Consider the following 144,179-nt stretch of genomic DNA (forward strand, 5'->3'; position numbering starts at 1 on the left):
GTGAAATACATTGTAACCACCAGCCTCATACCTAGCTCCCATTGACAAGAGTGTGGGAACAGAATTTTATAGTAAACCTAAATGACCACAAGAGATCCCAGGTTTGTAGGATTACTCTGCCTGGAGACGCTAATATTAAATGGACAATCCCTTCTATTTAGGCATCAGAAAAAAGCATTTGGGTCACATTTCAGTCCAAGAAAGAGCCATGAGCTTTTCCCTTGTCATGTATAAAGAGCTATTCTCTTCATAAGATGTAGCCCTGAAAGGACATTTGTTTCATGATTTGTGGATTACTGGATAATACTGGACAATACTGAATATGAATTCCAAAACAACAGCCATCGTTCAGAGTAATCTTCAGCTCCTCGGTCAAGGTACCTTTAGATAGTCAAGCATGCGTAGGGAACTTGGTCTCTTGAGTGCAACAATACTTTTGGAGTACTGTAGTACCGAAGGCCACTTGTGGCATGGCAAATGACAGACAAGGCCTCAAAGGCTGGTTCCACCTATAGATATTTCCAAGGCTCATCCTGTGACTGTGTTTCTCAAGAAGGTAATTAGGAGCGTTGGACACTCCTTGGAGAAGCTGCTCGTGCTACAGGTCGCTTTTATCATCATCATCATTGTGAGAGTGGGAAAGCGGGTTGTCCATCACGCTTTCAATTATTTTAACAGGAAAGTGTTCTTTCCTAGTAGTGGTGAATATGTGTTGGCTGATATCTGTCAAGCACATTTGAGCTGGCAGGCACATGTGAGAGCCTGTGCACAATCCAACCTTACAGAGGTACCATCCTGGTAGGACATCTCTTGTGTTCTCTGATGGTTTTATTGCACAACAGTCTTCGCCCTTTCAGAAGGAGGATACCTTCTCACAAAGCTTCCCCATGGAACTGAGTGTGGCATATCTGCTAGAAGAGAAGATTCATTCATTTTCTGATGACAGACACCTATCAATTTGGTTGGGACTTTGAAGACTGCACTTACATCATGAGGTGAATGTCGCTTGGTGTTATAGATAATGAGAGATCTGAAAGAGCAACCTGAGGAGCAATTACTATTTTTAATTGTCCTCTAAACCTAAGATGATTCTGCTCTGATTTTGATGAAGAGCGTTCATCAGTCTAAAACTCTTAAGTTATAAAAGAACTTTCTCCCTGTGTTCTATACATATGTTGAGGCAGGCCAACAGCATCTTCACAGTAGAACCAAGGCTGCAGGATGGCATATGCTTAGCAAATTTAGTGAAAAGATAAAAAAAGGATGGTAAATGTGACACATAATTCATGCTGCTTTAAAGACGTTGCCTTGTGTACTGGGAGCTAGTGACATTCCCTAAATTTGTCAGACAGCCCTTTGTAGCCCAAAGAGAAACTCTCTTTGGGCTACTAAGCATGTCACATATAAAATACAAAAGAGTGCCTACGAGAGGATGTGGCTTAATGGCCAGAGTTGCCGACTTTGGAGCTAGGGAACCAGGTTTGAGTCTCGGCATCGGGTCAACATCTAGTGATTCTGGGCAAATCATTTCATCTCCACGTTCCTACCAAAAAATGAATGTGTTCTTGTGTACTGTACCTGTGTGTACTATAATTGGTGCTCAGGTAAAGCGCTCCAATAACTTTGGGCCGAGTTTGTGCTTTATAAAACTGCAAAAAGAAAAGACAAGCATTGGAAATGCCAATAGGTCTCACCTTTGCGAGAGTTAGCTGTTGACGTTGGAAATTATAATGGATTTTACTCATGTGTTATGGAGTGGAGTGGGTGTATGTGGTGTGGAGTGTAATTATGTGGGTTGGACTAGAATTGTTAGTTGTGGAATTGTGTAGCGTGGAATTGTGTGGTGTGGAGTAGAGTTATGTTGCATGCGTGCACTTGAATTATGTGGATAGCAAATATGTAGTTTTGAGTGTACTGGAATGATGTGGAATGGGATTGTGTGTCATGGAGTGTAATTATGTGGAATGGTATTGTCAGAAAGTACACTCTTTCTTGGCATGGTTACCCCCATTTTCTGCCTGTTGTCAGCGTGTTTGACTGTGTCCACTGGTATCATGCTAACCAGGACCCCAGTGGTTATGCTCTCTCCATTAAAACCTATTAACTGTACCTTTTTCGCCACACATCCATGTAAGTCCCTGGTATTTGATACACAGGTACCCAGGGCATTGGGATACCGGGGGATCCCCAAGGGCTGCCACATGTATTATGCCACCCATGGGGAGCCTGTGCAAAGTGTACAGCAGGCCTGCCATTGTAGCCTGCATGAAAGATTGCATGCACCCTTTTTCACCATAGCTCACTGCACCAGGTCACTATAAGTCACGCCTACGACACACCCTCCTAGCCCAGAGGGCATGGTGCCCCACAAACTCCAGTACCATTTTCATGGACTTTGTGTGTGCAGGGACGCCATTTAATGCATATACTGTAGATAGGTCACTACCTATGTCCAGCTACATAATGGTAACTCCCAACCTAGGCATGTTTGGTATCAAACATGTTGGAATCATACCCCAATACTGTTGCCTGTATTGGAAGTATGATTCCATGCACTCTGGGGGCTCCTTAGATGACCCCCAGCACTGCTACCACTAGTCTTACAGGGTTTTCCAAGCAGCCCAAGCTGCTGCCACCCCTCAGACAGATTTCTGCCCCCCTGCTGCTTGATCTGATCAAGCCCAGGAAGGCAGAACAAAGGATTTCCTTTGGAAGAGGGAGGTATGACACTTTCCCTTTGGAAATAGGCATGACTGACTTGGGAGGGGTATCCCCCCCAAGCCACTGGTATGCTCTGAAGGGCACATTTGGTGCCTTCCATGCATAGTCCACACCAGTTCAGGGACTTCCAGTACCTGCTCTGGTGTGAAACTTGACAATGGAAAGAGGAGTGACCACTCCCCTGTCCATCACCACCCCAGGGGTAGCGCCCAGTGCTCCTCCAGAGGGTCCCTGGCTTCTGCCACCTTGAATACAAGGTTGGCAGGGACCTCTGGGAGCATCTGAGTGGCCAGGCCAGGCAGGTGACATCAGAGCCCCCTCTTGATAGGTGGTCACCTGGCTAGGTGACCAGTCCCCCTTTTAGGACTATTTAGGGTCTCTCTCTTGGGTGGGTCCTCAGATTCAGCTCGCAAGATTCCAGCAGGACCCCGCTGCAACCTCCACTTTGACTTCTAGCCACTGGAATCGTGACTGGACCCTCCAGGAACTGACAATCTGTATCCACGAAGAAGACTCTTCTTGCAACAATGTTTCCATGGCTCCTTCCATCTTCTGCAACATTTCCCCAGCTGTGCATCCCCTGAGGGTGGCAAGTCTTCGGTCTGCACAAGAAGGAAGAAGAAATCTCCCTTGGAGTGAAGAAGTCACTCCCCTGCATCCGCAGACACCTACTGCAACAACGACTGGCTGCGTGGATCTCCTTTCATCCTGAGCTGCTTGGATCCTGCATCACAGGTGGTGGTCTGAAGTAGTCCTCTTGGTCCTCTCTGCCAGTTGTCCAAATTTGGTGGAGGTTAGCCCTTGTCTTCCCACACAGGACAGTACCCCCATGCACCGCGTCTCTTGCAGCTACAAAGGCTTGCTTGCGTCTCCTTCAAGGGAACTTCAGGCTACATGCAGCTCCAGCCCCCAGCACTCCTTCCTGTGACGCACAGCCCTCTGCATGGTTCTCCTGCGGCGTGGGGCCCTTCTTCTGTGTGCAGCGTGGCCTCCTTTTGCAACTTCTGTGTCCCCATTCTGTGGGACTCCTGTGGGTGCTGCCTCGGCTCCTGTGGGCTCTCTGTGTTGCTGAGGATCTCCCCTGACTCCCCCTATTGGCTTGAGTACTCCTGGGCCTTTCCGGTCCCCAGCAGCACCACTTTTCCACTAACCACAAATTTGCCTTTGCAAAGGCTTATTGGTGGAATTCTTGCACCCACACCCATCTGCAACCTTCCTTCCAGCTTGGGACACCTTTGGCATCCCTCAGGAACTCTTCCCTGGCTCCAGGGCTGCAGTGTTGATTTGATCTTCATCACCGTCGACCAATTCTACAAGTACAGCTGGGTGGGTATTAGTTTGTACTCCTCCTGGACTCTTGTGACTCTCGGACTTGGTCCCCTCTCTCCACAGGTCTTCCTCTCCAGGAATTCACAGATGCTTCCTTTGAGTCTTGTCTGGGTGTCTTCTTTTCTTCTTTTCCTTCCTTTTGCGTGGTTTGGGGAAATTCTAGTGATTTACTCCTGCTCCCCTGGTCATTGGGGGTACTGTGTTACTTACCTCTGTGGTCTTCAAGTACTCCCAGCTCCCCTCTACACATTCCACTTACCTAGATGGGGGTCCTGTGTTTGCATTCCATTTTTTTAGTTTATGGTTTGTGGTCACCCCCAGGGCCACTATTGGTGATCTACATTTGTACTGTTTTCTAACCTTTTCTATACCTTTTGCTGTTTACTAGTGTATATAATCAGTGTATTACTTACCTCCTATTGGAGGGTTGCCCTTCTAGTACTTTGTGGTACTGTGTGACCAAAAATAAAGTACCTTTATTGTTGTACAGCTGAGTTTTTTCTTTCATGTGTGTAAGTGCTATGTGACTACAGTGGTTTTGCATGAGCTTTGTATATCTCTTAGATAAGCCTTGGCTGCTCATCCACAGCTACTTCCAGAGAGCCTGGCTTCTAGACACTACCTACACTTCACTAATAGGGGATTCCTGGTATAAGGTGTAAGTACCTACAGGTATTTTGTGTTGTGCAAGCACGATGCAACTACTAAGTGCGATTTATCAAGTCACGCAAGGCCACCTTGAATGGCCCTGAGTGGCTTGATGAATCTGGAGTGGAGCAATGCAACGCAAATTGCTGTGTTGCATTACTCTGCCCCAGGGAGGTGTTCTATGGGTGTTCCCATGCAACACCTATGGATTTTGATGCATTCACAGATTTACTACAAGTGGTAGACCTGAGAATGCACCAAAACTGCCACGTCTTACTAGGTGAAGTGTAACGAGGAGAAATATGTTTATTTTTTCTTGTTTTTTCCTCTTTCTATGTATGCTGCAATATGGCTGAGACTGTTTGGTTTCTGTGGTAGGCCCACATCCAGTGTGGGAAGAAGGTTGCAGCTGCCATCTTGCAGGGTTTGGAATAGGTCTGGTTCTTGCTGCACATGCAGCGGAAGAAGAGAATATGCAGGAGAATGCAATGCTGCCATTTCCCAGTCACGTCTTTACATAATTCAAAACTGTAACAAACTCCAGATATAGGGCCAGATGTATCAAGATATTTTGCATTCGCAAACGGTGCGAATCGCAAGAATCCATCGTTTGCAAATGCAAAATCGCCTTTCACAATGTATGAAATCATTACAGTGCAATTTTAGGGAATCTCAGTTTTTAACAATTCCCCCAAATTGTGACTCTGAATTGGAAATCACAAATAGGGAATTCCTATTTGCGATTTCCTATGCACATGTATCGTGCATTTCCTAATGCGAACTGGGCATCTAGGAAATCAACTACCACCAAATCCAATTTGGTAGTAACCATGTACAATTTTCAAAATGCGTTAAAAATGCATTTTTAAAAGTGCCATGTAGCGCACACATGCCCCTAGGGCATATGTGTGCTTTACATGTGCACAATGTTTTTGGGTGGGCCCCCAGCACCCTTGGATTTGCATTACCCAATTTGTGAATTCCTAAAAGGAATTCACAAGTTAGGAAATGCAAAACCATTCGTACCTATGGACCTTCAAGAACATATGGAAGAATGGAGTCCCATTCCCTAATAGCGATTCCCTAATTGTGATTGCGAATTTTAAGAAATCGATATTGGGGATTCGCTATTTTCTTACATACCATTTTGCATTTCTCAAATTGCGATTTCTTCAAATTCGCTAATTAGGAAATGCAAATCGGTACTTTGATACATCTGGTCCATAGTCTCCAGGGCACAATGTGCAACATTTGTTGCACATGGGCACCACATTTGTGTGCCGCATGTAGCTCACTCATTAGCATGTGTAGTCCCATGTCAAGGGTAGCAGCAGAATCGTGGTTTAATAGACTTTCTTCCAGATTAAATAACTATTAACGCAACGCTTGGCCATCTGCTGCTGTCATCCCCTGTGTTGCTGCCATCAAATATACTGCCTCACAGAGGTGAGCGTGCAGTGTCTAGCATAGGATTTGTACTGGACGCATACCCTTCCTGTTCAAAGTCCTACGCCTAGACAAACTCTGAAGCATACCTCACATAGGATGTGTACTGTGGACTGCAGCACACATGCGGTGGGTTGTTTGGAGAAATTAACACATTTCTGTTTCTTAGCACCTCCTTCAAGGAGGCATTTATTTTCGACACAAAGCCTAGTCTGGCTATTTTAGTAGTTAGGGTTTGGGATTACAATCTATGGGTGTTTGCACTGATCCACTCCCTAGCTACACCCCCTTGACACAAAGTGACACAAAGCAGCGCAAGGTACTTTTTGCTCTGGGAAAAGTGCACCATTCCATTACAAAATATGTTTTGTGTAAATTTCATGCACACTTTTCATTGCTTCCTGCTGGTACAAGGCATTAGTAAATGTGGACCTTGTTGCTAACCTGGCCCTTTTTTGTAAACCCATCTACTATATAGTCCATACAGGTCTACCCAAGTATGGCACACAGGGGCATATGTATATTTTTTGGTGCAAAACTGCACTAACGCAGTTTTGCATCAAAACGTTTTGCACTGGCTTGCACCATTCTTGAGTGCCACCCAGGCACCATATTTATGGAATGGTGCAAGCTGGCGCAAAGGGTAGGCTAGCGTAAAAATAAATGACGCTAGCCGGGTGGGGTTGGTGATATGGGAGAAGGGGGTTTTGCAGCAAAAATTGACGTTAGGCAGGTTAGAGCCCAAAAAATAACTCTAACCAGCCTAGCATCATTTTCTGATGCAAAACCATCCATACCACATGCCTCCTGTCTTAGAAAAGACAGGAGTCATGCCTACCACCCTAATGGCCAGCACAGGAGACCAGGGTTCCCTGGGCATGGCCACTGCACCCATTGCCATGTAGGGGGGACCATTTCAAGGCCCCCCAATGGCACTTAAAAAACAAAATACTTACCTGTACTTACCTATACTTACCTGGGATGGGGTCCTCCATCCTCCGATGTCCATCTGTTGTGTGTGGGGGTGTCCCTGGGGCCTGGGGAGGGCACCTGTGGACTTATTCCATGGTGTTCCACAATGGAAACAGGCCCACAGATCCCCTAATGCCTGCCCTGACCCAGGCGTCAAATAATGGTGCAAAGCAATCTTTGCACCATTATTTGACCCCTCCTCCCCCCGTGCGTGATTTTAGCACGGGGAGATAAATATGGAGCTAAGGCCAAAGAGTCATTTTTTTGCACGGGACGCCTACCTTACATCTCATTTACGCTTGGTAGGTTTCCACATCCAAAAAATGACTTTAACTCCATAACTTTGGCGCTAGACGGGTCTAGCGCCAAAGTATAAATATGGAGTTAGTTTTGCACCAAATTTGCGCTAACAAAAATGACGCAAATTTGGCGCCAAACAAGTATAAATATGCCCCACAGTGCACCTGCCAGGCCTTTTGTTAGCTCAGTGTAAAAAGGAATCATTAGCAGGCAATTAAACAGCCTTGTCTGTTGCTGTGGGAACAGCAATGATGACAAGTTTTTAGTATCATCCTTCAGATGTAATTTGTAGAGCTTACATGTTATGCAGATGACAATTTGGGTTTCCATTTTCTTCATCTGTATTTGTGTGTGTGACTCTGTCCTAGATTCTCGCTTGTGCATCAACTACCTCCATTTTAGACAGTATTGTTACTCCTGTCTTGCTGCTATATCCAGGTGTTTTTGTAGGTCACAGGCTCACGCATATTCCATTTGTATTTTTGCATTTGTTTTAAATTTGTCTACTCACTGTGTAAGTTCAGACAACTACATTTTGCACATCTTTGTTTATTCATTTATTTTTCAAGAATGTTTTGTTGTTTACCTACAACCACAGTTCGTTTTGGTGGTGCCATTTTGCATTAGCCTGCAAACCAATACCTTTTGACTTTAGTAAAGTTATGTGTATAAAATACTTACTTATAGAGACTTTTAGCCATCCCTCTTCATGTATTGGCCTGTATTTGGTCATTCACAATTTGTTCCTGCCCTCTAAAACATCCATCATGTGGCAGTGAGGCACCCACTAGCTAACCTTATTGTGAGTGGTGACCTTCTACCCTCCAACAAGGAGCACAGCCACGCACACTTCCTTTAGTGCCAAGTACTACTATGACAATGTGTGCTTTTTGCAAGCAAACGTATTTATTTCTTCTAGACAATGTTTTATTTTATGCTGGAGAGAGACTGGCAGCTCCCTCAACAATAATGTTTTACAAAAACCATGACAAATCAAAATAAAACATTGACAACGCCAAGAGGGTGGCAGCCGGCACCAGACCTAAAGGCCTTGTTGATGCTTGTTTTTATCTGCAACCTGTTTGTCATGTAACTTGCCCTTATGTGGGATGTATCCAAGCTCCAGGGTGTGAGTGGTTTCAGCACTATCCATCCATGTTCGCATGTGCACATTTGCTAGCCATGTTTCAGTGTACATCCTTGTAGGGTGTGCTGTTCTCCCCATACACTATCACCGCTGCGGGCCAGCCTTTGGCAGTGGATGGCGAGCAGGTCTTCTGAAAGGGAAAACATCCAAAACAAGCTAATAATGGATGTCAGACTTCAAACCTTGATTTATGATGTGGGACGATCAACCCAACTCGGCAGGTGTGCAGCCTAAAAGTAAACAACATAATGGCGGCCACTTGGATTTACACTAGATAAGCTATGTAAGATGAATAATTAGTTTACACCAGATATTTGCTCATGGACGCCGAAGGAGTGTTATCCAACATCACCAGCTCGGATACCAAGAAGTCACCGAGCCCTTGCAAAAGTCAGGGTCCATGGAATGTTAGTGGTGTGAAGCAATATAAAGCATAGAAGTAATTCATGAGCAGTCCGAACTGCACAAAATACATTAATCTCTTCATCTCAGTTCAGGCATTTTACATTCAACTCAGAGCAGCTAATATTTTTTTATTTATGGGTAAGATCTACTTCGTCTACTAGTAGTTTAAATTTGGCATTTTTCGTGTTTTTGTATTTTTCTACTCACTGTGTGAGCTCAGACAAGTAGACTTTGCACAGCTTTGTTCATTCATTTATTTTTCAAGGATGTTTTGTTGTTTACCTACAACCACAATTCGTTTTGGTGGTGCCATTTTTCATTAGCCTGCCTGTCCCATTCATTAAGCCTTGTGCTAACCAATTTTAAATGTCAAAGATCACCCTCACACCAAGGGACATTGCTCTATACATTATAAAAGCCCCAAACAAGCAAACAAGAACATTGGCTTCGCATAACATCCCTCCCGCAATCCACTGGCAGAGAACGGGGAAGACAAATATATTTGTATCAGTCCTTCATGCCAGTAACATTGAAAGTATGATAGATGTCTTTCCTAATGAAACTCACAGTCATGCCTCAGTACCCACACACCAAGATGTCAGGGATGTGAACAAAATGAACTTCAAGGCAGCTAAAGAATCAGTAAAAGAAAAAAAGACTGGACACAATGTAAGGAAAGCACTGCGCAAAAGCTGGAGCAAAAACTTAGAAATTTTTTTTTTTTTAAATAGGTGCCAATCAAAATTTCAAAATAGGCACAGTGCCAGACCACGTCAGATCCAAGATTATGACTGAGATCCAGCGCCTCACAGGAGTGAATTAGATCCCTCCTTCACGCCTCGGTCTTCATCTCCGTACTCTCCTTAAGATGTAGAGCAAGATTTACTGAGGCTTTGCACCATCACAAAGTTACACAAAGCGACACATTGGCCTTCATTATGAGTCTGGCGGTCACTTGACTGCCAGACTTGTGGATGGCGGTTGGACCACCGCCAATTTACACATTACAATCCTGGCAGTCGGGCCGCCAGGTAACCGCCACCTCCAACAGGATCGGAGATCCCAGCGCTCTGGCGGTAATTGGCGGTCCTAATCCACCAAGCAGCGCTGCCCTGGGGATTACAACCTTGTTCTCAGTCAGCCAATTCACGGCAGTAGCACCGCCATGAAAAGGCTGGTGGACAACGGGTGCAGGTGGGCCTGGGGGGGGGGGGGGGGGCCCTGCACTGCCCATGCACTTGGCCACCCTGGCCAGCACCATCGCAATCTTCATTGTCTGAACCTTGCAAGGGTGCTTGTGCGCCCTGAGTGCTACAGCATTGCCGCCGGCTCGATTACGAGCCAGAGACAATGCTGTAGGGTGTTTCCCGCTAGGCAAGCGGGCAGAAACTCAGGTCTCCGCCCTCTGACCTAGCGGGAAACTCTTAATGGGCCCAAGGGGGAGGTAGTCACTATGGTGGCAACCTCCCGGTCGGAAGTGTGGTCAAAACCGTCCACCGAACTTATAAGCAGGCCCATTGTATTTACTTTTCAGGGCAAAAGATATTTTTTGGATGAAAATGACCCTTTTCCAGGCCATAAAGCAATTTGCACTCCTTTGCATCACTTTAAATCAATGAGGCATTACTTGGGTAGATCACTGCAAACACCTGTATGTTTTCGTGCAAATTCTGATGTACTAAGATAGCCAGAAGAGGAATGCATCAGAAAGTAATGCCTTCTTGAAGAAAGGGTTTACAAGGCGAAATTTTTTATTTCTCAAAAAACCCAACACATTGCATGTGTGCTTAAGCGGCACAGCACATATACAATGTGCGGGTTCCTCATGGGTTTGTCTAATCATAGGTACTTAACTGGAAGGATATGCTTCCAGTATTAATCTTATGATAGACAGCGCATACTCACTTCTGTACCATGTTGTGAGACTGCATCATGAAAGGCACCTTAATTAGAGTGGAGGGGATGACAGCTGCAGCAGGCTGAGTCTAATAGGTATAGCTCTGTACTATGGACATTTGGGCCCATATTTATGGGCTTTGTGGTGCAGGGCGGCACAGCAAGTCACCTTGCTGCCCTTCCCTGCATCACAGGGAAAGGGCAGGAACACGACATATATATCCAATACGCTGCATTCCTGTCCTTTCCCTCTGCGCTGGCACCCTTTTGGCATTCTAGCACTAATGTAGGCACCTTTGAACCGTGCATGCATTGCATGCAGAATTTTTTTGTGCAGCTTCATGCACAAAAACAATCCTGACAGGCTTTTTCCTCTTTCTATGTGTGCTGCAGAATGCATTACATATAGAAAGCAGTAAAAGCAAGGAGAAATAAAGGTATTTTACCGTGTTATGCCTCTCCTGGGAAGGCGTATCGTTTTGGCACATTCCCAGGTTTACAATTTCTTGTAACTCTAGGAATGCGTCAAAATCCATGGATGTTGCGTGGTAACACCCATGGAAACGCCTCCCTGGTGCAGAGTATGTAACACAGTGATTTGTGCTGCATTATATTACTTGAGATTTATGAAGCCAAAGGTGTCCTTGCATGGCTTCATAAATATCACTCACGGTTTGCGTCGCTCCTGCACTATGTCACCTCAAATATGGCCCTTGTTTGCTGCCTTGCATGAAAAATTAGTAAATCTGCCCTACAGAACTGGACAAGACCTGTGGGAGAGAGATGTTTGTGGGTGGGTCTTTGAGCAGATGAATTCCTCAAACTCCCATTTCCCCTGGCTGAGTTTTTCTGCACCCAAAAATGATGAATGAGTCCCAGGTATGTTGACATGCAAAGTACACTAAGAGTGATCCATCCACCAGTTAGCTCGCTCATCCCAGGGAGATCTGCTCATCAGATTAGGATATATCGAGTGCAGATTCCCCAAAATAGCACAGCGCAACAGAGGCAGACAACATTTAGAGGTGACACAGACCATTGATAAGTGACAAACGCGATATATGGTTCTTTTCCATACAGTATTTTTGGATCCCTAACTAGCCACTGTACATTCCTATCAATCAGACGGTCCTTTGAAAGTAACCCCTTACTCTTTTAATTAGAGATGGTTATTGGCAGTAAACTCTCCTGGCAGCTCCTTACACGCTCCTGCACCAACCACCACTTCTTTGACACTTCTGGCATACCATACATTCTGCCTTGTTTGCTTGTGTGACATATAACAAACATGTTTACCCTTTCAAAAAGAAAAACAACACCCTTAACAAAGGAACTATTCTTAACTGATAAGAAAATAAAAGTAAACAAGCATTTGCAATTCAATAGATCTCGCATTTGTGAGAGTTAGAACTATTGGCGTTGTAAATGACAATGATAGGTCTTTTGCCTATGTTTTTTGGTTTGGAGTGTAGTTGCCACAGCAACTTTCCCAGGCCAGTCGCTGCAGGAAAGAGGACACAACAAGGCCGCCATCTTGGGAGTGTTTTAGCCTCATTCCTACAGACTGGCTGTGATATCATACTCAGGAGTCCAGAGTGTGATGGGGAAGCGTTCTGTGCCTGTGGCAGCGACTGTCGGAGGTATTCGAGGTGGAGCATGTACAAACAGGAAGCAGTGCTATTCGAGCTATGTTTTATACATCGCTTCTGGAAGTGACGTCTGCAAGGTCTGTCACAGCCATGACATCAGTGAATTCTGAGAGAAGGAAGTGTTAGACTTTTGTCCACTTTTGTGCCCTATAATACGCTGCTCCTCTCACTGTGGCACCCTTGTGTTAGCTTCTTTGCGCTACAGGGTTAGGAAAATGGCTGTTTCTGCTAATGGAACTCTATTTGAAGAGGCCCAATTTACATCTAAAGGTTAGATGTTTATTTCTATCAAGCCATGAAGTGCTTGGATCTGGAGTCACAACTCCTTTTCCACCATTTTAGAGACAACACCTTTCATAATATTCTTGCCTAGAACTAACCTATGTGCTTCGTTGGTGACCCTCCACAGGTTTTCAAGAGCACATGCTATAGCCTAGTGTTAACCCACTGCAGTGGTCTTGACAGAACAAGAATGTCACAGATTACAATTGTGACATAGCTTTTTCACCTCTTGATCTCCTCTCAAGGTGGATGCAAATTAATTATAGCGATTTTGTTAAGAATAGCACCTGCTTTGCAGCACTATGAAATGGCAGAACCTGTATTACCAAGCACTATATAAAACAAACATTGGCAGACTCAATAGGATTCGCCTTTGTCTTTTTTTTCTATGTAACTGGCTTACAAATATTGTAGGATTGTTACGATAATGTTTGTTTTATTAAATTAAAAACAAACATTATTATAAAATGTTTCTAATATTTGTAAGCCAGTTACATAGAAAAAAAGACAAAGGAGAAAAGTATTGGCATGCATGTTAGAAGAAAGAAGATAGAAGACGACAGAAGACAGAAGAGAGAAGATGGAAGAAGACTGAAGGTGGAAGAAGATCAAAGAAGACAGAAGAAGACAAGACAGAAGGTGGAAGAATACAGAAGATGAAAGAAGATAGAATACTGGAGAAGAGAGAAGACAGAAGAAGACAGAAGACGAGAGAAGACAGAAGACGGGAGAAAAGAGAAGAAGACAGAAGATGGAAGAAGACAGAAGATGGGAGAAGAGAGAAGATGGAAGAAGACAGAAGACGGGGAAGAGAGAAGATGGGAAAAGAGAGAAGGCAGAAGGCGTGAGAAGACAGAAGGTGTGAGAAGACAGAAGACATGAGAAGAGTGCAGATATAAAAAGACAGAAGATGGCATGCAGTAAAGAAGACAGCGAGGACAGAAGACGGCATGCAGAAAGAAAAAGAAGATGGATGGCAAGGAGGAAAGAAGACAAAGAAGAAGCCATTGAAGAAAGAAGACGTCAGCGAAGTATGAAAACGGCATGCTGGAAGAAAAAAGAAGACAGCGATGAAGAAAGACGAGAAAGAAGACAGCAGCGACGAAAGAAGACATCAGTGAATGCAAGAAGAAAAAAGAAGTACCTTTAGTGTCGCAGCCAAAGGAAGGACACTGGCCAGTGTCCAATAGGAACTGACCGGAAGGAGTACTAAGTCCACAGACAAGTCGACGGCAAGATCAGCAAAGAGGACGACGACAGGAAATGACATGAAGACGGCATGCTGGCCAATCTGAAGCAGGTAAATCAGAGTGACGTTGGAGTAAGCCAGTGGTAAGTAAGGGGCTGGTTCCAAGCCCCTTTTAAGTTTTTTTCAAGCAAAACCTAAAAAGCGAGTTATTGCCACCCTGACCCAACATGCACCATACAAAGAACCCTAGGACAGAAGATGTGGTGTAAGAGCCAGAGCTGCCAACTTTGGAGCCTTGCAACACAGTTCGAGTCTCGCCGCCGGCTCAACATCCTGTGATTCTGGGCAAATCACTTAATCTCCCCTTGCTACAAAAAGTAATTGTGTTCTTGTGCATTGTAACCGGTGCTCATGTAAAGCCCTGTAATAACTTTGTATCGAGTTTGTGCTATATAAAACTGCAACAAAAAAAATAAAGCGCTCCAATACCTTTATGTCGAGTTTGCGCTACATAAAACTGCCCAAAAAATAAATAAATGTAAAAAACCCGCAGACATCGCACAGAAACAGCAGGATGCCCGAAAATGATGAAGAAACAACATACGGCCACACAGCGCGAAGTGGCGAGGCAAAAGAAAAAATTAGTGCGCCACACTAAAGTACATGGCGATCATGCAATCATCCATGTAACAGGGGCAGTCTACAAGGCGGCAACAAACAAGCCTCAAAGTGGGACAAACAGTGCTTAATTTGTAAATAAAAACATGCTGGTGCCGAAAGCTCTCCTCTTAAACAAGCAACTGCTGCAATTAAATGTGCGAGCACAGAATACTGAGGCAGCGTAATCCTGAAGCCATCTCGGGCCTTTTTAATCCATTTACGGCCACACCCTGCCCCTTCAGCTCACTCTTGCTGCTTTCTGCTTTCTCCTTTTGTGATGCTTTTTCGTTTTTCTCTTCCTCCGTCTTTCCATATAAGTCTTTCGCATGCAGTAAATGCTTGAGGCAAGGAAATAAGTCCCGGCTCTCAAAAAGTAATGCCGGTGCTCTGCACCGGAAGCCACCAGCACAAATTAAGCACTGGGGACAAATGTAAAGCATTTACCAACGAAATCAAGGGAGTTTCGAAAGGCAGGCATTGGAACCAATTAAAGTGATAGGCGTGAGATGGGGGTGGTTAAAACCCACAGAATAGATTACATGTTGAGAAGAGCTTGGGCGCTGCTATGCTCAACCTAAAAACTAACACGGTCACACACTGACCATGGAATGGAACAGATAAGTAAACATATATAAAGTGCGGAGTATGTGATGATCTTCAAAACTTTTATGTATCTTCTTTTCTCTTCTGGATTCTATTCTATCTTTTACCCTCTTTAACAAACTGATTTATGATAGCATTTCCTTCTACACATATCTCCCCCACTGTTGTCCTACCCCACACTGAAACAGCTCCAATGCAACAGCACTTCAGCTTACTTCAATGACAGCCATTAGCGGAGATTATGGCGATGCACCTTTTAACACCCACATCAAGGGACATATTTAGGCAAAAACAGTTAGACAGAAAGAAATAAAACAAGAGCGGAAATGTGGCTATTGTAACAATATTAAAATCAAGCCGAATAAATATATCTAGGTTAAAGTGCACAGCGGCAGGCCTAGTATGCTAAAATAATGTGTATGGAGCTATAACTAACATGGCTACACAACAATACCATTAAGATGAGGCTGGCTCCTTTTGTTTTTTATTCTCTATTCATGTTACTAATCAATTTACCTAGGCCCTTGTTTGTGTTTTTCCCTTCAACTATCTTTATTTGTTTATGATCTGTTAATGCCTGCAAGGGTTTGCCTTGGAGAGATTTATGTTTTTCTCTTTCTTTTAGGAAAAAAAGACCGTGTAGGTACAGTAAGCCCAACTCAAGCTCCAGTTCTGTCATTATCAATGTGTGTAGGTTATTACCACCAATATTGATATTTAAGTTCTCCGAGAAAAAGGAATTTTACAGCTCTTTGTGGTACAATAAGAAATTAGCTGAAATTAATTTCTGCGGGTATTAATAGAATTCATCACTTTTTTGATTGTGATTCTCTGTTCACCTTTTCTAGGTTATGAGAGATTTGTAATCTGCCTAGTTCTTTTCATGATCAGTATGGCATGTTAACAACAGTTGTTAAGGAAACAAAAATCAGAGTAACCCTAGCATAATGTTTGTGTGTTATTTGAGAAATGTTCACAACCTCCAAAGGCTTCTTATTTATAATCTCTTAATCAAAGCTGGAAATATGATAGATAAGACTAATGTTGAATCTCAATGGGAAAGGAATTAGAATTCCATTTGGTCAGTTGAAACCTGGGAATGCACATAGTAAGTAATTCATTACTCATATATTTCAGCCAGTTAAACACAACCATTCTTTTCTTTACAGAAGTCTGTTTCTAACACTCTCTGCTATATAAAGCTAACAAACTCATCAGTGAACATTGTTGGTTGTGTTCTATCAGAGTTGTTACACATGATTTATACATACCTATTAGCATACCAGTTCTGGGTACATTTTAAATGCATATTGAGTAAATCTGGAACTTATTCATTAATGCTGTGTTGGATAGTGTTCCTCTCTTAGTGTTCCTTTTTAATGCAAATTATTGTAAAGGGTAATTTGGTCTGATATTGAAAGCCACTTCCACTGAACTGTATAATAGATTACCATTGCGATGGCCAATTTGAATTCTTCAAATGTGTATATCAAGAGCTGTTTCATATCAGAACTCTTTATTTCATATTTATCTGTGTTGGAAAATGGGTTATTGGTAGGGCAGGTAGGTACCTACACCTAGCAACAAGCCACTAACCTCCACATAGGTACAGTTAGGTCTCAGTAAATTAATCCCAGCTCAACCCTTGGTAGCTTGGCAACGAGCGTCAAGGCTTAATTTAGGAGACAAAGGTGGTCATTCCGACCTAGGCGGGCGGCGGTTGCCGCCCGCCCGTCGGAAGCCGCCTGAATACCGCCCCGCGGTCAATAGACCGCGAGGGGTATTCTGACTTTCCCGCTGGGCCGGCGGGCGATCTGATTCAGATCGCCCGCCGGCCCAGCGGGAAAGCGCCTTCCACAAGGAAGCCGGCTCGGAATCGAGCCGGCGGAGTGGAAGGCGTGCGACGGGTGCAGCAGCACCCGTCGCGCTTTTCAGTGTCTGCATCGCGAACACTGAAAAGCCTAGTTGGGCCCTGTTAGGGGGCCCCTGCCGTGCCCATGCCATGGGCATGGGCACGGCAGGGGCCCCCAGGGGCCCCGCGACCCCCCCTACCGCCATCCTGTTCATGGCGGCTTTCCCGCCATGAACAGGATGGCGGTAGGGGGGGTCAGAATCCCCTCGGCGGCGCAGCGAGCTGCGCCGCCTTGGAGGATTCTAAGGGGCAGTGGAAAACCGGCGGGAGACCGCCGGTTTTCCCGTTCTGACCGCGGCCAAAGCGCCGCGGTCAGAATGACCAAGGGAGCACCGCCGGCCTGTCGGCGGTGCTCCCGCCCCCGTTGGCCCTGGCGGTAGAGAACCGCCAGGGTCAGAATGAGGGCCAAAGTGTAAAGCATTCAAATATCACAAAACAGTAATTAAATAAAACACAGGAAACAGTTTAAAAATCCAAAACCAATTTATAAAAATAGTTTATATTTTTATCTTTAAAATGACACAAAAACGATTAAAATCGGTTCAGGGGAACCGGAGATATGAATTTTTAAAGAATTATTACTTTTCTAGCGCTTAGAAACAAAAAGCGCCAATCGGGTCATCTGGTTGCACCTCGACCGGGGCAAAGTCAAACTTTCAGGCCGACCGCGATGGAGCCCTGCTCGGCTACAGGTCGCGGGAGGCCTCGGTTAAAAAGTTACCTTCTGACTTAGTCTTTATTTTGAAGTTTTTCTTCACCGGGACGAACCTGCCAGTTGAATCCGACCTCCTGGAGCCCTTGTCCGGATACGCGATGTGGGTTTCCTCGGTGGAGACTTTTACCTTCGGACTTAGTCGTTTTTTCGAGATGAAAATCCTTCGACAGGGGTAAACCTGGATCTTGATCCGACGTCCATGGAGCCCTTCTCGGATACGATGGCTGGGAGGTCCCGGTCAACTTTTTACGTTCGGACTTAGTCTCTTTTTTGGATGTTTTTCTTTACCGGGACGAACCACGAAGTCAGGCCGGGTCGTGGTTGAGGCAAGCCGGCTAGAATTTCCGCGGCGGGTCGGTCCCTCTCTGGAGCTTTTTTCCAAAAATTCTCAAATCTTTTCCAAACTTCTGGGGCTTCACCCAGATGTTCTTTTAAGGTTCTTTTGGGGTCCACAGCTCACCCCAAGGGTCCAGAAGTTCTGTGATGGTCCTTGGGGGGGTGCGGACTTCAACTCCCAGAATGCACCTGGCGCAAACTCCTTTTTGGCCACTGGACAGTGGTCAGCTGGTCGCTTTCTTCAGGAGTTGGTGCAGGGGACTCTGGTTAGCAATTTTTCACCTGTAGCAAACAGGGAGTCCCTCCTTGAACCAGTTGAAGCCAGGCAAAGTCCTTCTTGTGGTGAAGCCCAAGTGTGCAGCTGGTGCAGTCCTTCTGAGTGCAGGTTCCAGGTGCAGGCCAGGGGTCCAGCAGGGCAGTCCTTCTTCTCCTTAAGTTCTTTCTTCTTGAAATTTGGTGGGGATCTGAGGCGTGGGTGCAGGTCTGCCAGTTTTATCCTTGCTCCTGGGTGAAAAGCAGGGGGGCCCTGGTTCTCCAATCAGGGACAGGGTCGTCCCCCTGTGATGACCACTTCCTGGGAAGTGTGGCAAAAATCCATCCCAGAAGGCAACAGTCTCTAAAAATCCAACATGGATGAATCTGATTTTTGGAGGTTACATCTGGCTGAGCCCACCCACTGGTGTGGCTAAAAATCATAAACACACCCCTCTCCTGCCCTCTCCTAATCTAATCAAGGGGGCACCTAATTGTCTGGGGTTGCAGGATGTGGGGGTGTTGCTGGGTGCTGCAAATGTCCTTCTCTGCCTTTGAAGAGCAGTTTGGCAGCCCTCCCCCTTCCTGCCTCACCATCTGCTGAGGGGAGATTCTCTCCCCCAAGCACATTCCTTTGTGTGAAGCCTGGCCACTTCACACCTCATCAAGGCAGCCTGGCAGAAGCTGCTGCAGGCTGGCCAATCAGAGCACAGCAGCAAAAACAATGCAGAGCTGAAATTGGCAACTTTTTAGGTAAAGTCTAAACTTTTTACCTGAACTAGTTATAATAAATCCAACAACTGGAAGTTGTAGGATTTATTACAACAATTAATTTGATACCAAATTCTTGGTATGCAACATTTAAGGAGACTTTAAAATTTAAAATAAAGTCTGCCCATTCTAGCCTATGAAGGCCATTTACTTCAATGAGGGAAAAACAAATTTGGCTGTTTTTACCTCACCAGGGCTTATAAATCTATTTTTATAAAGTCCCTGCTTATAGTTACATGGCACCCAGCCCTAGGGGCACATAGGGCACACCTTAGGGGTGACTTATATGTAAAAATAAGGTAGTTTAAGACTTTGGAAGTACCTTTAATTCCAAAGTCGAATTTGCATATAACTTTAATTTAAAAGCAGCCAGCAAAGCAGGCCTGCCTTTAAAATGACACTGGGCACCTCAGCAGTGCACCTAGGTGTGCACCACCTATGCTGTGGTCCCTAAACCTACATGCCCTACCATATACTAGGGACTTATAGGTAGGTTAACTTAGCCAATTATAATTAGCCTAATTTGCATATTGATTTTACACAGAGCTCAGGCCCTGGGACTGGTTAGCAGTACCCAGGGCACCATCAAAGTCAGGAAAACACCAGCAAAAAGAGGAAAATGGGGGCAAAAAGTTATGGGGCCTCTGCAATCAGCCCTGTTTTCTCACAATCTGGATCAGGAATTGTTTTGATTGCAATAAATAGTGAAGAGGCTCCTTTCTTCCTCGAAATATCTGATTTGGTTGGATTCATGGTAATTTTTCTCTCGATTGACTATGTATACATACTTGGTAACAGATGTACGATGGAACAACGCATGTGTATAGCACGTATGCCTTTACAACACGGTCTCTACAACAACCGCGGCTTTACCACTCATGCCTCTACCACTCAAGCCTTTAAAATTAATTTCATTGTAAAAGTATGTTTGGTAAAGGAACATGGATGGTAAATTTCCCCCAGCCCTGCCCCTTACACCTGATACCATATTTCACCTGCCCAAGCCCTTAAAACTGCCCCTTCCAACCCCTTCCCTGAGCCCTAATCCCCGCCCTACCCTGTCCTAAAACCTACCCTGCCCTGTCCTAAAAACTACCCAACCCCCTAACCTGCCCTAAACCCTAAAACCTACCCTGTCCTAAAATTTACCCCAACTCCCTGCCCCGGCCTAAATCCTAAAACCTGCCCTGCCCTGCCCTAAAACCTACCCGATACCCCCGCCCTAAACCGTAAAACCTACCCTGTCCTAAAAACTACCCCTCCCTGTCTTAAACACGACCCTGCCCTGAAACCTAAAACCTACACCGCCCTGTCCTACAAATTACCCCAACCCCTGCCCTAAACCCTAAACCCTAAAAGCTACCCTGCTCTGTCGTAAAAACCTACCTGCCGTGTCCTAAAAACGACTCTACCCCGCTCTAAGCCCTAAAATCTACCCTGTCCTAAAAACACCACCCTGTCCTAAAAACTACCCCGACCCCCACCCTAAACCCTAAAATCTTCCCTGTCCTAAACCTACCCCTATCCTAAAAATTACCCCTATCCTAAAAATTACCCTTCCCCTGCCCCCACCCTTAACCCTTAAAGCTACCATGCCCTGTCCTAATAACTACCCCTCCCCTGCCCCAAACCCTAAAAGCTACCCTGTCTCAAAACCTACCCCAGCCTGTCCTAAAAACTACCCCGAACCTCCTCAACCGCCCTAAACCCTAAAACCTACCCTGTCCTAAAAACTACCCATCCTGTCCTAAAAACTACCCGGACCCCACCCTGAACCCTAAAACCTACCCCACCGTGTCCTAAAAACTACTCTGACCCCCGACCCAGTCCTGAAAACTACACCAACCCTCCCTCCCCAAACCCAGCCCCACTTACTTCTCTCCTCTAGTCGCTGCTCCTTCCTGTTCCGCCGGACTGCTCTCTCTGCCATTACTCACGCATATGTGTGGTAAAGGCATGTGTGCCAAATGCATGCGTAGAAAACGCATATGCGTGGTAATGGCAGCATGGTCAATGCATAGCATTGCATTGACCGCATTGTTAGTGATGTTTCCCGGTAACATTTAAGCGACATCATGTACTTTTCTAGAAATGTAATAGTGTATTAGATGCATATTCTCCATTTTTAAAAATATATTTAAACTTTTTTTCATTGCCTCTGCTTTCTTTGCTATTCTTTTCTTCACTTACTTAAAATGTTAAATTGCTCTTAAAATTATCTGTATCTAAGTTAACTTCATTATTACAAGTTTAGTTTAATGTTCATATGTATACATTGAATTTACGCAACTACATAGAGGCGGAAATCATTTTCATATGTTTATTTCTATTATAGATGACAAATACATTTTGCATATGTTTTTGATGACTTGATACGTTACATGTCTAACTTAAGCATAATGGTTTTTAAGTATAAAATAAATGTGGAGGATGTCAAATGGATGTGCAGGACTGTGAATAAGGAGGCAAGTTATCAAGCTTGGCTAGTGAGATGGGAGCTGACATATGAGGTTTGAGAGATGGATGATGGTAATAATACAGAGAAATATACCATTTGCTTTACAAATTAGGAATATATGTTAAATAGTTTGCTTTCAGAAGTAAAGTGTACTTGGATTTATCTTCTTCTCTATGGAAAACGACAACTAACCAATGAAATAGCAAGATTTTGTTGATCTTGACCAAAACATTTAGTGCCTCATTATAAGTCTGGCGGACGGAGAACTCCGTTGTCCGAACTCCCAACAGGGTGGCCGCTGCCTATGCAGCGACCGCCCCACCGGTGCTATTATGGGTTTCCTGCTAGGTCGGCAGGCAGAAACATACGTTTTTGCCCTCTGACCTAGCGGGAAACAGGCTACAGCATTGTCTCCGGCTCGTAATTGAACCGGCGGCAATGCTTTCGTCTGCAGGGTGCACCAGCATCATCTGCAAAGCAGACATTGAACATTGGGATGGTGCTGGCCAGAGGGGCCTCAGCACTGCCCATGCCAAGTGCATGGGCCCGCCTGTGACATCCTGCACCTGTTCTCGGCCAGCCTGCCATGAAACTACTGGCAGAGAACGTGGTTGTAAACCCCAGGGCAGCGCTGCTTGCAGCGCTGCCCTCTCAGAATAGGATCACCATCAGAACGGCGGGATCCAAGATCCTGGGGAAATTGGAGGTTCCCTGGCGGTCCAACCGCCAGGGTTTTAATGCGGCAGTCGGACCGCCGCATTGGCGGTGGTCCAGATCGCCACCATGAGTGTGGCAGTCTATAGATCGCACAACTCATAATGAGGCCCTTATTCCTAGATGAAGTTCATATTTTAGCAGATAAGAAAGCATATAAAAATCTGGTAAGTGAACTTGAGGTGCCATGAAAGGAAATAGGCTGCAATGGTAAAGTTAAGCAATGATAGGGATTCACAAAATTTAGAGATTTCACAAATATATTAAATAGAAAATGTAAGAAGCTTAATATACACAAAGTTTAAATTAAATTGGTTAACAAATTGTTGCTAAGTCAATCACTGAGGTGAAAAAGGAAGGACAATGGAAAAATTACGAGAGGGAAAACTGAATCCACAAGCAATGTTAAAATGTTTGATCAAGCACCTTGGACATGAAGAGCACTTGGCCTAAATGATGCACTAATAGACATAAAAAAAACATTTACATGTTTTGCAACTCAGCCTACTGTAGCCAAGATAGAATTCATTCTTCTCTTTAATACTTGAAATTTCTTGTGGGCCACTGGAGAGAGGGGCTAAATTGTAGCATAGTGTGGCACCCATTCTCAGATCTGTTGCAGGCCAAACTGTTGGTTATCTTGTTGTTTGCTTTATCATTGTCCCAGAAAGGACTTGTATTGAACACTACTACACTGCACCTCTCACAACCATCATACCTGTGGCCCAGTGTAAATTATCTCCACTTCTGGGTTTGCCTCGAACAGGACGTTGCTCACAGTGGACCTTGCATCCACTTGCTCTACTAATACAAGATACCACCTCGGAATTACTCCTATAAACTTTTAAGAAGCAATGCCAGACTGGAACTCCCTGCACCCCTATGGAAAATGGTGTGGGTGGCCACCCTTTACATGCACAGTTTCCTAATCAATAATGCCACTGAAAATGTTGTAGTGATATTAACAGTGATGTCATAGAAGACGTCAAGAGTGATGTAATATGTTGGGGAATTAGTAGTGCATGGAGAGGGGATGAGTTATAATTACCTTAGGGCACATGTTCTTTGAGATAACTATAACTTCTGAATTTCAATGGTTATGTGTCTGTAAAAGCTGAACCTAACTGTAACGCCCCTGTAGCCTTCGTTTTTTTCAGTGAATTTCTACCATTTTTAATACTATTTCCTAACTATTACATCCTTGTAACCTGGGTGTGTGGTGGGTGTGTGAGTGTGTATGTGACTGGCTGTGTAGGTCTGTATGTGTGAGTTTGTGAGTGGTTTTGTGGGTCTATGAGTGGGTGTGTGAGTAGGTAAATGGTTGTATGGGAGTGTGAGTGGGTGTGTGAGTGTTTGTTTGAGTGTGTGAGTAGGTGTTTGAGAGGGTGTGCGAATGGCTGTGTGGATCTGTGAGTGGTTGCGTGAGCGGCTTTATGGATGTGTGAGTGAGTGTGAGTGGTTGTGCGGGTGTGTAAGTGGTTGTGTGAGTGCTGTGCGGAACTGTGAGTGGTTTTCTGGGTCTGTGAGTGTTTGAGTGGCTGTATGAGTGTGAGTAGGCATCTGAGTGGTTGTGTGGGTGTTTAAGTGTGAGTTCGTGAGTGGATATGTGAGTGGATTTGTGGGTCTGTGAGTGGTTTTGTGGGTGTGTGAGTGGCTGTATAGGTGTATGAGAGGTTGTGTGGATGTGTACATGGGTGGGTGAGTAGGTGTGTGGGTGTTTTTGTTTTTTTTAAATTTGGCTCTGGAGCCACAGATCCAACCGAATTCATCCGAATCTGGGTGGATCCGCAGATCCTCACGCGCTCCCAAAAACATTTTGGACAATTTCTTGCCCATGAGGGGTCCCTCACAGACCCCTCCATCAGTCCCATGGGTCAGAGTACCTCTACTCTGACCCCTTCAATCACTGTTAAATTTTAGTTTTCCCTCTGAGAACTGAGTCCTGATGAACAAAATGGCTGTAACATTCCTCTCAGGTCATGGCCAGGAAATCATGGTACTGCTGTTGGAGGGTGGATCTGCGAATCCACCTGGATCCTTGGCGGATCCCCATCTCTACACATACATAAAGCTGTTTTCTTTAATAACCAAAAAAGTACTGAACAGATTTGCACCAAATTACAAAAAGAGATCTTTCTGTCCCCATATCACGATTCCCTTTGGATATGATCGGATCGTAATGTAGCGGACAGGATATCCGTCCCGTTTGTGATGGAGAAACCCCGTCTGCCAAACTCCAAATCAGGCCCTAAGTCTGTAATCTGTGCTTGAGGGAGAAGTTCAGGATACATGCAGGTAGGAGTTTTGTTATTCAGATTCAGAGGTGCCCACGCTTGGGTGTTGAGTTGGCTCAGAGGAGAGTTACACTATTAGAAACAACCTTCAGGGAGTTCGAGTCTGATTAAATTATAAGAGTTTTTTTTATGTTTTTATTTTAATTTTAATTTTTTTTTTTCTCTTACCCTTTTTTGTCAATAGAATATTAGCTGAGTGGAACTACAGTGGGCAGACACATGTTTTTCCTGGTCTTTTTCTTCAGTTTTACAAGTAAAAAATATTGATTAACATCTAGATTATGGAGTGTGCTGCTGTCATATTAGATTGGGAAGAGACATAATGGGTTTTTTGTGAATTATGAGTCAATTTAAACAAGCATGATATATGTAGGATATTAAGGGCCATATTTATGAAAAATGGAGCACAACTGTGCTAACACAGTTGTGCGTCATTTTCTTTATCGCCAGCTAACACCATTCCTTGAAGCCATCCGTGCGCCATATTTATAAAATGACACACAAAGGCTCTAAGGAATGGCTAGCCACTCTAGCCGGTGGGGGATGGCGTGAAGGGAAATGACGCTAGTGGGTCAGAAATGACGTTAGGCTGGTTAGCGGCAAAAATGTTGCCACTAATCAGCCTAGCGTTATTTTTTGATGCACAAGCAGCCAAACAATTACTCCTGTCTAAGTACAGACAGGAGGCATTTCCACCACTGCAATGCCCACCTCAGGGACCAGTGTCCCCTGGGGAAGCCCTACATACCCAGTGCAAGGGAAGGGGCCCTATGGAAGAGGAGCCCAATGCCACAACACACACATACACTTACCTACAACTTACCTTGGATGGGCTCGCTCCTCCAGTAGTGTCCCTGCAGAGTTGGTGGTGGTGTTGCTGGGGGATGGGGTGGGAATCTATGTGCCCATTCCATGTTATTTCCCCATACAAATGGGCCTACCTGAACACTAACGCCTTGTCTGACCCAGGCGTTAAGGAATGACGCTAAGCGGGCTTAGCACCATGTTTTAGGTCCGCCTCCCACCTGTGAGTCGTTACTGTGCCGGGGGTTAAATATGACACTGGGGGGTTAAAATAGTTTTTAGGACGGGCATGCCCACCTTGCATCTCATTGATGCAAGGTGGGTTCATGCATCCTAGAAATGGCGTTAACTCCAATATTTTGACGCTAGGCAGGTCTAGCGTCAAAATATAAATATGGAGCTAGGTTAGCGCCGTTTTAGAGCCAAAATAAATGGCGCTAAGGTGAGGCTAACCTTCCATAAATATGGGCCCAAATATTTTTCTGTGTTTTACCGTGTGCCATTCTTATTGACAGTATTTTTGTATGCTCACTGCATAGGAAAGAATGGATTTTTTTATGTTAGGACATATAACATTTGTCTCATGTAATTCAAATATTACTTTGTAATGAGGCCTTACTATACATTACATTCTGTCTTTTTGATGGTTTTCTTTTGAGTATGTTATACAGCCCTGAAGACGAGATTGTTTCTTGAAACGTGTTGGCTGTTTCTGCTGTTCTACAAGTGTCTACAATTGGAGAATAAAAGAAGGCTGTTTCTGCTGTTTTCAAGAGACAATATATATTGGCTGTTTTTGCTGTTTTACAAGGGTCCATAATTGGAGCATAAAAGAAAGAAGTATTGGAACAGACACGTCTGAAATGGACTTTATTCTCAGACTACCCTCTGTTCAATACCTTTGTTAACTTTTGCTGGTTGGTTACCCATACATCTGAGAATTATCGCCAGACAATTTACCTGATACCCTACTTGATATTAAAATATATATATTGTTAGTAATGGGGTCTTTGATTGGCAGTCAGGTCACCCCCTGTCCAAGCAAGGACCCTCACTCTAGTCAGGATAAGTCACACACAATCCAAATTATCCTGTTCCCACCCTCTGGTAGCTTGGCACTGAGCAGTCAGGCTTAACTTAGAAGGCAATGTGTAAAGTATTAGTGCAATAAATCATACAATAACACCATATAGCACCACAAAAGTACACCACACAGTGTTTAGAAAAATATATAATATAATAAGTATATGTAGAGATATCACTGAAAAGTGATATAAAGCGTCTTAGGTCTTTTTAAAGCAAACAAAGTCTCTTTCAAGCACAAAGTACCTGGTTTGCGTGAAAAATCTCCACAAAGAGTGCAGAGGAGGAGAAGCTTGGAAAGAAAAGGGTGTGCGTTGATTTCTTGGGCCGCACACGGCGATGCGTCGCTTAGTTTCCACGCAGGGACGGCTGTGCTTCAATTTCCGGCACTCGGTCGTGGATTCTCCTTGTGTTGCGGGGTTTTCAGACGCCCCAGGGTCTGTGCGTTGAATCCTGGGCTTGCAGAGCGAAGTCAAACGCGCTGCGTCGATCCGGTGGGCGTTGCGTGGAATTTTCTCCCGCACGGCAGGCACTGCGTCGATTTCCCCTCTGGAAGTTGGGGTTGCGTCGTCCCAGGTCGGCTGTGTGTTGATCCGGTGGGCCGTGCGTCAAAGTTTCGTTCACAACGCAGGTGCCTCGTCGATCTTATCCTTGCAAAGTCGCGCTGTGTCGTTCCGGTCTGGAGTGCAGTGAATTTCTCACTGCGGGGCAGGCTGTGCATCGGTTTTAGCAATCTGTGCGTCTAATTTTCGCCGCACAAGGAGTCCAGTTGCAAGAGTGAAGTCTTTTTGGTCCTGAGACTTCAGGGAACAGCAGGCAAGCTCTATCCAAGCCCTTGGAGAGCACTTCTTCACCACAGCCAGAGAGCAGCAAGGCAGCAGGCCAACAGCAAGGCAGCAGTCCTTCACAGAAAGCAGTCAGGTGAGTCCTTTGGTCAGCCAGGCAGTTCTTCTTGGCAGGATGTAGGTTCTGGTTCCAGTTATCTTCTCCAGGAAGTGTCTGAGTTGGAAGGGGCAGAGGCCCGGTTTATATACCCAAATGTGCCTTTGAAGTGGGGGAGACTTCAAAGAGTGGCTTAGAAGTGCACCAGGTCCACTGTCAGTTCAATCCTGTCTGCCAGGGTCCCAGTAGGGAGTGTGGCAGTCCTTTGTGTGAGAGCAGGCCCTCCACCTTCCCAGCCCAGGAAGACCAATTCAAAATGCAGATGTATGCAAGTGAGGCTGAGTATCCTGGGTTTGGGGTGTGTCTGAGTGAATGCACAAGGAGCTGTCAACTAAACCCAGCCAGACGTGGATTGTAAGGCACAGAAAGATTTAAGTGCAGAGAAATGCTCACTTTCTAAAAGTGGCATTTCTAAAATAGTAATATTAAATCCAACTGCACCAGCCAGCAGGATTTTATATCACCATTCTGGCCATACTAAATATGACCTTCCTACTCCTTTCAGATCAGCAGCTACCGCTCAAACAATGTATGAGGGCAGCCCCAGTGTTAGCCTATGAAGAGAGTAGGCCTCACAGCAGTGTAAAAACGAATTTGGGAGTTTTACACTACCAGGACATGTAAACTACATAGGTACATGTCCTGCCTTTGGTCTACACAGCACCCTGCCCTATGGGTTACATAGGGCACACCTTAGGGGTGTCTTATATTTAGAAAAAGGGGAGTTTTAGGCTTGGCAAGTACTTTTAAATGCCAAGTCGAATTGGCAATGAAACTGCACTCACAGGCCTTGCAATGGCAGGCCTGAGACAAGGTTAAGGGGCTACTTAAGTGGGTGGCACAATAATTGCTGCAGGCCCACTAGTAGCATTTAATCTACAGGCCCTGGGCACATAGGGTGCACACTACTAGGGACTTATAAGTAAATTAAATAGTCCAGTTGGGTATGATTCAATGTTACCATGTTTAAAGGGAGAGAGCCTGTGCACTTTAGCACTGGTTAGCAGTGGTAAAGTGTGCAGAGTCTAAAAACCAGCAAAAACAGTGTCCAAAAAGTGGAGGGAGGCAGGCAAAAAGTTAGGGGTGACCATCCTAAGGCTGTCAGGTCTAACACACACATATATATATATATATATATATATATATATATATATATATATATATATTCAAATTACTTATGTGTCAAGTTAAGTATAGTAAATCTATACTTACCTATATGTATCTTACCTTTAACAAAATATTGTAATCAGTATTCTCCTATAATACCCTATATAGTTGGAACTACTGGTAAAACAGTCTCTTGATTCTAGCATGTATAAAACACTGCTAGTAAAGTTCACTTTGGGCTATAGAGGTTTGCTTGCCACATTAAGAGAACTTAATTGTCTTCCAGTACAAAAGCTGCATGCATTATGCATCACATTTACCATCCTTTTCCTGCCTTTTAGTAAATTAGCTAAGCATATGCTTATGCTTATGCTGTCCGAAGAGCCATCAACCAGAAAAGCTAACTTCCACAGATGCATGATGAGCCTGGTGGACTGGATGAAGGACCACTGTCTCAAACTCAACACCGAAAAAACAGAAGTCCTCATCTTTGGGATCAACACCTCGCCATGGACTGACACATGGTGGCCTGCAGAGGTTGGCACACACCCTGCCCCAACAGACTACTCCCGAACCTTGGCATCATCCTGGCTAGCTAGCTATCCATGAAGACTCAATCCAACTGCTTCCACACCCCTTGCATGCTTCGCAAGATCTTCCGGTGGCTCCCAGCAGAGACCAGAAGGACCGTCACACAGGCCCTCATCACCTGCAGGCTGGACTACAGAAACAAGCTATACGTAGGAATCACAACACACTTCCTTAAGAGACTCCAGACAATACAGAACTCAATCAATCAATCATATCAGTTTTAAACGCAGCACTATAACCCCTAAGGGCGCCTGGGCACTGAGGGTGCTGTGTCTCTGTCAAAAAGCCACTTCTTGAGTTTCCTTCTGAAGTCTGCCAGGGAGGGAGCTGTTCGGAGGCGGAGAGGCAGGCTGTTCCAGGACTTGGCAGCTGTGTAGAAGGAGCGTCCTCCGAAGTGGCTGCAATGGATGCAGGGTTTGTGCAAGGTTTAGCAAAGCGGAGCATAGATGTCTTGCTGGGATGTAGAAGCTCAGTCGATGGTTGGTGTAGGATGGCCCTAGGTTGTGGAAAGCCTTGTATGCGAGTGTGAGAATTTTGAATTGCCATCTCCTCTGGATGGGGGACCAATTGAAGTTCCTGCAGTGTGGGGTGATGGTTGAGCGCTTGGGCAGGTTGCGGATGAGTCTGGCTGCGGTGTTCTGTAGAGTCTGGAGTCCTTTAAGTAGCTGGGAGGACACTCCGGAGTAGAGAGCATTGACAAAGTCGAGGTGGCTGGTGAACAGGGCAAGCATGCCTGACTTTCTAGTGTCAGTAGGGATCCATTTGAAGATTCGGCCGAACATACGCTGGAGGTAGAAGCAGGAGGAGGCGACTGAGTTTACTTGTTGATTTTGAATAGTTGGCAGTCAAGGATGATGCAGAGGTTTTGTGCGTGGTCTAATGGAGAGGGCATTGGTCCAAGTTCTGCTGGTCACCACCTGTTGTCCCATATGGAGGTGTTCTTCCTGAAGACCAGGACTTCCATTTTGTTGGTGTTTAGGCTGCTCTTTTCCATCCATATTGCTACATTGGTCCTGGCGTTGCAGAAGTTGGCCTTGGCGTTGTGGGGGTCTTCGGTGTAGTAGACTATATTGAGTCCATAGGATCTGATGATGTCTGCGAGGGGGTCATGTAGATTTTGAACAGGGTTGGGCTAAAGGAGGAATGTTGGGGTATGCCGCAGGTGATGTTCTTGGGTGTAGAAGTGAAGGGAGGAAGGCGGGTGCTCTGCGTGCAACCTGAGAGGAAAGAGGGGACCCACTTAAGGGCCTTTTGGTGAATTCCTATGTTGTGGAGTCTGCTGAGGAGAGTGTGGTGGGAGACTGTATCAAACACTGAAGAGAGGTCTAGAAGGATCAGAGCTGCTCACTCTCCTCTGTCAAGGAGGGTCCTGATGCCGCCCGTGGCACCCATCAGTGCCATGGCAGTGACTCAGTGGCAAGAATCATACTTGACCTCCCCAGAAGGATCCACATCACACCCCATCTCAAAAAACTACACTGGTTCCTGATTCAGAAGAGATGCCAGTTCAAGATGTGGACCCACGCCTACAAGGCCCTGCACAACAAAGGACCAGCATACATCAACAAACGCTTGCTCTTCCACTAACTGACTAGACACCTCCAATCAGCTTCCCTCTCCCCCACAGACACCCCACGGATCTGTTGAGCCAACATGGCAGGATGCTCCTTCCCGCACCTGGTAGCCAAGGCTTGGAACAACCTCCCCCTGCACCTTAGGACCACACCGTCACTCCAGCAATTCAGAAAAGAACTGAAGACCTGAATGTTCGGATGATACAGCGCCTCAAGACCCTCACAGGTGATTTACCACATTTAATAAATGTTTGATTGATTTATGCCATTTTTCAGCCTTTTTCCTATCTGTTTTCCTACTAGATAGATGCTTTTCTCTGTGCCTAAGCATAGGGAGGAAGACCAATTATAATTCAAAGAGTTAGACTAATAAACTATCTGCCTAGTCATTAAATTCAAAACAGAATTATCTTAGTGTTAGAAGAAAGGTAAAAAACATAATTGTCCTATGATGATCAAATTAGACCCTAGTTTCCTTATTAATTAAAACTAGAGCCACTGGAATTATGTGGTCTGTGTTTGCCACTTTTTTTTACATGATTTTTGACTTGTCACATTTGTCACATGATCCATCATCTTCTACATTATTTGCGGATTTAAACAAAAAAAATTATTTTCTCACTCAAAAGGATGAAAAGTGCATACAAATGCTACCACACATGTTGCTGTACAGTTGTAGGCCTTTTATTGTGCAGAGGAAGGTCACCTTTCTGTTGCTGACTGCTGTATTTAGGTGTTAAATTGATAGTAATGCGGTGAAATATTTGCCCACACAGTGTTAAAATGTGTAAACATGACAAAATAGTGATTTGTTACTGCTTCAAAAATGTGCCTTATTACGCTACATGATTTGGCTTTTCTTGCCACATAATTTAGCCAGTTCTTCCGTGTAATTTGGTCTTCCCTGTCCACTTGATTTCTGTGGCCCTGTTTACAAGAGACATTTATCTCAGAGTGCAAGTACAATCTTCAAATTCACAATTAGATGGTTAGGTGTCTGTTTCACAGTGACTACTGCGCCGAAGGTAGTAATATGCTACAGTGACCAATTATCTGTTTGCATGCTTGACTATCTAGTAGTAGCTTCGACAAGCTGCCAAAGTTTCCTACACAAGGTGGTTGAAGGTGTGGAATTCAGATTCATTATAATCTAGCAATACACATACAATAAAATCAAAGTTCACTCAGAGCTGTATATTGTGAAGGGAACAGCACTTTCTCTCCAGCATGAAAAGGTATGGTAATTGAAAAGGGTATATAAGGTAAGGGCACTTTCTGGGACTGAGTTGTGATCCACCTCCAGCAGCATCACCCTATCCCAAGATCACTGTGACAAGCTCTCAGAATTCTTCTGTAACATAATCACCTCTATGTACAGCAACTTCGACAATCATCTGGACCCCATCACCCTCACAACTCATTTTCTCATCACAGCCGGAGAACAAATCCTGACCTCATTGCCTTACATTACCAATGACATAGAAGCCACGATGAAGTTTATCTACTTGGGGTCTCATATGACAGCTGAACCCACCACGCAGTTACCAAAGGACTCCTACTGATCAGTGAATCACTAACATCCATCCTCAACGCCTTCATTGACTCAGTCACATTCCCGGACTCCTGGAAACATGCCACCATTGTTCTCCTATTCAGGAAATTGCCCACTGACCCTTGCCAACCACAGAATGCTCTGCCTCCTATCATACCCAGACAAGGTCATAGAGAAGCTCATTAACTGATGCCTCACCACCCTCCTCAGCAACCACAAGCTCCTCAAAGGCACACAGTCTGGCTTCAGGTCAAACCACAGTACAAAAAAGGCACTCATTGCCACCACAGACAACATCCACAAGATCTTCAACAAAGGAGATACAGAGGCCCTCATCCTCCTGGGCCTCGCTGCAGCATTAGACAGAGTCTCACACTCCATCATGATCAAACACAAACACAAGATTGCCATCCAAGGACCCACTTTCCAGTAGATCTGCTCCTTCTGTATAGATAGATACACAAGCTATCAGCCTTGCACTTTGCTCCATGGAAGCCTGCAAACTCATCTGTGGGTGCCTCAAAGTTCGCTTCTCAGCTCCACCCTCTTCAACACATACAGGATCCTTCTGGCTAACGTGCTTATCTACACACTCAACATCAACATCCTCTCCTATGCCGATGACATGCAACTCAGATACGCCCTACAATAAAAACAAGTGTACTGGCTGCATGACCGACGTCACCACCTGGATGAAATCCAACTGTTGTTAGCTCAATGCCAACAAGACAAATGTGGTGGTCTTCAGCAAGAACAGCTCCCAATGGAACTCCAATCGAGGCCAGTGAACTTGGACCCACATCCACAGCCAGCACCCTCACCAGAACCCTCAGGATCATCAACAATATCAAACTGGACATGACCTGAGATGTCAACATTGTCACTGTATCCTGCTTCCTCACCCTGAAGATGCTGAAAACCAACACAGGGGCTGAAGATAAGACCACTGCAACACTGGAAGCAAAGGATGGGAAATACAAACTCAAAAAAGGGGTAAGCAATAGGAATAATAAGGAACAGCAGGAGAGGGCACAAGGGAACCAAATGGGGAGAAAACACCAAAAGAGAAGGAACTAGTCAAGCAGGGTACAAAATAATGCAAGTCACGAGGAGTCACAACATTCACTGTCACCAGGCAAGTGAGATCAGTGGGAGTCAGGCCTTAATACTCTAAATGCCGCTATGGATCTAGAAGTATATCACTGTGTGCTGGTCCTTTAATAGCTGGGTCTGCAACTATGACTCTGGAAAATGTAGTTTTATGTGTAGAACAATGTAATTTCCAATGTGAGACACCTCTTTCAGACTTGCCTTCTCATATGTCCTACTGTGTCCTGTGACCTGACAAACAAGCTTTGACTTTGAGGGTCTTAAGTAATGTTGCACCTAGACTAAACAACCTATATAGCACATAAATAGCTTTGAATATGTCTTGATGAACTGAAACCGTATGAGATTTGATTTGGCATGAGATTGTATCCACTGGACCTTCTGGGAAGGGAGAATCCCAAAGATCAGTCACTCCTTGATCTGTTACCAGATTTGCATCTCATCCGACAGAGTGTGAGTGACGTGCAAGTCAGGCAACCCCGTCAACTTCTGCACTAATTGGCTGGTTGTCAAAAGCTAGAAAACTTACAGCTGAAAAATTGGGAGAAAGAGAAGATTTTGGTCCTGTCTAGCCTGTACTAGGCACCAGAACATAAGGAACAAGAATGGTTGTTTTAGCATTATGTAAGGAAGAGAAGAGACAGGTGTGCATCGACTGGGTGCAGTCGCACCATCTGGCCCATCTGTACAGTCGAACAGTGCAGCTGCCAGATGTGCCCCACACTGTGCAATCAACAGGAATGTTGCAAAGTGTGTCACAAGTGGAGCTCCATTCAACTAAATGACAATCAGATCCGAGCACAAGTCAACAAGCAGTGAGCAATGCAATGCTTGAAAATGCAGTAGCAACACCATTCCAACTACTACTCACACCTGCCTCAGAATACGCCACAGATTTATTGTCAGAGCAACAAAACCTCGCCAGACTACCTAAGAACTTTCAGAAAGTTAACTGTTCACCCCCAGATATTTGTTGATGAACAGATTATAGATCTGAAAGAACTCAATAGAGAACTCACTCTGTAATAGGTGAGATTAGGGGTTGAGGCCATGCATGCAATAGAGACATCTTCCTTACTCCTTGGATTTACCTCTGGATAGCACTGACATTGATTTTTTAATATAATTTGGCTGGCCATGTTAGCTTGTGTGATCCAAATGGTGCTATGTGAATACTTTCCAGAGACTGAAGCTCCAAATCCAATAGCAATGAAACCGGCTGAGCAGGAAGGATCACACAGTCACCAGGAGTGCATCAAATAACTGCAGCCAGAATAATCTCCACCCTTCTGCAAGGTGGTGTCTACTGGGAGGACTTTGGTTACATTCTAGGACCCGCACAGACTGTACAAATGCGACACGTTTCCTCTGAACATCTTATCGCCAGGACCTTGTGCCTCTGACTGAGATAGGATCACCATAGAGAGATGCATTTCGAGCTGTAGTCCTGTGCCTCAGTGTGTGATGCCGACCCTCATCGCACCATAGAGAATTAAAGACACTTACACTGCTTCAGTAACCATGGTGACTGTTTTCTGCATGTCTCAAAAGCTATTACGAAGGGTTTTCCATGCTTCAGTGGGAACACTGTGCCATACCCAAAAGAAGAGAGTTAACCTGAATTTGTAGCAAGATTCCGTTATTTCAAACCTCATCATAATACTGTTTTGACCAGGAGACTTAGGGGCATATTTATACTCTGTTTGCACCAAATTAGTGTCATTTGTTTATGATTCTAAGTCAGTGCAAAACTAACTCCATATTTATACTTTGGTGCTAGGCCCGTCTAGCACCAAATGTATGGAGTTAAAGTCATTTTTTGAATGTGGAAACCTACCTTGCCTTAATGAGATGCAAGATAGGAGTTCCCATGCGAAAAATGACTCTATGGTCTTAACACTATATTTATACTCCTGTGCAAAAATGGTGCACGGGAGGGAGAAGGGGTCAAAAAATGGTGCAAAGCTTGCTTTCCACCATTATTTAACACCTGGGTCAGGGTAGGTGTTAGGGGACCTGTGGGCCTATTTCCATAGTGGAACACCATGGAATAAGCCCACTTAACTTTTTGGTGCAAAACTGGGTTAGTGCAGTTTTGCACCAAAAAGTATAAATCAGGGCCTTACTTCTAGAATCAGAGTAACACAAATAGGACTTGTGTGATTCTTCCTAGGCACAAAATCGTTTATTCGCCTTCATTCAGGCTCTCTACAATTAGGCATTAAAGGAGGACAAAATTATGCCTCAGGGTTGACCAAATTATGCGGTAAGAAAAGGCAAATTAAGGCCCATTTTACTGCATTATTTTGTCTGTTTTATACATGTGAACACTATCTGGGCAAAGGTTCAGTGTAATTAATAACACTTTAGCACTCAAATACAGCAGTAGGCAATTGAGAGGTGACCAGTTAACTTTTACAAAAGGCCATCCACTGAGTTGCAAAGCGTGTCCCTGCATTTTTAGTAACCTTTGACATGTGAGCTAGAAACAAATTTGTTATGGTAAACGCTCCACATTATGCAGAAGATAATGGATTAGGTGGCAAATCCATAATTATGCGGAAAATGCAGCTGCTGCAGAATCGCATAATTCTAGTGGCCTGCCTAGGCTTTTGAGTCACTATACTGAACAGGGGGTTGAGGAGTGGAACAAATTATTCTGGTACAGGAATTATGGGGAATAGTGGGATGACAGATCCAGGTAACAAACACTATTTTTCCTGCATGTCGGACAGATTGTATTTTTCTGAAGGACACACTTCAGTGAACAGCATGCTTTGGTTTTGAAGATATTAATTATTAATTCCTATAGTTCCTAGAAAAATGTATTGCAAGTGTCAAACAGAAATTAAATGAATGCTCTGGTTGCTAATGGTACTTTCAAGAAAGTAATAGACAAGTGTAAGCGAACCTGTATTTAGAACCTGCACAGAAATTAATGTAATCAGAGACCTGCAAAAGGAGTTGTGGGGCAACTAGCCGAGTGTCTCTTAGGCCTGGTAAGGTTCATGTCAGCACATATAGCATTGGGCAATTCTATAACAAATGTTCTAAACATATATATGCTAAGGCTGTCATCACAGAGCATAGTTATTGAGCAAATGAATGTGAGTCTTATTTTCTCCTCAAGGGCCCTCAAGAAAAAGAATAGGTCAAAGAGAGATTTGATATCAGAGGTAACCATGGCTCAAATGCAAACATCACACAACTCCAGATAGAAAGATTAGGAGGTAGACACAAAAATATTAAGGGTACGCTCATAAGAACAGCTAGAGGCCTCAGAGTGTTGAAAGAATAAATATATTCAGTTTCAGTTTTGAAATTGACAGCATCTGCTCTTAAAACTGTGAAATGAACTTTGGAAAGTTATGTGCACGAGTAGTGAACGCTATGTTTGCAATGGAATCTTCTTTGCAGATGCTGAAACCGCACAAGCTGAGATGACTTTGCACAGTGAATGCAATTTGACTGATTTAAATGATAAATGTACATTGATGGTGTTCCCACAGCAAACAATTATTGAAGAAGTAACTGATGAAAACTGTTCATACGTAGTCGGATTTGCAGGAACACGATACAGTTATGCGGTTAATGCGAGTGAAGGAATTGAACCCTCTGGATATGAGCTGGTCCCGCCACCACAAGAAGCGACCACTTTGGTTTACTGCCAAGAAAATGAAAACACCTGTGCGCACACCCTTGCAAGCTTCTGTGAAGGCCAGACACAGCATTACAATCAGCAAATGATTACACCTTAAGTGTAATGCAAATAAGGTTCCGAATCAAGATTTCTGAGAAACAAAGCTCCAAAGTCAATGTTTGCAACAAAATCCCAAGGATGTGGAACGATATCCGCCATACGGAGCTGGTGAGCAAAAAACCTTCAGTTTATAAATATCTACCCGTGCCAAGCGTGTCACGTACTGCTGTGGAGTGTAGGGGGAGAGGGGCTTATAAAAGGCGCGAGATTCAGGAAGCAGGGAAAGAAAAGCAAGAGGACGGGGACTGAAGAAGGAAAAAGAGGCAGAGGGAAAAACCTCGTAAATAAAACAGTCTAGTCTTTTGAAATAACCTGCCCACGGTCACTCTGCCGGTCACCATGAGGGCAGTCATCCTTCTTGCGTCGATCATAGCTGCGGCGTTTGCAGAAAGCGATGTCTTCCAGGACGCACCCACAGGTAACATTATATTGTTTTATTTTTTCAGTTAAGGCTATAAATTTCTCATTTGTCTTTCCGAAGGTTCAAAAGTTCATAGCAAAACGATCCTATATACAGTACAGTTCTAGGATGAAATAATTACAATTTGAGAGCCTCATGTTTGTCTTAGACAGTTAAGTGAACCAAGGTTACCTATTTCATCCACCGGTGGATATATGAGATGTTATTTCAGTCTTAACCATAAACAGATTACAAGCTAAAATGTAAAATTAGCTTTTACTGCTCTGGACCAGCTTTAGGGAACACACCTTCGATACACAGTGTATAGTTTGTATAGCACTCACAAACAGCTTCAAGGCACCTTGGACCATGCAGTACCAAGCCAGATATAAAGATTGTTTACTTTATTTGTGATAGTGTTTGTATCAATAACATGACAAGTCATGATTTAGTATCCACTCCTGGCAAGTTCCAATTCCTCTTTATCTTCAATTGTTTTCAGGACCCCGTAGGCAGCTCTTATGCAAAACATGCATTCTCTGTGATGTGTGTACCCTCAACGAAGTCCAGGTCACAGGAAGACCCCTGAACGTCACTGATAAACTAAAGAACAACTGACACTTTCAGGGCTGGGTGGATTTGGATGAATCCTGTCCTGGAAGCAGTATTCTGGCACACACCTTTCTAATAGGCCCACATATGACTTTCACACATACAACATACAAAACATGTGGGACAAACAATACATACATCACACTCCACACACATGGACAGGGAAGCACAGATGACTGTTGAACAACACATATGTAACATGCATCACTCCACACATTCAATGCACATCACCCTTACATATGGCCACATGTAGAAGTCCCTTGCACCAGCGGGCTGTCACTTTTAGTGATGCTCTGGTGGAGCAATGCCCTCTCTGCATTTGAAAGGCAATGTCAAGCTACTACATGTGTTCTGATGCTGCATGAAAAATATGGACCCTTCACACCTATCACTTAGAGTGGAAGTGGTCAGCAATGGGTTTTGCATGGGGCATGCCACCTTCAAACAACCTGCATATGGGCACTGCCCCACATTGACTACAATCTTGAAACCTGAAGCAGCACCATTAAATATTGCCACCCTAGGGGTGGCATCACCATTGTCCTATCAAAGCAAATACCTGATTCTCATTGTGTATGCTTTTCCCATGTGTGGTGCATAGTGCAGCACACATTGAAATACGAAATTGCCATCACTGATTGATCATGTGTAGGAAGGGACACCTTACTGCACAGAAACAATCAAACCTGCAAAGTTGTCATCTTTCTACCATGCTACAAGGATGCCTACAATGGACTTTGGCATCTGGACTACTGCCAGTGCACTGGTAGAGGTCAGAAATGCAACATAGCAAGGAGACATGGCACATTGTTGGCCTTTACTGGTGATGCAGGGCAGAGTAGAAAGGCACCTCATGCCCTGTCCTGTGCCACAAGTGTTTGTAGACTTGTTGCATACATGGCAATACATCTCAAGCTACTATGCTACACTTTGCATGATCTCTACATACACACATGCATGTTAGCCACAAAATTGCGTCAGCAACTCCATGTGCAAGGGAGGTGTACCATGTCCAAAGGGGGGGAGAGTTCACATGAAATACACAGTGCATAACATCCGCCTCATGGCACACAACACACAAAATAGGTACAAACATACCCAACATGGGTCTATTGCAGATCAAAAGTTATCGGTCTAGGGGACAATGATTTTCAATATCACACATAGCCCGCATGGGTGAACCGTCATGCCAGACAAATCCACCAATCACCATGCCCCTGAGGCTCAACCCGTGACTGGAAAGTGCTCCACCACACAAAAATACAACCATGCATGCAAACAGGAACATACACAATGCCAGATGCAAGTCAGATTCTCTACTCCAATAACAAATACTGTGCCAGGCCAGTTAGAAAGAAACACAAATGCAAGTCTGACACTGTTTCTCCCCTTCCATTGCAACAGACCGAGGTTAAAGCATCCAGCCATGGGTCATGACCTCATATGGAAACCCACATACAGATGCGGAGAAGGCTTACATTGACACACACAAAAGGAGCAGAAATGTGGTGGAGAGGACATTTGGCATCCTGAAATCCAGGTTCAGATGCCTAGATCTATCTGGAGGAAGACTATTACATGCCCCACCCCTTGTGTGCAAAATAATACTAGTCTGTGCAATTTTGCACAACATCTGTGTTCTCACCAATGTTTCCTGGGAGGAACAGGTCGAGGTCCCCAGGGAGGAGAATGAAGACAATGATGCACGACTGGAGGATGGGGAAGAACAAAATTCTGCTGCTTAAGCATGCAGAAGGAACAAAATTGTGCACACGTTTTCACTTAGAGACTGTACTTTAATCTTTACTGAGCACAAATGTGTAAATAAAACACTTCAAAACAGATTTGTCCTAGAGAATTTCTTTTCACCTTCACATACTTTATCAACTCACCCCTATCTTGGAAAGCATGACTAGGCCACAACAATTGGAAAACAAATAGGAATACACTCAGGAACAACAAACCACTACACACAATGCACTAATAAATGAATGTATGGGTGAAATGCATGCATAGCCTGTTGTACAAGTGTGTCTGGTTGACATTTGACAGCAGCCACACATAAAAAACATGTGAAGACTGCTGTTCAGATGTATTTTCTAGGTAGGACAAGAGTAGTCAGTACCATCAACAGTAAGTCAGTGTCTGCTATGTAACAAATCAATGTCTGAATGACACAATCACAGGTGACAACTTACAACATACCCCTTAGTGGCACTCACATGTATGACTAATAGAGAGTTAAATACAGAGAACAAAACATCTGAATGTCTTGGTCTGCCAGACTCTATCCAGTTGGTATCTTGCATGCATGTTTAAACAATGTCAAAATAAGTCACAAACCCTTGACAAACTGTATGTTTGAACAAGGACACAGACATGCTGAAACATGCATGTTCTACTCATAGTCGTCAGGAGTATTCACACAATCCAAACACACTTATAGTACATGCAGCAAAGCATGGTGAATGCAGCTGTATGTGTCTGCTCATGTCAAACAAAAAAATGTTGACGGACAGCTGAGACACTCCTCTACTTAACTTTGCCAGCCAATATGTGGAGGTGACTCAGAGACTACACAAGTGCTGTGGCTGGTGTTAAAAGATGTGCGGGGATCAGTCACCTCATCTTGCAAACAATGAAAACGGTATGGCAAATGTTGCTTAGCCTGTAGAAGAAGCAATGTCCATTAGTAAAGTTCACAAGTATGAATTACTATGACATGCATGAAGTACAGGATAGTTAGGATAAGGAAGATGAGTAACAAGAAAAATCTGCAGAAACTGTGCCAGCAACGTTGATCTAAAAGCCTACATCACACAATCTGGGTTCAATGTGTGTGAATGATCATACATTGTCAAATACTCAATGTACAAAACAACATCATAGCCATGTAAGTCCAGACACATATTCACACACATTGTGTAGGACAGTAAATATCCCAGTCACATTGCCATCAACTACACCTATGTGCTTGGCCAACACAAACAAGTGTGACTGATAAAAGTGGCAACTGAAACTATCTGTACCCCGGGTTTGCAGACATGACCCTGTTCCACTATCTACCAATGACCTAGCAATGCATAAGAGGAACAAATATCAAATAATAAAACATAGTTATGTCAATCCCTAGTAAATAAGGCAAGTCCAACAAAAACAACCTGTAAGTGCCTAGTTCATAATAGGGCAAGGCCGACATCAACAACCTGTAAGTCCCTAGTACATAACAGGGCAAGGCTGACATCAATAACCTGTAAGTCCCCAGTGTATAATAGGGCAAAGCCAACATCAACAACCTGTAAGTCCCTAGTACATAATAGGGCAAGGTTGACATCAACAACCTATAATTCCCCAGTACATACTCGGGCAGGGGACCTCAGTTGGGCAGTTAGAGTTCTGCACCTTCTGTACACTGCGGTGCCAAAATTAAACTTCAGGATGCCAACCCCCCTCCCACAGAATCCCCAGAGGTGGTTCCACCCACTCTGTACACAGTCAGGAGCCTGCCACCCATGCACAGTGAACTGTGCTGAGGGGGCCCCCTTGATCTTGGGCCTACACCAGCACCAGTAGGGCGGTGACGGCATTTAAAATGCCACTGGTGCTCTGATGAGTGGCCTGCCATCTCTGTTTGACAGCAGGCCTGACATGCAGATTGTGTGCTAAAAGGGAAGTCCTTGCAAAACTACATGGTGAGTAATCTTACAGTAAAAGTGTTGTGCTAACAAAATTGACACTAAGTTAATTCCCACATGTCCCCCTTGGTGGGCCAGGCTTGGTGTGGCCTGTAACTTTGCACATGGACAGATGAAAACATGCAACATATGGCACAGTGTTTGAGAAAAAACAACTCTGAACATTTAGATACAGTATACATGTATCTAAGTAGGGGAACATTTTAAACACTGATGCGCAATTACCTATGAAGGATTCCAAAGTTTGTAGAAGTTACATCCCTAAGCACACCACTGTAGTAGGCATTACTGATCACACATGAAGCACACATTCCACTAATTAGCATTTCACATACATACCAACCATGACACGTCAGTCTGCCATATCCAAAATCGTGCATGGAATGGGAACTGTAATTTACATGTGTTGCATTACATCATGATGTCAGGATCTTGGTACACATCATAGATTGTCACACAGATGCACTTACATAGTTCTGGGTTAGTGGATCATATACCAGGCCAAGTCACCAGCATCCCTAGGTATACAGTTGTCAAGGGTATCATGTGCAGGAACCTGTTTCACACATGGGCCAGCTATCAGAAGCTGTGTTGTGAAACAAACAGTGGAAATGTAAAACCTGCATTGTGTAAGACCAACAATGCAAATTTCCTCACATATGTTCACTCACAGTACACACAGTGTACACATGTGAAGATATGCATGTGGGAAATTGTATCATACACATGCACTCTTGCACTCAATATCACTCCTCCCATGCATTCCACAGACCAACATACATAAAGTAACACATTTCACAGTTTGCATAAAAAAATGCAATGCATGAGTCATTTTCAACCATTGCATATTCAAAAAATGATGCATTGTATCTGCGCATCAAAGTTAATACGTTATGCTCTGTCCTTCAAAAAAACATGAATGACCATCATGTGTCAAGAGAAACAAAACATAATATCAAAGGTGACGCATACGCCCAGGAAGTGATGCAATTGAACTTCTTTCCTGCACACATGGAAAAGTGAAGTTACTTTCACTTTCTCTTTAAAGTCTTTTTGTCTGTACTTGGGAGAGGTTGTGTGGTGCTGGTTCAGGTGTGAGGAGTGGTCTTTTGTGAGTCTTTTGTGCTGTCTGTGTTGTGTCCCTAAAGTCCTTTTTGTTGAATTTTTGTCATTTTGTGCTGTAATTTGCTGTGTATTGTCGGCTGTTTGTTTCTGAGGTAGATAAGTTTGTTGGGGTAGTTTGGGTTATTTTGTTTGTGTTTTTTGTGTGCACTGGAGTTTGGGTGCAACATGTATTGGCTTCACACAATGCATACAGTTCAAACAGTTACTGTGTCAGACACACAATCAACACAAATGTTACTTTAGTAAATATATTTACGTGTGCAAGTTTTGTTTCTGATGATGTACCCCATGAGAGATCTCAAGCCATTGGATGTTCAGTCAAAGTCCAAGGTGGGGAAGACATGCCATGAGAGGAGTGCATCAGTGAGGAGGTGCTCAAATTGCCAGTAGGTGGGATTTGCCACAAAGACAGTCCATGCCTGATAAGTCAACAAACAGTGGGAGAATGAAGAGGGGACGTTTCCAGTTGTTACAACACTGGCATGATCTTAAGCACAGAACTAAGGAGATACTGTCCATGTGCCACGACTGGGTGGTTTTTCAGGTGGATGATGTTCCTTCCACATCTTCATCCTCTGATGTGTGCTGTGCCTCCTGTGCCATAGTTGGTGCTCTTGTTGAAGTTGAGGGGTCATACACACATCAGGGGCTAGGGATGAGGTTTGAAAGGTTTCTGCAGCTGTCATATGTGGAAAGATGAAAGGCATCATTGCAGCAAGGAGGAACTACTGGTTTTTCAACACAGCAGCAAAATCATGGTGGTAGTCAGCCAGCCAAACTGACTCCAGGACAGTTTGGTTAGCCCCCAGCCTATTGTCAATCACACTGGTGCAACTTTGGGAGGGGATTTGTTCGACCCTCTGCCTCAGGACAGCAGCTATGTTAGCCAGGGACTGCTGGAGTCCACGTAGCCGAGAGTGGGTGTCTCTGATGGCAGCGGAGTTGTCCTTATTCAGACTGAGGCACCTAAGGACTCCCTCTAGACTGCCTTCCGTGGTCTTCATTACATCCCACACCTACTATGCCAGCTCACGCTGGACTCCTACTGCTGTTTTTTGGAAGATAATGTCTGGTTCCTGGGAGCCCAGGGCTGTGGCTGAGCTGGCCGGTAGTGTGTGTTAGGTAGGTCATGTAGAGACCCTGCAATGCTGTGTGTCCTTCCTGCGACTGGAAATGGTGTCCGGATGGCCCCCAGGACGTCCTGGAGAGTGTTGGCATTGAAGGTCTGCAGCTGGTCATCCAATTCATTAGAAAAAACCAGGACAGGCAGCTCGGAAGGAGGTAAGGCATCATCCTCTGCAATGGGATAGTGAAATGTCAATCTTAGACTGAAGTAGCTGTTGACATAAGTCATTAGGTTCTAGATCCTGGTGCCTTAGTGACATGGTGCAGAGCCACACATAAAGACCTAATTTATGGGCCCCTAGTAGCACACTGTGCCACCAGATCATTATTTTTAGTTATGCTCTATTGGCACAATCTACCAGTCCCCATTTCCCAGACTGTTACACCCACCTTGCATGCCTTCTCATGGCCTGGTAATAATATACCCCTCTCACACCTGGCACTCTATGTAGTTGGCATTCCATGTGTATTGCTGGGGGTATTCCCATGCAACACATGTGTAACCCTCCCAGCTTCTGATGCCTTCCAAATTTGTCACATCTGGGTTTGCTTCAGTTTTGTCCAACAACCCAAGGATGGTGAAGGAGTGACAAGAGGGTGTCTGAGATCTTTGTCTGTCCTGTGAATGTAGTTGTTCAATGTGTGCTGCAGTGTGCATCACGCATAGGTCACAATGTACATGACAATGGTGCATCAAACCCGATGCAACACTTTTCTTGCGCCCCCCCTTGCCACATCTAAGGGCAACATGGTAGCACCATACTTACAATACAGTGCACCATGGAAGACATTTTCCACAGTAGCCTCATGAGTTATGGCACTATTGTAATGCTTCACTGCATTAGCACCATAAATTATGGCTCTAGTGCAGAAAAGCACAGGGAGATCTATTGATTACAGTGGGTGCGTCACTTGAATGTCTGCCTTTGGCAGGCCTTACAAATAAAATCAAAAGATCACACAGAGAAATATTTAAGAATTAATTGCCCAATTTGTTCTGCCTTCCCTGCGTAGGATCGTCCCCCTCGCATACATCATATCTGGCACAGGCATATTGTGGTGCAAGGATTTACAAAGTGGAGCTATACATGCATTGTGCAACTTTGTCCATATGGCAAAAGGGGAATGGGCACCTTAATGGCACATTAGCATCAAACATTAAAATGATGATGGTGTTGCGCTAAGGCCTTGTAAATATGGTAAGACCACTTGTAGCTGATGTTATGCAAGAAGCTGTTCCTTAGGGCACAACATCAACCATCCCCACTACACAGGCACCCTTGCAGCATGGTGACATGACAGTTACTTATAAAGCAAGGCAGATGCTGATCACAGACATGCCCCATATATGGTGTATTATCACATTTGTGCCCATTCCCAATGGTGTTGGGAGGCATATCCCAGTTCTTGCTAGCCCATCTTGTGCAACAGGCCATGTACATGTTGCCCAATGAGAGTTACACGTGGGCAGATGGTACAGTTGCCACAGTGAAGGGAGTGATGTGAGGGTTCAGAAAAGGTCTGTGCATATGGGGGTGGGTGAGTACCCAATACAAATGTTTAGCAATTATTGTGCCCCATGGAACAATTTTGCATGCATACAATGGGTCCTTTGTGTCTCCCCTTCTGCCATTTATTAATTACCAGATTGCCCCCCACTGCAACTCAGTCTGCATTTGTGGTAGTTCTTGAAACGCTGCACTGTCCTGTCCTGGGACTCCGATGACCAACTCCTCTGGGATAACCACTGCCACCATCTCCTCCAGCTCATCTAGCTGCTCCTAGTGTGCCGGACTTCCACCTTCAGTCTGCAGTGCTGCCTTTTGGTTGCTGGACAGTTTTTCTTTAGTTCTGCACTTGCAATCATGCCAGCGCTTCTTACAATCGGTCACAGTCCTCTTCACCTCTGCCACACTGTTGACTTTATCAGCTATTGACAAGCAAATGGCCTCCTTCCTACCTATTGGCAATTCAGAGGTGACAAGGAGCTAGTGTTGGTGCTCCATCAACTCTCTGACCAAGATGTTATTCTCCTCCTCACTGAAGAAACACTTCCTCTTTCTTTTCCCCTTCTCCTGTGAGTCTGTCTGTCCATCCTAGTTTGTACTGGGCTGATTGGGATCTCTCTGGGATCTCGCCTATCCTGCATTCTCCATCTTGTGTCCTTGTGGCTTCTGTTTGGCATTTTTGCAGGCTTTTTTTAAACGCTTTTAAATAAAAAATAGCACTAGCACGAATAGCATCAAAGACCGTGCCGCAAATCATGATAGCGCCACTTTTACAGCATTAGTATCATTTTTTTGACCTGTCACAAAGGTTAGCGTCATTTTGTTTAGGCTAGCCTTCTCTTAGCTCCATGGTGTACCATTTTATAAATATGGCGCACACATGGCGCTAATAAAAGTCGTTATGAGGCGTTACAAATTTTGACACACAACTGCGCTAGAGAAGTTGTGCAGCATTTTTCATAAATATGCCCCTAGGTCTTCTGATGAATTGCTGCTTATTATTTGTGGGGGATTTTCTCTAAGTGAAATTTGTGCCAATCTTGCTGGGGCAAAGGGAGTAAGAAAGGGAAGATTGTAGAATTGCAGTTTATTCTAACACACCACAACATTTAAACAAACTGTACACGTATTTCAAAATATCAACAGCAAGAAAGCACGAGGCACATTTTTAATTCTGAAGCACAATAAAAACAATGCTTTTAATAGGATTAATACAAATTAACACAGTTGGTGAATCGCAAATTATAAATATTCACAGAGACCAGTTTTCCACACATTAGCATTTGTGTGATATGTAGTTTTATTAGTAAAACTGTGTCTATGAAGATTTAGTGCCCATTACAATGGAACATGTGCTGTCTTTAAACACACTACCACACCATGCCTTAGTGATATATGTGCGGCAGTGTGCTCCAAAATATACTACACCTCTGCTACTCTCATGCTGAATGGGTGTGGTTCTTTTGCTACACTTGTTCTTTGTGTAACTCATGGATTTTTCACATTCCCTGTGACTTCTGTGATCTAACATTGATGGCAGCAACCCCACTCTGAAAATTGTTCCAGCACCACTGCTTGTGATAAAATTTGTTGCATTGTTCTAGAAGCACTGGAGCTGCCCCTTTTTCGAATAGATACCAAAGAGCTCTACTAAGTAGGGATATGGCCCCTTCCGACTCAGAGGGGCAGCTACTCCTGCTATGATCTTAACGAGAAAGGTTTTGTGTAGGCAAAAGTCACTTTTTTCACATTGATGAATCCTCTGTGACGGTCAAAGGAGGTGGTTGTATACACTATTCTTTCTCTGAGCTGTAAAGGCCAATGGAGCATCACATACTCCATTCAGTGGATGCACGTGCTACAGAGTGTTCCCTGTGGAAAATGTAGTTCTTGACCAGTAATTCAATTTGGGTACCAAGACATCCTCATCCATCAAACTATGCCCAGAAAAGCAGCAAAGTAGAAGATTGGCTGCTAATATTGAGTCTTGAAGGCAGTGAGATGCTGATGGGAAGGGTGCATGGAGAGGAGGAGAGGTTTTATACATAATGCTATTGGACCAGGAAATGAACGAAGCGACAGGAGGAGAGGTTGCTTACATAATAATATATAATATTGCCCGCTGGCAAGGTACAGGAATAGGTCGTAAAAACTGTTTCCTAAGACATACACACATCCCTTTGGCATCAGCCTCTTAATGTCTAAAAAATGAATCGCCTCATGCTGATCAGTGCAGCTCTTCTGCCTCGTTTGCAGGGTGCATGGGGTATAGACACAAGGCTGATGACTAATTGGTCAGGGAATACGGCTGCCTTCAACACCTACAAAGGCAAAATGCAAAATTCCTTGGCGCTTAGTGTAGTAACTTTCTTTTCATTTTATCTAGGGGAGACCGAAGATACATTGAGCCCCCGATGGGTGAATGACTACGATCAGCCACTCTTATTTACCTGCTCAAATCAGGATTCAATCAACTCAATTATAAGGTATGACCACTATATGTTCATTATTGATATCATTATTGACATTGCAGTAAACTACGGCACAGGCACTCTGCATTGTTCCCCTGATTGTTGTTTCATCCCTGCCTTATCTCTGGCTTATTTTCTGCCATGTTGCCCAAGGTTTCTTCTTGTTTGCCTTTGAAGAAACCACGTCCCAGGCAGGCGCGGCTTGCGGCGCACGGAAGAGGCGGGCGGCGCTCAGGGAGCGGGGTGGGGGGAATAAACATTAAATTATAATTTTTTTTAAAACCACTTACCTCGATTGCCACCGCCGCTGACACCTCTCCGCTGCTCTTCTACTGCAGGCACAGGCTCCCAACCTGCCCTGCGGCCAATGCTGACGCTGGTCAGAGCAGCGTCAGGATTGTCTCGAAGCGCCCAGCCAGGGTGTTCCCAGGCAGACTGGGAGCCTGTGCAGGCTCTCTCCAGCACCACAACACAGAACAGGGCTGGAGAGAGCTTTCTGCGCATGTTTGCTTGGCCGGCCCGAAGAGGCCAGTCATACATACAAGCACACTGAGGGGGAATGCTCAGCATTCCCCCTCACTGCCCGTCACCCCCTGTTCCTGCCCCTTTACAAGAAAACGATAATAAACACAGTTTATTATAATTTGCTTATAAAGGTTTTGCAGCTGCCACTGTTGGCGGGGGCTCTGCCCTAATGGAGAAGCCGCCCCTGGTCCTAGGTTTACTAATATTTTACCCAACGAAGCGCAGCAACCATATTCTACTAAGACTGGCCTGCTGCTGCTGTCATTTCATGCTTTGGTGCTTGGCACATAGCGCCGCCTAGCACCGTGGTACAGAGGTGAGTGTGCTTTTTCTAGCCTATCCTTCCAGTACAAATTCATATGTCTAGACAAACAGAGAAGGATCCCACGGACAGGGTATGTGAGATGCACCGCAGGACACATACAATCAGTTGTTTTTGGAAGAAATAAACCCATTTCTCCTTGTTAAAACTTCCTTCAAGTCGTTGTTAGTTCTCAACACAAAACCTGGTCTGGCTGTCTTAGTGGATCTAAGTTTGTATTAAAAGCTGGCCCAGTAATGCCTCCTTGCCGAAAACCAACACAGTGTAGCACAGTACAGCATTTATGTGCTGAGAAAAAGGCAGGCTTCCAGCACAAAACACCTTTTGTATTACTTACCAGAAATAAATACCCTGCACCACTTTGTGGCTTTGTGCTGCTGCAAGCCTTAGTAAATCTGTGCCATGTTCTCCCTATGATGTCAGTTGTCACCTTTTTATCGTTTTCCTTCCCTTTCTCTAAAAGCTCTATAAGTGACCTTTCTATCACCAGCTCATCTGCTTTATTGACTCAAGGTCACCCCTTTCCCTTGTTGGCCATTGGGTTTGAACCCTTTGCTATGGAAACCTGCAGGGTCTTAAGTTAAGATGGTGTTTGTTTGATAGTTTCAAGATACACAAGCTTTGCTCTTTCAACCTCTGTGCTCATAATGCAGGAACCTTGCAGTTTCACATCCTTGTTTGTTTCTTATCACTTGGCACCTCTGTGTACCACACATGTAAGAAAGGAGATTCAACAGTTGCTAGAAAGACCAGTTATAAGGTTTCTACGGTGCTTTCAGTAGATGCTTTGTCTCTGCTTGTGAACCTTTCAAATGCGGGCCTTCTCTTCTAATTTTTCGTCCACTGATGCTCAAGAGCAGAAAGCAATGGCTTTGTTATTTCTAAGTATGTTGGTGAAATCCTCCCTCTTCCTCAGTTACTTCAGCTAAGACTGGTAAACCCATGTAAACATTGCTGCTCACGATTATAGATCTTCAACATTCTCTCTCACTTCATCATTCATATGGCACTATTGGTGCCCAGCGGAAATTCAGTATCATGATTGGTATTGTCATCTTTGGCACCAAAGGCTACTGAGGCCAATGAGGATTTTTCAACGAAAGGAAGATAAGTATTGACCCCCACAACACTGAGTACCAACAATCATTGGTTCTGACCTAGGCGTAGAATCTGGTGAGATACAAGGCTTGGAGCGCTTGCTCACACAAGAATGTATATTGCTTTAGTCATTCACAGCTGAAGGAATGTTATGGATGCGATTCAACACCCAAAACTTACTGAAATTCACCAGCTATGGTGAGCAGCCCTGACGTCCTCCAAAGGCATTCCTCATTACCTCATATGTGACATCACTGAAGGCACGAAAGCTATTATTATTGGTGTCAGCACAGATGACATCACATTCTTTGGTCCTCATTTTGCGCTCACACCACAGGTTCCAAGGTATTGGTACATATTCATAACATATTGATAAAAATTGTGAACACTATAGGGTCTACCATAGCAACCATAAACTGATGGATGGCAACAGAAGCAGAGCACGCACATTTAATTGTGGTACACACTGTTCCTCCCTCTGTCTAGAGTGGCTCTCTCTAAAATGGTCATGCTGTCCAGATTATCATACTTTTTTGTGGCATGGACACTCATTATCCATGGAACGTTCTTTGCAGAGCTGCATGCAATGCTGTCTGACCTGATATGAGGTAAGGGGTGCCCACAAACTACAACTATCACTTGACAAGGGAGGACTGAAAACTCCAAACTACGCAGTATATTAAGTTTCAGCTCACTTGCAGTGACCCATGAGATGGTTCACATAGGGTGAAAGGGAGGAAAGCGGAACCCTGAAATGAGGCTAGCGGTGAACACACCAGATGCGGCCCATCCTTTAGGGCGGAGGGGCCACGCCCCCCAACCTTTGGCACCTCATGAAGAGTGCCGGTCAGGCTGAGCAAAGACAGGCACTCTTAATGTTCAGCTCAGGCAGCCAGGAGTGAGACATGCGCGATTTGTGCAGACTCCTGGCTGTCTGAGCTGAACTTTGGTGGGCTGAAGAGGTCACAGTTCCGATGGGCGTGACCTCCTTCGCTCAGCAAAGGTGCCTCAAGGCCCTTCCCCTCGGTGATGAGGGGAAGCGTCACCCATTGACTTCGACCTGGGTGCTTCAGGTTTAAGCCCTGAAGCGCCCAGGGTGAGTGTCAATCAATGTCACCTTGTCACAGAGTGGGGTGGGGTCAGAAGTGTCACTGACCCATCCCACTCTGTGACTAAGTTGGGACTGCTGCCTTCCCTCACTGGCTGACCTAAGTCCCAACCCTCCTGGGACCTCCGAGGCTGAATATATTTATATATGTATGTATGTATGTATGTATATGTGTGTGTGTGTTTTTTTTTTAATGTTTGGTGTACGCGTATAGGTTTGAATGTTGATGAGTGTTGTGAATGGATGTGTGTGCGTGTGTGAATGAATGAGCGTTAGTGTTCTGCCCGACCCCTCCCTCCTAAAATTAGCGGCTGCCACTGGAATACACAGCAGAAGGGATGTAGCTTAGTCAATGAGAATTGTGGGTGTGAATCTCAAATTTACCAATTAAAAAAAGCAGTGGGCCACAAGGTAAATCGGTAGATGACCAAAGTTTGGTATTGACTGTTCCCATGAGGAGCAGGGTCAGTACTGATTTGCATTAAGTGGGCCACTGAGGCAGATTTGGAGTTTGAGAGACAGGTACTCAGTTGCAAAAACAACAGAGTACCTTGCTGTCCAAATTCTTGGTCCGTCTGTCCGATTGCAATTCAGACAAGCAACAAGTTTTACACTGATAAGGTAAAATTTACTCCATTGATGGAAAACTTCCTCTGACTGCCAGACAGAGTAGGCACAGAGGCATAGCTGGAGGTAAGCCATCTGACTGTCTGCAGTATTTAAAGTAGACGGTCAAATGCCTTTTATTTTACTGTCCACCACATCCGGTATTTCCTGGCAGTGAGAGGGAGTTAAAAAAAGAAAAATGACCCACACTTGATGGGAGAACTCTTCCATGGTGTGGGGGTTATTTTTTTAGTATTTTTTTTAAAACTCCTACGTAGGGAGTTTGTTTTAAAAAAAATACAGAACTTTGACGAATTGTGATGGGCAGCTATCATGTTTGACAGAGTCACCTACAAAACCTTTTTTACATTGGCAGTAACCATCATGACGACGGTTCTTGCCAATGTATGGAGATGTGCATCAGACCAGCAAACATTCTAAGGGGCAGACTTAAGAGCCCCTAGCGCCTCCTTGTGCCACATTAACGCCATTTTTGTTTACGCTAATTTGGTCCAATGAGGCCAAAAGTGCAGCGCCAAATCTGCAAAATGGCACAATGCATGCGTTGCGCCACTTTGTAACCCACTGCGTTACATTATGCCTGCGCCAGGAATAATGTATGCAAAGGGGGTGTTCCCGCTTTAGGGCTACTGAAAAAATTGTGCATTTTTTTAGCACTTTTAATTCCTGCTCAGAGCAGGCGTTAAAAGGAGGCACACCATTATTCATAATGGGCCTCAATGGGCTTTGCAGGATTAGCATCAACATTTTTGACGTTAGTCCTGCAAAGCTCCAAACTAGCATCAAAGTTCCCCTAACTACCGCCTTGGTGCGCCATATCTTAGCTATGGTGCACACATGGTTGCGTTAGGGGGGGCACCAAGGGGCTCGAGAAAGGTGGTGTTGAATGGGGTGCAGCGCCACTTTTCTTAAATCAGGCCCTACATTTTTTTGGGCAGAGTAAAGGCAGGGTGGCAGACATAAAAATCCTATAGTTACCTTTCTCCCATTTCTCTGTCAAACACTAAATCAAGCCCTCTGTCTAGAGTGGCACACTGGGTGGAAAACTATGGTATGGAAAGCTACCCCGAGACATTGCAGTGGTTAGGCTATTTGCAAGCATTTGTCCCATTACCTTTTGGGTGATTGCCAGAAGTACGCCTGGAAACATGAAATTGGTGGAGCTTTCCATGCCTACTACTGCCAATGTTTGTGAATTCCAAACAGTAGTAAATTTGGACCCTCTCAAGGAGTACTTCTATGGGTGCAGAGGTGCTACTCTTTTGCATATATAGCACCATCCTCTCTATATATATTTAAGTTCCTGATCCCAAAAATTACAAGCTAACCTCATAGTGAAATCATAACAAGGAGGAACAACAACTCAGACATAGCGGACCCAACTCAGGGCCACTAGAGTCTACTACTAAGCCAAGAATGCATTTATTTGAGAGTATCACACCCCATCCACCTATCTGAAGCTACATTCCTGCATACCTGGCTTTGCTGAATAATAGTAGATTGACTCCCACCTGGCTAAGGTAGATTTGCTGGCAGAACTGTGTGAAACTCATGGGCACTCACCCACTATACCTACTGGAAACCCTGATATAGTACCTACCACAAAAACATGAACCTGTGACTGTGAGGTAGGCACTAGCAGAGCACTGCAGGATTCATAGCTAGAGGCAACCTGTACCATCAAAAGTAAGTTTAACCAAAGAGAAAGGTTTGGTTTCAGAACAGAGCGGGTCATACAGATCTCTTGTGGGAGTTGCTTCTTTGGCATGAGTATAAAACAAAAAAGCATGAACCTCTAACCTTCTGCTGCTAATATTCAAATAAGGGGAGGGCAGACCACCAGTATCCCTGATACCATGTTCTTTGCTGCAGCTCTACTATGCAAAGATCACAAAATGAAAAGAAATGTGGGAAACAAATATCTGCAAACTCCTACTAGACTGGGTGAAACCTCTACAATATACCAAAAACGTTCCTAGAACCCAAGCTTCAATTTTATTCAAACGAATTACCTGCTCCAAGCCTCCCTCTCCCCCAAGTGCACATGAAGGATGTATAATGGAGCTGCAGATCTCTGCCCAGCAGCCCAATACCCACCTGTTGGACTGTCCCTTGATTAGTGAATACTGGAATAAAATAGAGCCCCTGATATCAGACATGTAACTTCAATCCTGCTCATTCAGACACTTGTTCAGATCTAAGAATTACAGCCGTGCAAAGCCATTTATCGACCTTGCATTTGTCCTTGCTAAGAGGAGAATATTTATATCTTGGAAGGCATCAATTGCACCTCTTATACATCTATGGCTGATCTACAGAGATGGACAATTGCTGAAAACGATGCACTCTCTACACTGCAAACACAAACAAAGGGCAGAGTGGAATCCGACACAACATCTTGCTAGCCTTAACCAACAAGAACGATGACAGGCTCCATGAGTATCTGGAATAGATGCTAGGCCATAGCTGTAATTAAAGTGTGCAGTTTGGGAAACATGTTGCCACATACTAGCTAGTGCATTGCACTGATAAAAGACAGTAACATTCAGGACCCCGTGATTTGTACATGGAGACACCCACCCGACTTACTGTCCTGGTGGGAGGAGGTCCTACATAACAACCACAAATAGATATATACCTAACCCAGTGGGTCCCAAACTGTGCACCGTGGCACCCTGGTGCGCCAGCAAAAAAAAAACAGGGGCACCCTGAGCACACAGCAAACCATTGCTCATGCTTTATCATACAACATGATTAGACTCATCCAGTCATCCCTTTTCTGTTTCTAGCGCAGTGTTTCTAAAAGATGGCGGCCCCACTCAGATTGTGTGCCTCAGCGGTGCACAAAACGCTCCTGAAGTTATTCCAGGAGCACGGCGGACACCAGCGCATGCTCTCCTCCTCCGTGCACCGACACGGTGGCCCCAGCATGCTTTTCGACAGTGTGCTGCCTGGAAGAGGCATGGCTTCTGCTGTAGTGTGTGAGCCACCGGGTATGCGTATTCAGTATATACCCCCGGGCCAACACTGTCTGTTAAAGGACAGCGGAAATCTGTTTTGAAATACCGTACGGTCTAGAGTAATTGTTGACTGGGAGTCACTGCCGACCCAAGCTTGGTGCTCCTTGGTTTCTGCACGTTGGATACTGAGCAGAGGCCTAGACCAGTATTGGCGGGTGCAGGGAGTGCTGAAGCATTCTCAGCATTTTCATGGCAGGAAGGATCTGTGTGGGAAGATCTTTTGTAGTGGGAGCTTTAAAAAAACTATGAAAATGTAAAAAAGGCTGTGCGTTTTGTGACCAGAGACCTTTGAAGAACGTTGTAGTTGGTGAATGTGTAAGTGTCTGATGCATGATTGTCTGCTGTAATAACACAATCTTTTTTAAGCAGACAGTCTCCTTTGTGTAATTCTGCACCGAAGCGTACTGTTTACTGATGTGGTTTAATTGGTATGAGTAGAGCGCTTAGAGCAAGTTAAAATGTTGTCATCCAGGGGCCTAATTTGGCGGTAGATGGTTAAGAAGAATCCCCTGATTTATGAAGAAAGTGCTAACTTAAAGAAGTCCACCAATGGAATTTCTCTAGTATTTTGGACACCCAAGATTCCATATGCAGACCCCAGTGTTGAAGAGTTTCCCCTGTATTGTTTCTGACTTAACCAACTAAAGGTTTTTTATTAAAGAACTGTTATGTTTATATTTTGTTCTATGACCATAATACCTTCATCAGCTTCATCTGAATTATTTCCAGGGAGAAAAATGGAAGTACTCCCAAGGCTGGGATTACATCCCTCCATCTGCCAAAAAAGTAGCATAATGGGGAGCTGCGGCCAACGACCAATAGGTCAAGGGAGCCGGGGGTCAAAAAAGTTTGGGAACCACTGACCTAATCAATGGACCACGTTTAATATATTTTTTAAGTGTGTTGGTCGGTTCCTACTGTAATCTAACTGATGTGCTTAATAAGTTGTGCAGTGTAAGAGCACCACTCAATACAGAACATTGTACAGTTCACAGTCATAAAACTAATAAACAATGATCTAAAAAATGTTCCATACTCATACCTTAGTCACTTATTAGTAGAAACTTCTCAGTGAGGAGTGTTTAACTGACCCATGTTTCATTTTCTTCATAGTCAACATCACAACAAGCATGAGGACCGGCTGTGGGATTTCACTTGCAAGAACACCTTCAGTGCATCAGTAACATGTCAATGGAGCCCCTATGTGAACAACTTTGATGAGGAGTTCTCCTACACCTGCCCTTTTGGATCTGTCATCAGCGGCTTTGATAGCTACCATCACAACAAGCATGAGGACAGGAGGTAATACCACCCAAAGATTAGAAAGCAAGTGTTGACATGCAACTCAGCTATGACAACAAATCTTTAAGCCATTGCCACCAATCTACTGCCACATGAAACCTATGAACAATCACAGCCTTTATAAAATAAACTGTTCCTATTGCCATTTTCATTCCAGACCAAGCATAAGCCTACTGCCATGTTAAACTCCCTATTCACATACACCATTGGCACTCAAACTCAAACCATTGCCACCAACCGGCTGGTGAAGACCCACTCTAACCACACCCACACTAAATTTTCCTCTTCTTTCAGAGTGTTGCCACTACAAACCTGATTATTCCAAGGAATCCACTACCACATAAAACACAACTATCCTCAGTGACACAGCTCCACACAAAACCCATCCTTTCCCACTGACTACTTGCTGCCCAGGTTCATCCATTCCCTCTTTCTTGATGCCATGAACATTCCTACAGTGATGCCAGATTCCCTTCTAAACACACACCAACCATTCTAGCCGATGGCTTTGTGATACAGTAATTGAAAACAATATACAACATGATGGTCATCTGTTTCTCTTGCACTTCTACATGATGCTTCTCCCTATAGTCCCTTCTGGCGTTTTAATGAATAAGATGGTTGTTATGACTTTGTTAAATGCTGCATAGATAGCTGCATCAAATAAAGCAGAACCACTGCAACATCTGATATTACCATTCCCACTGATAAGATGCATAGAAGGGTAATCTTAGCCATTCTGACAGCAAGCTAATGCAAATATCCTAAGCTTTCACACATACCACACAGTCACTAACAGAAACAACTTTTAGACCTGTTTCTACATAAAAGGTGTACACTGCTACACTCAATCTAATCTGTTTCCACAGTTTCATTTTTGCATGAAACCAACCCTGCTAAATCAACCTATTTCCCATCTAGCAATATAGTTAGGCAGTACCAAATCAAATAGTAAAATAAATACATACAAATATTCATTTATCCTCTGCAGTCGGGCGAGGACTCTGCACATAAAAAGTTAGGACAAGCCTATCTTTTTATGTGCACAGTCTCCACATAAGTGTAAAGTCTCCCAGTCGTAAAATTATTATCAGTAAAATTAAACTCACAGTTTTTGAATACCAAAAAAATAGTAAACTTACACACAAGTGTAAGTTCACCATTGGAAATCAGGCCCTTTAACTTTCTTGACCCTCTCTTACCTTCCCCTAATGCTGTCCTTCAGCATCCCTCCTACTTCCTCTCGCCTCTTGACATGACCCCTTAATCATTTTTGAATTTCCTAATATTCACAACTTTATTATATTGTTTTCCTAGGTGGAGGATTTACTGCTGCACTCAGAACTCGGACGCAACCAATAATTGCCAGTGGACAAATTATGTCAATGACTTTGATGCATATTTTAATTGGCAAGTGCCCGCTGGAAGATACCTTGTGGGAGTCTCCAGTTACCACGACAACCACAGAGAGTAAGTCCTGATAGTAGTTTATAAGCTATTCTATCACTCATTCGAGATTTTTTTCCTGATTGGTTGTGCACCGAGTACTACTTGAGACTGGAATATCCATAGTTGTTTCTTTGTTACTGTTTCCACCTAATATGTTTTTCTGTTGATCGATAAAGAGACCAAAACATTTTTTACCCTAGCATTTCTGTTTTTTAAATGCATTATGCTCCACTTAAAAGTATTTTTGCTTATTAGACTTTTGATTTCCAGACACTAGAAGATCTCAACTCTTAGATGGTGAAACCTACTAATTGGCCCTGTAGGACTCGCCCAGATGTTTGGCAAATTCTTTATGATGATGTGCATGCCCGTAGACTTTCTGATAAACAGAGAGTGTCTAAGGGGTCCCTCCTCACTGACGATACACCCTGGAGCTCTAGGATGATACTAGAGGATGGGTCCTATGTAAGGTAATGTAGTGTGTAGATTTACATAGCGCAGCTTATCACCCATGAATGTATGCAGGTGCTGTCCATGGGCACGGGAGATTAACTGATTTGCCCAGAATCACAGGACGTTGCACCAATGCAGAGGCTCAAACCCAGATCTCCAGCTCCCGAGCGGTCGCTCTGACCGCTGCGATACATCCTCTACCCAATGGATACTATGATATTCTGCTGAAAAACATCTTTGATGGATGCTATCCCGAGGGAAGTTTTTATTACAAACTTAGAAGTAGGATGTAGAACGATGAAGAAAAAAATGCCAAACACCATAACTATGAACCTGCCTCATACCTCCCTTCCTTATACAAAAGTAAAATAAAGTATAATACAGTCCATAACAAAATCATCAAATGTTTTTGGCAACCCAGTGTTTGTTTTTCTTTCAACCATTCCTGTTGAAACCAGCACCTTCTGTCGAAATTTCCTCATTGTTGTCATTGTCAGTATTATTTTTCTCAACTGACTCTCTAGAAAAATCTGGTTCATCACTCACATTAGTAACTTTATTATCTGTATTCATCTTAGAAAATCTACTAATACTCCACCATGTGTTGTTCGCTAAATAGGGCAGACATGTTCCCAATTTTAACAATTGTCTATATTTCAAAAAAATTGGAACTCCCTTTCTGTAGATGACCAGGCAATATAAGTTTGACTTTATCTCCAATACATAACTTCAATTGTTTAGAAACAACCAATTTTTGACTTTTTGTTATCTTCCTTTCTGCATTACTTTAGACAGTGTCATAATTTTTTTTTAAATAACATGTCTTCCTGTTAGAGAATAACCAACTAGGATTTAATTTCTGTCTTGGTTTCCTTCCTTTAAGCAACACGAAGGGAGAAAAGTTGTTTGTACATTATGTCAAGCAATGATATGACCACAGTAAGTTTGCCACATGTTTTTTTAACATCAATACGCGCTCTAATAGCTAACTGAATGCCTTCCCCCAATGTTTTGTTAAATCTTTCCACCAAACCATTCATGTTTGGTGATTATAAAGCAGTTTTAATATGTTGAATACGTACATGTTTAAAATAATTCACTATTTTGCTGGAGGTTAAATTGTGTTCCATTATCGGAAACAATAGAATCAGGAAAACCCTCTCATCTGAAGGTGTCTTGAAGAAAATCCATAACATTTTCCATATTGGATTGTGAAATCCATTTCAACTTCACCCATTTCGAAAAATAGTCAATCATGACCAAAGTATAAATTTTTCCAAACTCAATACTTTCATAAGGCCCTAACAAATTAATAGCTAACTTTGACCATGCTTTCTCTGGAAACGAGGTCTGTCCCTGAGCAGAATGCTGTGTTTTCAACACTTTGTCAGAATTTAAGCATAAAGGGCAATTTTCTACAAACTAAAGAATATCACCTTCCTTGTAAGGCCACCACAACAGTTCTCTGACTTTTTTAGTGGTACTTGTTTGGCCATAAGACCGAAATGAGCAACAGAAACAAGTTTGCTTCTAATTCCTGCATGTGGAACAAAACGGCCCCATTTAACAATCGCATCACTTTCGAAGAACAGCTCATCCCTGGCTTTCCAAAATACTTGAAACTCTTTGGATTAGTGCCTCCCCGAAGGCCATCCCATTCACAGTATACTCTTTAAGTTCCTTCAAAGTGTTATCAGTTAAAACAGCGGTCATTGCCCTTCTGACAACACTAAATCTTCCACAGTAACTACAACTATTCTACTTGTGACTGTTCATCACTGGAAACTTGAACTTCACTTCACAAACTAGACAAACAAACAGCTCTCACATTTTGTGCTCCTGGAAAATATATAACCATAAAAAATGTACTTATACAATTTGGCCAGTCTCCGCACTAACCCTGTTGATTCTTTGACCATTCCATGCTTTGAAAGTATAGAAATCAAAGGTTTATGGTCAGTTTCTAGGTGAAATGGCTTGACCCACAAATACACTTTAAAACGTTCTACTGAGCAGGTAGACTCTAATGCCTCTCGTTCTATGGTGGGATATCTAGATTCATCAACTGTCAATGGTCTGGATGCAAAAGCAATGGTGCATTCAACAGCATCTTTGATTTGATTTTAAACAGTACCCAGGCAAGTGGCACTGGCATCCACAGTAATCACATTCACAGCTTTGTGTGGAAATGGGGACAATGTTTTGGACTGAACAATTCCCTCGTTCAAACCACAGAAAGGTCAGGTATTTTCTACACTCACATGTTGCTCCTTGTTTTAGTAATAAATGCAAAGGATACACTATGTCAGCAACTCTTTTTAACAGACCTAGAATATTATTCGCATAAACCCAAAAAACACACTCATCTATTGTTATGTTTTTTTTCGGGAGGAAGGGAATCCTGGTTAACTGGAGATTGTACGAGATTTGAATGAATAGTTGTAATTTTAGGATGTCAATGGCTGATGATACACACAAAATGAATAGAAACAACTGGGATTTAAACAATTAAGGGGGTGATTCTGACCCTGGCGGTCGGCGATAAAGCGGCGGCCAACCCGCCAACAGGCTGGCGGTCCGAAAAATGGAATTCTGACCCTGGCGGGAACCGCCAACAGAGACCGCCACTTTAACACTCCGACCGCCACGGCGGGACAAACAAACAGCGTGGCGGTCACCGCCAACAGGCAGGCGACAGACAATGTACCACCCACCCTATCACAACTCACCAATCCGCCACTTTTTCCGGGGCGGGAGCACCGCCGATAAAAACACGGCGGAAACAGACTACGAACGGGAAAACGCTCACCTCTACGCACTCCACGAGGACGGAGGACAGCATGGAACCCGAATTGAACATCATACCTGCACTCGTCTACCTGCTCATCTACCACGAGTACGAACTCCGCCGCAGACGTCAACGGTGAGTACTGCACCTACGACACACGGGAGGGGGGAGGAGGAAAGGTTACGGGCACACACATATGCGACCCCCACCACCCCACCAAGATGTACACACCAATGCAGAGCAACAAGTCACAGTGACACCACCCAAACACCCGTAAAAAATACAATCACATAACCAAATTGAGAATAAATATTTATGAACAAAATAGTCTCAGAAAAGTATTTATCAACCATCAAAACTTTCTTCTGATAAACAAATTATTTACACAGCAGTGGATAACTGAAGCAAGTAGTCCTGCACATCTTACGAATCCATCATGTCCGTGGGCCAAAGTGTAGCGAAACAAGGGCAAAGCCCACACAGGAGACCTGAGTCCTTTGGAGAGAACACTGCAGGGGCATCTGGTGACAAAACCACAGGCACCTCAGGGGGAAGGGAAGGGGGGGCACCACAGCCACATGAGTCCACGACGCCAGATCCACGAAGGGCCCACCATGCCCACTGTGCCATCCTGGGGAGTGCAAAGCCACAGTCTCTCAAGTCTCTCCATTGGGTGGGTTGCCCACTGTGCCATCCTGGGGAGTGCAAAGCCACAGTCTCACAAGTCTCTACAGTGGGTGGATTGCCCACTGTGCCATCCTGGGGAGTGCAAAGCCACAGTCTCTCAAGTCTCTACAGTGGGTGGATTGCCCACTGTGCCATCCTGGGGAGTGCAAAGCCACAGTCTCTCAAGTCTCTACAGTGGGTGGATTGCCCACTGTGCCATCCTGGGGAGTGCAAAGCCACAGTCTCTCAAGTCTCTACAGTGGGTGGATTGCCCACTGTGCCATCCTGGGGAGTGCAAAGCCACAGTCTCTCAAGTCTCTACAGTGGGTGGATTGCCCACTGTGCCATCCTGGGGTGTGCAAAGCCACAGTCCATCAGGTGGATAAATGTCCCCACTGGACAAGGAGGATGCATGGTGGGCACAGTGAACCCTGAACAGTGCCTGACAGGAAGGGCCCAGCGGAGAGGTGCTTGAGACGGCGGTGCCCAGCGGAGCGGTGCGTGACAGGAAGGGCCCAGCGGAGAGGTGCTTGAGACGGCGGTGCCCAGCGGAGCGGTGCGTGACAGGAAGGGCCCAGCGGAGCGGTGCTTGAGACGGCGGTGCCCAGCGGAGCGGTGCTTGACAGGAAGGGCCCAGCGGAGCGGTGCTTGAGACGGCGGTGCCCAGCAGAGCGGTGCTTGACAGGAAGGGCCCAGCGGAGCGGTGCTTGACAGGAAGGGCCCAGCGGAGCGGTGCTTGACAGGAAGGGCCCAGCGGAGCGGTGCTTGAGACGGCGGTGCCCAGCGGAGCGGTGCTCGAGACGGCGGGGCCCAGCGGAGCGGTGCTTGACAGGAAGGGCCCAGCGGAGCGGTGCTTGACAGGAAGGGCCCAGCGGAGCGGTGCTTGAGATGGCGGTGCCCAGCGGAGCGGTGCTTGAGACGGCGGTGCCCAGCGGAGCGGTGCTCGAGACGGCGGGGCCCAGCGGAGCGGTGCTTGACAGGAAGGGCCCAGCGGAGCGGTGCTTGACAGGAAGGGCCCAGCGGAGCGGTGCTTGAGACGGCGGTGCCCAGCGGAGCGGTGCTCGAGACGGCGGGGCCCAGCGGAGCCGTGCTTGACAGGATGGGCCCAGCGGAGCGGTGCTTGAGACGGCGGTGCCCAGCGGAGCGGTGCTCGAGACGGCGGGGCCCAGCGGAGCGGTGCTTGACAGGAAGGGCCCAGCGAAGCGGTGCTTGAGACGCCGGTGCCCAGCGGAGCGGTGCTTGACAGGAAGGGCCCAGCGGAGCGGTGCTTGAGACGGCGGTGCCCAGCGGAGCGGTGCTCGAGACGGCGGGGCCCAGCGGAGCGGTGCTTGACAGGAAGGGCCCAGCGGAGCGGTGCTTGACAGGAAGGGCCCAGCGGAGCGGTGCTTGAGACGGCGGTGCCCAGCGGAGCGGTGCTCGAGACGGCGGGGCCCAGCGGAGCGGTGCTTGACAGGAAGGGCCCAGCGGAGCGGTGCTTGAGACGGCGGTGCCCAGCGGAGCGGTGCTCGAGACGGCGGGGCCCAGCGGAGCGGTGCTTGACAGGAAGGGCCCAGCGGAGCGGTGCTTGACAGGAAGGGCCCAGCGGAGCGGTGCTTGTCTTCACGGCGGGGCCCTGTTCAGCGGTGCTCTTCTGCACGGCGGGGCCCCCTTCAGTGGTGCTTGTCTTCACGGCGGGGCCCTGTTCAGCGGTGCACTTCTGCACGGCGGGGCCCCCTTCAGCGGTGCTTGTCTTCACGGCGGGGCCCTGTTCAGCGGTGCACTTCTGCACGGTGTGGCCCTGTTCAGCGGTGCTTGTCTTCACGGCGGGGCCCTGTTTAGCGGTGCTCTTCTGCATGGCGGGGCCCTGTTCAGCGGTGCTCTTCTGCACGGCGGGGCCCTGTTCAGCGGTGCACTTCTGCATGGCGGGGCCCCCTTCAGCGGTGCTTGTCTTCACGGCGGGGCCCTGTTCAGCGGTGCACTTCTGCACGGCGGGGCCCTGTTCAGCGGTGCTTATCTTCACGGCGGGGCCCTGTTCAGCGGTGCTTGTCTTCACGGCGGGGCCCTGTTCAGCGGTGCTCTTCTGCACGGCGGGGCCCTCTTCAGCGGTGCTCTTCTGCACGGCGGGGCCCTGTTCAGCGGTGCTTGTCTTCACGGCGGGGCCCTCTTCAGCGGTGCTCTTCCAGTCAGTGTAGGGAGTCAGACCTGGCCTGGACAACCTGCTCACTCGCCCTCCGAACGTGCAGTGTTAGGCCCCTTCGGAGATGGAGTCCTGGGCCCTTTGGTGTCGTCCCTTGCAGCCGGGATGGGGCGTGTGGGGCCCTCCTGCTCCACGCTCCTGCTGGCTGGCCTCTCCGCCCTGCTGCCCTTCCGCTCCTTAGATGGGGCTCTCGGGCCCTTGCCTCCCCTGGCTGTTGTGGCAGGTGAAGTGGCCGGAGTCACCTCCTTGGGGGCATCCGTCTCAGTCCGCTCACGGCGGCCCTTCACTTTCCGGGTCCTCTTGCCTGGGGGGGGGGCTGCCAGTCCCCTTGCTGCTCAGCGAAGTGTCACTGCCGCCAAAGGGTGGACTCCATATTCCATGCACCAGTTGTACCTTGGAAGCTGGGCTGGTGGTGGCTGAGGTGCCTTTGGGACTTTTCCCAGATGGAGGGGGTGGGTCAGGGGAGGGAAAGAGGTCAACATTTGAGAGGTAATATTTCTTTGGACCAGGGTAAAGGGTAGGAGTAGTGGAGATAGAAGTGGAGGAAGAGGATGTGGTTGTAGGAGAGTCAGGTGTGCTGTCCTTGGGTGCAGGTGACTGAGACGTAGGCTGTCGTGAGGTGGTTGGCTGTTGTTTGGGTGTCTGCCTGCGTTTATGTGTCTTGGAAGAGGGGGTGACAGACACAGTGGGAGAGGACACAGGGGACGTGTACATGGCAGTGGGGGTGGTGACTGCACGTGTGAGGACTGTAGTGGAGGGTGTGCTGGTGATGGAAGAACTGGCTGATGTTGGTGTGCATGCAGGTGTGAGTGTAGACGTCACAGGGAGGGAGGAGGGAGACGAGGAGGAGGGGGACACAAAGGTGGTAGTGACTGTTGGTATGTCTGCAACTGGGTGTTGCTTGGGTGAATGCTTGTGTGTTCTGTGGTGCTTATGTTTGGATGAGCTGGCCTTGGGTGTTGAGGTGTGTGCAGGCTGGTCAGATGGTGTGGATGGGATAGGCTGAGGAACAGGAGACAGAGAAAGGCTGGAGGCAGTTAGAAGAGGGAGACTGGAGACAGGGACAATGGCTGCCGTCAGTGCTGAGGCCAGAGAAGTGAACGCTCGTTGATGGGCAGCCTGACCCGAATGAATGCCCTCCAGGTAGGCATTGCTCTGTTGCACCTCCCTTTGCACCCCCTGGATGGCATTCAAAAGGGTAGTCTGCCCAACAATGAGCGTCCTCACGAGGTCAATGAGCTCCGCACTGAGGGCAGCAGGGGTAACAGAGGCAGGGGCTGAGGTGCCTGGGGCGAAGGAGACGCGCGCCTTCCTGGGCGAACGGGCACGGAGTGAAGACTGAGGGGCTGCTGGGAGGGCGGTGCTGGTGCGCTGGGTGGCAGCTGTACCTGTTGTTGCGGGGGGCACAGATGTTGCCGCCCCCGCTAGGGAGCTCCCAAACGAGGACGTGTCCGTGTCGCTGGTGTCTCCACCGGCCCCCGTTGTGGTGCTCCCCTCGCCCTCCGGATCACTGGTGCCCTTGGTGTCTGTGTCAGTGCCCACCGGGGCCTGGTGACCTGCAGCTCCCTCGTGCTCCGACGCCAATTCTCCTCCGCCTGATGATGCTAATGCACAAGAAACAAAGAATAAGGGTGGGGGGAGAAATAAAACAAAGTTGAGTGCATGCCTTGTCAATAGCCTTGGCGGAGAGGACAGACACAGGTGCCTCATGCACTAAGCCGCGAACTTGGGGTACACTACTCTGTACTTCTGACTAGGCCAACAGGTCTAGGGACAACAGACGCGCTCATGGGTCATGTTGGACCATGGATAGCTGCACTTGCCACCCTACAGAGGTGGTGGGCGGGGGCACAGGGCCATGTCTAAGGGAGGGGACTACACTACAGAAAGCGCCCTGGCCTACTGTCACCCACAGCCCTCCTCCCCCACCCAGACGCCTCCACTGCGCGTATAGATAGGAGAATGTGCTGATACTCACCCCCTTGTGTCTGCTGTGATGTCCTCAAGCGCCCATCCAAATCAGGGTAGGCCACCGCCAGGATCCGGGACATCAGGGGGGTCAGGGTACGACTGGCACCCCTCCTAGGTCGGGAGGCCATCCCCAGCAGTGACTCGGCGGTCTTTCGGGTTCCGCGGCGGATGTCCTCCCACCTCTTCCGACAGTGGGTGCTCCGTCTGGTGTAGACCCCCAGGGCCCGGACTTCCTTGGCGATGGCACGCCAAATATCGAATTTCTGATGGGCGCTCACCTGTTTGACATGTACAGGGTGGGAAAGAGAAAACGTCAAATTTCTGCATGTTTGGAGTACATGCCCCCCCTCCCCACCCTTGGCATGTGGCCCATACTCTCATCAGTCAGCCCACCCCACACAGGCATTACCCATTCAATGTGCACTCAGTGTACTCACCTGTTGGTCTGGAGGACCGTAGAGTAGCGCATACTGGGGGAGGACCCCGTCCACAAGTTTCTCCAACTCTTCAGACGTGAAGGCAGGGGCCCTTTCCCCAGTCGCAGCAGCCATTGTCACTTCCAGACCGAGTTCACAGCAGCACTTGCAGTATAGGTCCTCTCCTGTGGATGATCAGGTCTCGAGTGATTAAGCAGATAGAAAATGGCAGTCACGCCCGCGGCGGTGCGTACCGCGGCGGTGCGTACCGCGACCGCCGGCGCACATCGTCATTGGCTCCTGAATCCCATAGGGTGCAATGTTAACCAATGCGGCTTTGCACCGCGGTCTTCGACCGCCTACCGCCACGGTGTGCCACGCCAGCGCATTGACCTCACATCCCATTGTCCCAGTTTAGAGGTCAGGCAGCCGCCATTTCAAGGGCCCACATGGCTTAAATTCTACTGCGTCACACAGGCCTAGGCCTTGCATTTGCACACATACAAACATAGCAGTCAATACATTTTCGTGTACTGTGCAAGCTGTGTTGTACGTACCTGTGAGTTGATTGACTCAGTGCTCCATGTTGTCCTTCCTAGGCACCGTCCGCAGGGACTTGCGAGGAGAAGGAGGAATCCTCCCGTGTACCGGCCGCTGGTTGACCTGTCGACAATGGAAGAACGCCATATAATACTCCGATACCGACTTGACCGAGCCACTATACATGAACTGTGTGCCCAGCTGGAGCCAGACCTGATGTCACCCATCCGCCAACCCACAGGAATTCCCCCTCTAGTGCAGGTTCTATCAGTCCTCCATTTTTTTGCAAATGGCTCATTCCAGACAACAGTGGCCATGTCATCTGGAATGTCTCAGCCTATGTTTTCAAAGATTCTGTCCAGAGTGTTGTCTGCCCTGATGAAACTCATGAGGAGCTACATCATATTCCCAGAAGAGGCTGATTTGGCCACAGTGAAGGGTGATTTCTATGCCCTTGGACATATCCCCAACCTCATTGGTGCCATTGATCGGACCCATGTGGCATTAGTACCCCCAAATGACGATGAACAGGTGTACAGAAATAGGAAAAATTACCATTCTATGAATGTGCAGGTTGTCTGTGGGTCAGTGCATGACGCGTATGTTATGCGTAATAGCAGCGTCCCCTATGTGATGGAACAGCTACAGAGACAGCGTGTGTGGCTAATAGGTGACTCTGGTTACCCCAACCTGCCGTGGCTATTGACCCCAGTGAGGAATCCCAGGACCAGGGCAGAGGAACGGTACAATGAGGCCCATGGGCGTACTAGGAGGGTCATAGAAAGGACCTTCGGCCTCCTGAAGGCCAGGTTTAGGTGCCTGCATCTGACAGGTGGATCCCTAATGTACTCACCAAAGAAGGTGTGCCACATCATCGTGGCCTGCTGTATGCTTCACAACCTGGCTTTGCGACGCCAGGTGCCTTTCCTGCAGGAGGATGGTCCAGATGGTGGTGTCGTAGAAGCCGTGGAGCCTGTGGAGAGTGAAGAGGAGGAAGACGACGGTGAGGAAACAGACAACAGGGAAGCTGTCATACAACAGTATTTTCAGTAGCACACAGGTAAGGTTCAGCCACGCCATTTCCCATTTACTTAGAGCCTCATGCATCTCAACTTTATGTATTTCCCCCCAGCTCTTTTAAATAACATTTCTTTTTCCCTTCCCTTCTCAGTGCTTAATGACTCATAGCCCGACTTCTGCTTGGTTTGGCCATGTACTACAGCGTATTGACATTGGTATGTTGTCATCACTAACTGACATCACATATTGTGAACTGTTATGGGTTGTACGATTTTTTGAGAATACAGCATGACTCAAAACGGTTTTCGGTGCAATAATTGTTTTATTTTGTGTGCTTAGATAATGGTACATTATAGTAAAACGGTGATGGGTGGGGGTGGAGTGATGTCCATGGCAGAGTCCAGTTCTCAGTCTGACAGGTCTATTGTCCATATGCCTGTGGAAGGATGGAGCAGGGGCTGTTTGAGTTTGGACAGGGTGGCAAGGTGGGACAGTGGGATGACTTCTGGGGGTATCTCATGCTGGCGGTGGTCTTGGCATGCTACTCTGTTTTTTTTTTGGGTCTTAGGCTCCTCTTGCGGGGTGGTTGTTCTTCAGCAGGAGGTGGGGTTCTTGTGGCCTGTCGTTGTGTGTGGGCCTCCTGTCCACTAGCGCCGGCGGAGGTGGTAGGCTGTTCCGGGCTAGTGACAGGGGCCCTGTGTGGTGCCACATGGTCCCGCAACGTGTCTTCTATCCTGTTTAGGGCCTGGACCATGCTCCCCATGGCGGTAGCGATGGTGGTGAGTTGGTTGCTGAACCCCATGTAGCGTTCTTCCTGCTGTGCCTGTATCTCGGTGAACCTGGCCAGTACCGTCGCCATCGTCTCTTGGGAGTGGTGGTATGCTCCCATGATGGTAGTGAGGGCCTCTTGGAGAGTGGGTTCCCTGGGCCTCTCCTCCCCCCCCTGTCGCACGGCAGCCCTCCGAGTTGCCCTGTTTGCCTGGGCCTCTGTCCCCTGGACGGTGTGCCCACTCCCACTGCCCCCAGGTCCCTGTTGTTGTTGGGGTGTTGGGTTGGCCTGGGTGCCCTGTAGTGGCAGACACACCGCTGCTTGACCTGTCCTAGAGACAGAGGCATGGGCCCGCTGGGTGGGAGCTGTGCTGTTGTTCCCAGGGGGGTTCGGGTCTGCTGTGGCCTGTGTCTGTGTTTGGGGAACCCACTGCCCAGAGGTCCCCGATGGTCCGGGCTGGTCATCAGGTTCCAGGTCGACCGAGCTGCTGTCCTCACTGGGGGCCTGTTCCGGGGATGGGATGGACATTTGAGGACCCTCCTGACGGGTGTGTTGGCGTTCGGGTCCTGCATGGGGTGAGAGAGTATGGTTATTGTTTCTGTGTGTGAAATAGCGTGCGATTTATGGGTGCCCTTGTCCCCCAGTGCAGGCATTCCCTTGTGGGTGGTGTTGTGAGGGTGGTTTGTGGGGGGGATGGGTATGTGCAGTGGTCATGCTTAGGTAATGGGTGTCCAATGTTTGTGGTGGCATGCAAGGGTTGGTGAGGGGTTGGGTGGGTTGTGCTAGGGAAACATTCTCAGGGATGATGTGTGATGGTGGGTTGGGGGTGAGGGTGGGGGTGTGGGTTGGCATGCTGGTGGGGTGGGGGGGATGAAGTATATGAGATAGGACTTACCTGAGTCCATTCCTCCGGGTACTCCAGCGAGGCCCTCAGGATGCAGGATGTTTAATACTTCTTGCTCCCATGCTGTGAATTCTGGTGGGGTGGGTGGGGGTCCTCGTGGGTGGGGGTCCTCCGCCAGTCTTCTGCACCGCGATGTTGTGTCGCGACACCATCGAGCGCACCTTCCCCCGTAGGTCGTTCCATCGTTTGCGGATGTCGTCCCTATTTCTGGGGTGCTGTCCCACCGCGTTGACCCTGTCCACGATCCGCTGCCATAGCTCCGCCTTCCTTGCTATGGTGGTGTGCTGAACCTGTGAGCCGAAGAGCTGGGGTTCCACTCTGATGATTTCCTCCACCATCACCCTGAGTTCTTGGTCCGTAAAGCGTGGGTGTCTTTGTGGTGCCATGGGGTGGTGTGGGGTGGTGTATGTGGTGATGAGTGTGTTGGTGTGTGGTGCTTTGTGCTACTATGTGGTGTGTGTGATGTTGTAGTGTGCCTCTGTGTGTCTGGCTCTCTATTCTCTGATGTGTCTCTCTCTCCTTCGTCTCTGGTTTTTGGTTGTAGGGGTTTGTGGGTGATGTGGGTGTGTGTTTTATAGTTGATTGGATGTGTGGGAGTTTTGTTTGTATGTGTATCAGGTGTGTGTATTTCAAATTGTCCAATGTGGTAGTGTTTTGTAAAGGTGTGTGTATTTTGACCGCGGCGGTGTGTACCGCCAATAGACTACCGCGTTTGAAAGACCGCCGCGTGGATTTGTGGATCGTAATGGCATGGGCGTATTTCTGTTGGCGTGGCGGTGGAGGTTTAGTCATCTCCAGTTTATCGCTGGCCGCTGACGTGGCGGACTGCAATGGAGGTCGGATTTTTGGAGGTTTGGCAGTTGTGGGTCAGAATGACCGTGGCGGCTGACCGCGGCGGTATTGTGGCGGTCTTCTGACCGGCGGTAAGCGGCTTTTACCGCCGAGGTCAGAATGACCCCCTAAGTCTCTAGCGGAAATGCAAAGACTTCACAAAAGAAAACTAGCCTTGATACTTCTTCACACTTTAATAATCTTCAGGAAGGTCTAGGACTCGTTCTTCTTCATTGATTGACTTTCCATTCTACTCCCTATTTCTTTCCTCATTCTCATCCTGTCACTTTTTTCCTAGGTCTGGGTTTACATAGCACTGCAGTATTGTAGGAAAATGCCTCTTTTTGTGTGGTCACCCCCAATATTTCTGGACTGATGGTGCTGTTTTGTTTGTTCTGTGTACTGGGGCACTGCTAACCAGGCCCCAGTGCATGTACTCCAACCCCTAACAACATGTTGAAATGTTGAAATTGACTATACTCTTGATTCGCACAATTAACCAGTGGTGCTGGAACAATTTTCAGGGTGGTGGTGCTACTAGCAATTTAACATCACTGAAGTCATTGGAATTGTGAACCGTACAAAAGTTTCACAAGAAACAAGTGTAGCACGTTATTCAGCAGGAGAGTGATGAGGGTATAGTACAGTATGTTGTGATGGTGCATTCTGGGGAATACTGTTGCGGATGGCCCGTCCGCCGAAATATAAATCCCATTATGTCCTATGGGATTTATATTTCGGCGGACAGGCTATCTGTCACCGTTGTGACGCAGTAACCCATCTGCCCAAATCTAAATAAGGCCCTCAGTATTTAACTTACCTGTAATTCCCTAGTGTATGGTACAAAAATACCTGTACCAGGGCCTGTAAGTTAAATGTCACCAGTGGACTGTAGCACATAATGTGGTTCTACTAAAGTGACAGTGCAAAGCATGACTCCAGGCCTGCCCCTGCAGCATGGGTAGGCAGTTTTAAAATTACCAATCTGACTTTGCAAAAACTATTGCTGGGCCTTAATCTTCCTTGTTATACAATACTTATGACCCAACTCTAAAGTAGGCCCACATATCCGAAGAGCAGGGTGCATGATATTTAAAAGTTTCTCCCACCCTTCTCTGACAAAACTTAAAAACATGTAGCAGGGTGCACATTCAAAGCTTAAAGGGGATGAAGCCCACTCCTATTGTGGTACCTTCGTATAGGCAATTAAAAAGGACTGGAACAGGACATTCCCCAAGGCCAGCCCCAGACTTACCTGGATCGGTCCTCCGACCTGTCAAGGTCCTTTGGGACTCAGCTACCTGCCTCTTCTGCTTCTGCTGCGCTATCGTCTCCTCCGTCCTCTTATTCTCCTGGGACTCTGCCCTCTCGATCCCTTCCTCTGTGCCTTATTGCCCCCTTGGGCACACTCTTCGTGCCACTCTCATTTCTCTGTCTCACTTTTTGTGCCTCTTTCCTGTCTGTATCCTCTATGTGCTTCTTTTTACTCCTTTGCCACACTTTTTTGTGCCTTTTTCCACGTTTCTAGCCTTGTTGCACCACTTTTTACTCCTTTGTCTCACTTTTCTGTGCCTGTTTGCGCCCTTTCGCCCCCCCCCCATTTCCAACTCATCTTCTGACTTATTTTTTACTCCTCTGTGACACTTTTAGTGACTTTTTGTGAATTAAAAATAATAGAAATAATTTACTCCATTTTCCGAGCAAACACTATGGTGAACTTGCATTTTCATTTGAACAATCACTCTAACACAGAAGATCCATACAATTGAAAGACCTGATTTATAAAGGTAAGCGTTCACCTTTGTGTAACTTTATGTTTTATTTAGTATTCACAAACTACGAGTTAATAGTAATAGAGTCCGTCACAGTCGGGGTGGACAAGTCAGGTCTATCTTTTTATGTGCAGAGTTCTCTTCCCCTACTGCAGTCCCTGCAGTTGTAACATACTATTAACTCATAGTTGTGAATACCAAAAAAAATTAAACTTACTCAAAAGTATACATTTAGCTTTGTAAATCAGGCCATCTCCCTCTCTCTCTCTCTGTATATTACCTAGTGGCGGTCACCACAGTTAGGACCATTTTTTCCATAGACGGAGCGTTTATCGTTTTGCAAATAACATTGCCACCGCTTGACAGATCTTCAAGAAATTTTCAGAACTTATACTTTGGTCAGTTCAGCTGCTGGTTTGAAAGTTTTCAGGGTGATCCATGTAGCGAGGGCCAAAATAAACGGGGGTCCCAAAACACTTTTTCTCCATTCTGTGTTTATGGCGATTTTTTATTCTTTAGACTCGCCTACAGCCTGAACCGCTGAACGGAATTACACCAAATTTGGCAAAAAGCTAGATTCTGTTCTGCAGATCACGTTTTTTGTGGTTTGTTGTAAATCCATTTAGTCGTTTTGGAGTAATATAAAGAAGGATATATCTAGTGCCGTTGAGTCTCCGCGGATCAAACTGTCCTGTGCTGATATCTGATTGGCTGCCATCACTTCAACAAGGAAGTGTTGGTAGCCATCTTGGGACTCGGCTTCAGTAAAAAAAATAAAAAAAAAGAGGCCAGGGTAGAGTCACATTGAACCCTTAGCACTGCTGCTGGGGTCCATGAGGGACCCCGCCAGAGCTAGAAAGCATGTAAAAAAAAAAAAAGAAAAATTTGCGAGTGGATCCGCTGATTTTTTTGAGATTTTAAAAAAAGCGGTCTCTTGCACTTTCTATTTTTTTAGGCCCCGGGTGGCCCAGGTACCAGGGGCATTTGGGTCTTACTATAGTGGGCGGGGTGCATGAGGCCCCTCTCCTTGGGCTTTAATAGGTGCCGGGGACCACCACCTCCCCAGGGCAATTGAACTAATCTGAGAAGGGGGGACCTTGTTGCCACTTGCGCCCCAGGGACCACCACCTCCGGTGCAAAATGCTTTTTTAAAGTAGGGGATGCCCTACAGCCTACCCCACAGCTACAGGGGTCACCACCTCCCCAGGGTGAACATAGAATTATGAGTGGGAGCACAAGGCCCCTGCACTCCAGGGACCACCACCCCAGGGAAAAAATGTGTTTCATATGTGGGGGAGGCCCTCTAGCCTTCCCACCCGTGCCCAGGGGATCACTACCTCCTCAGGGCACATATTAAATAATGTAATGGGGTCTGTTTCCGGCCTCCATTTTCTCCGGGGCTCACCACCTCCCTGGTGCTATGTGCACATTGGAGGACCACACAGCCCCCCTCTTGGAGCCAATAATGGCCCTCGGGACCACCACCCCCCAGGGCCAGCTCCTGCTATGTCCCAAGGTCCCCAACCCCAGGACATAGCTGTTTGCTGTGGCTTGGCTGCAGCTCTGAAGCTGCAGCCAAGCCAGAGCAAACACTCTGATGTTTGACAGCCTTAAGACTTCCTCCGTGGTGCCAGATAGCCCGTAAAGGGCAGTTTGTTAAAAATAAAAATAAGTAAATATGTAGAGGATGCGGAGGGCTCCCTTGCGGTCCCAGATAGCCCATAAAGGGCTAAAAAAAAGAAAAGCTATAGCTCAGTGTGAAGGTCTGCGACCTTCACAATAAGTACTGGGGGTTCAAGTCCAGCTGGACTCATTTCCCTTTTTTTAATTAAAGTACAACTTATTGTATTTTTTTAAAATGACATTCATTTTTCATTTTAAAATGTACGCAAATAACTCATTCTAAGAATATCAGACATCAAAGCTTCCCTCTCACTTTCTCTCTCTCTTTCAATCAATTTCTCCCTCTCACACACCCACTCACAGACTTACACACCCACTCACAGACTCACAGACTCACTCAGACCCTCCTGCACCCACTCACAGCCCCAGTCAGACCCTCATGCACCCACTCAAAGACCCACTGAGATAGTTACGCACCCACTCACAGACCCACTCAGACTCTCACACATCCACTCCCAGATCCACTGACAGCCTCATGCACCCACTCCCAGACCCGCGCACACGCTGACGCACCCACTAAAACACTGATGTACGCACTCTCACACCTAAACAAACACTCTCACAGCCACTCCTACCCCAAGATACACCCTCTCACACCTATTCTCACACCCAGAAAGATGCAACCATTCCAGCTGCGCACACGCCCAAAGGGCCGTGAACAGCCTGGAGATGTGTGGTTGGGAGGATTGGCCGCAGGGTCTGGCTGCAAGCTAGGCCTCTCAGGCAACCTTTGCTGCGCATGTGTGCATGGTGCAAGGTTGGGTGCTTATAGGGGATTGGCCACAGACCAGGCTCTGTGGCTAACTGGCATTGTGCATGGCCAAATGCTGTGCGCGGCAGTGGTTGGATTAATGTATAGTAATGAAAATTACTATGTGTTAGAAAAAACATAGAAATTCACTGAAAAAACAAAGGTTACAGGGACATTACAGTTAGGAAATAGAATTTTAAAAAAACATAGAAGTGCTCCTTAAAAATCAAAGGTTACAGGGACGTTATAGCTAGGCTCACATTTTAAACATACAAAACCTTAGAAATTCACCTGTTATATGGTAAGGGTGCGAGTTATAGTTACTTGACATAACTCTAACTATAAGAGGTGAATTTCTAAGGTTTTGTATGTTTGAAATGTGAGCCTAACTAGAACGTCCCTGTAAACTTCAATTTTTAAGTGATATATATACATATATATATGTATATATATAGATAGATAGATAGATAGATAGATAGATAGATAGATAGATAGATAGATAGATAGATAGATAGATAGATAGATCTATATCAATATATATATGTATGTGTAACTTAAAAAACTAAAAGTTACAGGCTCACATGCACAGTTATCTGATAAATAATTTTACTACAGATGTTACAGTGACATTATCAATTATGTTATCAAAGATGTCATGAGTGCCGTAATTTGTGGGGTTATTAGCAGTGCATAGTGAAGGCACAAGTTATAGTTACCTTAGGCACGAGTCATAGTTACGTGAGATCACTCTAACAGGTGAATTTCTATGGTTTTGTACCTTTAAAATGTGAGCCTAACTATAACATCCCTGTAACCTTTGTTTTTTTAAGTACATTTCCATGTTTTTTCTATTTCCTAACTATAGCGTCCCTGTAACCTTTGTTTTTTTCAGTGAACTTCTATGTTTTTTTTAACATATAATAATTTTCATTCATATGTTAATCCAACCTCTGCGACGCATGGCCTTTAGCTGTGCACGGCAGAGGTTGGATGCAAGGCCAGGGCTGCAGCCAGACCCTGTGGCCATCCTCCCTAATCACCCAACCCCAGGCAGCCCTTTGTCCATGTGCGGTAGGAGTTGCCCATGGCCTATCTCTCTGGGGGTGAGAATAGGTAGGATAGGGTGTATCTGGGGGTGAGAGTGCCTGTGAGAGCGTCTGTCTGGATGTGAGAGTGGGTGCATCAGTGCCTTAGTGGATGCATCAGTGTCTGTGTGGGTCTGTGAGTGGGCGCGTGATGGTTTCAGTGGGTCTCTGAGTCGGTGTGTGAGAATCTGAGTGGGACTGTGAGTGGGTGCATGAGTGTCTGAGTGGGTCTGTGAGTGGGTGTGTAAGTGTCTGAGTAGGTCTGTGAGATGGTGCACGAGGGTCTCAGGAGGTCTTTGAGTATGAGTGTCTGAGTGGGTCTGTGAGTGGGTGCCTACGGGTCTGAGCGGGTGTGTGAGTGGGAGAAAGAGACTGAAAAAGAAAAATTGAGAGAACGTGAGAGGGTGAGAGATAGAGAGTATTTTAGGCTTTAATGAATTTTATACTTTGAATTAGATATTTCTGGACAAACTCAAAAGAAAAACGTATTTATCAATTAAAAAGGGTGAGATCACCTTTCAGTATGAACCTTTTAAACCTTTGAAGTTTAAAAGAAATTAAAGAAGGAAAATGACCAGGGACACACATGGAGTAGAACCCTCAGCTTTCAGTGGCAGGGTCTGTGACATTAACCTTTATGCCATATGTGACTCCTTACTATGATGCTTCTAAACATCCTATGACAGTCAACCCACACATGTGATTGGAAAGAAAAGTGAATCTTCCATCACTAAGAACCTTTAACAGTCAAAACGCTACTAAATAAATAAACACACTGCCAAGCGATACTAGGATTTAAACCTTCAGCATACTGAGTGACAGTTCAAGACCTTGACCATTAGGTCAGAAGTGACTCTGCTCTGCTTTGCATCCAAACATAACAGTAACATTTGCCCCAAACATCTTGCTAGTTAGTTGCTTTGAAGTCATTGCATGGAGAGGCCATTGCAATTACTACCTTTCTCTTTCTCTCTCTCTCTCTTCCATACCATTATGGGATGGAAGAGAGGGAGAAATAGTGACAGGATTGCAAGGGGAGCCTGAAGGCCCGCGGTCCTGGCTGCTCCCCATGTCCTGCGGGAGCCGGCATTGCTCCCCCAAGCAGGGAGCTGTTTTTAATAGTAGCTCCGTGCTTGTGGGAGCAATGTTTTCATATGTCTTCCCTGCTCGCATATTTGCATGCAGGGAAGACAGATAAAAACTCAGCTTTCTCCAAATGAGAGGTGTTTGACAGCTCTCGCTTGCAGAAAGCAAACAGCTATGCCTTGGGGGTGGGCACCCCGGGATATAGCAGGAGCCAGCACTGGGTGGGGGGGATGGTCCGCAGGGCCATCATTGACTCCAAGAGGGGGAGGCTGCGTGACCCTCCTTCAACTGTGAATTTATCCCCAGGGATGTGGCAGTCCCCGGGGCTGTGGAGGTCCAAAACAGACTCCCTTTCTTTTTTTTTCATGTTTGCCCCAGGGAGGTGGTGATCCCCGGGGCAGCTGAGGGGGGTCTTCACACACCCCGGCATTGAAATAGAAGAAAGCCCTGGGGAGGTGGTGGCCCCCGGGGCTGTTGGAAGCCCTGGGGAGGTGGCGGTCCCTGGGGCACTGAAAAGCCCAAGAGCGGGGACCCATGCATCCCCTTCCTTATTTTTTACTTTGCCCCCAGGAGGTGGCCCACCCAGGGGCTTTAAAAAAACACAAGCGCGGGAGCCCATGCTTGTTTTTATTTTTATTTTTTGCCGCAAATTGATGGAAAACTTTGTTTCAAAAAATGGTTTTTTACCTGCTTTAAAAAAAAACTATTTGATATATATATATATATACATATATATATATATATATATGTATATATATACATAGCTAGCACCATGCTTCCATAGAAAAAGCGTTTTTTTCACTTGCCTATATCTTTGGCACCATTTGAATAATCTTCACGAAATTTGCCAAAAAAAAGTGTCCCCAAGAATCTTGTTGTACATGGTAAGTTTCGGGGTGATCTGTTAAGCGGGGCAGAGAAAAATGGGGGGGGGTAAAGAAGCTGCGTTTTCCATTACACTTTGAATCTGGTGTAATTTAACTTTGCAGCACACATACAAACTGGGAAAAGTACTAAGGCATAGCTTTTGTAATGGGTGGGTTGCTTTCCGGTTTCAAATCTATGCTTGATAGAATGCAGACATACTTGGACTATGTGTGCACATGGCAACCGAAAGTGCAGCAGCTGAGAGAGCAAGAAAAACAGATCCATATATTTCAGACAGTGTAGAAACTTTGGCAGCTGCGTGGAGTGAAATGTTAGTAAATCTGCCCCCTCTTGTGTACAAAGCCATTTCGCCCAGAATGACGGCTCTTAATACCTGCCAGACGCGGTACTACGATGGTAAGTTATTAAAACAGAACTAAATATCGGCTTTCAAGAGTCAGGGGCTTTTATCAATGTGTAGATGACTGGGGTGTCAGCACTCATCATGTTTAGAAGATGTGATTGATGCAGTGTGGCAGATTCATATTTTTGGAGGACAGATTGTTGAGTAGGGACTTAGGCCCATAATTATACTTTTTTAGTGCCGCATTTCCGCCAATTTTTGACGCAAAAGCATTGCAAACTTACAAAATACAATTGTATTTTGGAAGGTTCTGCCGCTTTTGAGTAAAAAAATGATGCAAATGCGGTGCTAAAAAAGTAAAATATGGGCCTTACTCTGGATGAAGTTGTTGGCGCTGCCTTTTCCATTATTGAAAATAAGTCGGGGAAGGTGGGGCTTGTGCTGTCTGGATATGAAGTGCAAGGGTACTTGAGAAGATTTGTGTTTGAGACTTATTTGAAGACTAGTTGATTTCTCAATATGATGAAATACCCTGCATCTTTACTGCTCAAAGATGAAGGCCACATTCAGGGTCAATCACAGCTTTAGGCTTTAGGAGTTCTTCTGACAAAAAACAAAGGGCTTCATTTACAAGGATTTCGGACCGCCTTAGCGTCATTTTTTTACGCTAACGTGGCGCAAAACAGTCCTCTGCACCATATTTACAAACTGGCGCAATGGTGACATTGCACCAGTTTATAAAACTTTTCACAACATTATACCTGCACCGGGTATAATGTATGCAAGGTAAGGGTTCCCCAGTTAAAGGCCCCGCAGATATGGGGCAGTGAAGTCTACAAGATGTGACTGCGCCAGAATAGCATCATTTTTTTAACACCTGCTCAGGGCAGGCATTAAAAGTGATGCTGTGCTGTTCTGTATGGGGCCCCCTTAGCATTGCTGGACTAGTGTAAACATTTTGATGCTAGTCCAGCAATATTAAGGTTTAGGGCCACAAAAGTGTCAGAATTTCTGATGCTGTTGTCGACACTTTGCACCGTGGAGCACTGTATCGTAAATATAGTGCTCTCATGGCGTACTTAGGAGGGCGCAGGGCCGTACACGAAAACTGGTGCATTGATTCTTGTAAATGAGCCCCCAAGTGCCAGTAGCTGTGCCTGGCTGCCAAGACCTCCCTGTGGCAGTAGTGGTGCGAGTGATTTGCTCTGACGTGGCACCTGTGATGCATGCAGATGCCTGCTTCTCATGCAGAGCTCACTCAGCAGGTCATCTGAAGTTTGGAGAACATACCCTAAGCCAAACAATACACCTTCTAAAGTTATCACTTCCTTTATAACAAATAGAAAGGCATAAAATGGGCAAACATGAGCATGCACCAAAGTTTACTGAACAATGGGGCAAGTCTGAACCTGCACGAGGATTTGTGAGTAATGGTGCAGATCAGAAGTTCTGAGTTTGTAATGAAAATGATTGAGTGATGGAACAGACATGGGCAAATGATCCACATTTCTGAGCAATGGTGCAAGTTTCAGCATATATTGATTATTCGTGAGTGAAGGAATAATTGTGAACATGAACTGATGACTACTGAGTGATTGTGCAAATCTGAACATGAAGACATATGGAATGATATTGCAAGTGTGGGCATGCTGCTGGGCCGTCTAAGTAATGGCATACTGTGTTAGCAATCAAGATGTCTGGATACAAATGTAAATGTTAGTGAGTGATGGTGACAACTTAATGTTAAGTGAGGACTTCTAAATAATAGAACACATTTAAGCGAGCAGTCAGGAATGAGTGGTGGTGCACATTTGAGCATGCACTAAGAATTGCAGTGTGATGGGTGAATCTGTATATGCAAATTTATATCAATCCTTGACATTTTTTTTGGACTTCTTGCCACTGACATAATAGTGGTAACTTTTGGTTATATGGTGGGTCCTGGTTTAAAGATTGCACTGGCATAATATTGATAATTTTTGGCATTTTTATAATATTATCTCAGCTTCCAAGATGGGTTTAACCAGTCTGCATCCACGCACTCATACACCCATTCATACATTATGCCGTTAATCCATTAATCTTTTCAATATCTCTTATGGCTAAGAAACCAGTGAACAGTAATGTCCTACTAATTTTTTTAAGTATTTTTAATTACTTCAGAAAAGACGGGTTTTTCCAGTAGATAACTTCCCTGGCGAATGACAGCTTGCTACAGGTGTTCCATTCCATATTCGTGTGTAGCATTACATTCCTCTGTACTAAAAGGATCATAAAAAACAAAATACATTTTGTTTTCTTGTAGGGACCGTCGATGGAAATACCAGCACTGCGCCAAAAGAGCCTGAGCGCAAGGAATGCGGCAGGATAGCGCCTCTGTGACTGGAGCTTCGCCTCTGTGCGCAGATTCTACATTTGTGTTTATGTATCAATTAACACTCTCTGATATCTTCACTCTGTGCCAGTCATTACTGTATGTCTCCAATGTTAGATCACCTGTTCATTAATAAAGCATTTGCCAGACATTTCACTGTGGTCGGGCTTCTTTGCGGGCAGGGACCCTTTAGGAAGGATATTCTTGATTTTTCAAGCAGCTCTTTTCTGTGCACATTCATAGTACATGACAAGGTCTTTATAATCAGCCACATGAACTGCTGCCCACTCCCCCCTCATCCCCAAAAGTGCTAATGAAAAATACTAAAGGGCATATTTACAATGTTTTGCTGCAGGGCAGGGCAGCAAACCTTGTTGTGCTGCCCTGCACCAAAACAATAGGACAGGAATGCACCATAGTTACAAGATACAGTGCATTCCTGTCCTTTTGCCCTGCGCTTGTGTACAAATTGCTGCCATGCTCCATCGCTGGCACCCTTGCACCACAGTGCACAAAAACAATCGCAAAAGGAGTTTTCCTCTTTCTATGTGTGCTGCAACATGCAGCACACATAGAAAGAGGAAAAAACAAGGGAGAAATAAAGATATTTCTCCCCGTTGCATCACTTCTACGCCACCCCTGGGGTGGCGTAGGGTTTTAATGCGTTCTCAGGTTTACAAAACCTTGTGAATCTGGGAATGCGTCAAAGTCCATGGGTATTGCATGGGAACACCCATGTAACACCCATTGAAATGCCTCCCCGATGCAAAGTAGGGCAACGCAGCGACTTGCGCTGCGTTGCCCTGCTCCATATCTACAAGGCCATGTAAAGGCACACAGAGCAGCTTTGCGTGGCCTTGTAGATATGGGTCAGCAGCTTGTGCTGACGATGCGACAAAAAAAGTGACGCATCAGCGCTGCAGGTCGCCTGTAAATATTGGCCTAAAATTGTGGTCTACTTGTAAGTAGCGAGCTCTGCGTGTCACTTGTGGCTCTCTGAAGACCTCTAAGTCTGTGGGCTCACTCATACCTTTGGGTGTCAGTGACAGCCAGCGTGTTCCTGAAGTCTAGACCATACAGGTGGGAGTTCAGTAAAGATTTTTAACAACCAACCTACGTACTAAGAGGTTGGTTCTTTAAAGTGTGAATCATAGTGCATTGCAATCTGACCTACCTTATAAATTTTAATCAGGTAGGTTGCAAATTGCGATTACTCCTATTGGAGGCTGTCACAGGGATGGTGGCTTGCTGGGGTCAGCAGATCATCATGTTTCTGATTGCTTTTCAAGAGAGTATATTTTTTTAATGCATCCTGTTTTTCTTAAGGACTGTGTTTAAATAAAAACATTTATTTTTATGTCTGTTTAAGAGTTGGCACTGATCCACTGGAGCACTGTCTACTTTTGAACAATCTTTTCTTTTTTACACTCACAGAGAGGAAGGGATGCCCTGGGGAGCCCTTCCCTTTTTGGAAATATATTACCACCTCTTTTGAGGTGTTGGTAAAATATCAATGCTTTGCGACTGGATTTCAATTGCAGAACATTGAGACATTCAATACAGATTCATTACTTTGAAGGGAAGCCTAGAAAAAACATCTTTCAGATACTAAATAGTATCCTTTTAGAATCCCATTTTCGGAGTGGAGTCTGAAAAACGTTTCAAACTCCTAAAATGAGGTTAGTAATAAGAAAATGCATTTTAATGTTTACAAACACCGAATTGGATGATAAGATGCTGATAAGCGTAGTGCATCTGGCCCCAAGTTCTTTATTCCATGTTAGGTCCCTAGGTTACAGTCACAGCAGGTAGGCCACATTAGGGCTCTGTCCTCTAACTGTAATTCTCCCCATCATACACTTCCCAGCACACACCAGCATTCCATTACATCATTCCCTCTCAGCATCCCAGACACGAGCTCAGACATGCAGGAGATGGGAACACACTGGCTACTATGCGTTCCTTTAGGTTAAATGTGCAATTTCTTTTTCTGAAGTGTTGAGAGGCTTTGGTTTCTCTTGAAATCGTATTCTTTGTTAAGTCAGGTGATACCATCCAAACCAACTTTAAAACAAAGGCAGGCACGGCTCCTCCAGTAGGGCGGAGGAGCGTCACCCCCCACCAGCAGCAGCAGCTGCAAACCTTTTACTACAAAACGATAATAAACTATGTTTATGTGTGTAGTAAAAGGGGTGGGGCATTGAGGATGATGAGCACTGAGGGGGAATGCTCGGCACTCACCCTCATTGCACATGTATGTTTAGCCAGCCGTCTCGGGCCGGCCAAACACACATGCACACTGTGCTCTCTCCAGCCCAGCACTGTGTTGCCAGGCTGGAGAGAGTAGGCACAGGCTCTCAGTCTGCCTGGGAGTGCCCTGGCTGTGCGCTCCCCGCCAATCCTAACGTTGCTCTAAGCAGTGTCCGGATTGGCCCCAGGGCAGGCTGGGAGTCTGTGCCTGCAGCAGAGGAGTGGTACAGTGATGGCGGCAACGACGATCCAGGTAACAGTTTTTCTGAAGTAAACCCCTTCCCCTGTCCCTGCAACCCACCCCTAAAAAGTACAGAGAGCTGCTCCTGAACAAAGGGGCATATTTACAAGCCCCTTGCGCCTCCTTGCACCTCGCTAGCGTAATTGTTTATGCTAATGTGGCATTCAGGAGGCAATTTCCCCAGGCCATATTTACAAAGTAGAGCAATGCATGCGTTGCTCCACTCTGCAAACCCTTGCACCACATTATGACTGTGCCAGGCATATTGTATGCAAGGGGTCATTCCCATGCAAGGAGGCCCAAAAAAATGGCACAGTGAAATTTACTGGATTTCACTGCGCCATTTTTGGCATCATTTTCAACACCTGCTAAGGGCGGGCGTTAAAATGATGCACACTTAATCTCCTAAGGACCTCCCTGTGCTTTGCTGGAATAGCGTCAAAGGTTTTGACGCTAGTGCATCAAAGCGCAACAACTGCACCAAAAATGTTGATGCTATTGTGGTGTTGTGCGCCGTGGTGCACTGTATTGTAAATATGGTGCACCCATGGTGCCGTTACTGGGGTGCAGGGGGAAACAAGAAAAGTGGTGCATCAATCCTGATGCACCACTTTCTTGTAAATATGCCCCAAAGTGCCATGCCTTTCCTTAGCTTAACGTGAACTTTCTTTTCTTGTTTCAACTTCACTTAACCTGTACTTAACACAGAGCACTGGTGAATCACCCCAATAAGTTAAACATAAAACAGTAACCTTCCAAGTGAAACAGGAGATAGAAACAGATAACCATCTTTTGTCTAAACTGGACAATGCAAAGCCATGAAATCCCAGCGTTCCCGTTTGACTGTGTGATCCTCCGCAAATGTTATTTCTTTGTGCCTCCTTTTCCCTCTTCATCACTTCTGAGTTCAACCTAAAACTCATCATTTCAGGATGTGTGCTTTATTAACACATCTCATATACATTACTCTTACACCACGGATGATAATATAGGCCGCCTGCAACTGACTTACCGGTTATACACTAGTAGCATCATCACCAGGATGGTGGTGGGAGGGGCACACATTTTTCTAGATTCATGTTTAGAAATTATCACCTCCAATAAACGCCACTAAACACAGCGACGTGATCGAATATACTAGGATGAAACACATCTGCGTAAAGAAATACACTTTTAATTTGAGGCGTCTTTTTTTCACAAGACGTTTGTTGCACGATTTACGTGTCAATTACATTGCTGGCTCCGAGCAAGCTCAGGCTCTTAAAGATGAGTGAGACCCTCCGCTCGACTGTATTAATTTGCTGGCGCCCCCACCCCTAGTGATAAATGTATTGTGTATGAAGAGTGGCCAACACGGTAAAAAAGTTGGCAGAGGACAACCGAAGGTGAGCCGTGGGGTCAGTGACCATAAACACAGGACCCGAGCCATGAATAGCTCAGTATTAAACGCAGAAAAAAACATTATCCTTTTTACCACTAGGAGGCAGTGGAGTCTAACGAGACAGAAGGGAATGTAATCTGTGAACGTTAGACAAAGGCACTCACTTGCCAGTTAATAGACTGTATTTTCCCCATCCTGACATCTGTAATCCTGGGGTGGGGAAAATCCAGCACATAATGAGTTGGACACTGAGGACAATGAGTTGGATAATGAAAAATTAATGGGGATATCGGTAATTCCATTTCCATTCCCCTGGGCCAGACTTTCAACCCTGCTTTTAGTAGCTGAAATCTCGGGGTGAAAGTGGAGAGGTCTGCCGGATCCCGGCAGATCTCATGAATCTGATGGGGCCGGCAACAGCTATTACCAACCCCCACAGAATTAAGAGGCCACTCCTAATTAGGAATGAATCGAAATTCAAAATTAGCTGAAGTGCTGAGACCGCATTCTTGAGGGCAGGTGGCCCAAGGGCAGAGGAGTATTGGCAGAATATATTCTCGGGACCCACAGTTTTGTGGCTCATCATAGCAAGAAGGGATGCTTTTTTCAAACAGAAAAATGTGCTGGAGACAAGTGGGCCAAGCAAGAGGCAATTGTCAAGAGTCATTTGCAATGCAATGGGTCTCGCATTTGCTTGAGTTAGAGTTATTGGCATTGTAAATTTATAACTGGACTTGGTCAGTCCTGCCTCATAATTTGGTATTTTCCTTCCACATAATTCCAGTGGCCCTGGATATAACTAAAGCACTTCAATGTACCTTCTTTTTCTATCTGCAGCCAAAAATGAAAATGTTGCCATTGAGCATCCTAATTTAAATCTGCCATGCTAATTCCAATATATTACCATTTTCACCACCCCACCATCAGAGTTGTTGGCTGGCTAACACGATTCCCCCAAAACAGAGACAAAACAGCCACAGAGGATTAACGAGAGAAATAAACTAGAAGGGTCACCCAAATATATAAAGAGTGTTCAAACAGTCATAGTGTAATAAAGATGTTAAATTGGTCTGAAGCATGTTCATAATTGAAACAAAGAGAGATTAAACAAAACATATACAATTATCATGTAAATCCAACAAAAACCTTTATCAGAAATAAACTTTTGGGATTAGACTGTAATGCTCAGAACAGCACCTAGAGAACACCACAATTAAAATAGCATTTGTAAGAAACATGGTCATGTAACCATATAGTTAGCCCCTAGAGGACATAACCATATGAAAATAAAATTACCAAAATGTCCTCTAGAGAGCATGGTGCATTACACATTTTCAAGGTTAGTAAGCCTACTGCAATGATATTACAAAGACCCTTAAACACAAATTACTCTCTACTGTAAAACAAAAGTCCCAACCATAAGAGAAATTAAAAAGACACAGGGGCATATTTAAGAAAAGTGGCACTGCGTGCAGTGCCACTTTTTAAAATATATATGCTTTGTGCCACTTTGTAAATATGGTGTTGTGTTTTTGGCCTTCTAACACCACATTAGAATAAAAGAAATGTTGCTAATGTGGCATTGGAACAGCACTAGGGGCTCTTAAATATTCCCCACTAAATGGTGGAAGAGGTTATTATTTTGGGATCCCCACTAACGTAGTGTGGAGACCCAGGGAAGGGGGGTCCCATTTTCCTAGGACCATCACAGGCTGAGTTATGAGCAAAAATGTTTTGTAAAAGAATTCCCTGCAAAGTATTATGGGACAACCGAGTGCAGCAAATATTGTAGTATGTTGACTGTAATACTCCGAACAACCCCCAGAGAACACCACAATAACAATATAATTTGTAAGAAACATACTGTTGTAACCATGTAGTTAGCTCCTACAGGGCATAACCACATAAAAACAGCATAGCAGAAAGAGCTCATAAAGGATACAATGCATTACATGTTTTCAGAGCTAGCAGACCTACTGCAACACTAAGCCCTTTGGAACACAAACTACTCCCAGCTATAAAATAAAAACTCCAACCACAAGAAAACTGGAAAAGGGGCAGAATTGTGGGAGGGGTTATTCTTTTGGGGTCCCCATAAACCTAGTGTGGGGACCCAGAGATGACCTAAACATAAAGAGTGTGTTGTGCTGGATGTTTTAATGGTGGTCCTATTATCCTATGACCACCACAGGCTGAGTTATGGGCAAAAATGTTGTGAAAAAGAATGCTTGCAAAGCATTAGGGGTCGAGTTTTTCTGAGTGCAGTGAATTTTGAAGTATCTGCTCTCCCACTGTGCTGGGAGAGCCACTTTGCAGATTTCTGTGTTTTTTAGTAAATCATTTATCAATTATAAGTGTTTTTGGGACAGCTATGAAGCACGAAGGGGAGAGACAAAAGAAAAAAGTAGTTCACCCACACTGAAGTATATCAGCAATTGTGCAATTATCCATGTAACAGGAAGGTCTGCAAGGCGGTAACAAAACCGGCCCAAAGCAGGACAAACTTAAAGCATTTACCAATTACATCACAGTATTTTGAAAAAACAAGCCCACTAACGTGTGAAAGTGATAGGCTTGAGATGGGCGTGGTTAATAGCCCACAGTTAGGTAAAAACAAGTCGGAAAGAGCTTGTGCGATCGACCTAAAAATGAAGAGCAGGATGTGTGAGCAATGGTCAAGGGGGCGGGGTGCAAGCAGAAAGAGTAGGGGATGGGAATGTAAGTGTAATAAGCAGGCAGTGAGAGAACAAGAAAAGACATGCATGGGGTGTTGAGAGAAAAATGAACTCTCCCTATGTCACCTCTGGAAGGATACAGCTCCTCCAATTGGAAATAATGTAAAGCAGCAATGCTCCAGGATCGAGACAAACACAGGAACAGGTAGACAGACCATCAGACACAGAAGAGAATCGAGAGTCAAGAAAGCCATCCAATCATGAGCAAGGCGCTAACCCAAAGTCTATTCTATATATTGCACTGCACAACAACACACAGCTAAATCTGTCATTAAGTAAAACCTTTAAATAAATGGTCTGTCTCCGTTTTTTTTTGGCTGGGCTGAAAGTAGTCTGTCTATGACCTTGGTAGAGGGTCTGATAAAATGTCTGTTGCATTCAGAATTGGTTTATGATGTAATGGTCAGCATAAGGAACTTTGCATCCATTTGTTCAGGAAGCAAGGCATGTGGCAGACTACATCAATCACAACACAGCAAGTAGCCCAGAGTTCACTAGCATGTCTCATTTTTCTGCAGCAGACGCCAGGATATGTCTCTGGATTCATCCCTTATAAAATATTTTGAGGAATTTTGCCACATGAATGTAGAACTTCTAAATTCAGATTTAAGTACTCAGAATGGCCGAGGGCCTAAACAGAGTTGGCATTCACTATGTTAAAATTGTCATGCAAGTAGAAAGAATCATAAAAAAACGACCTTGCTACAACAATAAAAACATTATTCCGGTGCTATGGAGGCTTAAGACAAGAGAACATATTGTGGTTCTGCTGAGAGTTTTAAGCTTGTGGCTGCCTGGTACCTTAAGCAACTCTCGGCCTATGTGTAGTGTGGTTGTGGGGCTATGGATTTTGAACAAGGTACAAAGGTAAACTTTCATGTGACGTGTGGTATTGATGGCACATCTACTATGGGCGCTATGTTACAGTGAAGTTTTAAGAGAAGAAAGGCACACAGGTGACGCATTACATCACCATACATTTCTACATCTCACCATCCTGCAAACAAATCACTGCCATTATATTATTGCCTTAGTGTCAATGCAGTGCCATCCGCCTGACGAGTGATGATGCATCGCTTTACCCTCAAGAAGCTTCCCTTGCGAAGGAGTGCTCCCCTATAAAGCTTTATCACTTATCTGTGTCTGCCACAAGCATGCCTGCCTTCGAACATTACACAGAGATTAACTGTTCTCTTGTCCCCAAAATGGCCTCCTCAAGTGGCCATGTTGGGGACAATCCCAGATGAATGCCAATAAAACATGGAGTGCCAAGGATAAGCATTTTTACATCATTTTCATTGTAATTGACAGAGGGAAGTCCGACCACCAGAGAAGCAGGATGTGAAACTGAATGCATCCCATCCATATAGTGTTGGCTGGAGTAAACCATCAAAGAGTGTTTTCCCTTGCTTCATATAAACATCAGCCTCCAGCAACAACTGGAGCCTGACAGAGCATCTACTATATGTGTCTAGACCACTTCATACCTGGGAAAATAATAACTTAGAGGAAGTAGTATCCTGCAAGATGTCACACCTTTAAAATGTGATTCCTTGTCTTAGAATAAGCACAATTTCGAATCTGTACCGTTTTCTCAATCTGGTAAAAGGACCTTGAAAGAAAAGGTGTCATGCTTGAATTATTAACTGCATTCACGTTTTTTTGCATGGTAACAAAGAAAAATATCTCACCCCTCGTCAGTCTACACACATTAACACACATCATTTCACAAGCAAGTACACAATTATGCGAACACACACACACACCATTACTGTTCTGTGGATGTGAGATAAACTTTCTTAACTACTGCAGTTGTATCACTTGAGTGTTTGTACGTTTGTGTGTAAGGAAGTGTGCCTGAGCTGCAACTGTCAGTGCAAGGGGAGACGTTTACAAACATGGGGCTTCTGCCAAACGTCCTTTACCTGTTCTCTGTGGCAGGGAAGCTTCATCTGCGGCTAAATGCGCTGCAAAAATAACATAACGTGTATTTGTTGAGCACACTTCTAGCTCACTAAATCTAAGAGATAAGGACACACTTGTCTTGTGTTACAGAAACTTGGTAAAAATTGACCGACAGGCTTTGCTGTTGGCAGTGCCTATTTTGAGCCTATGGTTGCCAGTGGGGTGCACCAGCACTTATTTTTGAGGGTCGACACTTATTTTTCTGCATAAGGAAATTACTGTGAGCAAAAGGCACGTATGGGAATAATGGAGCAAAGAAAGATGGAAAAGCGCCACAAAGGGAGAAAGCTGCACGAGTCAGATGAAGGGGGTGGGAGCAGAGCGGATTATGGGGAGTGATGGGACTGGGATGAGCTTGATTAAAGAGGCCTGAGATGGCTTCAGGATTACGCTGCCTCAGTATTCCGTGCTCGCAAATTCAAAAGCAGCAGACGCATGTTTCAAAGGAGAGCTTTGGGCACCGGCACATTTTTATTTACAAATTAACCCCTGGGTGTTGGTGAGACGGCTGCGGATGCAGAATGCATGCAGATCACCCATTTCCGAGAGTGTAGGGAAGGCTCAGTATAAGCAGGTCATTGGAAGGCTGAGAGATATAGGGCAGGACCCCTTTCGGACACACATAGTCACACATCACCACTCTCCATCATGTCACACCTCAATCATTGGGTGAATCCCCTCCTCCACTACGTCCCTATTTTAAAGAATCTGGGTTCCTGTTTTATGACATGTTCCTTGCCGCCGCCCTCTATCCGACTTCCCCATAGGCTGAACTAGGAAGCAAATACGCGAATTGACACTTAATGACCTAATAATAATTCACAGTTAATAACAATCATCTCTCAATTGCAATTACTCCAATTCCTTAACCTGCCTTGTTTTATAGGTTTACAACGATGCAACAACCAGCTTCGTCCAAAGAGCGCCTCCAAGACATGCCGCAGCCTGGCGTAGCTTTCTTCTATAACATAAATAATTTAAGAAGAGCAAAAGAAAACATGAGTGGAAACTGAGAAAAGACGACTTGGTAAAATAAAAAAGTTAACTCTAAAAAAATAGAACTTTGAAATTGTGTTTGTCCTTCTGGGCACGTTTTTGCTAGTCACAAGCCTTCTGTTTGCGGGCACTAGAAGTTAAAAAGAACAAATAGTACCTCGATTACGTCGGGAGCAGCTGACGGGCACTATTTAAGTTGAAATCAATCAGTGCTTGATCCCTGCCCCACACAGAGGAATGGAAATGATGTCAGACATGCCTTGACGAATTACGAGGCTGTAAAGAAGAGTGTCACGCAAACCAACAAATGGTGAGCAACAGGCAGGCTCCAAGCCCTTTAATGAGCACAACAGTGTCTCAAATGCGAGACGAGTGCTCGCGCATGCACTCGCAGGCTCGACTCCAAAAAGTAAAGCCTGGTTTCAAATGGTGGTAGACTGGACCCTGTTGGAAGGCCACCAGTCTTTGGATTAAAGAACGAACATGCTGCCTAGTACAATCAATCAGCATTCTGTTTTATACTGTTGCAGCTAATCCAGTTGGCCTCAGCTAAAAGACACTCTTGCAAACATGCCAGGATGGTGATGGTATTATCCAAAGATAAAGAACTGGGTATCAGCGATGCGGGGACAGAAGGGGAACCCGAATGAGCAGGTGAGAAGACCAAGAGTTGAAGCAGGGGAGACCTGAGCATGGTTCTGAGAAATGACGCACACTAGATTAGGATGGACCTCCCACAAACATGGAAGAAACTACAGAGATTGGCACTGGCCCCCCCTGCACTCATCATCAACAATCATGCAAAGTGTGGCCCCAGGAATGGACTGAGTGTCATAGGCAGGTCGCCCCTGATAGAGCGTTCCGTACTAGTAATTTACCTGTATTTTGGACGCTCTTTAGGCCGATGAATCTTTTGGCTAAGTGGGACCCTCTCCACCCTTAACCAGTCAATTTAATCAAATCAATAATCAATAACGAACATAAGCAATCCCCTGATCAACATAACACTTAACAATTAATCCAGAATACATTTCGGCGAACCCTGACCTTTCAGTCAGGAATAACCACACCAGTTTATTCAAAGTTAGTGAATTTATTTCCCTATATTAACAAAGCTAGCACAATATAGATGTGTCTCAGCACCAAATGATAAACGTAAATGAACATTAATAGCTGTCCATAACGGCGAAACAGGTGCAATCTATGCAACATTTGAATAACAAGGCATTCGATAATAGCAATGCAAATCACTAAAACTATAATCTGTAATGAGCTAATTGCATACATTTAGTCAGCATAACAAGGTCTCAAATTGCATCGTGCGACAAAAGGAATCCTCATCTAACCTCAAATCAGCATCGGCATGTGGGACTTCATGCAAAAAACAATTTAGCAACATTAATTTAGAAAACTCCTAACTAGGGCTCTTATCAAAAAAATCAGCAGTTGGTTACCTAAAAGAAACACAATGCAATTGTACAATTTCCTTTCATATTTACCAATTTCGATCAGCATTCAAGGAAGTCTTCGTCTCACAGGTACCGTTTCTCGATCAGCATGGGACGGGGCAAAGGGGCAGGGGTGGACGGGGCAGTTGCCTCACGGCGGCAAGATAAACTACTACTTCATGCGAAGGGACAAATCAAAGTTAAAGTCTCTAGGGTAAGAATCATTTAAGTCTCTTTCTCTCGATTAGAGAAAGCATCAAAGTCTCTCAAAATGGCGTCGCAGCAAGGTGGGCCATAATAGCTGCAAAATGGCGCAATGGGTGCAATGTCGGGTAATGGCTGGTAATGGCTACTTTCTTCTCGTGCACCTGGTTTAAATAGACAACAGTTCAAATCCAGTAGGGTCTTCCATTGGAGGGTTCATAGGTTAGCTTCAAATTGTCCAATCAAAAACAACAGTTCTCAAGCTTTTACTTAAGCATACATTATCCTTGGAGACGGGTACGCAAGTTGCAACATTTTATACCAATTAACTCATTTTCAGAGCTTCCATTGTCCGCACCTGCAGATTGACCTTGGAGCAAAGAGAAAAATGCCAGGCTGGCACGAAACCTTAAGATAAGCATGTGAACGATCTCAGTGGAAAAGTACAGCTTCAAGCAGAAATACACGTTTAATAGCACATTAGAAAAATACGAGCATCTAAACCGTGAGACCAGGCAACTAGGCCGAAGCCTGCACTAAAGTAATGCTAAGCTAAAACATTTCAAACAAGCAAATCATAGCACACGTTTACGATTATGTCGGATTAGTGCAATTCTAATACATCACGTTATATAAAGCACGCTTATAAATGTTGGCAAACTACTCTGAGGGCACATTTTGTCCCCGTACAATCTTTATTAGTTCGGTTAAAGTCACACATGATTATTGCAGCACTACGTTTAAGCGCTAATAAATGTAAAACCTTCATTTCAGCTTCATCACCCCCCACCCAACCTCCCACCTTGGGCAGTCTACCATGTATACAAGTAGTGTAAGAGTGGTGAGATAAGAAGGAGCATTACATTTCTGAGTAGTGAGTCTAGTGAGAATCTAAAAAGGATCCACTAGTCAGTGTCAGAATTTGCCACTTCCAACTAGAAATTTGGAGTGCGCGATAGATATTTCTGAATGCCAGAGGTAGGCTTCAGGTGCTAGCCGAACATCACTGATGCTCTACTGCGCCTTAGGGTTTGAGAGCAGTTTGAACAGTAACTGGTCTTACCTCCTCTGTGCCACCCACACCAGTATCTCCAGTAGATCACTGTTAACTGGACTACCAGGCTTCAGGAGACTGGACTCTTGCAAAACTAATGTCACTATTAACTTGAGCAGAATCCCTAGTAAGATGCATTGTTGGGTATATTGTTTACAGATTTTCCTGTTGACAGAGCCTTATACCGCCGCAGGGCAACGGAAAAAAAGAAATCTGGTAGGCAGAGAACCAACCGCCTGTCAGACGCTGATGGAGCAGAACCCGACGACTGCAGAATTTCACTTTTCGTCTGAGGAGAGCCGTGGGACAGCTGGGTACATATAAATCTGGGGAAGGCCCGTTGGCGTAGCAAAGGCCCCCGCGGTGCTGGGAGAGTTGGGGGCGAAGGGGGTAAGGGGGGGGGGGCTCCATGGCGCCCCTCAGCAACCATACAGTCTAAGAGCTCCTAAATCCGGGGAGCGGGGGTGTTTAAGCAGTGCTTAATTTGAACCCTTCGTTTCCGATAGCGGAGCACCGGCACTTCTTTTCTGCCTCAAGCATTTAATGCGAGCAAAAGACAGGTGTGAAAGACGGAGGAAGAGAAAAACGAAAAAACGCCACAAAGGGAGAAAGCACAAACCTGCAAGAGTGAGCTGAAGGGGCAGGGAGTGGCTATAAATTAATTAAGGAGGCCCGAGGTGGCTTCCGGATTGGATTACCCTGCCTCAGTATTCCGTGCTCACACATTTAACAGCAGCAACCACGTGTTTCATAGAGAGCTCTGGGCACCCCACGTTTTAATTTACAAATTAAGCACTGGGCACAAATTCCCTGTTTCTTGTAAGCAAAACACTGTCATCTGCATATTAAACCTCCTAACTTTAGTGCACATGCTGTTTAGGAGACGAAGGCTAAACCAATGTCAGCCATGTAAAAACAGAACAATAGGTGTGCACCCGTGTGTTAGTCTACTGTTCACGTATATTCCCTGTGTCAAGGTTCTATGTTCTTCTAAGTTAGCATGTACCAAAGTTCCGTTGTATAGGGATCATATAGCTTGTAATAAAATTGATGGTATACCCCAGTGAACTGCCTTCTGCCACAGTCCATGACTGTCAATGCTGTGAAAGTGTTTCTGAAATTTGTAAAGCACACATCTGGTTTTTAGTGTCAGTAAGTACATATGCAGTGATGAACCAGCATTGAGAGATTAGAATACCGACTGTGCCACTGGCTGCGTGTAAACATGTATGTTAAACCTGACATATGTAGGGCGAGTGGGACGGGTGGCAGACAGTAGCTTGATACTGTTTTGATTATGATGCCTGGGGGCTGAGGTATGACTATGGAAGTGGTACCTTTGCATGTTTGTTGAAAACTGTTACTAGTGGAACATACAATAAAGTTGGTTTATTAAAAACAACTCACATTTAATTCAAGCGTGCAACCAATACAGATGTAATATTACAATAAAAACAGGACGTATAAAAAAGTCGATATACACCCAATATTAAAAGTTAGTGACGAGGTAATGGAGGCCATGCCCTATAGATCATTGTAGTAACATTCCGCCAGCTATTGGCACTGTTACTTAGACATGAAGAAAGTTGTAAGACAGCAGCCTTTCATAGCTTCCCAAGTGTAAGTCTCCAAGGAATGTTTTGCTATTAGCGGAAATGGTTATTCCCATGATAACTGAATAGGTCAGTGGTTCCCAACCTGTGGTCTGGGGACCCCTGAGGGTCCGCGAAGCCTCTTCAGGGGGTCCGCAACAGCTTAGAAAAATAAAAAATATTAACAGATTAGGTCCCCAGCTTTCAGTAATGACTCAGTGAGGGGTCCCCGGATACCAATAAAGATTCAGTGGGGGTCCCCGGTCTCCAGTAATGATAAAGTCGGGCCAGTGTTCTGGAGGGATTTGTGTGCGTGGATGAGGATCTTGAATGTGATTCTCTTGTCAATGGGGAGCCAGTGAAGGGATTTGAGGTGTGGTGAGATTCGTTTGTGGCGGGGGAGGCCAAGGACGAGGCGTGCAGCTGTGTTCTGGATTCTCTGGAGTTTGCATTTGAGTTTGAGTGTGGTGCCGGTGTAGAGGGCGTTACCGTAGTCCAGTCTGCTGCTGATGAGTGCGTGGGTGACTGTCTTCCTGGTCTCTGGGGGAATCCATTTGAAGGATTTTTTTAGGGTGCGGAGTGTGTGGAAGCAGGAGGAGGTTAGAGCATTGACTTGCTGTGTTATGGAGAGGGAGGGGTCCAGGATGATGCAGAGGTTGCGTGCGTGGTTTGCGGGGGTGGGTGCGGGGCCTAGTGCGGTGGGCCACCAGGAGTCATCCCACGTGGTTTTGTTGGGGCCGAAGATGATGATTTCGGTTTTGTTGGAGTTGAGCTTGAGGTGGTTAGTGGTCATCCAGTTGGCGGTGTCGAGGAGAGCAGTGTGTAGGTTGGTTTTGGCAGTGGTGGGGTTGCGGGTGAGGAAGAGGATGAGTTGGGTGTCATCTACACAGGAGAGGATAGTGATTCCGTGTGCTCGGAGGATGTTGGCTAGGGGGATCATGTAGATGTTGAAGAATGTGGGGCTGAGGGAGGACCCTTGGGGGACTCCGCAGGTGATCTTGGTAGTGTTGGAGTGGAAGGGTGGAAGGCGGACTCTCTGGGTCCAGTCGGTGAGGAAGGAGGTGAGCCAGTCTAAGGCTTTGTGGCAAATTCCTATGTTGTGGAGGCGTGTGCGGAGTGTGTGGTGGCAGACGGTGTCGAAGGCTGCGGAGAGGTCTAGGAGGATGAGTGCGACGGTCTCGCCTTTGTCGACTTTGGTCCTGATGTCGTCAGTGCATGCGATGAGGGCGGTTTCCGTGCTGTGGTTCTTGCGGAACCCGGATTGTGAGGGGTCCAGAGTGTTGTTTGCTTCGAGGAAGTGGGATAGGCGGGCGTTGTCTAATTTCTCGTCAACCTTGGCGGGGAAAGGGAGGAGGGAGATGGGGTGGTAGTTGGAGAAGATCTCCGGATGGGCTTGGTTTTTTTTAGGAGAGCGGTGAATTCTGCATGCTTCCAGGGGTCTGGGTAGGTGGCGGAGTCGAAAGAGGAGTTGATTATGTTGTAGAGTATGGGGGCGATGGTTGGGCTGGCTTTGTTGTAGATGCGATGTGGACAGGGGTCAGAGGGGGATCCGGAGTGGATGGAGTTCATGTTTTTTTCGGTTTCTTCGTGTGTGGTGGGGGTCCAGGTGGAGAGTGTGGTGGGGGGGTCAAGTGTGGGGGTTGGGTTGGGTGAGTGAGGGGTGTGTGTGGTGGGTGGGTGTGGTATGAAGCTGTTGTGGATGTCCAGGATTTTGTGGAGGAAGTGGTTGGAAAGGGCGTCATATAGGGGCTGTGTGTGTGCGGGTCTATGTGGCTGGCTTTGGGTTTGCAAATTCATTAATGATGGTGAAGAGTTCTTTGCTATTTTGATAGTTGTTGTCAAGGCCTGTCTTGTATTGATCTCTTTTGGCGGTGTGTATGAGTTGGTGATGGGTGCGAATGGTGGTTTTGAGGGTGGAGAAGTTGGTTGTGGAAGGTTCTAGTAGCCATATTTTCTCAGCTTGGCAGCATTTGCGCTTGGAGTCTTGGAGTTCAGGGGTGAACCATGGGGCGTTCTTGATGTTGCGGGTGGCGAAGTGTTTTCTGAGGGGGGCTAGTGTGTCTGCGCAGGTGGTGATCCATTTGGAGAGATTGTGTGCTCCTGTGTTGGGGTCGTTGGCGTGGGGGGGGTTATGGGCCAGTTGGGAGTTTAGTCGTTCTGTGGGGATCTTGTCCCACATGGGGTAGGGTGTGGTGTGTTGATGGTAGTGTGTGGGGGGTTTGGTGAAGGAGAAGTGGACGCAGTGGTGGTCAGTCCAGAGGAGTTCGGTGGTGTGGGTATAGGCTATGTGTTGGCTTGCGGTGAAAATTGCATCAAGCGTGTGTCCTGCTGAGTGGGTGGGTGCGGTGACCAGTTGTTTGAGTCCGAGATTGATGAGGTTGTCTATGAGGGAGGTAGAGTTGTTGTCTTGGAGGTTTTCTAAGTGAAAGTTGAAATCACCGAGGAGGATGTAGTCTGTGGAGGTGAGGGCGTGCAAGCTGATGGTGTCGGCGATGGTGTCGCAGAAGGCGGGGCGTGGTCCTGGTGGTCTGTAGATTAGTATACCTCTGAGGGGGGAGTTGTTGTGGATCAGGAAGTGCGTGTGTTCTGTGTTGTTGATATTGTCTTGGGAGCTGGTGGTGACTTTGATGGTGTCCCTGTGTGGGATGGCGATGCCACCACCTGGCCTGTTGAGGCGGTCTTTGCGTTGGAGTTTGTATCCCTTGGGGGTGCCGATGGCTATGTCGGGTTCTGAGGAGGGGTTGGTCCAGATTTCCGTGAGGAAGGCAAGATTAACATTCTAAGGCAGTGAAATATTTTTGGAAGTGAGAGTTATTGCAGACAAAGGCTAGTACTCCCTTCCTCCCCCACTTTGCCTTAATCTAATGATTTCTGATCATTGTTTTTCTATCCAAGAAGTATGTTTTTGTGTTGTGTAGGTGCTTTGCCTGTATAATTATTTACCCAAAATTATGTTATGTGATGAGTAGCAGGTTTGGGTTGCATTCCAATATAAATCCATGGCTGTTCAGACAATTATTGTTCTTTGATCATTGATCATGCCCTCATGAGGATACAAGAGGGATACTTTGCAGAGCTTTGTGGTAGATTGGGGTATATAATTGGGGATGAGATGGCAAAGATGTGAAATGAGAGCTCTGTGTGAATCATTACAGTGTTAGGAAAATATGAAATGAATACATGAGGCTTTGAGAAAGGTGTGGGAGTGACTGTAATAATGTTGGAGACCTCGGGGTTGGCACAATTAACTATTTTAGGAATGTGTTGTATATGTAGATTGAATAACATTCAAAAGCTTCCGCTTAGATATTTGATATTGTGGTATGGTCACTGGACCATCAGGAGTTGAACTTCAGGGAACCACTTCTTCTGCCTAATTCCTGAGGTCTGATGAGTTTAAGGAAAAGTGGGGGTTGTGTTATCCAGTCTATCTGGAAGTGTGGTGTCCATCTAGGAGATCATCTAAATTAAGACTTTTTTTATTTTAATTATATTTATTGGTTTATCAGTTATATCCAAGACATTACAAAAGAGCACTTTGATAAACAATCTGTTGTCACCGCAAGCGGCACGAGCTAAATGCAACTAGACAATATATAACTGGTGTTCTTTCAAAGGCCATCTTGTGGAACATGCTTATAGTCATTATTTCCAAACAGTAAGCATAACCATCATGTGGAAGACATAAAGTTCATAGAACTATGTGTGTTGTGGAGGGAAGGGTCATCTGCGTTTGGAGGTGAAGGAATGCATCCGGGCCGAGGAGTCACGGAGAGTGCGGGGATTGGACCGAGGCAGGGTGCAGGACTAATGAAGTGATATGGTCATCCTAGGGTGTCCTCACTTTCATGGAGGGTGTAGATAATTTTTGGCTTCAACATTTAATACCATAGGTTCCCAGCAGTCCCCATCTTTACAGATAATTCCACGAGCCCGCAGCCAACTAATGTGATGTGCTTCTGCTCGTGGCCAAATTAGCAAGTCTTTTAACCACTGCGGAATATCAGGGGGCCGGAGTTTTCCCTGCCCTGGCTATCCTACATTTGAATAGCACGAAAGCCAAATCGATGAGTCTATGGAGGTACTTATCACCCTTTTTTGGGGGGCGAAGGCCCAAGAGGCAAGAAGTAGGTGTGAGGGGAAGGGGATATGTAGTCAATTCCGTTACTATCTCAGTAACTTTGCACCAAGTGATTTGTAAGACTGAACATTCCCATTTCATATGATAAAAACCCACTGAGGGCAAGGTACAACATGGACAACCGGGAGTGAATGCGGGAAACATACGTTTAATACGATGAGAATCCAGGTAGGCCTGGTGTACATAGTTGAATTGTGTGAATCTAAATCTAGCATTTCCGGATATCCCCTTCACTGACTGTAGAGCTCTAAGCCAATACGTGTCAGTCAGTGGTTGCGGCAACACTGCATTTCATTTAGCATGTGTTGTCCTCATGAGATCTGGCCCAGGTGTGTGGAGCGCTGTATATAGGGTGGTAATGACGTGTCGTGCTCCCCTAGTCAGAAGTATAGTGTGCATTACCTATGATGTGGACGGTTCTCTTTCCACTGTCCCAAGAAACAAGCATGACTTGCAGTAGTGCGTAGTAAGTGAGAAATTACCTAGGGGCGATAGCATATTTTTCGGTGATGCCCTGGAACATCATAAGTGCACCTTCTGAGTATAAGTCTCCCACTCGGGGGATTCCTGCATCAGTTCTCTTGTCGCGATCAATAGCTTGTGTCTTTTCTTTTATCCTAGGGATGTCCGAAATGGAATTTTCCAGCGAGTATGGAATGTGGGGGCCATTAGGGTGTATGAAGCGGTGCCAGCGTGTGTTTGCCACTCTCATCTGTTGCAGTATTGGTCTACGCGGACCTCTGTGGTCCGTCAGCCAAGTGTACACCATAACTTTCCCTAGTCGTGCCTGAACAGTGGGCAGTTCCGGACAGCCATTCGAGAATAACCAGGCCATCCGCCAATGCAATTTGAGCCACCGCATAGTATAATTCGAAGTTCGGAGCTCCCAGCCTGCCCTCTATCATTGGACAGGGCCTCCCTTCGGCGTCTGTTTCCCCAAATCAGTTCGAGAAGCAGACCATCGAGAACTCGAAAAAAAGCTTGTGGCACCACTACGGGTAGTGCTGAGAAAAAGTAAAGCAATCTGGGAAGGATTAAAATCTTAGATATCGCCACTCGACCAGCTGGCTATAGTGGCAAGGACGGCCAGAAGGTGATGGAGCTACGGATAGTCGCGATCGCTCTATCTAAATTACCTTCCAGAAGATCCCAAGCTGTGTGGTAAATATTGACTCCTAAGTACTTTAAGGAGGTATAATTCCATTGGAGATGTGAGTCAACCACGACTGCTCTGTTGGAGGGGAATGTGGAGCTAGCGAAACAGAGATGATTTTGGCCAACTAACCCATAAACCAGAGGCATCCCCGAAAGGTCTCCAATAGTTGTATGAGTTCCTGGAGTGTGGCTCACACATCACGAAGATATATAAGAGCATCGTCTTTGTATAGAGAAACGACATGGTAATGTCCTAGTTCTGGAATTCCCCAGATCCCAGCTCACTCACGCAAGTGGCAAGCAAAGGGCTCCAGAGCCAAGGCAAATAGAAACAGTGACAGTATAGACTGTATAGACAGTATAGCAAAGCTATTTGATATCACTGGTCCCGTTTTTACTCTATGACATTACAACAGAGGCCCATCTAAAAGAGCTACTACAGGATGGATAGGAAAACCTACACCCACCAGGGTTACCACTTGGTGGCATGCTTCATCATTGGGTTTCTTCCCGTTCCGCTATGGAGCGGGGCATGCTACGACGTACGGGATATGTGGGAGCACTGATGTAGTCTTGTCAATGTGAATCATAGGAGGGATAGGAGTAGTGGGGTCTTGGGTGAGTTAACAATACCTGTCTCCTAGTAATTCCAATGATTTAATAGATCTCTTGGAGGCGGTATGATTAAAAAGGGGGCTGCGGAAGTGGGGATGTAATGTACCTGACTTCCTAGTCTACATGTTTCGGAGCCTCACCCCTAGGCTCCTCTTCACGACCAAAGTGGACTCCCTGGTGCCACTCCTAGTTTGACTACCTCTAATGATAGCATAAATATTAAGGGGCATATTTATACTCCGTTTGCGCCAAATTTGTGTCATTTTTTTCGACGCAAATTCGGCGCAAAATTAACGCCATATTTATACTTTGGCATTAGACGCGTCTAGTGCCAAAGTAGGAGTAAAGAGCGTCATTTTTTTGCGTGAACGCCTTCCTTGCGTTAATGAGATGCAAGGTAGGCGTTCCCGTCCAAAAAAATGACTGCAACGCAAATGCGTCGTATTTATACTCCCGGGCAAAAATCACGCCCGGGAGTGGGCGGGTCAAAAAAACCTGCATTTGCGCCGCTTTTTAACGCCTGGGTCAGGGCAGGCGTTAAGGGACCTGTGGGCTCAAAATGAGCCCACAACTGCCCTCCCATGCCCCCAGGGACCCCCCCTGCCACCCTTGCCCACCCCAGGAGGACACCCAAGGATGGAGGGACCCACCCCAGGGACATTCAGGTAAGTTCAGGTAAGTATAAATATTTTTATTTTTATATTTTTTTGTGGCATAGGGGGGCCTGATTTGTGCCCCCCTACATGCCACAATGCCCAATGACCATGCCCAGGGGACATAAGTCCCCTGGGCATGGCCATTGGGAAAGGGGGCATGACTCCTGTCTTTACTAAGACAGGAGTCATGTAAATGGCGTCTGGGCGTCGTTAAAAATGGCGCAAATCGGGTGGAGGCGATTTTTTAGCGTCAACCTGACTTGCACCATTTTTAAGACGCCCTAAAGCCATTTTTCCCTACGCCGGCGCTGCCTGGTGTACGTGTTTTTTTTCCACGCACACCAGGCAGCGCGGGTCTGCTTGCGCCGGCTAACGACATTCAATAAATACGGCGCCCGCATGGCGCTTCAGAATGGCGTTAGCCGGCGCAAAATTTTTTGACGCTAAACTGCGTTAGCGCAGTTTAGCGTCAAAAAGTATAAATACGGGCCTAAATTCTCAGTGATAAGGTGCAATTCACCTAACTATGGTGGTGTCATAAGATGATACCTATCGTTTATGGTGTCCGTCATTGATACCTATGGAAATACGGGAGGTATAGTTATCATAGCCCCCATTTGAAATGAGCCACTATATGTGTTGTTTGTGGGTGTGGTGCCACCTATTTGCAAACTGCATCCCACTTGTGGGGAACAGCACTCGTGAATATCAGGAATGAGAGTCCAAAGTCTCAAGATCAACAATACAAGACATACTACATGTAAAACTTTTAAACATGTAAACATGTGAAACACACCAAACAGCACACATGTGGTGCATGCATAACCAACTTGGTCATATTTGGACTCTCATATCATAGCTCCTCCGATAGGGGTGTGTGCTTGTAGTCACACTCTGAAGATTTGGCAAAGTTTTAGAATCGATTCATCTTACCATATCTGTAGCGCAATGTAAACAATGTTCAAAAGGCACTTACTTCCTCAAAGCGACACTCCCGCTCTGTACCTAATGCTCACCTCCCAGGGGTCTGAATCTTGAATGCTCACAAGGGAGCCGAGTTTAAATGTGTTCAAGACGAGGCGGAACCAGCATTTGCATGGAATGGGGGGGTCCAAAAGGGCCTCAGGCTGTAGGCGCCAGTTAGGGATAACGGGCGTTGTGCACCCCAGGTTAGGGTCGACACCAACCGGCTATGGTCTGAACATGTCCATGCTAGCTATTCCGACCGAGTCAAGAGGGGGCCCGTTTGGGCAGTGCAGAATCGGATATCAATCTTAGTGTGCCGGTCATGAACGGGTGAGTCGAACGAGTACTCACATTCTTGTGGGTGACCCCGATGCCACATGTCATAAAGGAGCATATGTACGCTTTACCTCCTAAAATGGCAGGAGGTACGGATGCTCATGGCGGAGGTCAAAGGAGGGTGAGACCGGTCAAGGTGTTGGTCCAAAACACAATTAAAGTCTGCCCCCTATATTGCTGGGAGTAGTGGATCTCGAAAAAGCACTGGTGTAAGAAAATCTAAGAAGCTTGTTTTGGTTAGCATTGGGTGCTTATATCGCTGCTAGGTTAAGAGGGGCACCATCTAACTGACCTTCCAATATAACATATCGTCCCATATCGTCCCAATATATTGTCCTTCCGTATCTATTCTCTGGGGGGGTCAGAGCGAAGGGAACTCCCGGGGCTATCCAAATAAGAACCCCCCGTGCATATGCGGATGTAGTAGTACCATATGTTTCTCCCTGCCATATGGCCCGTAGACAATCTAGCTCTGTGGCCGTGAGGTGTGTCTCCTGAAGCATTGCAAAGTGTTCCTGTCTGCATTTAAGATATGAGTACACCCTACAACGCTTAGTGAGGGATGCCATGCCCCCTACGTTCCATGTCATAATTCTGTATTGTGGAGCATGCTCCATTGGTAGGTTGTCAGGCATCATGTGTGATACAGTGTGTACAGTAGGAGCCTGTTAAGCAACCAGTCCCTCCCCGCCCCCCCATGACCCATCCTTCCCGCATAAAAAAATCTTCCCACGTTCACTTACAGCACATGTGTCCAACATGTAAAGCAACAGCCCTGTGTCCAACAAGACATTTCAAGGCAAAATAGAACAAACAAACAAAATAAAAAACACCCCAAATGCAGTAACATTCCCCCCATGTCTGAGACCTCGTGGTATACCGCCCAATGAACATAAACATTTGCACAGTGACGATTGGAATGATACTGTATTAGAGAACGTGTCCAAGTTGGCATGGTGTGGGGGCGTGACTTGCGAGTATGTTCCAGGGCTCCTCGTCTGGGCCCAGGACATGGTGTGGAAGGCGCCATGTAGTTGTCCCCAACAAACAGTCCCATGTTAGTGTCAGGAACACACAGGAGCGAAGCAGCAGCAGTGGCCCAGCAATTAACGATAAGGGGAAGGGAGGTCATATAATGTCCTCCTCAGATCCAGGAGTGATGTGGGGAACTTAAGTGCTGCAGATCAAAAGAAGCCTCTGGGTCACCGATCTCGGACCCAGAGTCTCTCACGGTGCTGGTGCGTAAGGTAGAAAATGAGTTGGTTTGGTGTAGGGCCACCACCTCAACTGCCCGGGCTTGCTCCGCAGCTACCTGATCCCGGTCAGGCCAGGCCCGTGGCATTTTCCTGCTGGGAAAGAGGGGGCGTAGTGGTGCTCCTGCTTTAGGTGGGTGTCCTGGGTTACGGTGTGCTCTTTCTACCGAGAACAAAGGAGGTATCTTGTCTTTCAGCACCATGTTCATGAGCCACTCCTCCAAGAAGAGTTCGGCACAAGGAAGTTCTGATCTCTCGGGGAAGCCAATAAATCAGATGTTGTTGCGCTGCAAACGCCCCTCTTCATCCTCTGCCCTACGATGCAAAAAGGAAATCTCTTCTTGCATAGGCAAAATTTTTGTTTGCAGTTCCTTAACAGTTGGTGACAAAGTTTGTGTGACCGATTCCGTCAAGCTGACCCTGTCCACCAGCTTGCGGTGGTCTGTTCTCAGGAGATTGACATCCAAAGACACTGAGTCGATTTTGGGCTCAAGAGAGGTTTTGGTGTCAAGTATACATGTAGGATCTTCTCGAACTTCTTGGAATGGCTGTAGAGTGTGGATTTAAGATGACAAAAGTTATCCAGTGTAGACGTAGATCTGGCGGGAAGACATCTCCTGTTGACACTGCATTTCCCGCTGCTTTAGTGGGACGCGTCTTCCCCATGGTGTTGCAGGATAAAAGGGGGGGTGATGCCTGCCCCGCTGCAACTGCCTCCGAACTGCATAGATCAAGAGCCATCGCAAGGGGAGCCACCCTCCTGTGTTATGGTCATAATGAAGGGAGTGCTGCCCCCTCACAAGTGCTCAGCAGTGGTCAGTTGAACCCCGTTGCCACCTTGGGGGTTTGCTGTCTGTGTGTCTAGACGGTATCGCTGTTTACTGCCTGGCAATTCATTCCAGAATCACCGGTTCTCAGTTCCATCTGGGCTGGGTGGTAATCAATTATCTTCAGGGGTATAGGTGCATCTTCCCTCCGTTACATCCTAGTGTCTTTAATGTCTTCTGCTTTGAAAGAGCTCCCCAGTCAGGACCACATCACCCCCACTGGGCGCAACAATATTGCACTTTTCTTCCTTGCAGTCTTTGCCAGCTCACCAGACTCACTGCTTTCTTCTGCAGTTGTTCTAGGGTCACGTGGCTACCACCCGCAGCTCTTTACTCCGTGGTCAATGACTTCCTCCCATTCCTCGAACCTTCCGTGTGCCCTGGCAAGCCGGTGCAATTGGGATCGCTCGTGGGACTCGTCTCACCATGTGCTGTTCTGCTTAAGTTGCGCGCCAATCGTCCCAGGAGGTCTGTGATGGCCCTACGAGCCGCCTGCCGCAGCGAGCATTTCCTGTGGTTCCTCTCCTGGCCCGCTGCCGATCTGTGAGCAGCTGGGCCCCGTCGTTCAGCGGCTCCTCCTACAGTGTGGCTGTGATCTCACGCCGCCGTCTAAGTCGCTCCTTCTGCTCGTTGGTTCAGATCCGCTTTGCCGGAGGGTTTGCAGTTCCCTCTCTCATGATCGGGGCTCAGCCGAGCCGAACACCATAAACGATCAGTGAGGGTGGCGCTGTCTTACGCGCTGCATCGCAGGCCCATGATCAGACGAGTTCCGCTGTGCAGCTGCACATACTGCCGATTCAGGCAGGGTCCAATTTGCGCCTCCCTGGGTGCTCCGGGACTTCCGCATGTCCATTAATCTTCGGTAGCAGGTCCCGTCTGCTTTCGTAGTCAATTTACTGGGCCCAGCGCAGAGCTCTTTAGTTAGCATCCGACACGGTTGCCATCTTTGCCACGTCCCATCTAAATTAAGACTCATCTAGTCAGTTAAGGAGTGGATTTGGAGTTAAGACATGAAGATCCATATAGTACGTTGAACAATGTGATGTGCATCGAGGAATGCAGGAGCTCTGCTCCCAATCCCATCTGGCGTGTGTCCTATCATTTCAGCTATGAAAAAGCTTACTCTTCTAAGGCACTTGTGAATGTAGATCAGTGGAGCTCATCCTGAAATGAATAGGTGAAACAACAAGTAGGTATAACTTCCTAAAAGCTATGAACTATGTCTGCTTATCTAATTTTCCAGTGTATATAAATCTGTGGTCCAGCTCGGAGCGACAGTGGGATTAACAAAGAGGAAAGTGCATTTTTCAGTTCAGTTGAGGAAGTCCACTCAAAAGCAATGGGGTTGCAACCCACTAGAGCATCTGGATTTCAGATACACCAAAATGGGGCAAACTAAGGTACCAGTGTTCATGAATTAGTGAAGGTCACATAGGAGCAGAGGGGGCAACCTGCAGGTAGAAGCAGCTTCCAGAATCTACCAGTGATTCTGAATTATTGAGTTCTCCAAGAAGCAGGGTTCTACTTTAAAGTGGAACTTCCAAGTCACCATTAAACGCGGGTCAGATGGCTTTCCTCTGAGTAATTTAAATGCACAAGGTAAAACATGCCTAGACTACATCTGCAGGTACCTTAAAGCAGACTCCACAGCCATTGTCATTTAGATCAGATGGTGCCAAACATTTGTTTTAAGGTTTTTCTCCACAGTCCTCCACCTGTTCAAAACACTGCAGTACTAGAATGATCATAATTTCTCCTCTATGGTAAAGACAACGGTTGTTCTCAGGTCTCCACCACATATCTGAGCAACATCCTCCACCCTACAGCCTACAATTATGGTACTTGACAGCCCGACTCCTGGGGACGTAAAATACAGCCATCTACATTGTCTCTGCACTGCTTGAACATTCTGAAAGAAGCCAAATATTCCTGTTGCAGCGTGTCCTGTGCTTTATAATACAAGAGAGGTGGCATTCGGTGATTGTAGAATTTCAACAGCAATGCCAATTGGCGGGTAGAGAAAAACAGTGCAGTATTACATTTGCAAAATCCTGCTTGCAGATCTCTTCCATTAAGGTACACATAGTGGCAGACACAGCTCACTAACAATGTCCTTTTCCAGTCTCTCGTTTTACAATGCCAGTAATTAAAGCCATCCTTCTTGTTGCGAGAACTTCTTCTGAATGAAATCTCAACATGGTCCTTTCCAAATTAATCTATCCTTTGTATCCCCTCTACCACCCTTTAAACAAATGCAGACATATTTGTTCTGACAGCATTCCTGGAGAGTGTCCTTCCTAGTGGCTAATATCTAGGCTTGTTGAGCTTGTGAGATTCAAACATAATTTATTTCTTGTGCCCTATGCAGTGTTTCAGAAGAACAGTTGTCATGAAAACTCATCCCTTATTTTCTAAAGTGAGCCCTGATTTTCACATAAATCAGATCCACTTTATCTAAAACATAACCTGTCCAGCAGAGAAGTCTCTCCAAATGTCACCTATAAGAAGAGTGTTGAGTTACTCTCTGGTAAAGACAAGGAGTTTAGAAAAGCAAAGTAATTTATCAGAACACGTCTCACAACATTTAAGCAATCTGTGGTAAGAGCTGGATAGTTTTCTGTATGTCTCTTACTAAAAAGACAACAGGTCTCTTCCTGGTAGACCAAAGGGCTCACTTCAGAAGGCTAAAAACAACATTGCAGTCTTAGTACAGAATGTCTAGAATTAGGCAGCAGAACAGATGTTCTGACTTCTTTGAAAGGCCTGTTTGGATAAGATATTCTGATTCTTTATTGAGCAGGTTTCTCATTGTAAACCGGCACCTTTTTAGGGTATGAGTTTATGAATGTGTTTAGTGTTTCAATAAACCATGACTGTTAGAGAAAAGTTGCTTGCAATCCTAATTCTTCATTGTGGGAATCTTCGCTGAAGTCATAAACAAGTATCCCTCTTTCCCTGTACATGGGTGTGTTCAGCATCTTGCTAATAGTCATTAAAACACTGATTAGCCAACTACTGGTGCATGCCATTGAGTTGCTGCCTACCATACAAGTGCAGTGTTATACCTTTGACTTGATAAGGCTGCTGTCGACCTATCCAAATGTAATTTAATTTCTATTATGTTTTTATTTTAAATGGGTTACTCTTCCATAGATCACCAATTTGAATCCATGTCAATGGGTTTTTAACTATGATTCACATTCTTATAAAAGAACAATACAAAGCAAAACTTATAAATATAGCCTTTGGATAGGCACACACGCAGATATGTAATTGTTTCTGTTGAAAAAAGTGCTCTGGAATCTTGCACCTAGTCATGAGTATTGAATCAAGATTCCCATGATAAAATGATAGGAATGTTTCTTCCTGCCAAGTGGGAAGACGTATTACTGCCTATTAACACCTCTAGCAACCACTAATATAGCCCGCCTTAGCAGGCTATACCACCCATTAAAATCCTGCTCCAGCCTTGAAGGTTGCCAGTCTAGCCAAGCTAAGAAGGGTATAAGGCTATCAGAATAGTCTGCTAACAGATTGCAGAATGCTCTAATAAATAAAACAAAGGCCTCAAAGAGCCCGAGGGGATTAAAATCCCCTCGGGCTCTTTGAGTCCTTTGTTCATAGCAACAGCTTTGAATGAAAACATTGGAATGTTGGAGGTCCGGGCTTCTACTGGCCATTAGAAGCCCAGAGAACTCCATTGTTTTCAATCGAGGTCCCAACATTCCAATGTTCTAATATGCATTAAGTGACACTCCCACCTCCTTCAAAGAATTTTGGGACCTTCTGTGGCCTCTGGTGTTGCAAGCAGCTCTCCACACTATTGATCATCAGTACATTGCCTCTGAGTTTGGTTTGCAGAAAGTGATGCTGAGGACTTCATTGGCACACAACAAAAGAACAGTAGTGAGAGGGAGACCTCCCAGTAAAGACCTGGAAGCCACAGCATGTTTATTACCAAGGTTGCAGATAAAAGTAGATACTGGCTGTCTAGATGCCATCATTTCAGTGAGGGCTCTAATGTTTAGTACTGGCCAGTGATGGTAACTGCTTTTCTCAGTGGGCATCTCTCATAATCCTGGGGCGCGTGGGGTGGAGCCTGTTGAGGTCATATATGCAAAAAAGAGAATTTTCTGGTGTTGAAGGAGGTGAACTGGTAAACAATTGACAGTTTTAAAATAAACCACACTTGAGGGGGTGGTTTGAGGTGGTGGACAGTCAAAGGGGTTTTCTAATATTTCCTAATTAGGTTGCTCTGGAAGTTGGGTATTTTTGTTGGTAAGTTGAGCTGTGATACATGTCACATTGCAATGTTCAAGCGGTGCCTCATCAATACTCCAGGCAGAGAAGTGATTGAAGGAGCAGCTGATTTCTCGCTGTTCTCTTCCAGTGCTGGAGGCGGAGTGCACATAGAGCCACGATATCGCCAGTTCCCTTAGTTGACCAAGTCACAGATGTGGAGGTCGGAGTTTCTGAGCAGATTCATGTGGTTCTGGATCCTGTGACACTTCTGGCATGATTATGAAGCAGTGTTGGTGAGATATTTGACTTCCCTTTGTGGGGTGGAGAGGACATTCTTAAATCATTCACAGCCCTGCGCTGTTTACTACAGCGGATTAGTCATGTGTACAGTCACCATCTCATTCACAGTAGCGGCATTAAGCATCAGTCAAGGTCATGCACATGCAGAATCGTCCATTTATTCAGTCTTTTACTAAGATTTAAAGTGCAGTATTGGTCTGTTTTTCACAGTTGTGAAAATTTGGAATACACTCTAGCATCAAGGATAACTAGACTACATCCAAGCAATTGTAAATCTGTGATGTGAAATGACTGAAGAGTTTATGTCCATCCAGTCTACTGTACCAATTTTTCCTTATGTCATGTTCAGCTCCCGAGTGCTAGGAAAAGAGTGAATATGAATCACACTTTTCATAGGCAGTCTCTCAACATTCCTTAACCACTCTCCAGTTCTGGAACATCCGCCTCCTTGAAGTCAGGTGACTGAGGACTAAGACGTCTCCTTTGTTGCAGTCTGTTGTCCTTTGGTAACCGGTTTCCCTGCCTATACCAGAAGTGCACTGCATTAATTTAACCAGATTCCCTGTGAGACCGCAAGAAATCCAATGGTCAACAGGTTTATATAGTGCCCTAGTGTCTATTTTCTCATGTGTCTGACATGGTTATTTATTTATTTTATTTAGTTAGAGCGTTTTATAGAGCACAAACATGATCCAAAGGTATGAGAGTGCTGTACAAAGCAACCCCTAAAACCTGTTATAGTTATATGTACTACCCCGTAAAGCAGCATAATCACAAGAGAGAGTTTGTGGTCCACAATAGCCCTACAGACGGCGTGTTGGTATGCCAAGAAGATTTCTGCCTAAAAGTGAGCAAAATGACCCTGGTGTAAGGTTCTCCGAGTTGAGCTAGGTTAGAACCCAGGTTAAAACGTTGTTTTTTGTTAAGAATCTCTCCAGTAAAATCCTCTTAATCTCTTTCTTCACACTGTTCCTCGATAAGTTTGCAGGAGCGTCACCCCCTGCCAACAGCAGCAGGAGCTGCTAACCTTTAACCTTTAAAAATAAAACGATAATAAACGGTGTTTATTATCGTTTTATTTTTAAAGGGGCGGGCCATGGGAGTGACGTGCAGTGAGGGGAGTTCACAGAGCACTTCCCCTCAGTGTGCATGTTTGTTTGGTCAGCCATCTCAGGCCGGCCAAACACACATGCGCACTGTGTTGCCGAGCTGGAGAAAGCAAGCCCAGGCTCCCAGTCTGCGTTGGAGCATCCAGCCAATCATAACACTGCTCTGAGCAGCATCATGATTGGCACAGGGCAGGCTAGGAGCCTGTGCCTGGAGTGCGGTGGTGGTGCAGCGGCGCAGCGGCTGCCTTAAGGTAAGTTTAATTTTTTTTCTATATATATTTTTTTATTTGGGTTTTGCTCCCCCGCCCTGCCACTTTGCCTAGACGCCAGCCGCGACTGTAAGTTCCTCTGAACCTCTGGCAGGAGAGAGTTCCATATTCTCTGTGTGGATCCGACATAGCAGTGCTGCTGTCTGAATCTCAGTGTCATTTGTCTTTTTTATGGCCACTTCCCATATTCCGTCAGTTGTGAGTGGACAGATGAAGAGTTGGGTATCCCTCCAGATGATAAGGAATAGACTACAGCGCTCTCATCTCTCTATCTAAGTCCTATCCAGGAATGCCTTGCTCTTTTCATTCTTGTTTAGATCCTCTGCATAAGTACTTCCTTCACCTTTGTCTGAGCTACGTTGTCTTGTGCCCTCCCAAAGCCTTGAAAAACACTCTCTTATCCACCCCTCCCATTAGTGGAAGTGTTTCTTGTCAGAAGGGTAAAATTTGTGCATTAATATTAGTGGAATTCCTAAAACACAACTTTCTATGTAATCCTCCCAGTTTAACGTTCTCTCAAACCTGTGAACTGACCGAACACAAATATTAGTGGCTGCAAACATTTATATTCTGATCTCCCCAATCTATCTCTGACATTGATGGAAACAAACAATTTTACCAATGCTTTATGCAACTGGGATATGGTCTGTGAGATTATGTGAGCTTTTGATGATCTATTTAGTTTTGGAGTAGTGACCCTTAAGATTACTAGAGGTTAATTATTGACTTGGTATAACACAGACTTTTGGGCCAAGGGCCGGAAGTGACAAATGACGGTGTATGGCCTGGACTTTCTGCGCTCATCCTTCAGTAATTTTTGCCAAAGTTCTGATGTGGCAGTTCACACTATTCCTGTATTCTTGGGCTCAATGGATCTATTCTGAATTCCAAAGGGTGAGTAGGCTGACATCAAATTAACTAACTTAAATTAGTGTAACCCAAACGTACACACATTCAATCTCAGAGACCAACTTAGAGTTTAAAAAGGAAAAAGGCTTTCTAACAGACTTTGAAACAGACTCAAACTCAAATATACATAAATGAGTCTCAAAAACATGCCGAAAATGTAAATGATCATCAAAGGAGAATTAAAGCAACACACATCACATTTTATCAGCATTTAAAAGACCAATATTTCATTAGCAACAATACAAAAAATAAGGGAAAGCGTATGATACTTTGAATTCAAGCTTAAGCCCTCCTGCCTTACCATTTAATCTAAGTTCCTAACTATTCTATTGCCTGTAAAAATGTCAGAGAAAAATGTCAGCACTACAGAAACCTCTGTAGAAGTTTCTGCCAAGAGAGGTGTGAGCAGCATAAAGCCAGTTAGGCCCTCATTACAAGATTGGCGGTAATGACCACCTACCGCCACGGAGACGGCTGCCAACATACCGCCACTGGGGCTACCAGCCGGCAACGCGTATTATGACCGCTGGCGGTATGCCGCCAAAAATCCGGCGGAACAGCGCCGACCGCCATGAGCAATGATACAGCCTGGCGGTGTTCTGCTGGCGGACGCTGCTGCTGCCAGCAGTACAGCGGACCCTCTCCAGCCAGCAAGCAGGTAAGTCGGGTTCTCCGACCGGAGAGTGGGGTGGAGGGTGTTGTGTGTATGTGGGGGGGGGGGGTGTATGTTTTGGGATGTGTGCATGCGGGTGTGAGTCGCAGTAGATGCATGTGTGAATGAGTGAATGTGAGTGTTGTGTGTTGTCGAGGCATGTGTGTGTGTCAAGATCTGTTGGTGTATGTTGTGGCGTGTTGGTATGTATGTCTGCATGCATGGGTGGTGGTGGGTATGCGTGTGTGCATGTGTGTATATGGGTGCACGTGTCGGTGTGTACATGTGTGGGGGGAAGAAGCGGGTTGGGGAGGGAATGGGGTGCGGGGGAGACCCCTATCAATGCCAGGGAATGGATTGCCTGACTCTGAAAGTGCCTACCGCCATGGTTTTCGTGGCGGTACAGAAACCACAGAACCCATGGCGGTAGGCTGGGTCGTAATCCCGATGGTGGGAATGTGATGTCCACCAGGCTGGAGACCAAAGTCTCCAACCCAGCGGCCGTTACCACCCTGGCGGTCGGTGTGTTAAAAAGGCGGTTTGTAATGAGGGCCACAGTCTAGTAAAGAAAAAGAGGTCTGTACTTCTCTGAGGTCTGCTCAAATCAAGAGTCAAAAGGACTCTGGCTTTCCAACTAACTAAACATCACGTTTGACGCTTGAACTTTACAAAGGCTGACATCACAGCCAAAACTTTCCACTGAAACAAAGTTATAAATTGGACATCTTATTGGCATTTTCATCCTTTCAAGTTGCTTTCGTTCGTCCTTGAATCACTCCTTTCATATCAGGAATTTGGAGGGGAGTTCAGCTACCAATTCCACAATACTCCTTCCGCCCTTGGTAACATGTCTCCACAGGCCCCCTTATCTCTTTCTTACAATGGGCATCCTTGTTAATCAGAGACTGGTGCCATCACACCTGCAGCTTTAGGAAAGTATACAATAAACAAGTAAAACATTGAAAGTTAAAACACAGAAAGAAAGTCAGGCCTTCACTCAGGCTGAGCTAACATAGACATAAATGCACATTGGATTTAAATGACTTTCCACACATTTCTCATAAATGCAATGAATATAACATTATTATGGAAATACTATTTCTAAACACTATAGCATAGACATATTTGAATAATGATTAATAAATGCCGTTTATATGACACATTCTCAAGTTTTTACTCATACCTGCACTTTACTAGTTTGCATTTCAGTGTACCACATTAAATGAAAGCCATGTACACACGTTACATGAGAAGCTGATTACTCATTCATTTCACATTCCAAGAAGCATAATGGCACAGCCAAGTTATGCTTTCTCAGTTCCAAGGGTTAAACGAGCAAAAACTGGAGGCAGATCCATCTCCCTCCTGGGCCAGCAAGCTTGGAACAGCTTGCCTGCTGAGTTATGTCAAATGGACAATGAACAGTCTTTCAAAAAGCAACTTAAAACCTGACTTTTTACTCTTTAATGTGTCTTCTTCACTCTCTGACTTTCTAAACCAGCGCCTGGACACTCCAAGGAGTGACCACGCCCTTTAGAAATCCCAACATTCATTCATTCTAAAAGAGGTCTTCATTTGGAATGCAATGCTACAAGCAGAACCTGAGCACTTCCCACCCTCCTTACACCGGTCGCCACTGCTGTTCCTTGCACTGCCCACCAGTGCCAACTCATCAGACTGCCCATCACCGCATGTCCCTCACACTTCCCACCACTGTTGGCGCCTGAGCAGTGCCAACTCCTCACACTGACCTGATGAGTCTTCATTGTCTAAGTGGAAATATCTGGAGAGTCCATCTGCATTGCTCTTGAGGGCCAGCTTGGGGTCTCCTATTTAAATATCTGACAGTAACAACTCTGAGAATTCTTCAGCTCAACTGTCAGTGATTTCTATTTACTTTTTTGGCCCCTGACCATAATGGCCAATTTCTTTCCAAATTTCAGGTGTTCTCTGAGGAACGTATTGTAGGAGGCTGGACTGGCTTGTAGTGAGTACCAAGGGGTACTTGCACCTTGCACCAGGCCCAGGTATCCCTTATTAGTGTATAGGGTGTCTAGCAGCTTAGGCTGATAGATAATGGTAGCTTAGCAGAGCAGCTTAGGCTGAACTAGGAGACGTGTGAAGCTACTACAGTACCACCTAGTGTCATATGCACAATATCATAAGAAAACACAATACACAGTTATACTAAAAATAAAGGTACTTTATTTTTATGACAATATGCCAAAGTATCTTAGAGTGTACCCTCAGTGAGAGGATAGGAAATATACACAAGATATATATACACAATAGCAAAAATATGCAGTATAGTCTTAGAAAACAGTGCAAACAATGTATAGTTACAATAGGATGCAATGGGGAAACATAGGGATAGGGGCAACACAAACCATATACTCCAAAAGTGGAATGCGAACCACGAATGGACCCCAAACCTATGTGACCTTGTAGAGGGTCGCTGGGACTATTAGAAAATAGTGAGAGTTAGAAAAATAACCCTCCCCAAGACCCTGAAAAGTGAGTGCAAAGTGCACTAAAGTTCCCCTAAGGACAAAATAGTCGTGTTAGAGGGAAAATGCAAGGAAAACACAAATCAGCAATGCAACAACGATGGATTCCTGACTGAGGGTACCTGTGGAACAAGGGGACCAAGTCCAAAAGTCACAAGCAGCTCGGAGATGGGCAGATGCCCAAGAAATGCCAGTGGTTGGTGCAAAGAAGCTCTTACTAGGCTGAAGAACTGTGAATACTGCAGGAACGACAAGGGCTAGAGACTTCCCCTTTGGAGGATGGATCCCACACGCCTTGGAGAGTCGTGCAGAAGTGTTTTCCCGCCGGATGGACGCCAACAAGCCTTGCTACACGCAAATCGTGCGTTTGGCGTTTTTGGACGCTGCTGGGGCCCAGGAGGGACCAGAAGGTCGCAAATTGGACCTGCAGAGAGAGGGGACGTCGAGCAAGACAACGAGCCCTCACTGAAGCAGGTAGCACCCGGAGAAGTGCCAGAAACAGGCACTACGAGGATGCGTGAAATGGTGCTCGCCGAAGTTGCACAAAGGAGTCCCACGTCGCCGGAGACCAACTTAGAAAGTCGTGCAATGCAGGTTAGAGTGCCATGGACCCAGGCTTGGCTGTGCACACAGGATTTCCGCCGGAAGTGCACAGGGGCCGGAGTAGCTTGCAAAGTCGCGGTTCCCAGCAATGCAGCCCAGCGAGGTGAGGCAAGGACTTACCTCCACCAAACTTGGGCTGAAGAGTCACTGGACTGTGGGGGTCACTTGGACGGTGTCGCTGGATTCGAGGGACCTCGCTCGTCGTGCTGAGAGGAGACCCAAGGGACCGGTAATGCAGCTTTTTGGTGCCTGCGGTTGCAGGGGGAAGATTCCGTCGACCCACGGGAGATTTCTTCGGAGCTTCTGGTGCAGAGAGGAGGCAGACTACCCCCACAGCATGCACAAGCAGGAAAACCGTCGAGAAGGCGGCAGGATCAGCGTTACAGAGTTGCAGTAGTCGTCTTTGCTACTATGTTGCAGGTTTGCAGGCTTCCAGCGCGGTCAGCGGTCGATTCCTTATCAGAAGGTGAAGAGGGAGATGCAGAGGAACTCGGCTGAGCTCATGCATTCGTTATCTAAAGTTTCCCCAGAGACAGAGACCCTAAATAGCCAGAAAAGAGGGTTTGGCTACCTAGGAGAGAGGAAAGGCTACTAACACCTGAAGGAGCCTATCACAAGGAGTCTCTGACGTCACCTGGTGGCACTGGCCACTCAGAGCAGTCCAGTGTGCCAGCAGCACCTCTGTTTCCAAGATGGCAGAGGTCTGGAGCACACTGGAGGAGCTCTGGACACCTCCCAGGGGAGGTGCAGGTCAGGGGAGTGGTCACTCCCCTTTCCTTTGTCCAGTTTCGCGCCAGAGCAGGGGCTAAGGGGTCCCTGAACCGGTGTAGACTGGCTTATGCAGAATTGGGCACATCTGTGCCCAACAAAGCATTTCCAGAGGCTGGGGGAGGCTACTCCTCCCCTGCCTTCACACCATTTTCCAAAGGGAGAGGGTGTCACACCCTCTCTCAGAGGAAGTTCTTTGTTCTGCCATCCTGGGCCAGGCCTGGCTGGACCCCAGGAGGGCAGCTGCCTGTCTGAGGGGTTGGTAGCAGCAGCAGCTGCAGAGAAACCCCAGGAAGGGCAGTCTGGCAGTACCAGGGTCTGTGCTACAGACCACTGGGATCATGGAATTGTACCAACAATGCCAGGATGGCATAGAGGGGGCAATTCCATGATCATAGACATGTTACATGGCCATATTCGGAGTTACCATGGTGAAGCTACATATAGGTAGTGACCTATATGTAGTGCACGCGTGTAATGGTGTCCCCGCACTCACAAAGTTCAGTGAATTGGCTCTGAACAATGTGGGGGCACCTTGGCTAGTGCCAGGGTGCCCTCACACTAAGTAACTTTGCACCTAACCTTTACCAGGTAAAGGTTAGACATATAGGTGACTTATAAGTTACTTAAGTGCAGTGTAAAATGGCTGTGAAATAACGTGGACGTTATTTCACTCAGGCTGCAGTGGCAGGCCTGTGTAAGAATTGTCAGAGCTCCCTATGGGTGGCAAAAGAAATGCTGCAGCCCATAGGGATCTCCTGGAACCCCAATACCCTGGGTACCTCAGTACCATATACTAGGGAATTATAAGGGTGTTCCAGTAAGCCAATGTAAATTGGTAAAAATGGTCACTAGCCTGTTAGTGACAATTTGGAAAGAAATGAGAGAGCATAACCACTGAGGTTCTGATTAGCAGGGCCTCAGTGAGACAGTTAGTCCCTACACAGGTAACACATTCAGGCACACTTATGAGCACTGGGGCCCTGGGTTACCAGGGTCCCAGTGACACATACAACTAAAACAACATATATACAGTGAAAAATGGGGGTAACATGCCAGGCAAGATGGTACTTTCCTACACAACCCCCCCCAAACGAAGGACAATAAGACTAGCCATTACCTGATGAGTCTTCATTGTCTAAGTGGAAATATCTGGAGAGTTCATCTGCATTGGAGTGGCTACTCCCAGGTCTATGTTCCACTGTATAGTCCATTCCCTGTAGGGATATGGACCACCTCAACAATTTAGGATTTTCACCTTTCATTTGTTTTAGCCAAAGTAGAGGTTTGTGGTCTGTCTGAACAATGAAGTGAGTGCCAAACAGGTATGGCGTCAACTTCTTCAGAGCCCAGACCACAGCAAAGGCCTCCCTCTCAATGGCAGACCAACGCTTTTCTCTAGGGGTCAACCTCCTACTAATAAAAGCAACAGGTTGATCCTGGCCCTCAGAATTAAGTTGTGATAGGACTGCCCCTACTCCTAATTCAGATGCATCAGTTTGGACATAGAATTTTTTAGAGTAACAAGGGCTTTTCAGGACAGGTGCAGAGCACATGGCCTGCTTCAGCTCCTCAAAAGCTTTCTGACAGTTTGCTGTCCATAATACCTTTTTAGGCATTTTCTTGGATGTGAGGTCATTAAGAGGGGCTGCAATGGAGCCATAGTTCTTAATGAACCTCCTGTAATACCCAGTGAGGCCTAGGAAGGCTCTCACCTGAGTCTGAGTGGTAGGGGGAACCCAATCAATAATAGTTTGGATTTTCCCCTGAAGTGGTGCAATCTGTTCCCCACCAACAAGGTGTCCCAGATAAACCACCTTACCCTGCCCTATCTGGCACTTTGAAGCCTTGATAGTGAGGCCTGCCTTTTGCAGGGCCTCCAAAACTTTCCATAGGTGGACCAGGTGATCATCCCAGCTGGAGCTAAAGACAGCTATATCATCCAAATATGCTGCACTGAAAGCTTCCAGCCCTTGCAGGACTGTGTTCACCAACCTCTGAAAAGTGGCAGGTGCATTTTTCAAACCAAAAGGCATTACAGTAAACTGGTAATGTCCTCCAATGGTAGAAAATGCAGTCTTAGGTTTAGCATCTTCTGACATTTTGATCTGCCAATACCCTGCAGTCAAATCAAAAGTGCTTAGATACTTGGCAGATGCCAGTGTATCTATAAGCTCATCTGCCCTGGGTATAGGGTGAGCATCAGTTTTGGTTACCAAGTTGAGACCTCTATAGTCTACACAAAACCTCATTTCCTTCTTTCCATCTTTAGAATTGGGTTTTGGTACCAGTACCACAGGAGAAGCCCATGGACTGTCAGAGTGCTCAACCACTCCTAGTTCCAACATCTTCTGAACTTCTTGCTTTATGCAGTCCCTGACATGGTCAGGCTGCCTATAGATCTTACTTTTGACAGGTAAACTGTCTCCAGTATCTATAGTGTGCTCACACCAAGAAGTGGTGCCTGGCACAATGGAGAAGAGTTCTGAAAATTGTCCTAGGAGATTTATGCAATTATCTTTCTGCTCAGCAGTAAGACAATCAGCCAAAACTACACCTTCCACAAGAGCATCTTGTTCTGTGGAAGAGAAGAGATCAGGTAGAGGATCACTGTCTTCTTCCTGTCCCTCATCTGTTGCCATGAGCAGGGTGAGATCAGCCCTGTCATAGTAGGGTTTCAGGCGGTTGACATGGAGCACCCTAAGGGGACTCCTGGCAGTGCCTAAGTCAACCAAGTAGGTGACTTCACCCTTCTTTTCAACAATTGTGTGGGGTCCACTCCATTTATCTTGGAGTGCTCTTGGGGCCACAGGCTCCAAGACCCACACTTTCTGCCCTGGTTGGTACTGAACCAAAACAGCCTTCTGATCATGCCATTGCTTCTGGAGCTCTTGGCTGGCCTGAAGGTTTTTACTGGCCTTTTTCATGTACTCAGCCATCCTTGATCTGAGGCCAAGTACATAATCCACAATATCCTGCTTAGGAGCTTTTAAAGGTTGTTCCCAACCCTCCTTTACAAGTGTGAGTGGACCCCTAACATGGTGTCCAAAAAGAAGTTCAAAGGGGCTGAAGCCCACTCCTTTCTGGGGTACCTCCCTGTAGGCAAAAAGGAGGCATGGTAGAAGGATATCCCATCTCCTGCGGAGTTTTTCAGGGAGTCCCATAATCATGCCTTTGAGAGTTTTATTAAATCTCTCCACCAGTCCATTTGTTTGTGGATGGTAGGGTGTTGTGAACTTGTAAGTTACACCACACTCTTTCCACATGGCCTTTAAGTATGCAGACATGAAATTGCTTCCTCTGTCTGATACTACTTCCTTTGGGAAGCCCACCCTGGAAAATATTCCCAGGAGGGCCTTTGCCACTGCAGGAGCTGTAGTGGTCCTTAAAGGAATAGCTTCAGGATATCTTGTGGCATGGTCCACTACCACCAAGATAAACCTATTGCCTGAAGCATTAGGAGGGTCAAGGGGGCCAACTATGTCAACCCCTACCCTTTCAAAGGGAACCCCAACCACAGGCAGTGGGATAAGGGGTGCCTTTGGAGTGCCACCTGTCTTGCCACTGGCTTGACAGGTTTCACAGGACTTACAAAATTCTTTTGTGTCCTCAGACATCCTAGGCCAATGAAACAGTGGTACCAATCTGTCCCAAGTTTTCATTTGACCCAGGTGCCCAGCTAAGGGAATGTCATGTGCCAGTGTTAGGAGGAACTTTCTGTACTCCTGAGGAATCACTAATCTCCTGGCAGCTCCAGGTTTAGGATCCCTATGCTCAGTGTACAAGAGGTTGTCCTCCCAGTAAACTCTGTGTGAGTCACTGACATCCCCATTAGCCTGTTTGACAGCTTGCTGTCTGAGACCCTCTAATGTGGGACAGGTTTGCTGTGCCACACTCAGCTCCTCTCTGGCAGGCCCCCCTTCACCCAAGAGCTCAGCAGTGTCTGCTTCCAGCTCCTCTGGTGTAGGTTCTGCACAGGGAGGGAATTCTTCTTCCTCAGAAGTAGAATCCACTGTAGAGGGAGGGATAGTAGGAAGTGGTTTGCTTCTACTAGCCCTAGCTTTAGGGAGCACTTGGTCCATTGTTCCAGGATCCAAGCTTCCCTGTCCTTTTTGCTTTTTGGCCTGAGCCCTTGTCAAAGCAAAAATATGCCCTGGGATGCCCAGCATTGCTGCATGGGCCTCCAACTCCACATCTGACCAAGCTGATGTCTCCAAATCGTTCCCTAATAGACAGTCTACAGGTAAATCTGAAGCTACCACAACTTTCTTTGGACCAGATACCCCCCCCCCAGTTGAGATTTACAACAGCCATGGGGTGGCTTTGTGTTATGTTGTGAGCATCGGTTACTTGGTACTGGTGTCCAAGTATGTGTTGTTCAGGGTGCACCAGTTTCTCAATCACCATTGTGACACTGGCACCTGTGTCCCTGTAGGCCTGGACCTCAACACCATTTATTAGGGTTAGTTGCTTGTACTTCTCCAAGTTATGGGGGCAAGCAACCAAAGTGGCTAAGTCAATAGCCCCTTCAGAGACTAAAGTAGCCTCTGTGGTCTCCCTAATCAGACCAACCCCAACTAAATTACCAAAAGTGAGCCCAGCTACTCCCTTGGATTGGCTATTAGTAGGTTTGCTCCCACCACCACTGCTATTAGTAGGGACACTAGGTGTAGCAGTAGGGGTTGTAGTGGTAGGAGCTGTGGTGCCTTTCTTTGGACAACTGGGATCTGTTGTCCAATGGCCTTTTATTTTACATAAATAGCACCATGGTTTCTTTTCCTTGTTCTGATTAAAGGAGGATTTGGGCCCACCACCCCCACCAGAGTGTCTTTGTGGGCCTGATGAAGACTCATTTTTAGATTTGTCCCCACCCTTGTCAGAAGACTTACCATCCCTCTTTTTGTTGCCATCTTTGTCACCCCCTGTATGAACTTTTCTGTTCACTCTTGTTCTGACCCATTTGTCTGCCTTCTTTCCCAATTCTTGGGGAGAGGTCAGATCAGAGTCCACCAAGTACTGGTGCAACAAATCAGACACACAATTATTAAGAATATGCTCTCTCAGGATTAAGTTATACAGGCTGTCATAATCAGTAACTTTACTGCCATGTAACCACCCCTCCAAGGCCTTCACTGCCTGGTCAATGAAATCAACCCAGTCTTGTGAAGACTCCTTTTTGGTATCTCTGAACTTTATCCTGTACTGTTCAGTGGTTAAGCCATAACCATCCAGGAGTGCATTCTTAAGAACTTGGAAATTGTTAGCATCATTTTCTTTTACAGTAAGGAGCCTATCCCTACCTTTTCCAGTAAATGATAGCCATAGGATAGCAGCCCACTGCTTTTGAGGGACATCCTGTACAGCACAGGCCCTCTCAAGTGCAGCAAACCACTTGTTAATGTCATCCCCCTCCTTGTAAGGGGGAACTATCTTATGCAGATTCCTGGAATCATGCTCTTTTGCAGGATGACTATGGGGAATACTGCTGCTGCCACCATGGGTATCTAAACCCATTTTCTGTCTTTCCCTCTCTATTTCTAAAGACTGTCTATCCAAATCCAGCTGTTGCTTCTTGAGCTTCAGTCTGGTTTGCTCCACTCTCAATCTATTGAGCTCCCTTTCTAACAATCTGTCATCAGGGTGGGTGGGAGGGACATTTCTAGATACAGAGGTGTGATGGGAATGAACAGAAGGAGACCTGTCCCTTACCAAGGGCACCCTAACAGCTTGGCTACCAGCATAATGTGAGAGCACATCATCAGTATGATGTGATTCAACCTCTGTACCAACTATGCTAGACTGTCTAGTAATGGGCAGGCTGAGAAGTTTCTTTCCTGAACCTTTTCCTGGGGGAGTCCCTGGATCAGATTGAGAACCATTAGCTACTTTTTCTACAGATTGGGCACTTATGGCCTTATCTTGTACTCTAAGCATATTAATTAACAGTTCTAAGGAAGGATTCTTCCCTACACTCAAACCTCTCTCTATGCAGAGACTCCTTGCTCCTTTCCAGCTAAGGTGATCATATGCAAGTTTGGACAGTTCAACTTTTTGGCCTGTGCCAGACATTTTTAGAGAGAGTTAAAGTGATAGACAAAGAGAAAAAAGTTTTCAGAACTTTTTGGAAAGACAGAAAAAAAACTTTTTAAACTTTTAAGAACTTTTTGAAAGTTTAGAAGTACTTTTCAGCACTTAGAAAAGAGTGAAAAGAGGAAATGCAAAACTTTTTGGCTATGTGTATATACACTGACCTTGTTTTGTATATTTTTCTCTTATGAAAAGTACAATGACAAGAGTGGTAAGTAGTCTCAAAGCACTTATCCCACCGCTGCACAACCAATGTAGGAGGCTGGACTGGCTTGTAGTGAGTACCAAGGGGTACTTGCACCTTGCACCAGGCCCAGGTATCCCTTATTAGTGTATAGGGTGTCTAGCAGCTTAGGCTGATAGATAATGGTAGCTTAGCAGAGCAGCTTAGGCTGAACTAGGAGACGTGTGAAGCTACTACAGTACCACCTAGTGTCATATGCACAATATCATAAGAAAACACAATACACAGTTATACTAAAAATAAAGGTACTTTATTTTTATGACAATATGCCAAAGTATCTTAGAGTGTACCCTCAGTGAGAGGATAGGAAATATACACAAGATATATATACACAATAGCAAAAATATGCAGTATAGTCTTAGAAAACAGTGCAAACAATGTATAGTTACAATAGGATGCAATGGGGAAACATAGGGATAGGGGCAACACAAACCATATACTCCAAAAGTGGAATGCGAACCACGAATGGACCCCAAACCTATGTGACCTTGTAGAGGGTCGCTGGGACTATTAGAAAATAGTGAGAGTTAGAAAAATAACCCTCCCCAAGACCCTGAAAAGTGAGTGCAAAGTGCACTAAAGTTCCCCTAAGGACAAAATAGTCGTGTTAGAGGGAAAATGCAAGGAAAACACAAATCAGCAATGCAACAACGATGGATTCCTGACTGAGGGTACCTGTGGAACAAGGGGACCAAGTCCAAAAGTCACAAGCAGCTCGGAGATGGGCAGATGCCCAAGAAATGCCAGCGGTTGGTGCAAAGAAGCTCTTACTAGGCTGAAGAACTGTGAATACTGCAGGAACGACAAGGGCTAGAGACTTCCCCTTTGGAGGATGGATCCCACACGCCTTGGAGAGTCGTGCAGAAGTGTTTTCCCGCCGGATGGACGCCAACAAGCCTTGCTACACGCAAATTGTGCGTTTGGCGTTTTTGGACGCTGCTGGGGCCCAGGAGGGACCAGGAGGTCGCAAATTGGACCTGCAGAGAGAGGGGACGTCGAGCAAGACAAAGAGCCCTCACTGAAGCAGGTAGCACCCGGAGAAGTGCCAGAAACAGGCACTACGATGATGCGTGAAATGGTGCTCGCCGAAGTTGCACAAAGGAGTCCCACGTCGCCGGAGACCAACTTAGAAAGTCGTGCAATGCAGGTTAGAGTGCCGTGGACCCAGGCTTGGCTGTGCACACAGGATTTCCGCCGGAAGTGCACAGGGGCCGGAGTAGCTTGCAAAGTCGCGGTTCCCAGCAATGCAGCCCAGCGAGGTGAGGCAAGGACTTACCTCCACCAAACTTGGGCTGAAGAGTCACTGGACTGTGGGGGTCACTTGGACGGTGTCGCTGGATTCGAGGGACCTCGCTCGTCGTGCTGAGAGGAGACCCAAGGGACCGGTAATGCAGCTTTTTGGTGCCTGCGGTTGCAGGGGGAAGATTCCGTCGACCCACGGGAGATTTCTTCGGAGCTTCTGGTGCAGAGAGGAGGCAGACTACCCCCACAGCATGCACAAGCAGGAAAACCGTCGAGAAGGCGGCAGGATCAGCGTTACAGAGTTGCAGTAGTCGTCTTTGCTACTATGTTGCAGGTTTGCAGGCTTCCAGCGCGGTCAGCGGTCGATTCCTTATCAGAAGGTGAAGAGGGAGATGCAGAGGAACTCGGCTGAGCTCATGCATTCGTTATCTAAAGTTTCCCCAGAGACAGAGACCCTAAATAGCCAGAAAAGAGGGTTTGGCTACCTAGGAGAGAGGAAAGGCTACTAACACCTGAAGGAGCCTATCACAAGGAGTCTCTGACGTCACCTGGTGGCACTGGCCACTCAGAGCAGTCCAGTGTGCCAGCAGCACCTCTGTTTCCAAGATGGCAGAGGTCTGGAGCACACTGGAGGAGCTCTGGACACCTCCCAGGGGAGGTGCAGGTCAGGGGAGTGGTCACTCCCCTTTCCTTTGTCCAGTTTCGCGCCAGAGCAGGGGCTAAGGGGTCCCTGAACCGGTGTAGACTGGCTTATGCAGAATTGGGCACATCTGTGCCCAACAAAGCATTTCCAGAGGCTGGGGGAGGCTACTCCTCCCCTGCCTTCACACCATTTTCCAAAGGGAGAGGGTGTCACACCCTCTCTCAGAGGAAGTTCTTTGTTCTGCCATCCTGGGCCAGGCCTGGCTGGACCCCAGGAGGGCAGCTGCCTGTCTGAGGGGTTGGTAGCAGCAGCAGCTGCAGAGAAACCCCAGGAAGGGCAGTCTGGCAGTACCAGGGTCTGTGCTACAGACCACTGGGATCATGGAATTGTACCAACAATGCCAGGATGGCATAGAGGGGGCAATTCCATGATCATAGACATGTTACATGGCCATATTCGGAGTTACCATGGTGAAGCTACATATAGGTAGTGACCTATATGTAGTGCACGCGTGTAATGGTGTCCCCGCACTCACAAAGTTCAGTGAATTGGCTCTGAACAATGTGGGGGCACCTTGGCTAGTGCCAGGGTGCCCTCACACTAAGTAACTTTGCACCTAACCTTTACCAGGTAAAGGTTAGACATATAGGTGACTTATAAGTTACTTAATTGCAGTGTAAAATGGCTGTGAAATAACGTGGACGTTATTTCACTCAGGCTGCAGTGGCAGGCCTGTGTAAGAATTGTCAGAGCTCCCTATGGGTGGCAAAAGAAATGCTGCAGCCCATAGGGATCTCCTGGAACCCCAATACCCTGGGTACCTCAGTACCATATACTAGGGAATTATAAGGGTGTTCCAGTAAGCCAATGTAAATTGGTAAAAATGGTCACTAGCCTGTTAGTGACAATTTGGAAAGAAATGAGAGAGCATAACCACTGAGGTTCTGATTAGCAGGGCCTCAGTGAGACAGTTAGTCCCTACACAGGTAACACATTCAGGCACACTTATGAGCACTGGGGCCCTGGGTTACCAGGGTCCCAGTGACACATACAACTAAAACAACATATATACAGTGAAAAATGGGGGTAACATGCCAGGCAAGATGGTACTTTCCTACACGTATTCATTTGTCTAAAATATTATTCTTATGGAAGATATAAATATACATATTTTTCAAAAGTCATCCTGGCCCAGGCACTTGTTTTCACTCTTAGAGGAAGCTGGAGTTATACGTAAGGACCTCTCACTTGAGGCGCCATAAATTACAGTTGACAAAGAAGCATCACTTCCCTGTGGCAATTGTTCGCAAGAAAAAGTAATATTTCTTCCACAGCATTTACCAGGAACCATCTTTGGTCTAGTCTCTTTGTGTTAATCTGTTGGCAACGTTGTACGAAATCTTGAAATACTTACACATATGAGCCTCAGAAAAAGGTTGGACATATTATCACATGTATTCCTGCGAGCTAAATAATAACCGGTTTATTATGTATCTTTCAAAATTGGGAATAGAAAATCAAAAGAGAATAGAGGCAGGTGTGTCAGCAACAGTGTGGTAGTCTGACAAAGGACACAGAGCTGGTGACATCCGTATTAGGAGTTCAGATTGTTCTACAAAGAGGAATTGTATTTATTCGATTTTTGTATAGCGTGGTCTTGACCACAGGCAGGTTTCAGGAAACCTTCATATATTGGAGAACCAGGTTTAAAAATCTGTATATATTGATTTAATGAGAATGTATACAATCACTTCTGTGATATGCCAGGCTCATTTGCAACTGATGTTAAACTCACATAGCAGGAGCTCGGAGTCTGCGAATAGCCTGTAGATAATTCTTCAGACTATTCTTAAATAATTCGTAGAAGGAAACCTGTATGCTTAATATTTATTTTTTAAAGCGGTTCTTAATTGCGTATTTAGCATACATCCATACCACTACGTATCCACACAAGATAAGCAGTGGTGCCCACCAGTGCAAGTGTCCCCAGACCATTGTCAAGCCACATACCTAGGAAAGGGCAGATTAGTCCAGCTGTGTAACACTACTGCAGCTCAGAAAATACTGTGGGGGTGGAGGAAGAAATGTACAGGTAGCATATTGGGGAGAGACGGCGAAGGGGGGGATGGAGGTCCGTAAGTCTTGATCTATTCCAGTCCATCGGTGGATGCATTATCCTCATCTCCACATAAGGTCTCCCTGAGGAGTGTTGACATGGAAATTACGAGTATTTAGGGATCCAGTAGCGCGGTCGCAACAATCTGAAGAGTAAAGAGGTTTGTGATGTAATACATAGAACAATGAACACTATGTTGATTTGTAGCTCAGACGTTTCTGGGCATCACTGCTAGAGCATAGCACAATTACACAAGGGAGGTCCTCAAATAAGATGGCACTACCTGTATGTAAATTAAGTAAGGTATCTTGTATAGAGCAACGAGACATCTCCTGCCTCTGGGGTAACAGTAACCAAAATAGTTGTATTCATTCCTAATTAAAGGGCAAAGATGCAAGCAATCCATTTGCCCCCTTTCCGTTTCACTTTTAAGATGGTTGGCCAGGGGGGCCCTCAGATCCAGAGAATTCTGCTTGTCACACTGTTGGGGTATATTGAAAGCATTCTGGCGAGTTTAAGACATCTTTTTCTATGTAGCTTATATTAGGTAAGCACAGAGTGGAGATACACTGGGGCCAAGGACAACCTCCCTGACTAGGAAATTGGCTTAGGGACATGGCATATTGCCACAAGCAATTGGACAAATATTGAAACTCATGCCTAGTAAATCTCACCCCAACGACATTTGGGGGTCAGTTGTCACTTACCTAGCATTGGGGAACAAGTGCAACTTTTTACGACTCAGAGAGGGTAAAGACACGCAGACCCCTCCACAAACGTTTGTCTACTGCGTCTACAGAGCGGGCCTCTGAAAATGCTTGTGATGCGCTACTACAGTCTCATCTCCCATTTGAAAATGCTACATGGTTAGGCAGTAGTGCAGTGTTTTCTTTCAATTCATTAAAACACCATGATGCCATGGTGCATTACAGTGTTTGAGATTCAGGAATGCGTGAAAGTGTCGGGTGACGGGAGCAACTGGTTGTTCCTTGGCTGTTTGCTGGGGCTTAAATAAATATATACTTGTTCTCATCCTCTTTTTTCATCTAGAGTGATACTGCAATTTGGTGACGAGGATGGGATTTGTGCACAGGATAGTTCTGAAGACACAAAGTGAGAATCAGGGCCGGACTGGGAATCCAAAGTTGACCTGGCAATTTTGTCAAACCAGCCCGAGGTCGAGGGTTGGGGACTGCAAAGCATTGCTGCTTTTGTGACTGGGGGCCGAGTTCACAGCACTGCTGCAAAACCAGGCTCTAGTAACAAAACCAGCCCCACCCACCCTTCCAGCCTTCTGGGGAAATGCCCGATGCCCGCTATGGCCTGTCCAGCCCGGGTGAGAATGGAGTTAGAAAGACTGATAGATGAAGGAGTTAAAGAACCAAGAGAGTCCTTGGACTGGATTTCTCCTCTAGAGGTGGCCAGATATGCAAATGGAAAGATGCAGCTGTGTGTTGACCTGAGGGAACTAAGTAAGAATATATTTGTAGATAGGTTTCCAATACCATAAAATTAAGGAAATGCTGTCCTTGACAAAGATTGTGTTATTGTTTTCCACTATTGATTTGACAGCTGCTTACCATCAAGTATCCGTGCATAGAGATAGCACGACGTTAACTGATCTTATTATGCCCTTTGGGTGTTTCCAGTTCTGTACAGTACCTTTCTGACTAGCATCAGCAGCTGCTGTTTTCCAGCTCTTGATGTTCTTCCAAGATCATATTTTAATTATGAGAGAGTCAAGAGAAGAGCATGATAAGAGATTAAAAGAGGTATTGGAAGTATTACAAAGTAATGGTATGATAGCAGAACTTACCAAATGTAAATTTGCGAATCAAGCGTCATATATTTGGGTCATGAGCTAAACAAGGATGGCATTAAACCCAAAAAGGAGCTGGTGAATGATTTTCTCAATGCTCCCTCACCAAGGAGTGTTGATGATATGTGAGCTTTTCTGTGATTAGCCAAATTCTATTTGAAATTTGTTTAAACCTTTGCAGAGAATACTTATGATTTAAGACAGTTACTGGAAAACAAGGTAGTCTATGTGTGGAACCAACATTCTTAAAATACTTTTGGAAGACTCAAAAAACATTTTTGTAATACTGCTCTATTACATGGGTTGATGCTAAGCCTCAAACAATTATAATTTAATTTAAAGAGAGGTGGATGTAAAGAAGTCAATATTGCTTTTGCTCCTACGGCACTCACTCAGGCAGAGGAAAACTACTCTGTTGTTGAAAAGGAGACATTGGCTTGCATGTAGGGGTTTGGAGAAGGGTCGGAAATATGTGTGTGATGTTCCTGTAGTTGATAGAAGCAATCATAAACCGTTAGTGAGCGGTTTATCCATTAAAGTTAAGGATATGGCTACTCTGCGCATTGCTTGTATGTCATTGAGATTGATGGATTTGAATTATGCATTTGAATATGTGCCAGGTCAGAATAATACTGTAGCAGTTTTTTTGAGTCAGATGTTGGTGGTGATTGGAAAAACTCTGGTTTGTGCTTTGGAAGAGTGTAGTGTTGAGAACATACTTTGAGGAGAGTCGGCTGTCTGGTAAAAGTAAAGAAGAATAGGATTCAGAATATGCTGCAGATGAGGTGTTACGTAAAGTAAAGAAATTTGCTGAGGGAGGATGGCATTGAATGATCGTTTGGATAATTGAAATGAGGTTTGAGCATGGATGCTTGCTGAGAGGGGAACGTGTTATTCCACCACAAAAGATATAAGGCAAAAATTCTTAATATTTGTCATGAACAGCACTTAGGTAAGCTGAAGACTAAAAGAATAGTGAAGGAAGGTTTCTAGGGGACGGGAGTTGATATTCAGACTGTATGTTTTGTGAGGAAATGTGTGATGAGGATGACAAGTGTTACACCTGGCGTCCTCTGTGTGGTCTCCGCTAACTTTTTGCCTCTACTTCCCAGGTTGTTGCTGTGTGCTGGACTCTCTTTTTGCTGTTTTTTTTGCTCTAGAAACTTTACCACTGCTGAACAGTACTAAAGTGCAAGTGCTCCCTGTAGGAAGTTGGCTCTGTATGCACTATTTCAAAGTAAGGAATAGTATGCACAGAGTCCAAGGGTTCCCCTTAGAGGTAAGATATTGGCAAAAAGAGATAATTCCAATGCTCTATTTTGTGGTAGTGTGGTCGAGCAGTAGGCTTATCAGAGGAGTAGTGTTAAGCATTTGTTGTACACACACAGGCAATAAATGAGGAACACACACTCAGATACAATTCCAGGCCAATAGGTTTTTGTATAGAAAAATATATTTTCTTAGTTTATTTTAAGAACCACAGGTTCAAGATTTACAAGTAATACTTCAAATGAAAGGTATTTCATGTAGGAACTTTAGGAACTTTGAATTAGCAAAATAGCATATACAGTTTTCACATAAATGACATATAGCTATTTTAAAACTAGACACAGTGCAATTTTCAACAGTTCCTGGGGGAGGAAAGTGTTTGTTAGTTTTTGCAGGTAAGTAAACCACCTATGGGGTTTACGTTTGGGTCCAAGGTAGTCCACCGTTGGGGGTTCAGAGCAACCCCAAAGTTACCACACCAGCAGCTCAGGGCCAGTCAGGTGCAGAGGTCAAAGTGGTGCCCAAAACATATAGGCTTCAATGGAGGAGGGGTGCCCCGGTTCCAGTCTGCCAGCAGGTAAGTACCCGCGTCTTCGGAGGGCAGACCAGGGGGGTTTTGTAGGGCACCGGGGGGGACACAAGTTCACACAAAAAGTACACCCTCAGTGGCAAGGGGCGGCCGGGTGCAGTGTGCAAACAGGCGTCGGGTTCGCAATAGGAATCAATGGGAGACCAAGGGGTCTCTTCAGCGATGCAGGCAGGCAAGGGGGGGGCTCCTCAGGGGGAAGCCACCACCTGGGCAAGGGAGAAAGCCACCTGGGGGTCACTCTTGCACTGGAGGTCGGATCCTTCAGGTCCTGTGGGGCTGCGGGTGCAGTGTCTTTACCAGGCGTCGGGTCTTTGAAGCAGGCAGTCGCGGTCAGGGGGAGCCTCGGGATTCCCTCTGCAGGCGTCGCTGTGGGGGGTCAGGGGGGTCAACTCTGGCTACTCACGGTCTCGTAGTCGCCAGGCAGTCCTCCCTGTGGTGTTTGTTCTCCACAAGTCGAGCCGCAGGCGTCGGGTGCAGAGTGCAAAGTCTCACACTTCCGGCGGGAAACGTGTGTTGTTTCAAAGTTGCTTCTTTGTTGCAAAGTTGCAGTCTTTGTGGAACAGAGCCGCTGTCCTCAGGAGTTCTTGGTCCTTCTAGATGCAGGGTAGTCCTCTGAGGCTTCAGAGGTTGCTGGACCTTGGGAACGTGTCGCTGGAGCAGTTTCTTTAGAAGTGGGGAGACAGGCCGGTAGAGCTGGGGCCAAGGCAGTTGGTGTCTCCGTCTTCTATGCAGGTTTTTCAGTTCAGCAGTCCTCTTCTTCTTAGGTTGCAGGAATCTGAGTTACTAGGTTCTGGGGAGCCCCTAAATACTGGGGGGTTAGTAGCCAATGGCTACTAGCCCTGAGGGTGGCTACACCCTCTTTGTGCCTCCTCCCTGAGGGGAGGGGGGCACATTCCTATCCCTATTGGGGGAATCCTCCATCTGCAAGATGGAGGATTTCTAAAAGTCAGAGTCACCTCAGCTCAGGACGCCTTAGGGGCTGTCCTGACTGGTCAGTGACTCCTCCTTGTTTTTCTTATTATCTCCTCCGGCCTTGCCACCAAAAGTGGGGCCGTGGCCGGAGGGGGCGGGCAACTCCACTAGCTGGAATGCCCTGGGGTGCTGTAACAAAGGGGGTGAGCCTTTGAGGCTCACCGCCAGGTGTTACAGTTCCTGCAGGGGGAGGTGATAAGCATCTCCACCCAGTACAGGCTTTGTTACTAGCCACAGAGTGACAAAGGCACTCTCCCCATGTGGCCAGCAACATGTCTGGTGTGTGGCAGGCTGGTAAAACCAGTCAGCCGACACGGGTAGTTGGTTAAGGTTTCAGGGGGCACCTCTAAGGTGCCCTCTGGGGTGTATGTTACAATAAAATGTACACTGGCATCAGTGTGCATTTATTGTGCTGAGAAGTTTGATACCAAACTTCACAGTTTTCAGTGTAGCCATTATGGTGCTGTGGAGTTCGTGCATGACAGACTCCCAGACCATATACTCTTATGGCTACCCTGCACTTACAATGTCTAAGGTTTTGCTTAGACACTGTAGGGGCATAGTGCTCATGCACTTATGCCCTCACCTATGGTACAGTGCACCCTGCCTTAGGGCTGTAAGGCCTGCTAGAGGGGTGACTCATCTATACTTCATAGGCAGTGTGAGGTTGGCATGGCACCCTGAGGGGAGTGCCATGTCGACTTAGTCATTTTATCCCCACTAGCACACACAAGCTGGCAAGTAGTGTGTCTGTGCTGAGTGAGGGGTCCCCAGGGTGGCATAAGATATGCTGCAACCCTTAGAGACCTTCCCTGGCATCAGGGCCCTTGGCACCAGAGGTACCAGTTACAAGGGACTTACCTGGATGCCAGGGTGTGCCAATTGTGGAAACAAAGGTACAGGTTAGGGAAAGAACACTGGTGCTGGGGCCTGATTAGCAGGCCTCAGCACACTTTCAAATCATAACTTAGCATCAGCAAAGGCAAAAAGTCAGGGGGAAACCATGCCAAGGAGGCATTTCCTTACACAACCCTCCCCCCCAAACGAAAGAGGATGAGACTAACCTTTCCCAGGAGAGTCTTCATTTTCTAAGTGGAAGAACCTGGAAAGGCCATCTGCATTGGCATGGGCAGTCCCAGGCCTGTGTTCCACTATAAAGTCCATTCCCTGTAGGGAGATGGACCACCTCAACAGTTTTGGATTTTCACCTTTCATTTGCATCAGCCATCTGAGAGGTCTGTGGTCAGTCTGAACTACAAAGTGAGTACCAAAGAGGTATGGTCTCCGCTTCTTCAGGGACCAAACCACAGCAAAGGCCTCCCTCTCAATGGCACTCCAACGCTACTCCCTGGGGAGTAACCTCCTGCTAATGAAAGCAACAGGCTGGTCAAGGCCATCATCATTTGTTTGGGCCAAAACTGCCCCTATCCCATGTTCAGAGGCATCTGTCCGCACAATGAATTGCTTGGAGTAATCTGGAGCTTTGAGAACTGGTGCTGTGCACATTGCTTATATCAGAGTGTCAAAGGCCTATTGGCATTCTACAGTCCAGTTTACCTTCTTGGGCATTTTCTTGGAGGTAAGTTCTGTGAGGGCTGTCACTATGGATCCATATCCATCCACAAACCTCCTGTAGTATCCAGTCAAGCCAAGGAATGCCCTGACTTGAGTCTGGGTTTCTGGAGCTGCCCAGTCCAGAATAGTCTGGATCTTGGTCTGGAGTGGCTGAACTTGGCCTCTACCTACAAGGTATCCCAAGTAAACCACAGTTCCCTGCCCTATCTGGCATTTGGATGCCTTGATAGAGAGGCCTGCTGCTTGCAGAGCCTTCAAAACCTTCTTCAGGTGGACCGGGTGATCCTGCCAGCTGGAGCTAAACACAACAATATCGTCAAGATAGGCTGCACTAAAGGACTCCAAGCCAGCAAGGACTTGATTCACCAACCTTTGGAAGGTGGCAGGTGCATTCTTTAAACCAAAGGGCATAACAGTAAACTGATAATGCCCATCAGGTGTGGAGAATGCTGTCTTTTCTTTTGCTCCTGGTGCCATTTTGATTTGCCAGTACCCTGCTGTCAAGTCAAAGGTACTTAAGTATTTGGCAGCACCTAGTTTGTCAATTAATTCATCTGCCCTTGGAATGGGATGGGCATCTGTCTTGGTGACAGAATTAAGTCCTCTGTAGTCCACACAAAACCTCATCTCTCTCTTTCCATCTTTGGTGTGAGGTTTGGGGACTAAGACCACTGGGCTAGCCCAGGGGCTGTCAGAGCGCTCAATGACTCCCAATTCCAGCATCTTGTGGACTTCCACCCCTTGTTGCTTTCCTTAACTTGGTCAGACTGTCTGAAAATTTTGTTTTTGACAGGCATGCTGTCTCCTGTGTCCACATCATGGGTACACAGGTGTGTCTGACCAGGGGTTAGGGAAAAGAGCTCAGCAAACTGTTGCAGGACCTTCCTGCAGTCAGATTGCTGTTGGCCAGAGAGGGTGTCTGAGTAGATCACTCCATCAACTGAACCATCTTTAGGGTCTGTGGAGAGGAGATCAGGGAGAGGTTCACTCTCAGCTTCCTGGTCCTCATCTGTTACCATCAACAGATTCACATCTGCCCTGTCATGGAAGAGCTTGAGGCGGTTCACATGGATCACCCTTTTGGGGGTCCTGCTAGTGCCTAGGTCTACCAGGTAGGTGACCTGACTCTTCTTTTCTAGCACTGGGTAAGGGCCACTCCATCTGTCCTGAAGTGCCCTGGGAGCCACAGGCTCCAGAACCCAGACTTTCTGCCCTGGCTGAAATTCAACCATAGCAGCCTTTTGGTCATACCAAAACTTCTGGAGCTGGTGGCTGGGCTCAAGGTTTGTACTTGCCTTTTCCATATACTCTGCCATCCTTGAACGTAGGCCTAGTACATTGTCCACTATATCTTGCTTAGGCTCATGAAGAGGTCTCTCCCAGCCTTCTTTCACAAGAGCTAGTGGTCCCCTTCCAGGATGGCCAAACAGAAGTTCAAAGGGGGAAAACCCTACTCCCTTCTGAGGCCCCTCTCTGTAAGCGAAAAGCAGACATGGCAAGAGGACATCCCATCTCCTTTTGAGTTTTTCAGGGAGCCCCATGATCATGCCTTTCAATGTCTTGTTAAATCTTTCAACAAGACCATTGGTTAGTGGATGATATGGTGTGGTGAATTTGTAAGTCACCCCACACTCATTCCACATGTGTTTCAGGTATGCTGACATAAAGTTGGTACCTCTGTCAGACACCGCCTCCTTAGGAAAACCCACTTTGGTAAAAATACCAATGAGTGCTTTGGCTACTGCAGGGGCAGTAGTCGACCTGGGGAATTGCTTCAGGGTATCTAGTAGCATGATCCACTACTACTAGTATGTATTGGTTCCCTGAGGCTGTGGGAGGTTCAAGTGGACCCACTATGTCCACACCCACTCTTTCAAAGGGGACCCCCACCACTGGAAGTGGAATGAGGGGGGCCTTTGGGTGTCCACCTGTCTTACCACTGGCTTGACAGGTGGCACAGGAGACACAAAACTCCTTGACCTTCTGGGACATGTTGGGCCAATAGAAGTGGTTGACGAGTCTCTCCCACGTCTTGGTCTGTCCCAAATGCCCAGCAAGAGGAATATCATGAGCTAAGGTTAGAATGAACTCCCTAAACTCCTGAGGCACTACCACTCTCCTAGTGGCACCAGGTTTGGGATCGCTTGCCTCAGTGTAAAGGAGTCCATCTTCCCAATAGACTCTATGTGTTCCTGTTATTTTTCCATTGGACTCTTCAGCAGCTTGCTGCCTAAGGCCTTCAAGAGAGGGACAGTTTTCTTGCCCCTTACACAACTGTTCCCTTGAGGGTCCCCCTGGGCCTAGGAGCTCAACCTGATAAGGTCCTAACTCCAGAGGCTCAGTTCCCTCAGAGGGCAGAACTTCTTCCTGGGAAGAGAGGTTCTCTTTCTCTTGTTGTGTTGAAGCTGGTTCCCCAGTCTTCTTTCCTTTACTCTTGGTGGGTTTGGCCCTTTTTCCAGGCTCCAACACCACTTTTTCACCCTGAGCCTTGCACTGTGCCCTTGTCTTGACACACACCAGTTCAGGGATACCCAGCATGGCTGCATGGGTTTTCAGTTCTACCTCAGCCCATGCTGAGGGCTTCAGGTCATTTCCAAGCAAACAGTCTACAGGGATTTTTGAGGAGACCACCACCTGTTTCAGGCCATTGACCCTTCCCCACTCTAAAGTTACCATAGCCATGGGATGTACTTTAGTCTGATTGTCAGCGTTGGTGACTGGATAAGTTTGTCCAGCCAGGTATTGACGAGGGGAGACCAGTTTCTCTGTCACCATGGTGACACTGGCACCTGTATGCCTCAGGCCTTCTACACTTGTCCCATTAATTAAGAGTTGCTGCCTGTATTTTTGCATATTAGGGGGGCAGGCAACTAGTGTGGCTAAATCCACCCCACCCTCAGAGACTAATGTAGCTTCAGTGTGAATCCTGATTTGCTCTGGGCACACTGTTGATCCCACTTGGAGACTGGCCATTCCAGTGTTAGCTGGAGTAGAGTTAGAAGTGGAACCTTTCTTGGGACAGGCCTTGTCTCCAGTTTGGTGTCCAGGCTGATTACAGCTACGACACCAGGCCTTTTTGGGATCAAAGTTTTTACCCTTGTACCCAAAATTGGATTGTGAAGAGGCTCTGGGCCCACACTCCTGAGCAGGTTTTTGGGGCTCTGTAGAAGACTCTTTACAATTTTCCCCGTGGATGTTTGAACACTCTTCCCCTGGGGAGTCTTTCCTTTGGTCACCCCCTGTGGAAGTCTTGGTCACCCTAGTCTTGACCCAATGGTCCGCCTTCTTTCCCAATTCTTGGGGAGAAATTGGTCCTAGGTCTACCAGATGCTGATGCAGTTTATCATTGAAACAATTACTTAACAGGTGTTCTTTCACTAATAAATTGTACAGCCCATCATAATCATTTACACCACTGCCTTGAATCCAACCATCCAGTGTTTTCACTGAGTAGTCAACAAAATCAACCCAGGTCTGGCAAGAGGATTTTTGAGCCCCCCTGAACCTAATTCTATACTCCTCCGTGGAGAATCCAAAGCCCTCAATCAGGGTAGCCTTCACGAAGTCATAGAATTCTGCATCTTTTCCAGAGAGTGTGAGGAGTCTATCCCTACACTTTCCAGTGAACATTTCCCAAAGGAGAGAACCCCAGTGAGATCTGTTTACTTTTCTGGTTGCACAAGCCCTCTCAAAAGCTGTGAACCATTTGGTGATGTCATCACCATCTTCATATTTAGTTACAATCCCTTTAGGGATTTTCAACATGTCAGGAGAATCTCTGACCCTATTTATGTTGCTACCACCATGGATGGGACCAAAACCCATCTCTTGTCTTTCCCTTTCTATGGCTAGGAGCTGTATCTCTAAAGCCAATCTTTTGACCATCCTGGCTAACAGTAGGTCATCTTCACTGAGGCTGTCCTCAGTGATTCCAGAGTTGCTGGACCCTCCTGTGAGAGAACCAGTATCTCTGACTATCACATTTGGAACCAGGGTTTGAGGAGCCCTGGTTTCCCCAACTAGGACTGGAGGTTGGCCTTCCTCCACATCACTAGTTTCCTCCTCTGTGAGGTCATCCTCAGAGGGGTTGTTCTTGGCAAACTCTGCCAAAAGCTCCTGGAGCTGTAATTTGGTAGGGTTTGAACCAGTTCTAATCTTTTTTATTTTGCAGAGAGACCTTAACTCTTTGATCCTAAGATGCAGGTAAGGGGTGATGTCGAGTTCCATCACATTCTCTTCTGCATTAGACATTATGGCGGTCATTCTGACAGCGGCGGGCGGCGGTCGCCGCCCGCCAAGCGGTTCCCGCCAAATGACCGCGGCGGCCATTCCGGCTTTCCCGCTGGGCCGCCGGGCGACCGCCAGAAGACCGCCCGCCGGCCCAGCGGGAAAGCCTCTTCAACAATGAAGCCGGCTCCGAATGGAGCCGGCGGAGTTCAAGGGGTGTGACGGGTGCAGGGGCCCCCAGGGGCCCCACGACACCCGTTCCCGCCATCCTGTTCCTGGCGGTAATTACCGCCAGGAACAGGCTGGCGGGAAGGGGATCGGAATCCCCATGGGGGCGCTATGGCGGATTCCCTGGGCCAGGGGTAAACCTGCGGGAAAACGCCGGTTGCCCTTTTCTGACCGCGGCTTTACCGCCGCGGTCAGAATGGCCCAGGAAGCACCGCCAGCCTGTTGGCAGTGCTTCCGCGGTCCCCGGCCCTGGCGGTCATGGACCGCTAGGGTCGGAATGACCCCCTATGTTTCTAAAAGTTGGAATACTTTTTAAGAATCTAAAACTATCTCTAGAACTTAAATCAAACTTTTACAAAACTTTTAAACTCTAAAAGAAATGTTAACAGGGACTAACACAAGGCCCTAGCAGGACTTTTAAAAATTTAGAAAAATAGCTCAAATTTCAAAAATCAGTTTCTAATGACAATTTTTGGAATTTAGTTGTGTGATCAGGTATTGGCTGAGTAGTCCAGCAAATGCAAAGTCTTGTACCCCACCGCTGATCCACCAATGTAGGAAGTTGGCTCTGTATGCTCTATTTCTAAGTAAGGAATAGTATGCACAGAGTCCAAGGGTTCCCCTTAGAGGTAAGATAGTGGCAAAAAGAGATAATTCCAATGCTCTATTTTGTGGTAGTGTGGTCGAGCAGTAGGCTTATCAGAGGAGTAGTGTTAAGCATTTGTTGTACACACACAGGCAATAAATGCGGAACACACACAGATACAATTCCAGGCGAATAGGTTTTTGTATAGAAAAATATATTTTCTTAGTTTATTTTAAGGACCACAGGTTCAAGATTTACAAGTAATACTTCAAATGAAAGGTATTTCATGTAGGAACTTTAGGAACTTTGAATTAGCAAAATAGCATATACAGGCGGTCATTCTGACCACGGCGGGCGGCGTTCCCCGCCCGCCTGGAGGGAACCGCTGAATGACCGCACCGCGGTCAAAAGACCGCGGCGGCCATTCTGGCTTTCCTGCTGGGCCGGCGTGCGACCGCCAGAAGGCCGCCCGCCGGCCCAGCGGGAAACCCCCCTCAACAATGAAGCCGGCTCCGAAGCAGTGGCACCCGCCGCGATTTTCAGTGTCTGCAAAGCAGACACTGAAAATCTTTATGGGGCCCTGTTAGGGGGCCCCACGACACCCGTTCCCGCCATCCTGTTCCTGGCGGTAAAAACCGCCAGGAACAGGATGGCGGAAAGGGGGTCGGAATCCCCATGGCGGTGCTGCAAGCAGCGCCGTCATGGAGGATTCCCTGGGTCAGGGGTAAACCGGCGGGAAACCGCCGGTTGTCCTTTTCTGACCGTGGCTTTACCGCCGCGGTCAGAATGGCCCAGGAAGCACCGCCAGCCTGTTGGCGGTGCTTCCGCGGTCCCCGGCCCTGGCGGTCATGGACCGCCAGGGTCGGAATGACCCCCACAGTTTTCACATAAATGACATATAGCTATTTTAAAACTAGACAGTACAATTTTCAACAGTTCCTGGGGGAGGTAAGTGTTTGTTAGTTTTTGCAGGTAAGTAAACCACCTACAGGGTTCAAGTTTGGGTCCAAGGTAGCCCACCGTTGGGGGTTCAGAGCAACCCCAAAGTTACCACACCAGCAGCTCAGGGCCGGTCAGGTGCAGAGGTCAAATTGGTGCCCAAAAACACATAGGCTTTAATAGAGGAGGGGGTGCCCTGGTTCCAGTCTGCCAGCAGGTAAGTACCCGCGTCTTCGGAGGGCAGACCAGGGGGGTTTTGTAGGGCACCGGGGAGGACACAAGTTCACACAAAAAGTACACCCTCAGCGGCAAGGGGGCGGCCGGGTGCAGTGTGCAAACAGGCGTCGGGTTCGCAATAGGAATCAATGGGAGACCAAGGGGTCTCTTCAGCGATGCAGGCAGGCAAGGGGGGGGGGGCTCCTCGGGGAAGCCACCACCTGGGCAACGAAGAGGGCCACCTGGGGGTCACTTCTGCACTGGAGGTCCGATCCTTCAGGTCCTGGGGGCTGCGGGTGCAGTGTCTTTACCAGGCGTCGGGTCGTTGAAGCAGGCAGTCGCGGTCAGGGGGAGCCTTGGGATTCCCTCTGCAGGCGTCGCTGTGGGGGCTGATGGGGGTCAACTCTGGCTACTCACGGTCTCGTAGTCACCGGGGAGTCCTCCCTGTGGTGTTTGTTCTCCACAAGTCAAGCCGGGGGCGTCGGGTGCAGAGTGCAAAGTCTCACACTTCCAGCGGGAAACGTGTGTTGTTTCAAAGTTGCTTCTTTGTTGCAAAGTTGCAGTCTTTGTGGAACAGAGCCGCTGTCCTCAGGAGTTCTTGGTCCTTCTAGATGCAGGGTAGTCCTCTGAGGCTTCAGAGGTTGCTGGACCCTGGGAACTTGTTGCTGGAGCAGTTTCTTTAGAAGTGGGGAGACAGGCCGGTAGAGCTGGGGCCAAGGCAGTTGGTGTCTCCGTCTTCTATGCAGGTTTTTCAGTTCAGCAGTCCTCTTCTTCTTAGGTTGCAGGAATCTGAGTTACTAGGTTCTGGGGAGCCCCTAAATACTGAATTTAGGGGTGTGTTTAGGTCTGGGGGATTAGTAGCCAATGGCTACTAGCCCTGAGGGTGGTTACACCCTCTTTGTGCCTCCTCCCTGAGGGGAGGGGGGCACATTCCTATTCCTATTGGGGGAATCCTCCATCTGCAAGATGGAGGATTTCTAAAAGTCAGAGTCACCTCAGCTCAGGACGCCTTAGGGGCTGTCGTGACTGGTCAGTGACTCCTCCTTGTTTTTCTCATTATCTCCTCCGGCCTTGCCGCCAAAAGTGGGGCCGTGGCCGGAGGGGGTGGGCAACTCCACTAGCTGGAGTACCCTGGGGTGCTGTAACAAAGGGGGTGAGCCTTTGAGGCTCACCGCCAGGTGTTACAGTTCCTGCAGGGGGAGATGTCAAGCACCTCCACCCAGTACAGGCTTTGTTACTAGCCACAGAGTGACAAAGACACTCTCTCCATGTGGCCAGCAACATGTCTGGTGTGTGGCAGGCTGCTAAAACCAGTCAGCCTACACAGGTAGTTGGTTAAGGTTTCAGGGGGCACCTCTAAGGTGCCCTCTGGGGTGTATGTTACAATAAAATGTACACTGGCATCAGTGTGCACTTATTGTGCTGAGAAGTTTGATACCAAACTTCACAGTTTTCAGTGTAGCCATTATGGTGCTGTGGAGTTCGTGCATGACAGACTCCAAGACCATATAGTCTTATGGCTACCCTGCACTTACAATGTCTAAGGTTTTGCTTAGACACTGTAGGGGCATAGTGTTCATGCACTTATGCCCTCACCTATGGTATAGTGCACCCTGTCTTAGGGCTGTAAGGCCTGCTAGAGGGGTGACTCATCTATACTTCATAGGCAGTGTGAGGTTGGCATGGCACCCTGAGGGGAGTGCCATGTCGACTTAGTCATGTTATCCCCACTAGCACACACAAGCTGGCAAGCAGTGTGTCTGTGCTGAGTGAGGGGTCCCCAGGGTGGCATAAGATATGCTGCAGCCCTTAGAGACCTTCCCTGGCATCAGGGCCCTTGGTACCAGAGGTACCAGTTACAAGGGACTTACCTGGATGCCAGGGTGTGCCAATTGTGGAAACAAAGGTACAGGTTAGGGAAAGAACACTGGTGCTGGGGCCTGATTAGCAGGCCTCAGCACACTTTCAAATCATAACTTAGCATCAGAAAAGGCAAAAAGTCAGGGGGTAACCATGCCAAGGAGATATTTCTTTACACTCCCTATGTGAAATTATATGTGTAATTGGCTTTTCCATAATTGGCATATTTGATTTACTAGTAAGTTCCTTATAAAGTGCACTAGAGGACCCTAGGGCCTGTAAGTCAAATGCTACTAGTGGACCTGCAGCACTGATTGAGCCACCCACATGAATAGCTGTGAAGACGTGGCTCAGGCCTGCCACTGTTTTTAAACTGCCAATTCGACCTGGCAAGTGTAACTACTTGCCAGTCCCAAACCTTCCCTTTTTATAAACGTAAGGCACCCCTAAGGTAGGCCCTACCTAGCCCATAGGCAGTGTGCAGTGTATGTTAAAGGTGGGACATGTATTGATGTGTTTTACATGCCTGGCAGAGAAATACTGCCAAATTCGGTTTTCCCTGTTGCAAGGCATATCTCTCTCATAGGTTAACATGGGGGCTGCCTTTGAATATCCTTAAAGTGTAGTTTCCCTTTAAGAGCAGAAAGACATGTGGAGTTTGGGGTCTCTGAACTCGCAATTAAAAAAATACATCTTTTGGTAAGTTGTTTTTTAAATTGTCTGTTTGAAAATCCCACGTTTAACAAGTGGGCATTTTCTTGCTTAAACCTTTCCGTGACTCTGCCTGCTTGTGTATTCCTGTCTGGGTCAGACTGACAGTTGGGCTGCTTGTGAATCTCCCATAGACAGTGACACATAGGGAGCTGGGGTGTCGCCTGCATATCATGATGGGCCATCTGGGATAGAGTGAAGGGAGGAGTGGTCACTCACACCTGAATGGGCTGTGCCTGCCCTCACACAATGCAGTCTCCAACCTCCTGGTGTGTGTCTGGGGCCAGGCCTGGGCAAGGCAGGATCTTGTAAACAACAGAGACTTTCCTTTGAAGTTTGCATACTTCAAAGGCACGAAGGGGTATAAGAAGTGAACCTAAAACCTGAGATTTTCAGATTACTTCTGGAACCAAGAGGAACCTCTGCCAAGGAGAAGAGCTGGAGGAGGAGTACTGCCCCTTTGCCTGTGACTGTACTTTGCTGGGTTGGCCTGCAGTTGCTGCTTCTGCCTGAAAGAGGACAAAGACTGAACTTTGTGACATATTCTTGCTTTTGAAGAATCTCCAAGGGCTTGGACTGAGCTTGCCTCCTTTTTTGAAGTCTCAGGGCCATCAAATACTTCCTCTACCAGCACTTGGACTCTCTGCTGAGACTCCTGTCAAGTGGTGTCCTATCCAGTCCCTGGGTCCTTGAAAGGTGAAACTGGTAAAAACAAAAAGGCTGAAATCTATGCACAGGAAGCTGTGTGGGGAAAATTTTGATGCACCACCCGCATTGCAGTGGTAAAATTGATGCAACCCCTCGCAGCGCGGTTTTTCCATCACCGTGCGGCTGAATTTCACATGCATTGTTGCTGGGCGTTAAAATCATCATGAACCTGCACGGATCTGAGGTGCCCCACCTGGAAATCAAGGAATCTCTCTCTTGCGGGAGAGAAAAATAACATATCGCCTACCTGGCCAGAGAAGAAACAACGCACTGCCTCACTTGTGAATAAGGAATCAACGCATCGCTGACTTTTCTGATACACGCTCGCCCGGGCAGCTTTATTTTTGACGCAAACCAGGTACTTTGTGTGTAACAACCACATTTCCATTGTTTTCTATGGAGTAAGACTCTTTTTTTACTTCAAAAATTCACATCTTGACTTGTGTATGTTGGATGTTTGTCGTTTTATTTTTATAAACTGGTGTGGTGTCCATTTTGTCATGTTTTCACTGTATTACTGTGTGTGTTGGTACAAATACCTACACATTGCCTTTGAGATAAGCCTGACTGCTTGTGTGAAGCTACTAAGGGGGTAAAAAGGGTTGTCTAAGAGGTGTGACTCCCTTACCCTGACTAGAGTGAGGGTCTCTGCTTGGACAGAGTTCAAACTGACTGCCAACCAGAGACTCCATTTCTAACAACAAGTCACAAGAGATGTTCAGACCTCCACTGGTACCTGTCAAATGTCCTAATATGCCTTGGAAGAAAGTAGAAATTGACATGGGTCCTAGTTGCATAAAACTAAGGGTAACATCTATGTTATTGTTATGGTTGGTGTTTTTTTCAAAAAGGCCAGAAGTGGAGTTTGTAAATAATGTGGATGTTAAGGTGGTTGCACATTTTTTGGAAAGAGTATTTTTGAAGAAAGCTTTACCTAAAGTGATGGTCAGTGATAAAGGCCCAGAGTTTATACGTAATTTGCTTGAGGAGTCTTTGGGCTACATGTATCAATCTTTTTTTTGCAAATTGCGAGTCGCAAAACAGTATGTAGGATAGTGTCCTTGACACTATTTGCGACTCGCAAGGGGGTCCCAAATGCCCACCTCATGATTATTGATGAGGCAGGTCGCAATTTGCGACCCCCTTGGGAATGGCGGCCCTCACAGGGATGGTGGCCTGCTGGAGACAGCAGACCACCATGTCTGTGACTGCTTTTAAATAAAGCAGTTGTTTTTCGTAATGCAGCCCGTTTCCCTTTAAGGAATTTAAGGAGATGCATTACAAAAACAAAAAATGAAACGTTTTTGTTTCATTTTTTCAGAGCAGGCAGTGGTCCGCAGGATCCTTGCCTGCTCTGAAAATTTTTTTTCAGTGACATTCACAAAGGGGAAGGGGTCCAATAATGGGGACCCCTTTCCCTTTGCAAATGTGTTAGCACCAGTGTGACAATGGCGCTAAGTGCGATTGTAAACAATGATACATGGGACTGCGAGTCGCAATTAGGAAGGGAACACCGCTTCCTAATTGCAAGTCGCAATCCCGTTTTGCGATTTGGTAAAAAGTTTACTGAATCAGAAAACTTCCTTCGTACATGGGGAAGTGCTTTTTGCACGTCGCAAACAGACAGATTCACTGTTTGCAACGTGCAAAAATCTTCGTATATGTGGCCCTTTTAAAGAAATGGTGTTTTGCATAAAAAGACATCCAATTATTACCCAGAAGGGACTGGCAACGTAGAGAGATCTAATAATATGATTAAAGGAATTATGCAGTTGACAAGGAATAATAACTTGAAGTGGAAGCATTAGGTGGTGAAGATTGCTTGGACGTATAGAGTCACATCTAGTGAGGTCACGGGTAATAGTCCATTTGTGCTTATGAAGCGAAGGACACCTTTAATGAAGTATAATGTAGGGTGGATACCAGAACTTAAACAGGTCACATGGTCAAAAGAAAAAGTGAAGGGGAATATTGGGAGATCACAGTTCATCTACCAGAATAGATACGATTTCAAACATGGAGTGAAAAAGCTAATCTCAGGATTGGTGAATGGGTGAGAGTCAAGAAGAGTGGAATGATTAAGAAAGGGGAGAAGAGATTTTCAGAATTTATAGTTGTAAAGGAATTATTTTGCAATTCTGCATGGTTGAGTGAAGGAAAGTTGTGGCACCTGATTAGGTTAGCCAAGTGCAGGATGGATGTGCGGAAGGGTTTGTTGTTCAGTTGTTAAGGGTATGATTGGTTGGATCTGGATTCTAAGAGTGAGACAAAGTTGAGCTTTAAATTGAGATAATATTCAAGCACCATTGCACTGTTTCAATACTGAGTCTGAAAGATTGAGTAGATGGGGAAGATTTGTTCGCAAGCCAAACAATTTGCCTGATTATTTATGTGAGTGAGATATGTTGCAATGTTTTGTTTTTATTTCTAAATTATTTTGTTTTTAATTTTCTTGCGGGTTTCTGTCTGGGAATTGTTATGTTTTTTCTTTGGGGTCTTATAATACGCTTTAGTAATTAGGGGACAAGATATGTGCAGTGCTTTTTTATGTTCATTGTAACACCGTGATGTCATGGTACATGATGGTGTTCGAGATTCTGGAATGGGGGAAGGTGGGGAGTGAAGGCAACGACTGGTTGCTCTCTGGCGGTTTGCCGGGGCTTAATTAAATATATACTTCTTCACATCATCTTGTTCTGTCTGGTGTGATCATTACAAGTAGCACCGTAGTCTCCTTCTCCATTGCCAACTGCTGTGTTATTATTGATCCGTAAATGTGGTGCCAGATACCGTGTCGGAATGCTTCTGTTTTGTTATAGGTTAAAGGGAGAGGATATCGCGTTATGGAC

General features: G+C 46.1%; 1 protein-coding gene across 1 annotated transcript; it reads left to right on the forward strand.

The window, feature by feature from the left end:
• The first annotated feature begins 37,423 nt into the window (after positions 1–37,423).
• LOC138288484 (hemagglutinin/amebocyte aggregation factor-like) lies at positions 37,424–80,276 on the forward strand. Its single transcript, XM_069230040.1, has 5 exons — positions 37,424–37,640; positions 48,074–48,173; positions 55,972–56,160; positions 57,478–57,630; positions 80,057–80,276. Exons 1-5 carry the CDS (start codon positions 37,562–37,564, stop codon positions 80,097–80,099), a joined length of 564 nt encoding a protein of 187 aa, XP_069086141.1. The 5' UTR covers positions 37,424–37,561; the 3' UTR covers positions 80,100–80,276.
• The last annotated feature ends 63,903 nt before the right edge of the window (positions 80,277–144,179 follow it).

This window comes from Pleurodeles waltl, chromosome 4_1, assembly GCF_031143425.1.
Source record: "Pleurodeles waltl isolate 20211129_DDA chromosome 4_1, aPleWal1.hap1.20221129, whole genome shotgun sequence".
NCBI lineage: Eukaryota > Metazoa > Chordata > Amphibia > Caudata > Salamandridae > Pleurodeles > Pleurodeles waltl.

Bases quoted from the DNA above. Each gene is read 5' to 3' on its own strand.
- LOC138288484 (XM_069230040.1), top strand. From the start codon at position 37,562: ATGAGGGCAGTCATCCTTCTTGCGTCGATCATAGCTGCGGCGTTTGCA. The intron at 56,161-57,477 runs GTAATACCACCC...TTGTTTTCCTAG, and splicing joins AACAAGCATGAGGACAGGAG to GTGGAGGATTTACTGCTGCA. The intron at 57,631-80,056 runs GTAAGTCCTGAT...GTTTTCTTGTAG, and splicing joins TACCACGACAACCACAGAGA to GGACCGTCGATGGAAATACC.